The 112451-nt window shown below is 38.3% G+C and overlaps 3 protein-coding genes across 9 annotated transcripts; 2 read left to right on the plus strand and 1 right to left on the minus strand.

Moving 5' to 3' along the window:
• Positions 1–1452: 1452 nt before the first annotated feature.
• On the plus strand, positions 1453–44833 carry nlrc5 (NLR family, CARD domain containing 5). Of its 6 annotated transcripts, none has more exons than XM_034686435.1 (56): positions 1463–1750; positions 1840–1913; positions 3205–3548; positions 4562–4651; positions 7100–7285; positions 7516–7670; positions 8529–8660; positions 9217–9532; positions 10936–11401; positions 11903–12056; positions 14887–15017; positions 16418–16649; positions 16731–16972; positions 17876–17959; positions 18187–18270; positions 19607–19690; positions 19797–19886; positions 20141–20191; positions 20315–20344; positions 20645–20728; positions 20887–20970; positions 21478–21567; positions 21743–21823; positions 22371–22454; positions 23135–23218; positions 23507–23596; positions 25933–25980; positions 26065–26094; positions 26186–26269; positions 26346–26429; positions 27135–27224; positions 27318–27377; positions 28027–28110; positions 28245–28328; positions 29689–29778; positions 29894–29959; positions 30389–30472; positions 31059–31142; positions 31505–31591; positions 31783–31842; positions 35369–35416; positions 35519–35602; positions 35721–35804; positions 35890–35973; positions 36552–36626; positions 36786–36869; positions 36981–37064; positions 37730–37810; positions 37919–38002; positions 40301–40384; positions 41716–41799; positions 41909–41992; positions 42092–42169; positions 42493–42576; positions 43590–43673; positions 43808–44833. In XM_034686435.1, exons 3-56 carry the CDS (start codon positions 3221–3223, stop codon positions 43887–43889), a joined length of 5775 nt encoding a protein of 1924 aa, XP_034542326.1. In that variant the 5' UTR covers positions 1463–1750; positions 1840–1913; positions 3205–3220; the 3' UTR covers positions 43890–44833. The 6 variants fall into 6 exon arrangements, 5 of the variants coding, with proteins under 5 accessions (XP_034542325.1, XP_034542330.1, XP_034542326.1 ...); XM_034686438.1 differs by lacking the exon at positions 1840–1913 and having other exon boundaries at positions 16731–16794; positions 16876–16972; XR_004631661.1 differs by lacking the exon at positions 1463–1750 and adding an exon at positions 40506–40539 and having other exon boundaries at positions 1758–1913.
• Positions 44834–51275: 6442 nt separating this feature from the next.
• Positions 51276–100054, plus strand: cpne2 (copine II). Of its 2 annotated transcripts, none has more exons than XM_034684737.1 (16): positions 51276–51509; positions 55210–55410; positions 62992–63171; positions 64006–64080; positions 64532–64603; positions 66805–66888; positions 67089–67178; positions 67498–67596; positions 70832–70918; positions 72413–72472; positions 84656–84789; positions 85355–85409; positions 85888–85939; positions 89221–89354; positions 94569–94805; positions 98675–100054. In XM_034684737.1, exons 2-16 carry the CDS (start codon positions 55234–55236, stop codon positions 98780–98782), a joined length of 1644 nt encoding a protein of 547 aa, XP_034540628.1. In that variant the 5' UTR covers positions 51276–51509; positions 55210–55233; the 3' UTR covers positions 98783–100054. The 2 variants fall into 2 exon arrangements, with proteins under 2 accessions (XP_034540628.1, XP_034540629.1); XM_034684738.1 differs by having other exon boundaries at positions 55219–55410.
• Positions 100055–103552: 3498 nt separating this feature from the next.
• On the minus strand, positions 103553–111645 carry psme3ip1 (proteasome activator subunit 3 interacting protein 1). Its single transcript, XM_034685184.1, has 8 exons — positions 111520–111645; positions 109937–110073; positions 109742–109840; positions 107498–107619; positions 105952–106091; positions 105304–105389; positions 104568–104774; positions 103553–103981 (listed from the first exon to the last, which is right to left on the minus strand). The coding sequence occupies exons 2-8, from the start codon at positions 110061–110063 to the stop codon at positions 103977–103979; spliced, it is 786 nt and encodes a 261-aa protein (XP_034541075.1). The 5' UTR covers positions 110064–110073; positions 111520–111645; the 3' UTR covers positions 103553–103976.
• Between the last annotated feature and the right edge of the window lie 806 nt (positions 111646–112451).

Below are 112451 nucleotides of genomic sequence, written 5' to 3' on the forward strand. Positions count from 1 at the left end.
CTATATTTCAGTTTAATATTCTATAAGTAGAATTGATTAATTTAGGTCTTGTTTGTACATTTGTAGATATACCCCAAAATGATTTGCTATGTAATCATTTTTACGTTAATTTTATATTAAAATATTAAACTGAAATGACAGGTGCTACAGTTTTAAAACTGCACATTTATTTTTGTTCACTTTTCTCACTTGACATAATATCACTGGAATGTAAGTGTCTCTTGGATTGAATATGATAGCTAGCTCTGTGATGTACTCTTAGAGAAGTTATAATCTGTATGATAGAGTGTGCTGGCTTGGGTACCCAAAGAGAGACAGTTTTCCTTAGGCTCGAGGTGCAATGAGAAAATAAAGTCTCTGTAAGCAGCATCTGCATTTGGGGACCTTTCATACCCCATCTGCTAATCTGAGTAGTTACAGTTGCTGTGTGAAGTGCAGAACTAAGGGGTTACGTACGTTACGTGCCACCATTTATTCTACGGCATATTTTTTTTATCATAGTTATTTTTTGGTAAACATTTTTCAGACCAAATTTGCAAGTCCATCTTTTCACACCTTTATTTTTTAAGTAACTGTAATACACCTCTAGTTTGCTAGTTTCTACATTAATAAATGATTCTGAAATGGGCTGTTTTGCAATTGTGGAACTTTTACTTCTTCTAGGCCTATGTAAATATATTTATATGTATTCTTATTTTAAAGTTATATTTATTTGAACCTGCAAACACAATCTGTTTTCTAAAGTCTAAAACATGTAGGATCAATGGCTGTAGCTGTGACTTGAGGCAAGATGAAGAAATGTGAATAATATAACTCCTGAAGGCCACCACTAATCGTAGTTAAGTTACCTCGAAGATAAACATTTCATTTCCGATAAAAGTCCCCTCATGTTACGTATCCCAAAAACTTCACTTTGAAATGGCTATAACAGGAAGCAGCATGTTGTCAGGTGTAGTACCTTGACACTTTGAATAAAGTACTTGTAGTTGTCAAAATTATATTAACAGGGGAGGAGGAGGAGAGAAAAGGAAATTCAGATAATACAGATTAAGTAAGAAGCTACAAAGTCCTGAGTTCTAAACAAAAAGAGGATTATAAAATTATCTGTCTCTCAGACATGAGTTGATTGTTGCATTGCAGACTTCAGACCCACCTCTTGTTGACGCTGCCTCAATACATATAAATTCACCCTAAACTGTGAGTACATGGGTTTGAAACGAGGTGCCCTTTTTGGGGGGTTTCACCCCTGCCCCTCAAACAGCCTGCGGACACCACTGTAACATCCCATAAACCAAAACAACCCTGTTGTCTGTCAGATAAGTTACTCCCATCTTATCACTTAAGCAACACATTTTTTGTTTGTTTGTTTTAGCTTTTTATGACACATGAGCCATAGTGTGGAAGTGGGCTGTGAAGCTCTGTGACACTGCTTCTTTGGTGGAATAATAAATTATCCCTGTCTCGCCAATATACAGTACAATCTTGAGCTCATAACATATCCGCAAAATACCCAAGTTACTCTCTTTTACGGAATTGAACCTCATCTCTTATCGAAATATTTTAGGGTTAAAAAGGAGAAAGCAGCCGGCCATCCTTGCTTTCATCTTTCTTCATACATATTTGATTCGTGTCGGAAGAAATTTGAATAGCTGCGCAAAAACGAAACCAAAACAATACCAACGGTCTTTAGTTTCGTTTTCGAATAAAAGATACCCTGACTGCAGCATGCAGTCTTCGACAACAGCTTTTGGTGAGTTTTAAATTTAATTCTCAGTACCACGAGCTAACTTTGAAACAATCAGCCCGGTTGTGCTGCAGTGTGTTTGTGTTCGGCTGCAGATGAGACCTCACTCAGCAGAGCGCGACATTCATTACCTTAAATGACCTCGCTCTGTCTGGCTCCGGGACATTGTGTAAGTGTACATTCCAAGTAAGGTGTTATCGTATATAAACATAGAAGCATGAATTGAAAGACACGGCAATAAAGGCACGCGGCACATGTCTTCAAGTAGGATATTCTTCAAGACTAATCAGACTCATCTATCTGTGTTGTCTGCGATATCCACTGAGTTTGTATCTTAACCAAGATTAATGTAACAGAGTAGGCCTATTTTCTCAGTAGCCTTTCACTTTCTTAAAATATATTGTAAACAAAACTCCTTTACGACGTAATGCAAAGCATCACATCTCTGTTGGGCAGTTAAAACAGCAAAACATTGACTGTTTGTGAAGTTATACTCAGATATTAGGAACTTAAATGAACACAAGAGAAGCACGTTATCTAGACTTTACATATGAAATGGTCCTGCAACCTCTCCGGATCCACATGTCAAACTGTTGCTCTCAGTGAGTGGTTATTGGTCATAAAATGTACAGCTTCCTGAGGGTTTGAAGTGTCTGAATGTTATCTGTTGAAGTTTCACTTACAGTGATAAGAAGGTGTTCTATTATATTTAGATGTTTATTTAGGATTTGTTGTAAATATGTCCTCAGTGTTAACTTTGCAGTAGTTTAATAGTCTTCAGAGTGAAATGGCTTAAAGGACGGCATGGCATTCATTTCGCTGCCTCTCTCCAAAATCCAAAAAAGGTGATCAATGCAGGGGCAGAGCCAAGGGGTGGCTTGTGCTCCCCAGAATTCTCACTCGCCACCCCCAGTAGCTGCCACAATAACCTCATCTACAGTATGTTGTTCTATTCAGATTTTAAAGTAGCACCTTCTCTTTGGTTATTTTACTTTGAAGCGTGACTTAGGACATAAATCCTTCTGAATCCTCTAAGACGATTTATATGTTGCCAATTTGTTGTGCTACCTTTTAAAGTACTGTTATAACATCAGAATGATTCCTCAATAACATTTGTCAGATATTTTCAGATAGAAGGGGTAAATACATGTATTGCATTTATGTGCAAGTATACTTCCTGCCCCCCTTCAGAAGTCTGTGCCCCAGTTTAGCCATCCTGGTCATTAGCACATCACAGAAACAGGCTTTTTTTTTATCAACTTTGTTCACAGCAAATATTCATAATTAGTGGATGGCTGTTAAAAGAAAGCCAGATGAGATATTGCTTGCAAACACAAAATACGCAAAACGATGAATGGTAGCACTTTGTCCACATAGGTCGCTAAAATCAGGATAACCTGAAAATTTAATTGTGGAGCTTCAGAATGATTGCTTTCATGACTTTGTCTTTTGTATACCAGCTGATGGAGGCTGACCATGGATGAGGAGGTTGGCCCTGAAGATGATAATCTGCATGACATCTTAGCTCAGGAATCTTCAGAACTCCTCCAAATCCTTCAGAACCAGTCATTGGAAGTTATAATGCAGTTGAGCCGAATGGTGCCCAGTGGAGAGAGATGGAACATCGATTATGGGGCCTCCTCTGCATCAGCAAAAACAGAACACATTTGTGCTGTGTTGGAGTACTTCAGGTCGGCCTCAGCTGCACATTGCCGCAGCTTCCTTCAGAGCATGTGTTTGCTGTGTGAAAACATCCCCATGCGCCTGGAGTCCAGGCTCATGTCAGTTGCTGGATATGCAAACAGTGAGTAGAGGATGGTGCTGTAATTGGTAACATGTGTTTACACTTTGCTACGTGATTGATTCCAAAGTCCCCTTGATCTAAAACAAACTAAACTGGTCAGGTGGCCTTCATGCCTTGCAACACTGTGAAGACAAAAGCAGAAATGCAATGAGTCATTACAGATAAATGTACTAACCATGTAATGCTAAACTTTCATACTAATCCTTCAGTTCAGTGGAAAAAAGCTAACAAGTTCTATGGTATGTGAGTATATAAGTGTCAGGATTGATGTGCATGTGCTTTAAGGGTATTGTAAAAATAAAGGCACATTCACTGTGGCAGCATATCTCACAATGGGTAAAAACACACCACCACTGTTAAAAACCTTCCCATGAGTCTTCTCATTCTTATTTTCCATTCTTTAATAGAAAGATTAACTCTAGAATATACTGTGCTCACACTAGTAAAATCACATTATGCTGACCTGACATAAGAGTTTGGTGTGACAATTTGGCTTTCTGTTTAACCAGTGTCTGAGTAACACACATGGCAGTCTTGAGACATTGTTTTTTGTTTCACTGTGGGAATCCCCATAATCTCTGGCTGATTTAGAAAGTAAAAGAGAAATGTTGAAAATAGCATGCAGGGCATGCAGCATTCTTGCAAAGCACCTTACAGCATTTTTCTTTTTTAAAGACTAGCATTAGTCCTTTTAATAATAATAATAATAATTGATAGGATTTGTGTAGCGCTTTTCATGGTACTCAAAGTCGCTTTACTTAAAAATAAAAAAAAGCAAATAAATACAAAAGAACAAAGACAAAGGAAGGGCAGGAGTACAGGTCATGTGTGATAATGCTTTTTTGAACAGGAAGGTCTTGAGGTGTTTTTTTTAAATGATTGAAGTGAGTCAGAATTGTGACTGTGTGGAGTGAGAGAGTTTTTTTTTTTTTTTTAAGCATTAGTCCTTTTGGATGTTATTCAGCATTTTACATTGCTATGTGTTATTACGTTTTCTTCTTTTCATACCATAGATGTTGGAGAAAGTTCCAGGCCCGATGAAACAGATGAGAAGTCATCATCGCCCCCATCAGAGCAGCAGCTTGTCAAACGTCCTCGGATTGGTAAAACATATGCACAACCCTTAAGCCTTATTAGAGTGCAGCTACAGTAACAAGCATTCGTGAACCAGTAAAATGGTTACTTCCTGATTAAAGTCCATGGATTTATTATGATTGTGGGTACAGTGTTGCAGACTCTCCCTTGGTGTTAATTTATCTTACTGGCAGGTGCACACCTTGAAAACAAATCTATCAACCTCTATTATTATCCTAATTAAAGCATTTCCTTTTACTGCACTACAGAATACATTGAAAGCACATACTGTCACTTGCTACTTTATTTATTGTGAATAATTCTTTAACGATTTAAAACTTGTAAAACTAAAACACTACTGAATTATTTGTGCATGTCTACCATAATGAGGTATTACAGACAGAAATAGTGACATTACTGTATCAGGTTCTCAAAATAACGTGTTGGTAGCCACCAACGTGAAGATGCAGCCATGAAACTTCAAATGAGTGTTCAGCCATTAAAACTCAAAGGATGTTTTCATTCCTGACTTATGTGTTAAAGTGAGAGTAAAGCAGGCATCTTAGCAATGCTACTCTTTTACTACTGGGTATCAAATGACATGGGTTGACGCAGTGCTCTCATGTTTACAAATGAGCCAAAACAGAAGAACCAATGGCCTGTGCATTTCTTACTTATGCCAAGCACACGATGAATCATTTTAGACAGTGAGGTTTTTCTGTTGTGGCTTCTACTTGAAGTTGTGCTTTTATTTTAGATAATGAGTGTCGTAATGTAACTATTTGAGTGTGTGTGTGTGGGTGTTTACTACACAAGAACTGAAAATTACGTCATAACATAGTAGTAATTTATTGATAGAACAATTTTAAACTAAGTATTTGAAAACCTGAATTTCATCTTAGTTTTTTTTCTCCGCTAGCAGTGGACTCCTTGTGAGAATTTGAAGCCAATGCGGAAACGTTAAACAAAATTTAACAAATTAAACCTTTTTAAGTTACAGGATATTTTGCCACAAATTTCCCAGGTCATATCCAGCTCACGTCCCAGTGCAAGACAGCAAAAGGCTGTCAGTGTGCTGTGATGGCACAGAGCCTGTATGTGTGGGGTTTCGCCTCAGACAGTCCCAGACTGATTTAACCACTCATTATTATGGAAATGTTCAGGTGAATGAAGGCATGAGCTTAGAGACATTTAATAACGAGTGGAATGAGTGGCAGTGAGACGGCAGACTCCATTGTGATGACTTTTATTCAACAGATTGTTGTTTCTTTGCTTGTCATGTGGTATTGTCTTGAGTTGCCATACAAGGGAAAAAAAGCATATAACATAACTGGTCAATTTGATATTCTTTTCATAAGAAATACTGTTTGAATAATCAAATTTTTTCATTATCATAAACAAAAATAGAAGTTAATCAAACAAATGAAATTAACAACAAGATCATCTTCAAACTGAACCTCAAACAATAACTCACTAATGACACACTTGACAGAACAGAATGGTAAAAGTCTGAAGGGTATGGGAGCAAGCGGAATCATCCCTGAGGATGGATTGAGTTCCCTTGTGCCTGATTACCCATCAGCTAGCACTGGTGTATGTGGTACTCCTCTCTGACAAGAATGGTTTCAACAAAAATAGTTATGTCAAAGTGATATGAAGAGGCTTTAGGACAGGTATATCTTTTCAAGGTCATCTAATGTGGGAATGTTGTCCTGATAACCAGATGACGATGCTTATAAATACTTCAGCACAGTTATCACCTACTCTCAGCAGATGGTGAAAATCCCACTTCAACTCCGTATGGCTGTTAGTGGATTAGGTTGTATTTGCAATGAGGCCTGGTATCAGAAGGGGCCAGTTTAGCCTCAAATGAATGCAAAACAGCTCATTACTAGTATGCAGACAACACTTGCACAAAGTAATGCACTGTGCTCTGCAGCACCGTTTGTGTAGTGTTCAACCCTTAGCAAAGGGTTTGTGAATTAGCATCTGTGCTGCTGATTTGCACAGGTTTAGTAGGTACAAAATCCATGCAATCCTTTTGTGAATCAGACACTCACTGTTTAGCCTGTGAATTCACACATCTCACACTTCAAAGCACGACTACATCTCTTCAGGACACTTACAACCCCCCCAGGGCAGTTCTCACCTTTACCGCAACAATAAACTGGCACCGCTTAAACCATTCTCACCTCACCTTCAAAATGTGACAACCCCCAACCTCAAACACATAAACGACCCTTAAGTCAAGTCCATCAAAAAAGGGAAACTTAGCAAATTTAGCAAATCTGTGGCCTGATTGTTGAACCTAAAAACACGTTCACTGTTCAGAAACGCTGAGCACCACCATGAGAACATACTGACTACGTAGATATGGTATCTCACGAAATAAACATCAGAGTTTATCTTCTTTCTTTTCATGACCGGTAAAGGTGCTGCACTGGGTCTAACAGCGATAACAAATATTCTATCCGCAGATTACTGGGAGCAGTACATTGCTACAGTGATGGGTTCACTGCAGAGGAGGTGGAAGCGACTAAATGAGCTCCTTGTGAAGGAGGTTCGTCTGGACAATGTGTGGGTAAGCCCAAGAACGGCAAACAGAGGCAGAGACAGACCCGATCAAACCCCTGGATCAACAGACAGAGGGAGCAGAACACCAGGCGAGTATACATTCTTCCTGTTGATCCATACCAAGATTTTTGAAATCTGACTTCTAGTATGATTAATATAATTTAAATACACTTTGATATTATTCTGAAATAGATGAATGAAAAGAGTAAAAATTGAAAGCTTTCAAAAATGCATCCTCTATTGCTGATCTTGCTCATACAGATATAATTCTTAAGTTTCCTGCTGTACACAAACTGATTATTTTCTTCACCAAACTCAGAGCCTGATGTGGATTATGGGTCCATGGAGGGCAGAGTGACGTTGGAGACCTTCCTCCAGGGGTGTGCAGGGAAGGTGACGGTTCTTCTTGGCCGGGCTGGATCAGGAAAAACTCTGCTGATGTCGTGTTTAGGACAGCAGTGGGCTTGTGGGCTAGTAAGTTTACATTTCAAATGACTGCAATTGGCAGTTCCTTCTTTAACTAAAATTGTAACTTATCTTTGTCTCTTTTTTTCAAAATGTTTCAAGGAAATATATGGAGCGTAGTTTTATCTCAAAAATACTCAATGAGTTCAATGTAATCATAGGTCTTTTTTTTTGTAGTTATATTTTTGGGGCTTTTAATAGAGGGGAGAGGAGAGTGGATAGTGCTGGAAACCAGGTGAGAGAGTAGGGGAATGATATGCTGGAAAGAGGCCACGGGCTGGAATCGAACCTGGGCCGGCCGCTATATGGGCACACGTTTTAACCACTAGGCACAATCTGCGCCCAAAATCATAGTAATTCCATAAAATGATTAAGATAGATAAAATAAAAGAATGATTTAAGTTAAAATAAGTAGAAAAAATGTAATCCCTAATAAATTTGAAGGGCCAGATTGCTCCTAAGTCACAAGACTAAAGGGAAAGTAACACACAAGGACAAGAAGACAAATGTAGCATAAAAATATATGTAAGGAAAGAACAGTACTTGAATGCTTTTGTACATTAAAATGAAAAAACACTGTACTTTGATGCAAGTTGACTTTCGATTAAAATTTAATTTACTCTATCTTGTGAATTCAAAATAAGAAGAACAAAAAACATTGTCTTATGTTTAATTTTCCTGTCAACCTAGAGCCCACAATGCATCTGGGCCAACAACAGTTTGATCAGCTTCCAATACGCAAGTGTACTCAACCCCTCGCAGAGGTTGATGTGTAAGAGTAGAGGGATTCAGGTTTTTTCTCATTATCCTAATTTGCCTTCACTCTTTTTTTTTAAACACCCACTTTTTTCCTCTCAAATCATCTAGGGCCCTATCCCATCATCCTCGCTGTTTGTTCTGCTAGAGTTCCGTCAACTAGGCTTACTGACCTGCCCTCTCTCCCTGTCCGAGCTGCTATTCAGGCACTACCTCCCTCCAACAGGGGGAGATGATGAAAAGGTAGGCAGGAGCCACATGAGAACAGTACTTTTGTAGAGCAAGAGGTTTTGTTTTGCAGAAGTGATCTTGTACTGAAATCAGACTGCTCCCAGGTGAATTAACAGGTCACAAAGGGCAGCTTTATAATGCATGTTTGTTTTTCTTAGTGGTAGTTATTTAAGAAAGTGCTTAGTGGGCATAAGTTTGGCTTTTGAGGAACACATAAAGTTATTGAGTCTACAAACAATAAAAACAATTTCAGTATGTATTTGTATTCATATCAATTAAATAAATATCAATTGTATTGCTTTTGGTTATTGTGCTATCAATAGCATTGATTTTCCTTATGTATCTAGTACACTCAGTCAGTGACCCTGTTACTTCATTTGGTAGAAGGTAGTCAAAGGCTGCATTTCAACAAATTAGACACATTTATTAAAGTCTTTGCTACTGTTACATTACTTGTTGAAATGTGTGTACATATTTAAGTTTAGTTTAATGAGCGTTTGCATGTAATTTGATATATTATATTATATTGATATATTTACATTCTATGTATGTTCTTGGTTCTGGGCAGCAAGCCATTGTGGACTACGTCCTTTCCAATCCAGAGCAAAGCTGTTGGGTGCTGGACGGCTATGACGAGTTTCACAGCAAACTCAGCAAACAGGAGGCGCAGAAAGAGCTGTTGGACCCCAAAAACCCTCTACCTGTGGCAGACCTAATTTCAGGACTGTTGAATGGTCAGCTTCTTCCAGGATGCACTGTGATGGTTACCTGCCGTGTACGTGATGTCATGGATTTGGAGGGTATATCAGATAAAGTGGGTCTTCTGCTGGGCTGGGAATGCAGAGAGATCATGGAGTATGTGCACAACTTCTTTGAAGTAAAAGGTAAAAAATACCTGTTTTTATGTTTGCACTATGCTAAATGCCATTCTGCGTAGCTAACATATACATTTATTATTTAATCTAGTCAGCAGCTAGTTTGCATATGTTGCTGCATAATGTTACTTTATACAGCAAGCATGTTTCAAATAGTTCCTGGAGCTTATTGTATTAAAGGGACATTGGCCCATGCTAATGTCCTCAAGGGGACTTTAAACTGTTGCATTATGGGAAGTGAAGGATCCTGTCAGTTTGGAGCTTGAGGCAGATCAATCAATCAATCAATCTTTATTTGTATAGCGCCAAATCACAACAAGCGTTATCTCAAGACGCTTTTACAAACTTAGCAGGTCTAGACCGTACTCTATGTTGAATTATTAACAAAGACCCAACACCAAGATAGGATAAGATCCAGTCCCATCTTACAGACAGGATTAAGTCTGATCTCATCTTGATGCACCATGAGCATTACACTTTCCAGTATTTAGCTCATTACAGCGTCAAGGAAAAACTTCCTTTTAACAGGCAGAAACCTGGAGCAGAACCAGACTCATGTTAGAAAGCCATCTGCCTCGACGGAGTTGGTGTTGGAAAGAGGGATAGAGGAGAATAACAGAGAGAGCGATGACAGTGATGAGACTAGTAGTAGTAGTAGTAGTAGCTGTTGCCGATGGAGTCCAGCATGTCCGTATCAGCTGGAACGTCCACAGCAGGAGGCCGTCCACAGCAGATAAGGACATAACAGTCACAAATCGTAAGTTATCTTTTTAAACATCTAGTGTTTATCTCCAAGAGATAAACATAATCCATTGAAAATCTTGGAGCTACAAGACCAGTTTGGTTCTGCATGGATAATGACAATGTGTTATGGTCTATGGCCTACTTGCTGTACATTTTTCTTCAAGTATTACCTAAATATGTTCTCTGGTTTGAAACATTTTTTTTGTGTTGAAAAATATAAAATCCAAGTCCTCATGTGCTTTTTGTTATCAGTTTTTTAAGGGTTCACACAAAGGTTTGCAAAGGTTCTAGTTGACCTCTGATTAGCTTGAAGTCATGCTGGGCTATTTATTGGGTAGGGGCAATAAAGCTAATGAGGAGCCCAAGTGAGATATCCACACCCACAGAGTCAAAGTGTCAAACTGGTCTGATCAGGCGAAATTAATGAAAATTTGTGTTTGACTGTTTGAAATGTATTTTTTGGGGTGCCAGTTGGCCCAGCAGTTTAAGTGTGCGCCCCATGTACGGAGGCTATAGTCCTTGTAGCAGTTGCTGATTTAACTTCTGGTCACAGCCCTTTGCTGTATGTCATCCTCCACTCTCTACCCATCATGTTTCTGTGTCTTCAGCTGTCCTGTCTAACAAAGGTAAAACATTCACTCTAATTTTGTTGTCTTTCATCTGTAAAGGTCACTCAGCATGCAGAGGTCTCGGGAAGCAGGCTGCAGATCTCCTTCTTTCCAATCAGCACCTCCTTGCAATGTCATCTCTCCCGGCTCTCTGCAACATCTGCTGCATCTGTCTGGAGCACTTACTGCTGGAAGAGAGAGACCCAGGAATGGCTCGGACACCCGATGAAAGAAGAAGCGAAGCCAGGATAACAGCCAGAGACAGAGAAGTTACAGGAGTCCAGCTTCAAGGAGGAGGAGGAGGAGGAGGAGGATCAGAGAGTAGTAGAAGATGGAGTCATGAAGCAAGGCGAGATCTTGAAGGAAGAGGAGGAAGTGTTGACACAATGATGGATGTGACAAATGGCAGAGCTCAGCTGCCTCTCACACAATCTCAGATACCCTCCACGCTTACCCAGGTCTACCTCACTGTTCTTGGAGCATTTCTGAGCCGTGGCCCTGATAAAGGTGGAAGAAATGACAAGAGGTGAAGGCTAAGTAGATCACTGCACATGTTAACAACCTATCACTAACAACTAATACATTTGGAATATGATTACCTCAGAATGGGGAAAAGAGTCCTTATGAAAATCATAGTCTTGAGATGGACAAAAAATACATAGCCTGGGTAAGAGTGATACTGCGTTCAAACATATTTAGCCAACGGACAGAATATCTTTTGGTTGGAAAAGCACTATAAAATTAGGTAACACCAGCAGAGAATACCAGCAACAGCAGCAGAGGACACCACTGCTGTCAAAAGTGAAGATATTTTATCTTCTTTCCGTCCCGTGTTGAGTAATTTACAATCAGAAATCAGCAAATTCCCAAAGCTCTGCTGACGATATCTTAATGTTAATGAAGGGTAGCTTCAAGTTTTCACTTTTGGTCTTTGATTATTTAGTGTAGAGATGTATTAAATATTGTTACAAGCTAACAATCAAATATAAGTTTATATGTTTTTTTTTTTGTGTGTGTCCTTACTCAGTGTTGCTTCTACACTGAGTCAGTTTCGGTCTGAGCTGTGTGAGCTTAGTCAGCTGGCCTGGAAAGGCTTAGAGGACAGCAAGATTCTGTTCATGGAAGGAGAAATTCCCCGGCATGTTTTGGAGTTTTCCACCAGGACGGGGCTCTTCTCACAGGTCAGTTGAGTGTGTGAGTGCTCTCTTAACATCTACTGGTGTGCAAGCCTTCCTCTGAACCTATGGCAGTATTAGTTTTGAAGGAGATAGGGTGTCAGGAGGGAGGGTGTGTATATGCGTGAGTGTGTGCACCTCTGTTTTTTTTTCTTTTTATAGGATTGGAGGACAGGAGCAGCTGTCAGCATACTTTCTTTGAACCACAAGAAGTTATGCTCAGTGTAAAACATCAATGTATATATGTTCACCATTGAGGATTAAATTATTAAATGTTCTGAGAACATTTAATATTTATCATTTAATATATGAATTTGTATAAAGAGGAAAAATATATTTTTTCAACAGTTTCTACTGCCAAAATATTCCCATATTAGCACGAATCATTCATCAGCAGTACAAATGCTGGAAGTTCGAGTTCATCTGACCAGCTTACTGTCAATGAAACGTCAATTATATTTTAATCTGATAAGCCTGCAGTAACTTGCAGTGTAGAGGCGTGTACAAACTCCATGCACAGCAATCTTGGGTGGCAGAAAATACTTCTGATATCTGATCTTTGATTGGGATTCATGTAAGAATTAGATATGAATGAGTTATGTTTTTAAAATGATTTTGAGACTTAGTTTTTTCATTTAGCCTTTGTGCCATTCCAGAAATAAATGAAAAGGAAATATCTACTTACCTCTTCAAAACAAGGAACTGATGTTGTGATTAATATTTAAACACAGTGGCATGAATGACCCAAAGGTTATTCAAGATAAACAGCCTCTTGGACCTTATGAGTAATAGGTTGGTGGTTTCATGGTAACTGAAATGGTAATTATTAATCACATAGCTTTTGTCAGGGATGGGATTATGGGATGAGATGTGTAAAATATTAATAAAAACAGAATTTGACGGTTTACAAATCATTTAAGCCGATGTTTAAATGAAAATGGTACGAAGATATCCGATGTTGAAAGTGAACCATCACAGATGCATGCTATTAATCATGCGCTGATATTAAGCCAAGTGGACCCTCTTCGTTTTGGAGTGGAGGACACTGCGTCCATGATTTAAAAAACAACCTGTCAAATTTAGTTTTTTGAGACATCAGGAGAGTTTTCCATCTTCCCTCTTTGCATGGTACCGTATCAACCTGCTTTTGTGAATACACCAATTAACTGTGTTCTCAGACAATGGGTTGTTGGAATTGATTTTGAACTAATGCAGTGATTTCCACTTCAGAGTCATGTCTGTTTTAATGCAGTGCCTCCTGAGGGCCTGAAAATCCTGTCCATCCAGTAGTGGTTTTCAGTCTTGTTCTTTATGCACAGAGTGTTTTCCAGATGTTCCAGCAGTGCTGCACTGCTTTCTGATTTCCCACAGGATGGCCGAAGTCACAGTCACAGAACATGTGTGCATTAATCACGAGTCAAAATAATTAGTGGGGTTAAATGGAATTTTCATATACTCTTATTCACACGTTAACTTTGACAGCCCTAGTTTAAACATTTGATGTTTTCTTTTCCCTATTTTCAAGTAAATATAGGGTTTAAATGACATGCAAACTATCAAGATGTTTTCATAAATATTATACACAGCATCACAACTTTTCCAGAATTGTGATTGTACATTTTCTCAGGCTTTAACTCAATATAGCATAATGAGAGAAGAATACAATAAATACAGAAAATTCTAATACAAAAGATCTTTTATTTTGTAAACCATCAATAGATTTAGATTATTTTGTGTTGATGCATCCTCTGTGCTGCTTTCAGCTGAGTTTATGATCTATAGTGAATCCTGGAAATTTGATTCCATATAATTTTAGATACCAACTCCATTTAAATTCAGTCTTACTTACCACCAAACACCGTACATTTCCTGATCAAAAGATAACTTCTCTATGTCAAACCTTTATTTCAGCTTTGTCTGCTCAGTTTCTACTACTTTCAATAATACTTTTTTCATGATCTCCCTGGAACAAAATACATTTGTATCTGCAAATGTAACAAATTTCAACTTATTAGAAACATTACAAATATGATTTAAATAAAGTATGAATAACTTGGGCTCTAATACTGATCCAGGTGGCACATTGCAAGCTGCTCTTCTAGAATGTGATTCCGTATTATTGATTTTTTGCATATTTTAACCTTTTTTTAAACAACTTCCCAATTGTTGTGTTGCAACACCTTCTACACCATAACAGTCATTTCTGTGGAAGTAGGGTCTGGTTCTGTTGTGGCAAACGCTTTACATAAATGAATAGATACAGCTTCAGTGTGTTGTTTTTTTATCTGTTGCTGTGGCTATATTTTCTACCAAATCCATCACAAGTAAAGATGTTGATGGATTTTTTCTAAACCCACACTGATGGTTGCATCATATTTATTGTTCTCTTTAAATTGTAATAGCAAAGATGCAGGCCTGTAAGTTAACAGAATGTTTTCAGCATTTTTAGAAATTGGCTGTTATCAAAATTTGTCCACTTTGATAACAATCATACAATATTTGGAATTGCTGAAATTATTTGGAGCCATGCTAGCAACACACAAACTCTCACATAACATGCTACACTTATATCATGGCCTGGAATATGTTAAAATATAATTTATCACTACAACTACAGAAATAAGACAGTAGTCACAAGCAATCATACACATTCATAAAATGTGTGTCTTTGGGGCAATTGACATCTTTCCCAAAGGTGCTCAACATGTAATCAAGAGGAGCAAATTATTTTCCAGTTGAAGGGATATCCACTCTACCTCTGAGCCTAACCTTAACCTAGCAATAGTACATTGGTCCATATTTTAATGTCAGATGTTTCTCCATATCTTTGTGTCAGGTGGAGGTCAGATGTGAGGATGGGATGACTGTCAACTCCTACTTCTTCATTCATTTGACATTACAGGAGTTTTTGGGGGCGGTCAGAATCATGACCAGTCAGGATGTTAGCGACAAGCAGCTCAAGCAGAGGTAAGGTGGTAAATTCAGAGAAGCTGGTTGTAACTTGAAAAGGAACATGGTTCTGTTTCATCAGCATCATTCTCTGTAATGGACTGAGGATTAGTTTGCATTTCTACAACAGGAACTGTGGACGTTGTCAACAAAATCAGGGCATTTTGCGAAGCTATTTTCATGAAATGAGTAAAAATACAATGAGCCAAAAGTTCAGTTGACCTTTTACAATGTCATTACATTATTTCTGTGCATGTCCTTTGAAACTCCTTTGATGAAATCAAATAATTATCACCTTAGCCACCTACTGGAAATAGATGTAAATTAAGAGTACAGGATGTCCCTGATGACCTAATTTCCTGAATACCAACACAGAGCTTTGCTTTACCTTGTTAGCATGAGACTCCATCTGTTCACATCTATAATACCGTTCTCATCTTTATGCTGTATAATCCTTGCTAGGAACAAAGTATCAAAGAGACAGGATGTACTGTGTGAGCACTGCTATCAGAATAAAGCCTTATTACCTTGGCTGAACTTTGATAACATCTTAACAGATCCTCCTTTTAAATTCAAATATTGATACCAAAGTGTTGATGAGTAGAGTCCTGCTTGTTGGTTATAGAGTAAAGTTGAAGTATTTTGAGTGTCAAAGTAAAAGTTGACTCAGTGCTTTGACTGTGTAATTATGATATAATAAATAATAATATTAACAGTATTATTGCATTCATATTTAAGTAGAAGCTGTTTAAGCTAGCTGACAAGAAGCTAATTACAAATCCTTTTTATTTCTGGAGTCACTTTTGTCACAGTTGATTGTTGGTTTTGTGAAAAAAGAAAGCGACACACCAGCAAACTAAAATATTTGCTGTTTATTTTCTGTCAGTCAATCAATCAGCTAATTAACTCAGCTGTATAAAGCTATTCATTTCAGAGTAATCTAATTTATGTGAAAGCATCTATGCTTTGTTTGTGTCTTAATTTAGAAATGATCCTCTCTACACCGGGAATAATCTTGTTGTGGTAGCAAAATGAGCCGTTTAAATTGAGCGAGCTATGTGACATTCCTGACCTTCCTCCTCTAAAGGAGTACAGGAAACGCTGATGTAGGCCCAAAGCAGACAGTCTAATCACTGTAGCAGAGCCACAAGAGGTCAGACAGGGGGTCCCTGGGCAGTGACGGTGACACATGACGCAGCAGATGTGAAAGCAAGGGGGGGGGGCACTGTCATACAGTTAAAGCCTTGCTCTGTATATGTATATGTGTATATGTGTGCAAAGGATCTTGACCAGGCTTTAGAAAGGTGTTTGTTTCACCAAATAAAACCCTGTAGGCTACTTCCATACTAGCTATGTATCTTGATCTCATCAAAATCAAATATAGATTTTTCCTGTGTCCTTTTCTCATTTTTCTTAAGATTCAGCCTCAAAACCCGATGGACAACCAAGTCAGATCAGAGGACGGTCTTCACTGACTCCCTGCATCAGTTTGTATGCGGGCTGGCTTCTCCACAGTGCACTAAGACCTTGGTTCACATAGCCAGGACCTCTAGTGGAGCAGGCATTCAAACCTGGGTCAAAAAGCGTCAAGCTCTTGTTCTGAAACTGTTACAACACCTGTGTCACAGCAACACCTTGACAGGGCCAAAGGTAGAAACATTAGGAGTGAATCCAGATCTGATTTAACCAGATTCTTTTTCTCCCTGATTCATCCTTCTTGCGATTTTCCAGGTTTTGGAGCTTTGCCATTGTGTCCAAGAGACCCAGGACCAGCAACTGGCTAAGCAGGTTGTGGGTACGAGACCTACCTTGGAGCTCCGCAACATCCGACTATTGCCAAATGATATTGATGCTCTGGCTTTTGTTGTAAACTCAGTGGGTGACACTGGAATAGGGCTCGACTTTGGTGCATGCTCAATGGACTTGGAGTGTTTAGACATCCTGACCAGGTGTCAGTACATTCACTACCTCTGGTAGGTTCACACTAACAACACTGATCACTTGACTGGCTACAGAGTAAAAATAAAACACTGCGTCTTTTTAAAATGTAAGATCAATATTTTGAATCTTATGTGTATGTTCTGTAGGTCATACTTTATTCCGTTTGGGTGTATTTCTTTTGAAGACCATCTGCCATGCAAAGTGTGACAGTAATAATTGAGTGTACAGTTCAAATGATCATGGCTTCTGAGGCTATGACCTATTTTCATTTCTGTGTGGTTTGGTGCAAAAGAGGAGGAGCTTAAAAATATGTTCTGGCACACTAGACTGATAGGGTTGTGGCTGTTGTAGAGCTGAATGTAAAAAAATGGTGATAGAGTGTGAGTATTTGCAGCAACAGGGAATGTAGAAAAAAAATGCTGCTTTGAGTTTAGCATTCCTTGAAAGTGTGTCCACCTGTCACACCTGCTTTGAAACAGATTGAAGTTGTTGTTTCCTGCAGGCTCCTGGTGGTCTGTGAGTCTCTGTCACAAGAAGACATACAGTGGCAGGGACACAATCAGAAAAACCACCATGCCTTCAAGGAATTTTTTTTTAGAGCAGACCAGCTCAAGCACTCCCATGCAGTTATATCTTGGTCACTGCATATGCACATTATTATACCATCTAGGATGGATGGAGCCACTCTTAACTTTTACTTTATTGATAAATTGGATTGTTGCTTTTATGCAAATAGACGCATCTATATATTTCCTAAAAACTGTTTATAGCAATATATTAGCAGATAAAATATTCTTATATTGTGTTTATTTCCTTCTTTGTGCCTTGCCAGTGTGATATATAAAGGAGGAGCTCTTTGCATTATACCTTGTAATTAAAATTTGTATACGTTGTGAATGTAGTATGTTTTCCTTTAACTATTTGTCTCCCTTCAGTTTCCGCAGCCGCAAGTATGGTGACCTATTTGCTGAGAAGTTATCCACCGTTTTGTCAAAATTCACATCCCTAAGAAAGCTAGAGTAAGAGCCGTTTTCTATTTTTCTCTCAAACTGTTTTTCAATCCAAATGTCTTTGAATGTCTCTTTACATCATGGAGAGTAAGTTGGTGTTGTGATGTCTTCTGCCTTCCTCCGACTAGCAAATCTGTGTCAGAAACTGTGGATTACTGTAAATAATAGAGAAGATATAATCAACTTTTAAGACTTGCCACAACAGTGACTGATTGATTTTGTCTTTATCTCTAAAGGTTTTGTGGTGCCAGCCTGACAGCCGCTGGAGCAGCTAGTTTGGCCTCCGCTTTACAGGACTGTCCAAACATCACTGAAGTGAAGTATGTTTGCTTCAAAATCCCTACACTGATTCAACTGTTGACATGTTTTTATCAATGGTGGCTGGTGAGAAAATAAAAAAAAGGGGGGGAGGGGGGAGGATAAGAAACTGCTGCAATGTGAGGTCCTTACTCATTGGGCTTTATGCAGTGACAGCTGGTGAACAGCAAAACATGTTAAGCATCTCTTTTCAGTTACCAAAGCCTCAGAACACACACACACACACACACACACACACACACACACACACACACACACACACACACACACACACACACACACACACACACACACACACACACACACACACACAGACAGACAGACAGACAGCCACAACCACAACCGCGTCAATCAGTGCTCAGCACCTCCAGAAGAGTACCTTTATAACTCAGAGTCACCACAAGATTAACATCTTCGGCTCGGTGTAACTCATAAAGATTATGTATGTATTCACTCACTGATGGTCTACTTTTTATTTTTTGAATGTAATTTTGTAGACATCCACTAATTCATTGAGTTGTTAATTCTATAAAGATTTGACAACGAACAATATGAAGACACTGTGGGGCTTTTTGAGGGGCTAAAACCTTGGTTGGGGAGGCAGGAATCCTTCTTACACATCTTTTTTCATCATTTTATGCACTTTGAGCACGATTCATGTTCAAAATACATGTCTAAATAATTGAAAATAATGCAAGATGTGTACTTTAGATGAACACCTGCTATCTAAACATTTAATGATTAGCGGTAGAATATACCAACATGCATAAATGCTTGTGTTAGTTTGTTTCAATATTACTATTGTCTTCAGAAAGCTTTGAGTCAACACAGTGTAGTGTCTCTCATCATCTGCTGCTGCACTCCTCCTCCTCTCATTTCTTCTTTCTTTATCATCTGCTCCTCCCTCTATTTTTTTGTCTGTCTGTCTGTCTGAACCATACATACCAACCATGAATTCAAATAAATTAGTTAAATGAAATCAAAATAAATAAATCAAATTAAAAATCAATTAAAAAAGTGAAGTCACATAAGAAGAGACATAAAAGATGTCTCTGACTCCACAAGCCTTATGTCCTCTGGGAGGTCGTTCCAAAGTCATGTTGAAGAAGACATTTTTATGTCTTGTGATACTTTGGTGGAGATCATAAGTTCATTGGAAATGTATGAAAGAATTGTCAAGCTTTTCCAATTAGCTTATGACCGCTAAAGTATCACAAGACATATAAAATCATGGCAACAGTTGAATGGAAAGGTATGAAAGAAGTGTCATGCATTCAAATATGGATTCTTTCACCTTATAATGTTTTAATGGTGAAATATTTGTTTCTTGTGTTGCAGTCTTAGTGACAACAACTTGAAAGATGAGGGGATTGAAAACATTGCTAATGTTTTTACCAAACTACCCAGACTGGTCCGGATAATGTAAGTACACACTGCTAAAAAGATGACATTTTCCAAATTCAAATGTTTGCAGACTGAGAGTCCGTGCATACTGTAAGTTTTCTGTGTTTGCCGGTTTACATTGCAGGTTGGGTCGAAACAACTGTTCTCAGAAAGCAGTGGAGCATCTCATCAGGAAAACGTCTTCATGTGGCAACATCCTGCAAATTCATGCAGAGTATGACACCACACATTCACATCCATACACAATGACAACTGAGTTACATAGGGAATTATCATAGCATGTTTTACACCAATGCACAGGCTCCCTTTTGGGCATCTGTTTGTACAGTCTGCACTTCTTCTGGCAAAGTTTATTTTCAGTCACCTTAGACTTTTTATACATTCTATTATGTCAAAATAAAGCAAAAGACAATTCATCATTGTTGTGCTTTAGTGACTAAGAATTATGCATTTATTTTCTTTTTCAAGTGGGCTGAAGGAAGTGACAGTAACTTTCTTCCAAAACTCTGGTTTAAGCAGGTGAGTTTATGTTTGCATAAATATAATGTCTAAACTCTCAACAGTTATTAAAATGAATTCTGAATATCGTATGAATACTTTATAAACAGATATTATCTTGTGTTCATGTATTTCTCTCTTCAGCAATCAAATTAAGCCTGACACAACGATCAGGTAAGACAGAAGACAACCTGACCTTTCAGATCATTGCAAAATTTTTGTTTCCTGTTGCACGCTGCAGCTCCTACAGTTTTAAACAGGAAGTACCTTAACTTCTGAAAACAACTGTTCATGAACAGCTTCTGAAATTAAAGAGACAGAACAGACGTATAAAGTCAGTTTGGTTAATGTGCTGACTGATTTGAATTTAAATCCAAATCATTTGAATTTAATCCAAATAATTGCTGTTAATATTTAGTTGGCAGTTCTTTGGTTGTTGATAAGTTGAATATCCTGTTACTGTTTGTTTTCCAGCTTGTTGAACCAGAAATGGAGCAAACCTGAAATGCAAGAACTTGCAGGGTCGTTGGCATGTTGCCCTGCTTTGTCAGTGCTGGAGTAAGTATGCAGAAATACACCTATTTTATTTTAAGACACCCTTACCCTGTTAGTGTGTGTGTGTCATTGTTAACAGCAGATATATATTTTTCAGATTATATTTTGACCTTTCTTTGCAATGTTGTGTGATTATATCTGTGTGTGTGCTTACATCCTAGTCTATCTGGAGGCCAATGGGATTTTGAAACACTGAAGACCTTCACTCAGTTTTTGCCAAAGCTCAACATCACCAAAAAGATAATGTAAGGCTTTAAATATATCAAACAATCACCACAGAGGACATGAATTAAGAGTCAACAGAGGCTACTTTTATGCTGAATGTAATGAATTTCTACTACACTGAATTTGCTTAACTCTCCCTGATCAACAAGCAACCCAAAACCTTATGAAGCCAGAGACTCACTGTTTTATTGTAGAAGCTAAGGATATGAATGGAAAATTAAGATTTTCAGGACAACATGTAACGTGAGTAAATGTCAGCTTGTTGAGGTTCGTATTTCTCTTTGTTATTATGCAGCATGAAGCTTGAATAACCTCCCAAATAATGTTAGACTGGCCCTGACTCGGACCACTCTTCTTTTAACAAACTGAGTTTTACTGAAATGTTTTAATTAATTTTACTTTATTTCTTTCTTGATCTTATATTTTAAAATAGTCTATGTTTTAATGCTTATCTTAGCTTAGTTTTAACTGAATTGTTTTTTGTACGACTGGTTCTTTATAAACAAACTTTCCTTGTCTCTTCTCAGTTTGAACGAGAGCTGCTCCTCAGTGGAGGGTTTGGTGATTCTGACCGCCCTGCTGTCTGACTGTCCTGCTGTGATGGAGCTTCATGTAAGGTAAACATCGACCACCATGGGATTATTTTGCAACACATGTCATTGTGTAGGAGATCAAACAACCTGCTACTTGCTCACAGATATAAGTGATAATAATAAATCCCACAGGTAGCTTACTTATCTTCTTTAATAGTGGTGTAAGCAGTGAAATTTGACTGTGTCTTTTATGTTTCAGGTTACAGAGCCCTGTCCAAGTGTCGGTATTTTTTGCTGGAGGGCGAGAACAGCCTGTAAACAAAATATCCAAAACACTTTGGTATGTTTTCAAGTCAAGGTTTCAACAGGAGCCAAGCCTTGGGTTTATTCAAATCTAGGGATTATTCTGAAGGGCCAGAGAATGTATTCTCAGGAGGAAGTAGCTGTTTTGTTTGCAGAGGAAATGATTATGCAGGGTTGTCTGTAGTTCAACTGAATCATCTGTTTAAAAGAATGCAGTGAAAGATAGTATGAAAGACAATCATTTGTCTTGTGTGTTATTTCTAGAAAATAAGCTTGAGATTTTTTTTGTAAAATTACATCTACTTTTTATTTATTCATAATAGATCAAGGCACTATGGATTTGTCTCATGATGAAGTTCAGTTATAGTTTTAAGAAGTTGTATTCTGATGACCCTGTTTTAATTTAAGCACAGAGAAAAACTTCCAACTCAAACAGGAGTCTGCATATTATTCTGCACAACACATTCCTAACATCATAGTGAAGCAACAATAAGCAGAAAGGGGGAACTTATTTCATATATTGTATTCATCAACACAGATGTTATTGTTGCTGAAGATAATCATGAAGATGTTGTTTTTGTCAGTCTCAGCTGCTGTGGTCTGCTGCCTGCTGATCTGGAGAGAGTGTGGCAGAGTTTGGGAGCATCCTCAGATCTCACTTTGATCGAGTAAGAAAAAAAAGAAACTCATCAAAAAACACATTTTTAAAACATCTAACTGCAATTAATAAATTCTGCACATTTTTGCCTCTCAAATAATGTGCTTTAAATCACTCACAATTTCTCCTTCAACACTGAATGCATCCATACCCCCTTATTCACTTACTTTATTTCTATTTGCTGAGTTCACCTAAAACACGACTGCAGAACTACAGCTGAAGTGTTAAACTGCAGAACAAAAACACAGTAAAACACACAGTAAAAACAATGTGACCCCAAATGACCTCTGATTACATTCATTTAAATGACTGAAGATAGTCTGTAGCTGTGATAGTTTGCTTATCAGCAGTGAACAGTTGCAGACACACCCTCTTTTTGCACAGAGCGTACTCATTCTGTCCCCTACCTAAAACACCAGGCACACTGCTGTCAGTCTCATTTAGTCCAGTGTTGATTTAGTTGAGGCACAATGTAAAATCATCAGAAAAATGTATACATCTCTATTTAATTGTTGAACAAATGATTATGACCTCATTTTATATGATGATATGTCTGCATGGTAAGTTCATAAATGGCCACCAATTATAATATAGTGTTATTTTTATGATCATCTGGGGGGGGGGGCAGCAAACCATGTGAGACTATCTTCTGAACTCTGACATTATTGTACTCACACTGTTGTCTATCAGTCTGTCCAGTAACTGCTTGGACAACAAAGGTCTGAAGAAGCTGTTGGAGCTGCTGCCTCGTCTTCCAAGTATCCGGGAGATCAAGTAAGACACACACGCACACTTTGGGATAACGTAATAAAAGAAAGCTCACCAAAGAAAGTATTAAAAACATACGAGTGACCATCACAGAATGAGGTAGTCTTCACTCTTTGTTGTGTTGGTCAAAGCAGATCTGATCTTGCTCTCTTTGCAGAAGCACAGCTCTTATTTTAATAGAAAACAGGCTCCAAACAAAATATACACAAGGGCCTTATTTGCTGTAAATACATTATTTATGATAAACATTATGTCCTTCCTTCATTGGCTCATCTTTTCTGTGTGTGTTTTCAGTGCCAGTAATAACAGGATCAGCATGGTAGGAGTGGGGATGCTGGCTGGTGCTTTGTGCTCCCATAGCAACCTAACACACATTCACATCAGGTACTCTTTGCTTTTGTTTTTGTTTTTGTCTGAAGCAGTGTTAATTTTGGCAGCTATTTTAGATGCAGTCCTAATCTTTAGATGAAATTCCCTGTTAGTTTTAGTCACATTTTAGTCTTCTCAACCCTTTATAGTTTTAGTTGACGGAAACTCAAAACATTTTAGTCTTTGATTTTTGCTAAAACATTTTCTCTCTTTAAAATAATTAATGACGTAGATCAGATATCTGTATCAGGGTTGTACCAAGAGTTAAAATGGTCAACATTTCACTCTTTTAACACTTTTCACCTGTGTAATATTTAAGTTAAATAATTTAGCCTGTCTCGGTGAAAAGTTAAAAGAAAACATTCTTGATGTGAATCCTATGTCTTTATTTTCATTCTCTTGGCATGCATTTTGTGTTCATGGCATAAAATGCCATAAATACAAAATACAGGGCTGTAATGGAGCAGATAATTGCATATATAGCCAGAATCGTTCACTTTGTGATACAAGCATGAAATTTGGTATATATACTCTTCAAACCCCACTCTTTTCAAAAATAACGCTGGCCACGCAAAATTCCAAAATGGCGGGCCCAAAATTCAAGATGTCTGCCCAAAAATGTGTTTTTTCCTTAATAACTCGAAATGCATTGATTTTAAGCACCATAAATGTTTTGAAGTTGAATATAAAGATGGGTCTTGCTGATATTTTGGTACCAAGTACATGCCTGTATCTATTACGGTTCTTGAGATACAGCAGATAGATACTTGTACAGACTCAGGAGAGCGAGAAATTTGTAACATTGATTCTTGTTCAGTGAATATGGTTATATGAAAATGTTATTTTAATAACCTGTTATTTCCAGTAGGGTTATGACATAAAATTCTAAAACCAAGATGGAGTCCAAGATGGCTGCCATTAACTTGAAGTAATCATAGATTCAGTACAGTATTTAGATGTTGATAATAGCAGATATGTTGGTACCATGTGCATCTATTATGGTTCGTTAGATACAGCATATATGAGTTACACCTCACAGTTGCAACTGCACAGAGCTGTACACACGAGACCCGGTTTATAGCACTTGCACCTGCCACAACAGCCAGATTTACAGCCACATTTGGTGAGCTGTTCGCAAGTCTTGGCCATTGGAGAGTTGGCTGTCCAGAAGACCTGCCATTCCTCACCAACCTTCTGCCATCCCCAGTCTGCAGGGTCCTCTGCTTCTGGCTGACACTGGGTTGCCTGGGCCCACACACAACCAGCCTGGTAGGCAGCACGCCTGGTGTGTTGGAGCAGAGCATCTTGGTTTTAGAATTTTATGTTATAACCCGACTGGAAATAACAGGTTATGAAAATAACATTTTCATATAACCATATTCACTGAACAAGAATCAATGTTACAAATTTCTCGCTCTCCTGAGTCTGTAAAAGTATCTATATGCTGTTTCTCAAGAACCGTAATAGATACAGACATGTACATGGTACCAAAATATCCGCAAGACCCAACTTTATATTCAACTTCAATTCATATATGGTGCTTAAAATCAATGCATTTCGAGTTATTAAGGAAAAACAAAATTTGGGGCGGACATCTTGGATTTAGTGGTCGCCATCTTGGAATTTTGCGTGGCCAGCGTTATTTTTGAAAAGAGTGGGGTTTGAAGAGTATATGTACCAAATTTCATGCTTGTATCACAAAGTGAACCATTCTTTCATTATGTGCTCCACTACTGTATTGTACACTTTTGCGACGGTCCCTGAACGAACCTGCAGTGGCAGGCGCACTGGACAGACAGTCAGTTCACTGCACTCTGAAATGCATCTGCATCTTTGTTGATAAGGAGTTGATCCAAACTTACTAAATGAGTCGGATGTATCACCACACTGGAATAAATCGAGCTGTAAGCGCAGAGCTTTTTACGGTGATAGCGGTAAAAACGTCAAACGTCAAATATTAAACAGACATCCCCCGGTTGTGTCTTTGTCACTAGCGCACACCTGGGGGTAAAAATATTCAATGAAGATGAGACAGATGCATGGGGGAGAGCTGGTTCACACAGCACACCTGCTGCAGGTAGTTGCTGCAAGCTAACACTGCGCCCCTCAAATAATAACTCAGCCTGTCACAGGAATGCATCGCTTTTATTTTCAAAGATTAGATGCACAGCGGGGGAAAACGTGGATTTTGAATTTCCGGCAGTCCTCCACTAGCGTTTTTGGCTCATCATCATCTTGTTAACAAAAACTAAACATACATTCTTCAGAGTTTTTATTATCAATGATGCAACTTAGCTTGTCACAGTCTCGTTTTTGTCATGAAAAACACTTTTTTTTTTCTTGTTTTACAGTGATGGAGGCAGAGAGAAGCTGACCCTGATGTTCAGCCCTGACATAAGGTAGGAAGGCTGTAAAAACCTGCAGACTGTTGTCCATACTTGCATTTTTTTCAGTCAGATGACTCATTTTGTTCTTCTTCTCAGTGCTGACAAACAGCAGCTAAAGATTTTCAGGTACAGTACTAGTCACTCAGAAAGATCCTTCTCCTTTCATAAATCAAACTTTAAAGTAAAGACAAAGACATTCTCCTCCTTTATGCTGCAGGTTAAACAACAGCAGCCTCCAGCCTTCTGACATAAACACACTCTGTAGACGGTTGGTTCAGTGTCACAACCTTTCGGAATTAGAGTAAGTTCAACGTTTTTGGATCTGCACTTTGAAGACTACGACCAGCGAGACATTAAAATGATTATATGTGTGTCAGTTTTTCTCACAGCTCACTGTCAGACAAAGCTATCGAGAACCTGCTGAAGGTCCTGCCGAAGATGAAATCCCTACAGAGACTCAAGTAACACATACTCACGTGCATGAATGAGTCAGTGTGTAAGGTTGTGTGGGTAAAGATTTTTTACCAAGTGTGTTTAGATTTATTGAGTGAAATTCAAATAATCACTGTCAGGGAAATGATTGTACTGTTGTACTACACTGTACTAAAATCTTTATCAGGTTTAATCTCAACATATTAATTAAAATATTCACTTTTTTATGAGGTATTACAATGAAAAAATATATTCTCTTGATGAAACAAACCCAGGAATGAGCCCAGATGTGCAAATTATGTTTTAACACAAAGAGATAAGTCAGAAATAATTTTCTGCTTTTATTAAAAGAGGAATTACAGTTTGAGTTGTCCATAAAAACAGTTTCATATTGAGTCAAGATCTGATGTAAATGCAGAGCGTCTAAGGTAGAAAATAAGTCACACTACTGTGGAAGTATCACGCTGCATACTTAATATGTTAGTTGAAACACCAGTGAATTTTTAAGTGTGAATGGAGCCATGGGATTCTGATTGCATTAAAAGATTGTCTTAAGATTTAATCAAAAGTAAAGGTCCAGTTTACATTTTTGCAGCTTCTGAGAGTCAAGTGAGTGTTAAGTTTATGTCGCTAATGTTTGACTGCAATCTCAAAGATTATGAATGATTTGTATCTTAACCATTGGAATTTTAAGTACCTCTTGAAGAATGAATACATCCTACTCTTGTCTTCAGTGTCAGCCACAGCATCTCAACCACATCAGGAGCTGTGACGCTGGTCGGCTGTTTGAAGGGCAGTCAGCGGGTGAAGTCCGTGGAGCTCAGGTACAAAACATCACTGCCTTGAATCAGTCAAGACAACAATAGACATGTTTTAAAATGACTTAAATCTAATAATGCCCTTTGTCTCATCCTCAGGCCTCAGTTTGAATCCCTCATACATTTTGAAAGCGTGAAAGCAGAACAAGCCAGCTGCAGGTTTGTGATCAGCAATTCACAGTTTTTGGATGCATTGTCTTTTGCTATTATTAAAATTACTTAGTGAATGTGGCTATCATTACATTTACAGAATATTAAGTCTAGCTTCCTCCAGTTTTTCAGTATCAGTTTATGTACATTAGTATGAAAAGGAGCAGAAAACTCTGTCCTCACTGATGGAAGTGTTCTCTCTTCAACAACCGGAGACTGTATTTGGCAGCACAATCACTTTCACCCCTGGCGAGAGAATTCCTCTGCATGTCACAAAGGTGTAGAGATAAAGGTTCCTTTATCAGCACAATAATTAGACACTAAATAAAAGTGAAAACTCACAAAGTTTTATTTATTTGAATTTTTCATTCAACCTTTATTTAACTGGATAATACCCGTATTAATCAAGATCTCTTTCACAAGGTTGACCTGTGCAGCATACATCATAATGAATATTACATGATACAGAACAGATTACAGACAATAAGTTAAAAAAACAAACAATCATTTTAAAGGTGCAAAGAAAGTGCAAGTTAAGATGAGAGATAACAATTTTGAAAACACAGGCGCTGTTCTGTAGTCACGAGTCTAACTTAATGCCCTAGTGTGGTGTCTCTCTGTCCATCTTTCTCTCTGTCTCTTTGTCTGTCTCGCACAGTTTCGCTGGTTTTACCCTGAAGGCTGATGACTGTGAGAAACTGCTCAGTGTCTTACAGCAGGGCCCCAAACTGTCCTACCTGGAGTAAGTACCACACTCACAACTCACCTACAAACCCTGTTATACACAAACTTACTGATTATTCATTAAAATACCATCTCCCATGATGTGTGTTTTTGTGTCTGTGTGTTCTGAAATATTCTTTCTCTTCACTGCAGTTTAACAAGTAACCAACTGGAAGATGAAGGGGTGAAGCATTTTTTGGATTCTCTACCGAAGCTAAAAGTCATCAGCTATGTCAAGTACGGCACGTTATAAATTACTCTTATTGATTTGAGGTTTTTTTAAGTGATATTTTTTTTGTTTATTTCAAAAGGAAATGTAAAAATAAAACATTGAAAAGTTTCAAATATTTTCTTTTAAATAACTTATCCAAGTCTTTCTAGGAGACCCAATCAAAAAGAGATTAGATTTAGTTGCCCTTTTTTAAAACTAAAACCCATCTGATTCACCAAATACAGAAATGTAACTTTCTTTGTAAGTCCATCTCTGCCATGAAAGTCTGCCTGACATATTTCAGTGATTTCAGCTAGAATGTTGATAAAATTATAAACACATAATCCATGACATCTTCTACCAATTAGTTATTGGAAGTAAGTTGTGTTATTCATACCAAATCTTAAATTAATGCCTTTTTTTCTTTTGCTTAAATCGACTGAACTTTATTTATATAGCACCTTTCATACATAGAAGCATGCAGCACAAAGTGCTTCACAAAACAGAGAGACAGAAAAAAACCCAGAAATGGGTAAAATAATAAAGGGCTAAAAAAAAAAAGAAGATGGTGATCATAGAAAAGACATTATTTTAAAATCAATACAGTGAAATCAATAAAATAAATAAGGGTAGAAAGCAATATTAAAAAGGATCAGATAAAATACAAGAAATACAAAGATAACTAATCAAATAAAATAAAATAATGTTGTTAAAACAGTGATTATGATATAAGGATAATAATTGCTCAGTGTAATACAGCAGTAAATCTATGCCTGCAGATCAAAGGCTCTCTAAATACACAGTTGTAACTGTGGGTAGTGAAAGTCATGCAAAACATACCAGACATTTTAGCAGACAGTCATTGCCTTCTTTATGAGGATCACGTGGCAGACAGCAGGCAGTGCTGTTTTACGAGTGTCAGACTGATGGTTTCCATTTGAAGCTGTATAATCTGCAGTCACTTTGTGAATGAGACAAACTTTAGAGATTTAGTTGACCCCTGTTACTATTTAATAATTTAATTCTTTCCAGTGTACATGACAAAATAATCAATGTTACCGTTCCTGTTGCATTGAAAAAAAAGTAGAGTCTGACTTATTTTAAGTTGTTCCAACAAAAGTGTGACAGAAGGAATACATATATAGCATATTTTATCAAATTCATCTTGGATATGTTTCAAATTTATCTTAATTATTCTAATCTTTTTATACCTAGTATCTTGTCAGAATTTGTACTCTCAAATACCAAAATCACAAGCACAACAAATGTTGTTCATAGTACAGTACAGAGTTTCAGAAATGGTTAAACCATAGTTTAACACTTCTGATATGGAGTTGGTGATTTATAAACAAAATGTTCTCTCTGTTCTTTAATGTGTCCGTCCAGTTTGAGCAGCAACAACCTGACCCAGCAGGGGCTGTTTGATGTGATCAACACTCTGTGTGTCTGTGATAACGTGACAGGTGTAGAAATCAGGTGAGTTGGTGTACTTTGGCTTACGAATTCAACAACAATGGAAAGCAATAATTAATTGTTAAAAGTGCACTAATGAATGAAGTGTCCATCCTCGTGTCTCTCGTTGTGCTGGCAGTCTGGGAGAGGAGCAAAGGTGTCTTATCTGGTTTGCACAAGATGAAGGTTGTGAAAAAACTCTAAGGTAAGAGAAGAGATCAGTTTAACAAAAGTTCAAGTAATGCAAGTTGCAAAGATTTTAGGATTGCTAATAATTTCAAGATTACCACGGTCCCCCCCTGAGGTACACAGTCTTTTAGGTGTTCCCAAAATAGAACCCCTTTACCCACATTGACCTGAATTAAGAATAGCATTATAGTTTTTCTCTCATGGATTAAAAACTCTGCACAGTTGAATCCTTAGTATTACAGCACAACACACATCAGAGGCTTCTTGTACTAAAATGTCCTTACCTACTCTTAAAGTTGCAAGGAGACATAAATTGGCTGAGTACAGTGACAGACAAAACAAGCATGAATCATTGTTGTTGAATCAAGTCACAGAGTACGTTGTTCACATTAGTTAAGCAGTCTTAACAATGTTCTGAGTTGTTTATTTTTGTCTTGTTTCTCAGTGTCAGAGGATGCAGTTTGGAGCATGACCACTTGGCCAGATTAGCAGAGTTAGTGTCTCACTGTCCCAGTCTGACGAAACTGGAGTAAGTATATCTAAAACCTACGGACCATTTCATACTGTGATTATATGAAACGCTTCTTTAGAGCGTCAGAATCAGAAGGACACAGAAAAACCAACACTCTAAAACAAAAAATGTCCTCTTTCCTTATGTGTTTGTCACCTGAAACCTCTATTTTCAAGTATTTGTGACTTTTAATTAAATTTAAGTAATATTTAGATATTTTGTGGAGAAGATTCTGTTAAACAAATCTTCTTCTGATAAAACACCCTTCATATTTGGCAAAATACTTAAAAAGTCCAAATGATGTCAAAGAAAATAAAACTGTCATATTTTCACCATTTTACAAAGGCTCACAGCTGTTTGAAGGTAGTACTTGCGTTTGCCTCATGTGCAAAACAAGTAATTTTTAGATTTCCTTTTTTCTTTTGTCACATTTTATGAGAGTGCCCAGCTTACAGAAATCAAAATCACAAGTCCTGACTGAAGGCCTGACTCATAGAGCTAACTGTCTCTGTTTGGCAAGTGTTTGTTTTGTCTTTCCTGCCAGACCTCAAAACTTAGCAATCAACTGACATCAGCACTAATGAAGTCTGTGCTTGGTTCACAGTTTCAGAAAGAACTATCTGAAGTCAAACTGGATTGTGGACTTTGTGAAAATTTTGAGCAGCAGTCAGAGCGGACTTAGTGTCAGGTAAGGAGAAATTCTTCACAAGTGACCTGTGTTGTTTGCTCCCACAGGCAAGTGCCATCCGAGTTCCTGACACGTCAGGAGTGTGGAACTTAACTTAGCAGTAAACTGTATCAGAGATGGCTCTGTAATTCATTAGCAGTGATCAGCACATTTTAGGTTTGCTCTCTGCTTTTGGCTTTTGATCAGCACTGATTTCATTTTGTGTTTTAATAATACAACTGTATGGCTCTGTCTGAAATTACTACTGCATAGTCATCATGATAATAATGAAACGTCATCAATCACTCTAACAATAACTGGTGTTAAAATCTGAAGTGTTTGTGTTGAATTACTGAGCTTCAACACTCTCATGTCTTTGTCAGCATCGAGGAGTGTTGGATCAGATCAAAGGAAGCTGTGAGCTTGTTGTGTCTCTGTCTGGAAACCTGCAGCAACATACACACTCTCAGGTTGGACAGACAAACACACACACACACACACACACACACACACACACACACACACACACACACACACACACACACACACACACACTCATGCACACATTGGGGGATCTTATTGTGAAATAAGTCATATTGAAAATGAAGATCATCCAACATAAAACCATATTTATATTGTCATGTGAAACATTTATCAACAGGGTTCACCACAACACTCTATACCTGACTTTGATGAAGGCTGCTGAACTGACTACAGCCAGGTAACAGATTTATGGATGCTTTTTTTTAATTCAAGGAAGTCTTTTTCCATTCAAAATTGTGTTGGTATTTAAGCTGCTGTGAGTGGTTAGCTGACCCTGATTAATTGTTTGATTCAGGCTGAGCCAGTTTTTCTAAAAGCTAAATACAAAGGGGCAGAGGTTCAAAGACACAGACTCAATACATATTTATTTAAAGGAACGTTTCAATTTAAAACTGTCAGTGACATGCAGTGGTCAAGATTTGTTCTTTTAACTACAACTCTAACATCAAAACTGGTGCCTTCTGTAGCTTTAAAGATTCAACCACTGGAGGAGGGAAGTTTCTTTGCACCTTCCTTGAATAATAACAAAACATTCAAGAGTTCAAACAGGATTTTGTGAAATCACAAGGAGGTTGAAAGCAAATCCTAATATAACATGTAGCTTCAAAAAGTGTGATGTGATAACTGGAGGTCTCAAGTGCACATACCCAGAGAAGTGGTCCGAAAGAAAATAAGGAAACAACCTTTTTTAATTTTCATCAATAAAAACTGAAGATTTTAACATTAAGGGTGTTATTGTACTGATCTTAAACACATAGTCTAAAGTTAATGGAGAAATTTAAATAACAGTGTGTTCGGCAGCCTTCTGCTGGTTAAGCAGCACAAACCCTTGGTGCAGATTAAGTATGAGTATTTTGGGTTTAACATATATCAAAGTAATCAGTATTTCCTTTCATTCATTTAAAGCACCAGGTGCTGTAACAGGGAGGCATGCTGTAATTGTCCCAGCTGATTTCAGTTCCTCTTTTAAATAGACTGAGCTCATGCTGACTCATTTAAATTTTCTCCTTCCACCAGACCCAAAACAGGAAGAAGCACACGTGCCACTATATGAGTCATGTCAATGCACTGGTTGATAATACATTCACTGAAACAGTCCGTCCACACAGCAGAAACAATGACTGATTGTTCATATAAGGGGAGTAGGGCTGAACGATTTTGAAAGACGGTTTATTTATCTACTTCAATTACAGTTGTAAACTTACTAAATACTTTGACTTGCAGTCTTGTAAGCGTTCACCACAACAACTTAACAAAATTCTGCCAAACAAGTGTTTTAAGTTTAAAGCAAGTTTCGATGTGAATCAGCTGACTGAAGGTGTTGCAGCAGAGACGCTCAGCTGGGGGCTGCGGCTGAGTGACAAGTCTCCACAAGACCTTTTTTTTCTCCGCCGCCGGACTGATTATGACCCGGTTGCGCTCCCGGCTGACACCTGAACATCGTTCACATGCAACTGGACACTGAGTCTGAAATTGTTTCTGTTCAGTTGTCCTGTTGCAGTAAATCCACATGTTGTAGTCTGAGTCTTCACTCTATGACCATGCGTCTGCGGAGATTATTTATAAGCCTGCTCTTCTCGTTAATATTCAGCGTGTTAACGTTTTGAACACCTAAATATGATCTGTAGCTGTTTATTACCGTCAGTTATATACATTGTGTCGTGAAGGTAATTTTGATTTAGAGATAAACGCATTTAGCATTGTTTTTGACATGGAAAACGTTTGCAGGTTCTGCATAATACCTGTGGTTGCGCAGCATCTTCTTTTTTTATAGCCAAAGTAAATCCACACAACTGACGTGCTGCCCCTCATTGGAACTAAACTTTCTGCAGTGTCAGTTTCTGTGGAGCCTGGGGCCATTGTGCAACAGGTTAAAGCGCAACGTTGACTTCTCTCCCTGCCTGCTCTGCTCTGCTACGCTCCACTCGCAAGTCACATTGAGCAGTCAAATCGCAGCCTTTTGGGTTAGAAATCGCATTTTATCATATCGCGATTTTATCGCAAATGCAATTAACCGTTCAGCCCTGAAGGGGAGGCACTAATTTATGCATCGAGCACAGCATTAATTATTAAAAACTCAAGACAGTATCACACAGGATCTATTGGTAACCATAGTACCATGTTAGGTTGCCTTGCAACATTATTTTGTTTTTTTCTGCCGGATCACATGACTATATTATGTACTGTATGGACAATGGACAGTCTGTTCAAAGCTGAGGTGCTTAATTAAGATAATATAAGATAAGATACTCCTTTATTCCTCCCACAACGGGGAAATTCACGGAGTTACAGCAGCAAACAAGAAGGTGTACCGTACAAGAATTCCAACATGAATATATATAAAAAATTGTCGGTGCCAGTGGTAGTTAAGTTTGAGAAATAATAAATAAGTCTTCTTAGTTGCATGTCTGTATGTGAATGTGTGTTTAAGAAAATGTGTGCATGATGATTTACTTGGTGTCCATCACAGATGGAATTTTTGGCCCATGCAAGGATGAGGCGAAGCAGACGTTGTGAAGGTGTCCATGACTTCTGGTGTTGGCCCTTATACCGGGGGTTGCCAAAAATGCGGGCTGCCAACAAAACAGCCGACTACTCACTTAACTAGAGACGGCAATATATATTACTGTAACGCTATTCACTGATTTAAACATAGATTTCGCCCAAGCAGCAACCTCCGGCTGCAAGAAATTAGTCCAATGCGGAAGTGCTAAAAATAGCAGTTTCTCGAGTGTCTGCTTGAGGCTGGCTCTGGAAATTCCGGAAACCAGATACACAAAAATTCAAAAAAGTCGATCTCTGCAGATCTCTGCAGAAATAAACACGTTTACAGCCTGGTACAAAAAAATGTTTTGTCTAAATAGCTAATTTCTCTATTCGCACACACTTAACTGGGGGTGAATTTTTCACAACTCATTAGTTTAGAAGATATTGAGATTATGAGTTTTCCATAATGAGAGGCACAGCTGACTTGACGGGCACACCGCAACTGTTAGCGAGGAGGCTCAAAGTCTGCCGCTTTACCTCACACTGTATCTACAGAAGTTAGGTTGGGTTCTGTATTTCCAATATGGCTCCTACTGGCTTCAAAACAGCACTTCAGGAACAGATTGGTGGCATCACGGATACTATACCCATTTATTATACAGTCTGTGATTACGCTGTCGTGTTCCTCTCCTCCTCATAATAATATGGTTGATCAATCAATGCTGATGCACCACTGATGCACCCTGTAAATAGCAGAAAAGTACTGGGCCATGGGCTAATGACATTAGACCAGGTATTAGTCTATGGCATAGTCGCTCTCTGCATCCTCAAGATACCACCTGTGTATTTGACCGTGCCTCATTTTAAGACCGGCACACCCTTGGGCGCTAATGTGGGCATAAGTTAATATGCTGTTTACATCTACATGTGCGCGAGATGAAAAATGATGCCTGCTGCGGGTGGAAAATAGAAATGACACTTAAACTGCACACCACAGTGCTTCACACTGAGTGTAAGATAGGACCCTGCAGTTGTGTTCAGTATTTTTTATTAGTTTTTCAGTGTTTACTGTCTCAGAACATTCATGAACAGCTCTTTGAATTATCATTCCCTTCAGCCTGAGTGCACTTTAACGTTTCACATATCAAACATATTAAACTTCAGAGTCAGACTATTCTTACATGAAAGATATGTGTTTTGTGTTTGTTTGTTTTCAGTGATGACTCTGCACATCTGACTCAGTTCATGGCCACAAGGAATATGGGGTACTTAAATGAACGATTCAAAGTCTTGCAAAAGTAACAACTTTCAGTGAAACATAAACATCTCTAGTATGATCTCCTCTCTGTTCTTCTTCTCTCCTTCAGCCTTGTGGATTGTACAGTAGAGGGTTACCAGCTTGAACCACTGAAGGACATCATTCAGAGATGTCCTTTATTGACAGAGCTGGAGTAAGCACTCTTTCCTTTGTGTACTAACACAAAAATACAAATCAGAGTGCAGAGACGAGTATTTGAATAAAATAGAAGAGACAAAGCTGATGTATACAGCTTGTTGTTTTTTCCACAGTTTTTCCCACAACCACCTCGGTATCTTTGGAGCTGAGTTTCTCTCGACTGTTCTCCCCACATTGCCAAACCTCACCTCTCTCAGGTCAGCGCTTTTTCACATTTGACTCTTGTACCAGTGTTTGTTTTGAAGTTTCCATATGTCATTAATGCTTTTTTGTCCTTTACAGTATTGGTTCCAAAGAGACTCGTGCAGTTGTGGCTGAAAAGATCTCAGAGAGCTTACTCCAGGCTGCAGCCATTCAGAGCTTGAAGTGAGACACGCAAACACACATCTTATCTCTCAACTGTAACATTTAATTTTTGTTTATCTTATTTATCATTCTTATGTCGTGACATTAAAAAGCTTTCATCTGGACAGGGATCCTGTTCCATCCACTGTCCTATCCTCTCTGAGATAAAGGTGTTAAAGGACCAAAATATAACTTTAAAAAAAGCTTTCTTCTTTCTCTCTCAGTTTAGTTTAGCACATAGAACATTTTGAAACAGAACTTTTTTGCTGTTTCGCATTTTTAGCCAAGCTCTTACTTACTTAATTACTCACTTACTCACTTACTCACTTACTCACTTACTCACTTACCTACTTACTTACTTACTTACTTACTTACTTACTTACTTACTTACTTACTTACTTACTGTTTAGTTTGCAACGTTTTTACTTACTATTTAGTTTGCAACGTTTCTACAAAGAAGCTCGTATTGATCTTTTTGTATTGTGACGAGCATTACATAACTCTATCACTGCATGGCATCATTTCAATTACTAAAAAACTGACATTATTGTGTTCGAGATGTGAATGATTAATTGAAATGTCCTTCCTCCCCTATCTAGTCTATCAGGTTATGTTATTAGTGACACAGCAGCTCAGAGTTTGACCAGAACACTGCCCCGCCTACGATCACTAAAGTAAGCATTCAACTCTTTTCTTGATAGTTTTATTTAGCATTATAGAATTAGAAGTTTGAATCACATCCAAAGGTAGCTCTGTATGTGTTCCCTTGTCATTGTAAAGGTCTACAATTCCTTATAATGCTAAAACAATGTGTCTTTTTCCATCCTCTGTAGTCTTTCTCTCTGCGTATGGACGGGGGATGGAGGCTTGCAGCTCATCAAAGCACTGGGAGAGTGTGTTGGTCTGGATAGCCTTTGGTAGGACACGCCTGCAAATGAATGAACATGTCAACAGAGATGTCTTACTCTCCTTAATTACATTTTTTTTTTATTGTTTCTGTATGTTTGCTTTTCCATGTGACCCTTAAGTCTGGACTCTTGGCAGCTGAGTGAGGAGCACAGCGTGTCTCTAGCACATACACTGAGGAGTGTCAACTCCATACATGTTCTCAAGTAAGAAACATGATCTTCAAGAAGATAAAATAATAATGATAAACCAGAAACTGACCTTCACAGATGGTTTTTAAGACTGGCGTCTTGTTATAGATCCTCATGTTCTCAAAGGTGTTTATTTAATATACAGTGCCAAGCCTGCCGAACTATTTCAGGCAGGCATCCTTTACACTTACTGCTGCAGTAACACTGATACTTAACTTGTAAGTATCTGTGCACCACTCGAATAATCTGATCTATTTACGATGCTCTGCATTTGCTGACTGCCAAAGTGTCTGCTCCGACGCTCAGATTGCGGCCACTGTTGCCGCTTGTCATACCAGCATGTCAACAACTCAGCATGAAGCGCTTCATAAAAAGTAGCGTATGCTCCTCCCTGCGGAACAGTCATTCCTAGTCCTCTCATAGTGCGAGGCTGTAAATTGATGCTCTCTAAAGAGCTATGAGGTCAGAACACAGACAGGAAATGTCAGTGTTGTTTATACAATGTATAAATACAGATCATATCAACACGGATACCATTCTCCCACATGAGATATCAATATGAAGTCCTCACATATATAAAATAGATTCATTGTTGGGACCAACACAACTATCTCATGAATGGTCAGATCGCTTGTCAGGCAGTTAATGTGACCCCTGTGTATTGTGTTTGTGTGTGTTAGGCTTAATAAGGTTGTCACTGCAGACTGTGGGCTCATGCTTCTCACTGCTATGGAGGGACTCACACAAATGGAGGAGATTGAGTAAGTTTTATTCATTTAAACATTATATAAGCTTCACATCAACAAATGGGGTTAATCTAATGAAATCTGTAATTAAAGTTTGTTTTAAGTGTTTTCTTTGTTATTCAGGTTGGAGGGCTGGAGGTTGGGTGAAAGAGGAGTAGACCAGTTGACCAGACTCCTTCTTCTCTGGAAGGATCTCAGAAGGATCAGGTGGATGACAAAATAAAAGGAAAACTTGATGATGAACATTTTGATAATCCATTCCATGTAACACTTTGCTATCTATCAATCTATCAATCAATCTATCAATCAATCAATCAATCAATCAATCAATCAATCAATCAATCAATCAATCAATCAATCAATCAATCAATCAATCTTTATTTGTATAGTGCCAAAACACAACAAATGTTATCTCATGACTCTATTACAAACATAGCAGGTCTAGTCCATACTTTATGTAAAAATATTAACAAAGACCCAACATCAAGACAGGATAAGCCTCAGTCTTACCCCACCTTAATCCACCATGAGCATTGCACCTCGCAGTATTTAGCTAGTTACAGTGGCAAGGAAAAACTTCACTTTAACAGGCAGAAACCTTGAGCAGAATCAGACTCATGTTAGACAGCCATCTGCCTCGAACTATATGAACTGATTTTATTTTTAAACCTAAGTTTAACAGACAAATACCTGCATTTGAAGCTGTTTCAGACTGGTAAATGTGCACTCTTCACTTTCTTTAATATTTAATATATTAACACAGATAGTAGTAAATTAACTTCATGTATTTTTTTGGCCTTCAGATTGCTTTATTGATTACAAAAGAGCCATGGCCCTGTCACAGAAAGACTCTCTTTAAAGAACTTCTTTGTCATGATATGCTTTGGTTCTGGAGTTAACTACAGTCGCAGCAGTTATCTACTTGAGACCAGTCCTGATATTAAACTCAAATTAATACCTTCCTTAATTTAGAAAAATATCCTGTCTCCCCTCTGAACATTTCAACTCCTAAAACAAGGTAATGCTTTTTTTATTTTAGCAAAGTTCACTAGTGCAGTCAAGCTGTACCAACAGGTCATAACTCTGTGTGGTGAAGGTAGCTCAGAACATACCAGTCATTTTAATGGACTGTCATCGCCATATTTATGAGGACTCGTGCAGAAGATAGTTCCTCTTTACAAGTGTCACACTGATAGCTACAGAAAGTCTTTGGCTCAGGAATGTTAAATAGGTAATGGTGTTGCTCGATGTATTTATGGATGACATGTTGTTTAGTTGTTATACAGTTGTTATCTATAGCATATTTATTATGGGTACAATGGTTAAAAAAAGGTAGCTTGCCTAAATGACTGACTCAATCCAACAGTGAGATGTTTTTAGATGATTATGAAACAAGTTCAGATTAATACTGACTTCTCTTGTACCTAAAAATAAGTAACAAAAACCATAATCTGAAAGATTGGCTATTTCTTATCCACTTTTTTGTGAAGTAATTTAAAAACCTGCAGCTGGGTTTGAATTCAGATGAAGGCATTTAAAGCACACACACCCAAAGAGTCATTGTTTTCATTTGTGTGTAGGGGAGTGGACTGTTTGAAGTAACGGCATTTTTAAGCTACTCATTTCAAATTTGATGAAACAGAAATTGAAATTTTGACTAGTTGAGTAGTTCAAAGGTGAGAAAACACTCAGAAAACAGTCAACAATTAGCACAGCTATTTAAAACTGATAAAAGTATATCACTTGTAACCTTTATTTTACTGCTGTATAAACAGTTCCCCTTCTTCATTAACACAACTGACATTGATTGTTGCTGATTGGCAACACGCATTATGAACATTTTCTTTCACAGAGCTCGACTGCAAATCATTACACAAAAGTTAACATATTTCACTTTTTAACTGGAGATTTTATTATTGATACAACAACTGTTGAATAACTAAATATAAAGAGCCCTCACAGATGCCTCTTTGTATTTAGTCTTTGCTTAGAGACCTGGCTGCTGAGTAAAGTTTGACATTTTTCAACAGCTGTTGTAACTACAGTTGACCCACTCAGCTGAAAGTCACTAGTAAGCTGGCCACTTCCTCAAACTGGAATACTGGCATAGCTTGGAAAGTGCTGTGTTCTTATTCCAGCTTCTCCGCTATCAGCAGTTTGGGCCTACATTATAAAAACTGATACAAATGTGTGTATCTGATTGGAAATTCTGGTGCTGCCTAGAGGGATATTGATGTTTAACCATTAGTCTGCTAGATATGCACATTCCTAGTTAAGAGAAAGCAGGATGGGTTTTTGTTAATGAAAAGGCTACCACTTTTCACTAAGTCACACTGCTTTGTCCAAGAGAAGTCAACACCAAACAAAAGTTCCTCACAGTTGTTTTAGCATTACTTTGTGGTGTTACCAAAGAAAGACAACCCAATGAATGCTCAGCATGTTGTCACTACTTACTGAAAGTCTACTTGTTTTACATTCAGTGTGTTTTTTGTGTCTTTGTTTCAGTCTATCAAAGAATCTTATCAACGATCAGTCAGGAGAAAAGCTACTGGTGGCTTTGAAGTGCTGTTGTCATCTTGAAGAGCTTAAGTGAGTAGATGTTTTGATGTGATGTTGATTCCTTCAAATGATATGTTGGAAAATAAAGAAACATCTTGATAGGATGACGTGCTCTGTGTCACGTATTCATGAACATTCAAACGACTTACAGGCTAATGAAGCTACAGTGTGAAGCACTCTAGGAAGTAAGTGGACTGGAGAACATTGAATGATTGCTGCACTTTATTGTACACAGTGACATTTCAACACGTCTTTGTCTTTGCTGAGACTTTAGACAGAAACACTCATTCTCAACCTGTGCACACTTCTCATTGAAGTCATGGTTCAAAAGGATTTCAAGTCTTCTAGATCGAGATCCAGTTTCGGGAGACACATCACTAATGTCCAAGTACCACCATGACCTCTCTACTATAACCAGAGAACAGGAAATCACCGATGTACAGCTTAGTAATACTGCAACACACAAACTTGAGGATTCTCCATTGGACTAAAATGGTCTCTGGTTTTAAGTGTGTGAAAAGAAAACAATCAGCCATAACATTTGGACCTCCTGTCTAATATTCTGGGTCAAAACAGCCCTGACCCGATGAGACGTGTACCACACTAGACCTCTGAAGGTGTGCTGTGGGTTCCAGTACTAAGAATTTAGCTCTTGGTGGAGGTTGGGCCTTCATGGATTGGGCTTGGTTGTCCAGCACATCCCACAGATTGAATTGAGATTGAGGGACCTCATTTGAGGTGAAATCAACACCTTGAACTGTTGGTGTTACTCAAGGTAACCTTCTTCTATCTCTCCATGATCCAGTTCTGATTCTCATTGTAGCCACTTTTAGTGGAGGACAGGTTGAGATGAGACTGGCTCTCTTACACTTGTCCCTTATTTCCTGCTTCCAACACATTAACTTCAGGGACTAAGTGTTAACTTCCTGCATATAATATCCCACCCATTGACAGGTGTGATTGAAAAATTATAAAGTTATTCACTCCAGCTGTCAATCATCATAATGTCATGGTTGATTGGTGAATATACATAACTACAAAGCAATGAGTTTAAATTTTCACTTTCTCAGGGAGAGACTTTGATCAATCTGAGAGGGATCTGAATCATACTGCTGAAAGATGTGTGTAATATCCAGTCATAAGCTCTGTAACAGTTCAGTCTAATACGCTTTGTTTCATTTTACTACCACATGTCATTGTTCCTCTTTAAAATCATACTCATAGTTGTCTTATATATTTTAGTTGTGTATTCTTGAGTAATTTGTGTTTTTGGTTGAAAGAAAATAATAAAAAATAAACATCTTGTCTTCTGCATATTTATATCAGACAGAATTGAAACATCTGTTTGATCTGTCTTTCAGTCTGTCCAGTAACCAACTGGGTGACCTCACTGCAGCCAGGATGGCCATCGTTTTACCATCGCTCACACACATCACTGTGTTAGAGTTAGTCACATTTAAGTATCATATACATTCAAATTTCTCTTTAAAATGTATCATAACAGTCACACTTGTCCTGAGGTTAATGCTCTTTATGCATGTGACTGTGCTCCAGTATTTCAGAAAACCACATCAGCCATGAAGGGTCAGTCAGTATTTCCAAAGCAATAACGAGTCTCAAGAACCTCACCAAGATGAAGTAAGACTATTATCTCCTCTTGAATCAGAACTGATGGATGAATAAATGTACATCTTATAAATATGATAATGGATGATATGTTTGCTTTCTTTGTGTCAGTCTGACCTCTGTTGGGACTCCAGAGCTGTGTGCTGTAGCTGCCAGTCTGGTCAACTGTCCACTCATACAGGATGTTCGGTAAGATGAACAAAGGTCATGTGACACACAGTCAGGAAGTGAGGGTTTAAAAAAACATATAAAATATGTGGAATTAGGAAATTATTGTGTACTATCTTATCTTTCTATTATTTTCACCAATAGTTTTAAATATAATCATGCCATATACTGGTACTAATAATGTGCAATCCTTTATTTTAAATCCCTATTGAATTGAGCTTTAGAGGCAGCAAAGTTAATAAAATTATACTTCATTCTAAGATGAGGTTTGTGATGTTAGGAGGTATTATTTGTTGCAAAAAGCTAAAAACTGTCTCCCTCTCTGTTTCTGTCTCTGACTCTAGTCTTGGATGGAACAGCTGTGAAGATAAAGTGGCAGAGGAGCTGGCCAGAGTCCTGCCTCTTTGTCCGAAGATGACAAGTATAGAGTAAGTTTTTGAACACAGGGGTTCTCTCATGTGGATTGGCTTTAAAATTAAGTTGAACAGTCATTTTTAAAAACCAAACAACAAATAAACTGATGGGTAAAATTATCAGCAGAGCAAATCTTCATGAAAATAATCATCATAATGAAAAGTGACCCTGAGGCTACAGTAATCATCCTGCTGGTTGTGGGATCCATTCATTTTTTTGCTTTGCTCTAGTTTTGTCTTTTACCGCAATTAACAAAATGGAATTCACTTAAGATTCAGTTTAGAAATTTGGATTTTGGGTAAGATTTCATAAATGGATTAAAGTTTTTAAGGGCAGCCATTGATCTGCTGTTAAAACAAATGCCTCAGCATCAAATCATTTCCCTACATACAAGGGCAAGGGCAATCACCAGGGCTGCAGCTTGTTGCCATTTGTCTTTGATTTTGCTTTAGAAACCCTTGCTATTGTGTTTAGAAATGACAAGAAAATCCGGGGCATTATGAGGGGAGACATGATCCACTAAGTCTCTTTATACGGTTACGACCTGCTCCTCTATATTGCCAACTCAGTTCAGTCCACACATTGCCTTTTAAATCTGTTACAGAAGTTTGGGAGCTTCTCAGGCTATGAATTAAACCAAGATAAAAGCTTTCTATTTCATATAAATAATGCCAGAAAATCATTCCTTTAAATACTTCGGGGTACATATAACCACATTATGTTTAAAACTTACAATTGTAAAGTTCAATGCATTGTTGAAGATAACAAAAACAGATTTAGAGCGATGAGTATGTCTCCCATTCTTACTAGCTAGACAGGTTTCTATGATATTACTGGGCAGCAAATATATGCAAGCTGACTTATTTGGTGACATCTTTTTCAAATAAAGAGGATCCTGTCTGGGAAAAAGTGGTACTTAATTTACATGCTCTATATCTCTATAGGATTTCATTTAAATGTAGTCAATTCTTAAGTTGTATCCTCTGCACACACTTGCACATATGATTAAACTGTGTTTTTATTTCAGTCTGGAGTCAAACAGTGTGAGTGTTTCTGGAGCAGAGGCCCTGGTTAGAGCCTTACAGTCGTGTCCTGCTCTGCAGCTCATCAGGTATGTTGCATATTGACTTGTTGACACTTACACTGCCTGCTTTGAGTGTATCTGTTTACTATATATACAAAATGTATATAATGTCTTGTTAATGACTGTTTGATATTTTAAATGTCCCATGCTGTACTTTACAGGCTGTGGAGAAACAAGATCTCTTCCAGTGAAGCACAGAGGTTCAGTCTGAGGGACAGGCGGCTGAATTTTTCATCCATATAATATGATCTGTTCTACATTCCTCTCTGTCACAGTGTGTAGATGAATTACTACTCAGCCCAGTCCTGCTCCTGCCACAGACTGAGTTAGAATTAGTTTACCCTGTGGTACAAGCATCAGAAAAGCTTAAAAAAACTATACACAAAAACAAAGACAATTTTCTGACTGAAAACCCTCACACAGGAATGTTTTTGATGATTATATTAGATGTCATGTAGAAGGACAACCTTAAAAGATTGCCCTGTCACATAAACCATGACTTCCTCCTTAATCACATGCCGCTGCCCACTTTGAGGTTGGTATGTCAAGGATTCAAAGTAGTTCTCCCCTGAGGAAATACTTGCTTTATGTTTGAGGACTCTACTCTGAAGCCACTTTGCACTATTGCGTGTTTACAATAACGAGAGGCCACATAACTGAAAACACAATAAGTCACACTAACAGGAATAACTCAGAAGGATCTCCTTCAATGGCTGTGGTCTCTCTATCCAGTTTGCGTATTTATTTCTGCTTTTGTCATGGATCAAGTCTTCAATATGTTATTATTAAGTTTTATTTTTTAAGGTAAGTTTCTAAGCTGCAACTCTGATAGAGTTTCAAAACAGTAATTCGTGAAAATGTGTATAACTGCTGAATTAATAAGAAACATTCTGCTGTTTTGAGTCTCTGTAAAAATGATGAACCCAGGTGTTCTGGGGTACTGATGCAGGTAATTGTTTCTGTTTGAGTTCTCTTCTAGACCTGTTGTTTCTATCTTTGACTATTATTGATTCTGACTTGCACTGATATTTTAATGTACATACAAAAAAGACCACCTTAAGTTATGGCCTGTATTCACAAATGTTGTGAATATAGAGTTTTCATTTGATGTAATGTTGCTTTATAATTTGTTAAGTGTCTCAAGGGTTTTGAGAGTACATTTGCAAATAAAATTTTGATTGATTTATCGATTTTTATTTTTTTACCTTCCTTGACAACTTTCCAATAAACTTGGTTTGAATTTCTTTCTTGATGTTTGTGACACATTTTTAAACAGAAACAAACAACAATGTTATCAGATAAAACATTTATCTTGTTAACTTGTGGCATCTTTCCCTCCACCTCAATGGTCGTCTTTTTACTGAAGGTAAAAAAAACAATCTCTGCTTCAAAATTAGCTCAAACAGTTCAATAAATTGTATTTCCATTATGTTAATCTTATTTATTGTTAAAGATAAATCAAATCCAGAAATCCCTGGTGTTTGCTGTAAATCAGTAAAACCAATAATTACATTTTTAATTGTTACATTATTTGGTTAAGATTATTTGATATTATTATTTATAAAAGATTCTGCGTACATGATACACTTTTTTCCCCAAAGTGTGAACACATGCTTCATTCCAACTGAAGCCAATTATAGCAGCTTAAATAGAAATACCACCTGTTAAGGAAAACTGGCATGTGATGCCATTAGTAATGTGCGTTCAATGGCATGTCCTTATGGTCAAGGATGGTAGTGCACATGTGCAGATTCTGCTCCACTGAGGTTTTTGTGATTTACTAATGCATATCAAAAGGATATATCAGATAATCCTGATGTATCATGACCAGCTTCATTCTGTCATGGATGAAGTTTTGAACATGTAATTTTTAAGTTGATTGATTGATTTGGATGTTTTACCTTCTTTGACAACTTTCCAAAAACCTTGGTTTGAATTTCTTTATTGATGTTTGTTACAATTTGTAAAACAGAAACAATGTTTCCAGATATATAATTTCTCTTGTTCAAGCCTGTCAATTTTTTCTCCTCCTTTAGTAGTAATGAATCATACTATTTTAACTGTTGGTTAAAAAAAAAACAAAAAAAACAATCTGTACCTCGAAATTAGCTCAAATTGATCAATCATGCCCATTATGCAAAGTTAATAACACATCAAATGTTTTTGCTACAAACCATCAAATCAAACCAAGAATTTAATTCTTAATTGTTTCATTATTTAATCAGGATTATCTAAGGAAACTATTTAAATGTTCTGCATCTATAATAAACTTAACAGTGTGAACACATGCTTCATTCCAACTAAAGCCAGTTATAGCTGCTTGAATAGAAAAACCACCTGTTCAGGAAAACCGATACCTGATGCCATTTGTAATGTGCGTTCAATGGCATATCCTTGTGGTCAGGGGTGGTAGTGTATATGTGCAGATTCTGCTCCTCTGAGGTTTTTGTTATTTACTAATGCACATCAGAAGGATACATCAGATACTCCTGATGTATCATTAACAACTTCATTCTGTCATGAATGAAGTTTTCAACATGTTATTGTAAGTTGATTGATTGATTTTGATTTTCACCTTCTCTGATAACTTTCATATAAACTTGGTTTGAATTGTTGCATTAATATTTGTAACAGGTTTTTAGACAGAAGAAACACAACAATGTTTCCTGATACATAATTTATCTTGTTCAAACTTGACAACTTTCTCTCCTTTAATAGTAATGTATCATACTATTTTTAATGTAGATAAAAAGAGCAATCTGTACCTCGAAATTAGCTCAAACAGTTTAATACATTTTATTTACATAAAGTTGATCAATCAAGCTCATTATGCAAAGTCAAAAACACGTCAAATGTTTTTGCTGCAAACCATTATGGTAAAATCAAGAATTGAATTCTTAATTGTTTCATTATTTAATCAGGATTATCCTAAGAGCATTATTTAAATATTCTGCAGCTATAATAAACTTTAAAGTGTGAACACATGCTTCATTCCAACTGAAGCCAGTTATAGCAGTGTAAAAAGAAATACCACCTGTTCAGGAAAACCAATACCTGATGCCATTTCTTTTGAGCATTCTACAGCAAATCCCTGTGGTCAAGACTGGTAGTGCATGTGTGAATATTCTGCTCCTCTCCTGTGTTTGTGATTTAGTAATGCACATTTAAAGGATAATCCTGATGTATCATGAATAACTTAATTCTGTCATGGATGAAGTTTTTGGTATTTTATTTTCAGTTGGCTGATTGATTTAGATGTATTACCTTCTTTGACTTTCCAATAATCTTGGTTTGAATTTATTTATTAATGTTTATGACACATCTTTAAATAGAAACAAATAACAATGTTTGCAGATAAAACATTTATCTTGTTTACACTTTACAACTATCTCTCCTCCTTTAGTAGTTACCAATGGTAGTCTTATTACTGTAAGTTTAAAAAAACAATCTCTACTTCAAAATTAGCTCAAACAGTTTAATAAACCTTATTTACATGATGTTGATCAATCAAGCCCATTGTGCAAAGTCACATCAAATATTTATGCTGCAAATCATTAAATAAAACCAAGAATTAAATTTTTAATTGTTCCATTATTTAATAAGGATTCTCTAAAAGAATTATTTAAATATTCAGCATCTATAATAAACTTAACAGTGTGAACACATGCTTCATTCCAACGAAGCCAATTATAGCGGCTTAAATAAAATACCACCTGTTCAGGAAAACCGATACCTGATCCCATTTATATTTTTGCATTCAATGGCACATCCCTGTGGTCAAGGATGGTAGTGCAAGTGTGCAGATTTGGCTCCTTCCCTGTGTTTTGTGATTTACAGATTCACATTAATATAATGTATAATAAATAACACAGATAATACAGGTGTATCATGACTAACTTCTTTTCATATTGCCTACAGACGCTGGTCCAGTAACAGTGCACTAAACACATCTTGCAATACTTTAAAGTTGTTTCCTCAAACCCAGTTAAGCAATCAGTGTTTGCAGTGGAGTGATATGATATATATTTTAAGAAAACTCTCCAAACTCTGTTCAATTCTAGGATATTTACATTCATACTGTATTAAAACTCTACTTTAATTCCACTAGCCAACGTTACTTCTTTTCAAATGAACTGTATTGAATGTAATCATGTTCGTGAATAGGAGGTGTGAAATGTTCCACAGCTGCACTTTACAGTCTGTGGAGAAACAAGATCTCTTCCAGTGAAGCAAAGGTTCAGTCTGAGGGACAGGCGGCTGAATTTCTCATCCATATAATATGATCTGTTCTGCATTCCTCTCTGTCACAACGTGTAGATGAATTAGTACACCAGCCCAGTCCTGCTCCTGCCACAGACTGAGTTAGAATTAGTTTACCCTGTGGTACAAGCATCAGAAAAGCTTTTAAAAAACTATACACAAAAACAAAGACAATTTTCTGACTGAAAACCCTCACACAGGAATGTTTTTGATGACTATATTGGATATCATGTAGAAGGACAACCTTAAAAGCTTGCCCTGTCTCATAAATAATTTCTTCCTCCTTAATCACATGCCACTGCCCAAATAGAGGTCGGTATGTCAAGGATTCAAAGTATGTTCACCTGAGGAAATACTTGTTTTATATCTGAAGACTCTACTCTGAAATCACTTTGAACTATTACGTGTTTACAATGACGAGAGGCCACATACCTGAAACACAATAAGTCACACTAACAGGAATAGTTTTGAAGGATCTCCTTTTTAGGCCGTGGTCTCACTTTCCAGTTTGCGTATTTATTTCTGTTGTCGTGGGTCAAGTCTTTAATATGATATTATTAAGTTTTATTTTATAAGTTAAGTTTCTAAGCTGCAACTCTGATGGAGTTTCAAAACAGTAATTACTGAAAATGTGTATAATTGCTGAATTAATAAGAAACATTCTGCTGATTTGAGTCTCTGCAAAGACTGTTTGAGTTCTCTTCTTGACCTGTTGTTTCTATCTTTGACATTCATTGATTCTGACATGCACTGATATTTTAATGTACATACAAAAAAGACCACCTTAAGTTATGGCCTGTATTCACACATGTTATGAAAACTGTTTTAATTTGATGTCAAATTGATTCACAATCATTGTATGTTTAGTGTTTTGCAAATACCTTTGCAAACACAAATCCGATAGATTAATTGATTTAGATTGTTTTACCTTCTTTGACAACCTTCCAATAAACTTGATTTGAATTTATTAGTTGATGTTTATGAACATTTTTTTAAACAGACATATAGACAATACTTCCAAATACATCATTTATCTTGTTTACCCTTGACAACTTGCTCACTTAATTTACTCAAACAGTTCAATAAACTTTATTTAAATGATGTCAATCTTGTTTAATATAATAGATCAATCATGCCCATTATGCAAAGTCAAAAACAGGTCCTGGGTGTTTGGTGAAAATCATCAAATAAAGCCAAGAATTTAATTTTTAATTGTTCTATTATTTAATTAAGATTTTCTAAGAGCATTATTTAAATATTCTGCATCTATAATAAACTTAACAGTGTAAACACATGCTTCATTCCAACTGAAGCCAATTATAGCAGCTTAAATAAAATACCACCTGTTCAGGAAAACCGATATCTGATGCCATTTATATTTTTGCATTCAATGGCACATCTCTGTGGTCAAGGATGGTAGTGCAAGTGTGCAGATATGGCTCCTTCCCTGTGTTTCGTGATTTACAGATTCACATTAATATAATGTATAATAAATAACACAGACAATACAGATGCACATTTATCAGTGGTGGACAGTAACAAAGGAAATTCACTTGAGTAATGTACTTAGGTAAAAAAAAATTTATCCATACTTTTCTTGAATATAATTTTTTTGGTGGAACTTTTACTCCACAACATTTGTAGTACAATATCATACTTTTGACTCCACTGCATTTCTATCAATGCTCTAGTTATTTAGAGGTTTAGAAATAAAGAATTATTTGTATTGTTTTAAATCTCTGATCTGTTTGCCACACAAACTTCATCACAGCCTTCAAAACATCACTATCTAACCTGAGAAACGTGTCGAGGTCTGGAGCTAACACACATGTTTTATTCCAGATGAACATTTTAAACTTGTCTGTGCTTGTGGTAACCAAGTTGTTCATTATATTTCATGGTATATTTTTTTAGATCTGAAATAATGTTTTGGAGATTAACATAAGTATTTTTTTGTATTGGAGTAATGTTTGACCAGGAGGATCTATACTTAGACTTAAGTAATGAAGACGTGTACTGTATCCACCATTGAACACAGAACATTCTGATGTATCATGACTAACTTCATTTTCCATATTACTGCCTACAGGTCAGCATGGTCCATTAATACATGGTCCAGTATCAGTGCAATAAACACATCTTGCAATACTTCAAAGTTGTTTCCTCATACCCAGTGAAGTAACCAGTGTTAGCAGTTGAGTGATATGATTTCCTATCCTAATACAACTCAAACTTCTGTACAATTTTGGAATATTTACATTTATGCTTTCTTTGAGACTATGATTTAATTTCACTAGGCAACATTACAAAGGGAATTATTTATTTATTTTTATTTTGCTATATAATTAGAGAACCTCTGATTATGGTTTCTTTTATTGTAAGATTAACTGTACAAAACCTGTGATCAATTAATTGATTATTTCTTTTGTAAGGCACATTATGATCTTAAAACCACAAGATGTTACGATTTTTTTTAAAATGTAGATATACATGTACGGTATATGTACAAAAAATGCTGTAAAGCCTTTACAATACCCATGTTAGCCACAAGAGAGTGCTAGGGGAAAACATTTCGACGTTATGCTTCACTTACTTGGCTGTAGTGTTTTACAGCAAAAAAGCTATCGTTTTAAATAGCCTTATCTTCAGAAAACATCACAGGGAGGAAAGATACACCAAGTAGAGAGGCTGGAGATATTGAGACTTTTAAATGTAAACTAAAAACATATTTATTCAGTCTGGCTTTTATGTAGGGTTTAACAATTTTATGACTTTAATGTGTTATATTGGTTTTAATGTTTTTCAGTTATTCTATTCATTTATCATCTGTTTATTATTGTTTATCTATTCAGATGTATTGATATTTTAGCCTTTATTTTATCTTCAACTCTTATCCTTACCCTTTTTTAATCATTTATTTTAACAATTCATATTCTCAGTGTTAATTTGATTCTTTAACTTATTTTAATTGCACATATTTTATTGCTGTTGGTGTGCATTAGTCTCTATTTTAAAATATGTTTTAATCCATCTTGCCATTATTTTACTTCTGCTTCTTTCTTGTTTTCAATCGCTGTGAAGCAATTGAATTGCATTTGATTTGTATGAAAGGTTCTAGATAAATAAACCTTGATTGATTGGTGGATTGATTGATTGATTGATTGATTGATTGATTGATTGATTGATTGATTGAAGTGTACTGCAAGGATAATTTATAGTTGAGGTGTCAAGTGAACCGTAAAGGTGACTCGTACTGGCGCTCCAGACGGAAGCGATAGTGCATTTACTTGACAGTGCAGCTTTTATTTTGAAAATGAGCTCTGAATACTTCCGGTCGCTGAGTATTTCTTCTAGCTTGACTACGCTCCATCCATCACTGGCGCTGGGCAGAGGGAGCAGAGTCCAGGTGGCTACAAGGATGAATTACGTCCACACACTGTTGCGCCTGTCAGCATACTTGGGATGTAAAAGGCAGCAGTAACTTCAGTTTCCGCTTCTCTGTAGACAATTTGTATTTGCAAAGGATTTTATTACTCTTCACTGTGCGCAGTTTGAGATACTGTCAACTGAATAAAGCAGGGAAGTTGGACGTCGTTTTCTGAGGTGAGTGTGGCTTTACTTTTGACGTTTTTCTTCCTCTTCTATAATCTCTTTTAGAGAGTCAACATTTTGTTTTCCAGTGATGGTTATTGTTGTTATTACTTTGAGATGTGCAGTTATTAGAATTACATTTAAATCTAATTAACGCGCGACCAGTTGTGAGATAACAAACGGAAAAAAGGTCAAATATGTGGCTTATTGCAGGCGATGTGAATATTAAAGGAATGTCTGGAGGAGCATTATTGTTTTCATGAGAATGCGTTTGTTTTTATTTTTTTACTGTTCTGAATTTTTTTCTTTTACAACTCAGCCTAAATGCATTAATCTCTAAATGACTGTATGACTGCTTCCACTGTCATCACCCAGTCAAACACCACCTGCACTATGTCCGTGTCTTCCTTGTATCAAGAGAGGTGACTCAGGTGTGGATGTGCAGTGTAATTGGCTGTGAACGTAATCATTAGGGTCAGAGCGACCAGAGACCCGAGAGAGAGAAAAAAAACTGTATGACTTACAATTATAAAACAGGAGCTTTCATATAAAGTCCAAAGAGTCTTCATACAGCAGCACACTGTGAAGGCTTTGGAAGACTCTGAAAGGATGTTTTCCTGCAGCCCTTAAAGTTGGGTTACACCCCCCATTTATGTCTGCCTGATCAGCACATGCTGGAAAAACACTGCATGTTGTTGATAAGAAAGAAAGATGAAAGAAAGAAAGAAAGAAAGAAAGAAAGAAAGAAAAATGTTTACCGTCTTGATATCTGATCTGTAGTGTGGGTTTTACAAGGGTAATTATTTGCATTTATCTGGTGCATTGTTGCAGCATATGTGAATAATAATTTTGTGCCCATAATTTGTACCAATCCTCAAAACAAACAAAAAAACAGTAGACTAATGTAGTCTGAACTACAATTCACTACCCACGAGTAAAAGCTAAAACCAGTCTAACTTTTTGAGTCAGTCACAATAAGCTTACATCACCTATGAATGACTGCGTGAATGAATGAGAATAACACAAGCATTTTCAGCACATCAACACTAGCAGTGTGACATCACGGGAGCAGAACTGTGGAGACGAGAAGGGAGGAGCACGCTGGGTATGACACATTAGTATCTTAGCAACAGTCAGCATCCTTGTAGATTGTCGCTTTGAGAACAAAACCACCTTTACTGAGACAAGGTGCCCTGCTGTTTATTTGTCATTAAACCCTCCAGGAAATTATGCCTAAGTTGTTTTTACTGAGAGCAACATGTCGGCGACATGTTCAGACAGGTACTTATTATTGATAAAAGGTAGAAAGATGAATGTGTGTGCTTTTTCTTAACGGCTTTATCTCCACTCGTTGCCTGATGCTTCTCCATTTAAGAGGTTGGGGTAGTTTTGATCCAGGTTCAGAGTGCAGTTGGAGTGTGTGTTAGTGTGATTGTGTGTGTGTGTGTGTGTGTGTGTGTGTGTGTGTGTGTGTGTGTGTGTGTGTGTGTGTGTGGTCTTCACAATGTGTAATACTGATGAAGCTTCCTGAGTGCAGCTAAAGACCCACTCTGGTGCCATTCTGCACTTCTAAGGCCTCGCACTCTGCATGTAATTTACTGCAGTGTTTAAATCCTCCTCAGTGGGTATTTGGAGCCCATTAAAATCAATGGTCACATAAAACTGGACGTTATGGGGCTCTAATCTGTTTAAGGGTGATTAAGTGGTTAGCTACTTGTTGTCTGTTCCTTTTCCTTTTTCCAATGATGAATTAAGTCAAAGCCGGGCCGAAATTCAATAAACAACACAACCAATAACAGCTTTGAATTATTCTAAATGACATATTAGTGGTCAATATGGCTGACATGTATTGCTGATATCACATTTGTGATGTTGCTGTTGTTTATTTGCATTTGATATGATACTCCTTCTTAATAACATTTACATCCATTACTTCGTTTGCACTACAATCTAAGATACATGGTGATCTGAGCCAGTGACATGTGTCAGATGAATTTAATTCATGAAATAGAACAATACATTTGGTTATGCTTTACATTTCAGAACATGTCTCGTATTTTTTATGAAACAAACAGCAGTCACACTGACGGGACTGCCTGCAGTGTCTGCATACATTTGTTCAGCAGATGCTGATCATTTCAAATTGCAATAAAAATAGCACTCAACTGTTCGGTATCTATGATTGTTTGGTTGTGTGTGGGAAGCTACATGTGTATGCAGGGCTACATTTACATGTACGTGTGTAGGTGTAAATGAAGGTGTATGAACAGGGGGGTGTGATTTTGTCCATCTTTTCCGTGTGTATACACCCAAATATATTTTATATGTATATATTTGTACATATTAATATATATATTTTTATTAGTGTTTTTAGTGTCTTGACACATGCATCGTTATTTTGTTCTGCTGTGTACCTGTTTGACATAGAGTTGAATGACTTTTAGTAGTCTTGAATCTTGAATCGGTCTATCTCCATTGCACATATTTTATCCATGATTGTAAAAAATATACAAAAAATCGTTGTACATTTTTAGATAAAACAACGCAAATACAAAAATATCATCACTTTTTTGTTATGGCTCGACAACTGTGAGCTAGTTCAGGCAGGCAACTCCAGCTGCACTACTGTCACATTTGCCATGCGTCACTCCCACAATCACCTGACAAAGTATCCTCTTAGGAGGTGTATTTAAGCTCACAGATATCCAGTCTCTCAGTCTCTGCCTTTGCTCTACTCAAACTTCAGCCCCAACCCTTTGCTGGCATCCACCTTTGGGCTCTGACTATAGGGTGTTTCAGATATCATGTCATCACTCCTTTATTTCTGCATATTAAGACAATCTGCAAGGGGTGATGAGGTGATGAGGCCAAACATAAACAATGTAATGCTGCTGAAATATAATTTTGATCGATACGTCAGTTGACTGAATGAATTTTCTATGCTGCCACTTGACCCCTGAGATGCTTGAGACTGACTATAGACAGCATCAGTTGCATCAAGTTAATTCACAGCAGCACAGGAAAGACAGAGACATGTTCCTATAGGTTGGCTAATTTCTGGAGACTAGCTAAATTAAGTTTGTGCAACTTTAAGCTAGTATGAAACTCAGACCCACAGACATCACCTGTATGTCTGCTTATTAAACACTGTATGACCTCTCACTGCTGCAGTCTAAATATGAAGACCACTTATGTTCTGTCTTGCTTTTTTTTTTGAATTACACAAAATATGTTGGATTTGGATTAGCCTATTTAACCACCTTCGGGGACTGTGGGGGTCGGCAGTCTCTGGCACTTATTTTGGGGTCATAGACTGAAAAGTTTTGAAACCTCTTCTCTAAGACATTGTGATGGGCATTTAAACAAAGAAATTATGAAAATGGTTGGCAGACTATTCAGTATTATAAATATTGTCCAAAACGTGTTTCTGCCAAATACCTGGAAAGTTCATGATGTTCACATCAACTTTAGTCATACTTTGTGTTTAATACTGCTGATTGAAAACAAACGATTACTAAAGCACTGGACTAAAAGTGTTTGCACAGATTTGCATGCATCTTCAAACAGAATTGTGCCAGGTACAGCCTCACAGAGCTGTTAGCATGACTGTGGACACCTCTGTTAATCTGGATTGATGTATCGATCGTGCCTTTGTGAGATGCTGGGAAAATTCAGTAAATATTGTCTTTGTCTCTCTTTTTCTTCTCTGGAGGGTGATTAGCTGGGACCTCAGACCATGGCCTACACCTTGGGCTCAGCCACTGACAGCCAGACACGCAGTGTGGCACCTCAGCACTGCGTCACTCGGGTGGAGCTGTCCGTCACGGCATCCAACTTGCTGGACCGAGATGTAGCCTCCAAGTCGGACCCGTTCTGTGTTCTCTTCCATGAGGTGGATGGAAACTGGGTGGAGGTAAGCATGGAGGGATGGTGGAATAAGACAAAAAATTGGCAGATGAAGAGAGGTAGATGAGGAGACACTAGAGAGGTGGTGAAAACAAGGCAGGTTTGATCTCAATAAAGCAGGGAAATGGGCACAAATCAGCTAGGAATAAAAAAGGCAGATTGAGAAGAAAAGACCTGACAGAGAGATTAAATATCAGTGTTCAGATCATTAGGAGTCAAACCCATGTCTGGTGCTCTCCATACCGCTTATTTCCACTCCAGTGAGGCGGAGAGAAGAGAATTAAAGAGAAGGCAGAAATCAAAAGAAGATTGTAGGAATACTTGGAGATTTTTACAAGTATCAGAAGTGCGTACAAGGTCATCTCCAGCATCCTGGTTCTTTTAACAAAGTGCAGAGAACATGATCTTTCTTTGTACATTTACAGACAATGTATGATCTGAATCAGATCCAAACTCATGTTGTCTTGACCATCTGCTACGTGCCTCTGCATGCTCAACCCAGTGGGATGTTGCACCATCTATTGATGCGACATCCTAATCCTGGAAATCTAAATCTTTGTTATGCATAGGCTCAAAGAAAGAAGGTCTGCTGGAGAGCTACTAGCTGAGACGTCTCTGTGAGGGGTGTGCATGTTCTCTCCATGTCTGCTGTAAAATGTCACACTGAAATCCATTAATTCCACAGAAATTGCTTTCATTAGTGGATCCACCCAGGGATGGGGTATGACTCTGAGTGAATGCTCTGTGAAGAGTTGAACTTTGGGATACTTTGAGACAGGAATTCATGCTGACTTTGGAGGGGAGGGAGAGTCCAAAAAGGAAGATGCTGTCATGGATTATAAGCCTGTTGTTAGAGAAAAAACATGTTTTTCCCTGGAAAGCAAAAGTAACACTGACTCCGGGAACTAGTTCACAGGAAACATATATTCAAAGCCCAACATCAGGTCCCTCAAGAGTAGACATAGATATTTATGTATGTATACATGTTTGCACTGCTGAATTTTTAAGCCTCTCGGGGCTCCATTGAGAAGAAAGACTTTCTCTTCAGTGCCACAGCCAACAGTTCTGACAGACTATTTCCAAAGAGTCATAGATGATGAAACGCCTTTGAACACAATATATAACAGTTGAAAATGAGCCTAAAAAAACGTTTTTTTATTCAACAGGTTGAGCAAATGTTTATGTTATTACTGAAAACAAAGTATAAAATGAGAATTTCTGTTTTAATTGGACCAATTTGGAAAAAAAGTTTGATGCCCAGTTGACCAGAACAATGATAACCGACTACGGCAGGCCACACCAGGCCTGGCTTACAGCAAGTAACCAACAAACCTTGCACGCACTGGTCATCAAGCGCTTTACCAATTTAGACTTCCTCTTTTAGCCCTTTGACAGACTACCAGTCTATCTAGTGTTTTTCAAATCCTTTGACTAACATTAAGCTAAAGACACTTAACCCCAAACTGCCCCCGGTGCTGTTCCATCAGTGTATGAATGTGGTGTGAATGGGTGAATGTCACATGTAATGTAATGTAAAAGCGCATTGAGTGGTTAGAAGACCTGAGAAACTACAGTGTCCATTTACCATTTAAAGCTATAATAGAAGTTTGAAACCTGAGTTTTATGAACCAAAATGTATCATAATAGCTGGACTATGAGCACTTGCTCGTTGTTTTCTGTCTTGTGTTGGAACCCTTGCTTGCTTTAATTGGCAAAACCATGCATGATGTTAATGTTTGATGTGCCAGAGTTTCATGGTGTAGAAAAACATGAGCTTTACGTTGAAGCTGCTCTAAAGGGGCATGATGGTGATGAAGGTTTGGTGTGTGTAGGCTGCCGCCTCAAGGCTTTTCTGTAGCAAACAGCTGGTCAACAGAGCAGGCTGGCTTCTGTACATGTGTGCATGCGTGTGTGTAGGCGAGCGCCTCAGGTTCTAGCTGTCTGACGGTCAGCAGGGCATGTGGCTCTGATGTGAAATTGCCAACCGTTACTGTGGCAACAGGAAGGGAAACAAAAGCTTAGCACTCCTGGTGTGAGGGAAAGACGTAGAAAGAGAAATGAGGCCCGAACCTTTTTTTCGGATATTATCCACAGCTCGCCATTTCTCTCACATCACAGCTTTCTCACTTTCTCTGATCCCCTCCTGTTAGCTATGTTATCTCTCTTCGGTGGATGTCGTTCTTTCTCTGTCTCAAGTATTCCCCTCACTGTCTGAACATCCTGTGATACAGAGGTGCAAAAAACAGCTGACTCCATTGGGGGGAAAGAGGGGGAGAGGGTAAAAGTGTAAGATGAAGGAAGTGTGAGGACAGGATGGGAGGAAAGAGAGGGTGAGGAGAAAGTTAGAAGAAAGGGAAAGAGAGGATGGGGAGAAAGAGTGAGAGTGAAAAGAGGGAAGTTGTGAAAAAAATAATGACTGAGAAATTGATAAGAGCAAAAACTGGTTAGAGAGGCTTTAAATAACACTGCAGGCTTACAGAAACACAGCACTCAGCTATGCAAATGACGTGGCACTCAGTTAGCACACTGCTCTGGCTGTTACATGTATGTCTACATTCATTTTAGTTTCTCCTCCTAACTCCAAATCCTCACACTGATTTCAACATGTTAAGGACCCAGGTGTGTCAGACGAACTCACATTAATGATGATTTACTACAGTAAAGTTGGCACAACTGAATTGAAAAACATAATTTTACCCAAATCATTTATAACCAAAATAAAATATTTCTCCTGAATTATCATTCATAATCCAGAGGAGGTGTTTGTATCTGCAGAGTGCTATCGTTGTTCAGTGTTGTGTTCCAGATTGTTCCAGTAAACAATCAACAGGTGCTCCTAGAAAACATAAAGGGACCAGGTGACATCGCTATCTCTCTCCTCTGCTTTGTCTTTCTGCAACACACACATACCTAACGTGTGTTATTATTAGATGATAAAAGGACCTCAAAACATCATTATGTGACGTCAGTACTACTGATCTGTGAATAAAGAGAGTTAGAGCTGTAGTGATTGTGACGGAGGGTGGAGCAGAGAGACACACACAGCAGGCAAGAAGTGGAGCACCTTCAGCAGCAAATTAACAAAATCCTGCATTACTAATGTGAAAAAAATCATAAAATAACCTCTATGTTTTTAGTTTCCCTCGTCTTTTTTCTTAACTTTATGCCAATAGACCACCGTGGTTTGCTTTCCTTCTCTTTCATTTGCTCACAGTAGTTTCTGGTTGAAAGTATGAATTGGAGGTCTGACCCCAAATTAACAAATACCTCATAATTTTAAAGCACAGGTATTGAAAAGTATCACAAATGATGACAACCTTAGTACAGAGCATTGCAGTGTCTTTACTGCCTATTTTGGCTTGATGAAATTTCACAGTTACAGTTCAGTGTCACTGTTCTCATCAATGTTACATGATAAGCTCAGATAAATCAGCTATACACTATCTGCCCGCTCAGAGTTAGTGAGTGCTTTGTGAACATTGTGGAGCATTAAGAAGAACCAAAATATATCTCTCAGGAGTTTCTGGAGACAAAAAGGCAATAAGGAAGTCATTGTATGACTCCCATGTATCAAGTAGAAAGTAATAACTTGAAAACAGGGTTACTGTTGTATGTAATCTGCTGCGTTTGAATAAAAAGATTTTTGCCAAAAATCTGCCCTTTTACTTTGCTTTAATAAAATAATGACCAAACAAGAAAAATAAGAAAATGATATATGAATATGATTGAAACCAAAGTGATTTATGTTCTCAGAGTACAGTATTCAGTCATTCTTTATCTCACAGTCCTTTGGAAAGCTACTTTAGCACCCAGCTGTCTGCTTTGTTTTTCTGTTGTTGATGTTGTTGTTTGTATCTCAGAGGGCAATGCCTGTTTATGTTGTCTGTTTTGTTGTTTTCTATTTCTGACTCATGTATCTGATAGAAAAGGTGGACAGATATAAAAGAAGGCAGAAATAGGATACAACGAGGGTCTCATATTTTCCTCGCCCAGTGAGCCAGGTTTAAATCCACATGGGCATATGCACTCCAGCCTGCCGGGCTGCCATGACGCCTTAGTGATATCAGTTTTTAAGCCAAGGTGCAGCCATTCTTCTCTGCTCTCCTCTCGGGCGAAAGTTTAAACCCTTTCCTTTCTGAAGTAGGTCTAAAGCCTACCTCTTCCCAGTTCTACATTTATAACAATGTCTACTGTCAGAGAATGGGAGTGAGATACTTTGGCTAACAGCACTTATGAATGAAGGTGAAAAGAACATTTACAAGATATGTAGAATCAAAGAGTGTAAACACTGAATCGTGTCAAAGGATGTCTGACATTGTCTGCAGCTTTGGGAGAGATAAATAAGAACAAGAGTGGTATATATTTTCACTGTCTATCTGTTCTAAAGCTGACAAAGTTGAGGAATAATAATACTGTATGCTGGCCAACATTTTAATGCTAACATGCTGTTGTTACCTCAGCATTATTACTAATGAAGTGTAACTAGTGCTAACATAAAACACATGATATAAGGCTGGGGGAGATCTTGACTTCTTTTTTGGGGGGTAGCTTTTATTCTCTTATTCAAAAAGGATAGGAAAGGGGATAGAATAGGAAAGCAGTAGAGGGATTGGGGAGTGACATGGGGTGAAGGGCGGCAGGTTGGAATCGAAGCAGGGTTGCCCGCTTTAAGAACTACAGCTTCGATATATTGGGCACAATTTAACCATAGGCGAAACTGGTGCACCAAGATCTTGACTGTGGAGGCCCAACTGATATTAAAGTATCTGAAAAGGTAACACAGCAGATTGGCAACATTTAGATTACCTAGGCTGAAATCGCAAATAAGTAACAAAACATGTATGTCCAAAGTAACAGCTCTAGGTACTATCAAAACATATGTGCTACAGTGTAATGCAAACAAAGCTACTAGCAGCCTGTTGCAACACAGCCAAATAGTTGACTTTAAAATAAGTTTGCACTCTGACGGGGGAAGAAAGACAATCACTGTTTAGGATTCTAGGGTGACATTCGGGTTGGCCAATAGGATTTCAAGGGGGTCTATGTTATCCTTGTCCGCCACTCTGGATCTGTCCCTTATATATACCTCAAAAACACAATGCAGTTTAATCTAATTTGGTTTGAATTGCTTCTGCTGGCATTTAGCAAGCAGCAACCTCCGGCCACAAGAATTGAAGTCAATGCGGAAGTGTTAAAAACTGCAGTTCATTGAGTGGCTCCAGATGTACCGGAAACCACATACACACAAATTCAAAAAAGCCTATCTTTACAGCAGAAATAAACACGTTTACAGCCTGGTTTTCCATCATGAGAGGCACAGCTGACTTGATTGACAGGCGGGAACAATGTAGCTGTTGGCTCGGAGGCTCAAAGCCCGGCTCTTTACCTCACACTAGCTCGACAGCAGTTTGGTTTACTTCAGCATATCTAATACGGCTCCCGCTGACGATTGACTTCAAAACAGTGCTTTAAAAACAGATGGGTGACGTCACAGATGCTACGTCCATTATTTATACAGTCTATGGTATTTAAACTTTGACCTCATGATGGTGCTAATGATAAGTCAATGAGCCACTACAGATTATTAGAGACCATTAAGTGGTGACAGGTATGTCTGTTGCGTATGTTATTATGATATGTCCTGTGATTTAGATGGTGCTTCACTTGAAAACCAAAACTGAGGAAGAAGTCAAGGCAACACTAAAGTCCATAGGGGTTGTTCTTAGGCTTCTAGTATGGTTAAAAAAGAAATAAAGGTTTTGGGGTCACCCATCCAACATTTAGCAACCCTACTATCCGGACACTAAAACACGATATTCTATTTTGGAGTAAAACCTGCAAACAAACAAGACAAATTGCTTTGAGTAGCGAGTACCTGTAAATAAGCGGGGGATGCAATTAACATCTGCCTCCTCTGTTGTATCCATCCAATGACCATTCAAAAATACCTTTTATGTTCACTATAATTCCAGAGTAGTGACAGGCTAGACGCGTATTGACCTCATCTAATGGTGGATAAACACACTGTGCAGCGTGTTCTGGGTGAGTCAGACTGAAGAGTAGCACTGTGAGTGAGTATTAGTCATCCAACCACCAGGTTTAGAGGACCGAGTGCAAAAACCATGGCTCTCACAGTGCTCTTACTGACACCCTCACACTCTCATCTGTCTGGGCAGTGTAAGGGATACTTACTGGGGGGACATGAGAGCACACCATTTAAAGTACCTTGAAGCCAGAACAACTCTGGACAAGTAGAGGAGAATATGGAGAATTAAATTCAGGTTTCAGCTTTTGAACCACCATATATATTTTATTTTATGTAAGATGTGGTCTCTCATTCTGCTCAGCTCTAAGCTGGACAGCTCCTGTTTAAAAAACACTGTTAACTTTTTCAATTTAGTTTCATCCACAGGTCTGTGGTGGTCTACACATTATAAAATACTGCTCTACGGGCTCTTGTGATAGTCTGCTGACATCAGTCTAATTTAGCTGCACCTGTTTACTTAGGGCATAGGTAGTAGCTCAAACTCGAAGCTGATCTCAGACTCTGTAATATCTGAATTCCCTTTGTCAGAAAGTGCTTATTACTTTTGACTTGACAACTGAGTGGTCTTGGAGTTTTAAAAGTTAAACATGCCATTCAAAAGTGCAGTATCATTATTTTACATGATGGTAGCAGCAATTTAACAATAAATGGACACTTTAATTTCTGACCTTAATTGCATGATGAATAATGCTGGCAGCCCTAGTTAAAACAATGTAGTATGTTAAGATTCTAAACCAGTGATGTATGTCTACAAGCATGTCCATAGACTCTTTGTTGGGCCATGCTTATCCATGTTTCATGGAGAAAACAGAAACTATTTTTGCACATTTCCGAAAAAATAGGCTCCTGACCAGCTAGGAATAAGAAACAAAGAGACAAGTTGTTTGGGGCACTATTGTTTCTTTGAGAAAGCTCTATATTCTGTATTCATTTTGTTTGCTGCTATTCTTTTATAGCCTTTATTTAACCAAGACCTTTTATACAGATTTTATGCTAAACTCACCGTTCTCCAAGCAATGCTGTCAAACATTTATGACTTTACTGTAACTTCCCTGTGTCATACGATTGGGTTCATGGGTTTTAGACTTGTATGTCTTTAGTGGTGATAAGACGGACAGGCTAAATCCAGCAGATTGGTGAATCCAGTAATCAGACTTAGACTTAGACCTGAGAAAGTGGGTTTATCTTCTGCTTTGTCAGTGCAGAAATGACAAAGAGCAGCCAGCTGTGGATGACTCTGAAACAAGCCCTCTCTTAAACAATCAAATTGATCAAACCTGCATAATGTTTGGTTAATGGTGCGGGCAGGGCACTTTGTTTTCACTGCAGACGTTTACATCTTCAACATGATTAGAACTAAAAGTTGATAATTATTTATTAAATTTTGTTAAATGGGTCATTGTTACCCTCAGTGACCACTGAATTCTCAGTTAAACCTGACCAGTGTTTAGATGTACTGCCACTGTCTGCTTGAATTGCATGTGATGGGTTGATTTGTGGTTTTAAAAAGTCCTGTCCTCTACTTGTTTTCTGTGTTTTTAGCTCTGCCGCACTGAAACAGCTGTGAACAACTTGAACCCAGTGTTTGGAGAGAAGTTTCAGGTGGACTATCACTTTGAGGAGATCCAGAAGCTTCGCTTTGCCATGTTTGATGAAGACAAGTGTGCCACACAGCTCTATGAACACGACTTCCTGGGAGAATTCATTTGTACACTGGGGGTGGTATGAGATAACTTCTTCTCTGTATTAAATAGAATAACTAAGAATGAGTAACTATGAAATGAACTGACATTGTATGACCACAAGTCATGATTTTTATTTTAATTAATTGTATTTTTATTGTATTTTTATTTCTGGCTGACAGATATCTTAACCAGTATATTTTTCTGACCTTATATTTTTACATTTTATATATTTTTCTCTGCTGTTGTTTTTTTCTTGGGGTTTGCATTCATTTTGAGACTCAGTCTGCAAGGAGTACAGCTTGTTATGCTCCTGCCCTTGCACACAGTTTTAAGAAAATTGTCCTTCCACTCCTACTTCCTCCAGAGGAGTTTCACTGTGCATTGTGTTTTGAAGGACATGTAGACCAAGCATTACTATGCAACATCTTTTACAATATGAAATAGTGATTAATCCATTATGAAATATAATGTAACACTCAGTACCTACTCATTGATCTGTCAATAAGTCAATAGGATGACCAAATGATTACATAGTTATGGTTATGGTTTGTCAGACTGCTGTGTAATGTTCTTTTCTTTCTTGCTCAGTGCATCCACATGCTGTATTTTAAATCACAAGCAGCACATGCCATCACCAGACTAACATTTCATTGGGTGCAGGACTTTCTTTGGGCATAAGCATAGGGTGAAAGGTTGTAATGAGGAAGGAAGTGAGGAGATTGGAACATGACTAAACATAGCTTAACTGAACTGATTCAGGTAATTAATTTCAGGATATTTACTAGGTCAAAACCCTTTTTTTTTTTTTTTGTTTAGAGTTTTGTCTTTTCTGTATTTCTGTCCCATCTGTCTGTTTTTGATTATGCTCCAGATTGTGTCCAATAAGAAACTTCACAGATCGTTGATCTTAGCCAATGGGAAGCCAGCTGGCAAAGGCTCTATTACGGTAAGACTCAGAAGTGTAAATTAAAGGTACTCTTCATCTATATCTTTAACTCAGTTTATTTCTGTGTCCTGACACACTGAGACACAAACACACACACACACACACACACACACACACACACACACACACACACACACACACACACACACACACACACACACACACACACACACACACACACACACACACAAAGAGCTATAGTTGATGTTGTGGATGTGGTTGTTTACTATAATGCTATGTTTGCTGCAGCCGATGATGGTCATGACAATGTTGGTGATGATGATGATGGTGAAGTTGATGATGACTATGATGATGGTGTTATTGAGGCTGCTTGTGTTACTATTATTGATGTCATGACTGTTATGTTGCTGCTCTTCTTCCTGGTGATGTGAGTGTTAGGAGTTGTCAGTATTTTTGTAGCAGCTAATGTTGTGCTGTTATGTTATTTCAGATAACAGCTCTGGAGCTGTCTGACAACAGAATCATCACTCTGACCCTGAGTGGGCGTAAACTGGATAAGAAGGTAGGCAGTTAGGCCCCCACTTACAGACACACACACATACATATACACACATTGAATACAAATAAAAGCACACTCACACACAAAGTATGGGTTTTATACATTCTACATGATAAAAAACACACACAGAGACAATAAGGTGCACTGTAAAGTCTCACCTTTCACCTTATTTTTTTATATAAGGAGTTTTCATGAATACTTCTAGTTGGGAATGAAAACTATGAAGGGCACTATTCTCTTAAGAAGAGTCCATTTTTCAGTCTTGTGTGTATCTACCCACTGAAATATGGTTCAATAAAATATGACTGTGGGTCAGAAACAGCACAGTTTGAATATTGATTTCAAATGTAATTTTATGTGTATCTGCTGGGCATCCTCTGCTTAAGCCACCAGGATAAGCATGAAGCTCAGTAAACTCAGGAAGTTAGAGGAGCTCTCAAACTGTCTGACTAAGGAGAGTCAGTTATGTTGTTAACTTTTCAATGTAGTGAGTTTATTCTGTACATCAATTTGGTGAAAAAATTACAGTTGTGACCTCATCGCTATCTCTCTCTCTCTCTCTCTCTCTCTCTCTCTCTCTCTCTCTCTCTCTCTCTCTCTCTCTCTCTCTCTCTCTCTCTCTCTCTCTCTCTCTCTCTCTCTCTCTATCCCTCTTTCCAACCCCAAGTCAGTCGAGGCAGATGTCTGTCTAACATGTACTGGTTCTGCTCAAGGTTTCTGTCTGTTAAAAGAACGTTTTTCCTTGATGCTAAAACCAGCTAAATACTGCGAGCTGCAATGCTCATGATGAATTGAGATGAGATAAGACTGTCCTATCCTGTCTTGATGTTGGGTCTTTGTTAATAATTTAACATGGTCTAGACGAGTATGGTCTAGACAGCTATGCTTATAAAAGCGTCTTGAGATAACGTCTGTTGTGATTTGACGCTATACAAATAAAGATTGATTGATTGATTGATTGATTGATCGATTGATTGATTGATTGATTGATTGATTGATTGATTGATTGATTGATTGATTGATTGATTGATTGAGCCAACACTATTTAGTATCTGATTGTTCTCCAACAGTTTCCAGCATTCTGAAACCATCACATGTTGAAGATGAATCATTTTCACTCTTGCCTCTTAAGGAAAAAAAGCTGAAAGTATCTAGAGTGTTTCTTTCAAGGTTACACAGCACATAGGGGTACGAATTACTTAAGAGTTCCTAATTATAATAATTTTCAAGTGGTATAATGAACCAAAAGGGTCCCTTTGTTTTCATCATCTATTTCCTACACTCTTTCACCACAGTCAGCAGCTGTTTCTGTGATGGTCATTTGACAACTATCTACTTTTCTGGTTATCTGTCACACGCTGTCTAGTATATGATTGGTTGTCTGGAGCAGCAACATTAGCACCTTGCCTGGCCATAGCATTGCCATTGCCATTGACTGTGGCTTTAGCAGTGGTAGTAACAGCCAATATTACACTTAATTAACATTTTGAGTGCTTCTTGTTACGCCTTCTCCCCCTTGGGAACAGCTCTACACAATCCAAACTGCTAACTGTGGCTTACATGAATCATTATCACCTTATAGTCTCTCTAAAAGAAGCACTAACTTGAAACAAATGACTGACAGGGGTGACACAGAGTTATAGCTTTATTTATGACACAAACGTTTCAGGGCTTTTGAGAGAATATTTGGGGCTTGAGCCAATATGTCGTTCTGCATGGGAAAATGAGCTGTGCCCCTGGGATGCATGGGTAGTGAGTGTACTGCATCCTATTTTCAATAAGAGAGACGCAGGACACAAAATCACTCAGGAGTTCGTAGCTTGTCGTGAAACTGACCGAATTTTATATTGAAAACAAAAACAACATCAGGAACGTCATTATAGCTTTAAGTAGTGATTCTAAGTATCTGCCATTGCTGCTGTCAGGTGGAAGTCAGATGGGGTGATTAATAGTACATAAAAATAAGACCTTTCTTGTTACTGTTTCCATGGCAGAAATGTACAAAGAGTGATACGTTTGACTGTTAAAAGACAGCATAATGAGATTCTTCATCAGAACAATGACTAGCACATGTACAGGGCAAGATCAGCGAAGATAAAAGATGTACTGCTATGTCTGAAGGGGCGTTCCAAAACTGGCACAAACCGAACGTTTTCCCTTTAACTTTGAATAACCTGTTGTCAAATTGTCCTTGTTCTGTTTAGGACTTCTTTGGTAAGTCGGACCCCTACCTTGAGTTTCACAAACAGGGAGAAGATGGCAAATGGATGCTGGTGCACAGGACAGAGGTGAGTCATGGGTCATTAACTACAAGGCCTGTCATTGTCAGCTAACAAGGTCCAACAGCTAGTTGTTAGATGCACATTTACCAGTCATTTTGGAACAGATAGTAGTTCAGTTAACTCTTCTGAGTCTACAGCTGTTTTAAATATATCTGCTGCTGTGTAATACAATAATGAAGTCTCTGTGTCTGTGTCTGTGCCTTCAGGTCATAAAGAACACTTTAGATCCAGCATGGAAATCATTTACTGTGCCACTCATTTCTTTATGCAACGGAGATGTGGACAGGAACATCAAGGTTTGTGGTGAAAGTTGTATTTGTCTCAGTACTGTTGTGGGATTAAATGTCTTTTTGTATTAAACATAACCGATGCTGATTCACAAAGAAATTAAGGATTGCAGTGCTGGGTGTGTCACTGCTCTTCTGAAGCTTTTCTTTTGATAAGAGTTCAGTTTTCAATCACAGAGACAGTAAAGTGTGACATGAATGTGAAACACTGTTTAGAGGACAAAAGATACCAGAGGATGATCTAGACTTAAAAAACAGAAAAATTCAGAAGTGAACTGCTTTGTGAAAGAAATGTTGGCCTGATGTGACGTGTTCTACATAATTACAGGTCCTGTGTTATGACTATGATAATGATGGAGGCCACGACTTCATAGGAGAGTTTCAAACCACAGCTTCCAAGATGAGCGAAGCTCAGAACTCAGTGGAGGTAAAATAAATGTATTTCAGCATGATTTAGTGTGTGTTGTGCTTCAAATGTAATGCCATGTGTGTGTTACTTCATTCACCTATGTGTATATTGTTGTATCTTGAAGATTTCAAGTGGTCCATTTTTATGGGATAAAATGTTAGAGTGTAAGCTAGTTTCTCTAAAAACTCTTATCAGCCACAGCTCTGCACAGGCAACTTGGTATATTACAAAAAAAATAAAATCAAGAACATTTAATTGCTTTACAAACTGGACAGGACTCGAACCAACCAAGGCCAGCATAAAAAATGGAACTCAATCAAATGACAACAAAATGTGGATATTACAACTTGATTTAGATCTGAACTGTCGTAGCAAGCATTTAATAACTCAAAGCAGCTGACAGCTCCCTCCCACCTTTGATCAAAATATTAGTGAAGTGTTACATTTTTGATGATATTAGACAAAGGACTTCTGAGATTATTTGAGATAACAATTAACCAACCATTTGTACTAAGTGATTAAGTATGCTACAACTTTGAGGAACTGTATCTTTAAGGAACCGCAGGTTACTTTATTTTGAAACTAAACTGATTCATTTTAAAACAGTATGTATCTCTTCTGGCAAATTTTAACTGGGATTCATGCTCCATCATCCTCAGTTTTGCACTATCTTTAGCTATTTTTAATTTGCTCAACTATCCCACACTGAACAATTTGCAGTTTAAATGCCCCCAGTAGTTTCTTCAAGAAGCTGAATAATCAGGAAAAGATTTGCATGCTGATTTTTTTCACACATTTCAGACATTGAGAATTAGTCAGTTTAAAAGTATAAGCTTCTAAATGCTATTGAAAGTGATTCCTTTCACATATTTCTGCAGAAGACGTAAAGGTCCAGGGATGAAAACACTCTTCATTCATTAGTAGCTGTGTGTGTGTTTGCATTTGCATCCCTGTGTGAACAAATCTGCGTGCTGTGTGTGTGTTCATTTGTGAAAATGCGTGTGTGCATGTGTCAAAGCTGCCTCACGACTTGTTCTCCCACTGAGTCCCTTCATGTGTGTTAATGTTGTGGGGGGAACACAAAATAACAAGTGAAAAAAGGCACAGGCAGGATGGAGAGATGGGGGATGGCAAGAGAGATAATGTGTGAAAAGCAGGATGAGAAAACGAGAGCTGCTTTTGAGATGTAAAACAGCCTTTTGCTGAGCCCTAGTAACACGACAAGGCATTTAGAGCTACCTGTCATATGAATCACCAGATGACTTTGGACAGGAGACTGTGTGTAGTGTGTGTGTGTGTGTGTGTGTGTGTGTGTGTGTGTGTGTGTGTGTGTGTGTGTGTGTGTGTGTGTGTGTGCAAGCCTCAAATGTCTATTTTCATACACTAATACAAAAGAAAATGTTCTACACTTTTTTTTCTGTCCCTCCTCAAAAATGTTACCATGCGCTAAAAAAACGCAAACTGCAAGCCCTGTGATTGGTCTGCTGAGTAGCATAGTCATTTCCTGTAATTAAAACATTTCTGGTATCCCATCAGATGTTCACTTCCTCTCTTTTCTTCCTTGCAATAATTGCAATATGATCAACTTCTGCTCAAAATTGATCAGCTCCAACTCCAACATAATGCGCTTGGATAATATGCAAAATACGCTCAGATCCATTCCTTTGCACAAATAAACAGAGAGCATATAGCAAGACAAGAAACTGGCTTTATACTGTAACTAGCATAGAAATCACACTGCCAGCCAGTGTTTAGGGAGAGTATTGCAGAGTTAACCCCTCCTTCATGCCTCTTACATATTTATTGACAATTTTTCTCTGGTGTATGTCAGTAACAAAATCACAACAGCTCCAAGGATGACGTCAGTTTAATATTTCACATTTTCTTTTTTGCTACTTTTACCATTAATGGCTCCAAATGTATCAAAACTTCAATTTATGGGGCGCCGTTTACCTAGCGATTTAGGGACGCACCCCATATCCAGAGGCTATAGTCCTCTTGCAGCAGTCACTGGTTTTACTCTCAACCTCAACCATTTGCTGCAAGTCTTTCCCCTCCCCCTACTCCCCATATTTCCTGTCTCTCAAAAGCTGTCCTATCCTATAAAGGTTAAAAATGCACAAACACATGACTTAAAGCTAGTCACGGAAAACTAGCATGAATTTGAATGTAGCATTTACTCAGGACTCCGCCTAACCCCTCCCCCCCTCCCATCGGAGCTCCTCCAAAACGGCGCCTCCGCTCACATGCACAAGCACTGCTGATTCGCGACCATATGGTGGTGAGTGATTAAAAATCGGTTCTCAGCACATCGTTTGCGTTTTGCACTACGTCAACTCATGTCTCTCTCAGCAGTATGAAAACACCCAAACATTAGCATAGTGAAAGTTAAAAACACAAACAAACATGAAATGTACGCGCAGGAGATGGGCAGAACGGCAGGATGGGATTTGATTGGTTTCATAATTTGACTCCCATAGGCGGGGATTGGAAGGTGTTTTCCCAGGTTTACTCCGTCTGTAGATAGCGGCTTTTTTCCCTCTTTTTTAAAGAACATATTATGTATTAATTGCCATCGGGACATAAAGATAATTTTAACCAGTATAACAAAAAGTGTGTTTAAATCTGACTACCAAACCCAGCTTTGAAAGATACATTTGGTATGATATTTGGTGGTTAGTTAGACAGCCTATTTAGACAATTCAAGTTTAAAATGATTTTTAATCATCAAAGATGAGGCTGAAGTCAGAGTGCAGTGAACTGAATGTCTGTCCAGTGCATCTGTCACCAAAGGCAGAGTTGGGGACTGTCATAAAAGTGCAATACAGCACTTTTTCTTTATAAACACACAAGTTTATAGCACTTTTATTTAAAGTCATAGTATTTAAATATAGCCATAGTAGCCACAGAGTGTTTTTCTTAACTTTGAGTATGGAACAATCCTCTGTATTAAAACTTTTATCAGTATGTTATGACCTTTTCTTATCTAAGTAGATTAGAAGGGACAGTAAACTAAACTAAAAGTAATGTGTTTTAATCAACCTTATTGACAAAATAACCTAAAATGTAACTAAAACTAACAGGCATTTTCATCTTATGATGAAGACTTAATCTAAAATATCTGACAAAATTGGATGAAATGTATGTCAGTCCCAGTCCTCCAGTCTCTTTTCTTTAAACTTTACTGTTCTCTCATCAATTTGGTCATTTCATGTTTCTTTTTTTCTGATTTTTGTTTTCCTGCCCATTCCAGGTTGAGTTTGACTGTATCAACCCCAAGAAACAGAAGAAAAAGAAGAACTACAAAAACTCTGGAATCATCATTGTCAAGTCATGTAAGGTGAGGATGGGAGGATTTTGTTTCCCCAACAGCATCCTTGTTTTTTAAAAAATGAATATTTGAGTCTCTTTATTGCAAACCCTAAATGTCATGATATGCTCATCATAATGAGCTTTTGCATCTTTTGAAGACTGTTCAATCATATTTGTGCTAAATAGTACCACTGGCTAGCAAACCATGTTAAAGCTGTGAAGTAAATGGAAGTTACTTAACTTAATGTGCTCAGTTTGCTTCTTTTCAGGCAATTCATAAAATTGTCAGTCACAGTTTATTGGATCTCAGATGATGTATTCACCAATCAGAAATTTAAGCTTTATTTACAATGATTTGAAACAGAAATGCTAAATGGACTGTATAAATAAAGTCAAAAGACCACTCAAAGGGATTTTACATTACTTGTCAAATTCACCATTCAAACCACATTCATACAGTTATGGCAGCAAGACCTGGGGTCATGAATCGACTCCACGATAGAATGATAAAGACTGTCCTCCATCCAGCTCATCATGTCGACTATGTGGATTGAATTTAGCGGCATCATAGATAAACGTAATATTGGAAGAAATTACACAGCTGCAGAACTTTGTGGGCATTTTGTGTTTGAATATAATAATAAGCACAATGTGCTTTGTGAATTAAACCCTGTGACGGAGCAGATAGAGAGGACAAATAATGCATAAGTTTTGGTGCATTTACCAGCCCCTATCCATACACAGTGCATTCCCCTCTCTGTCTCTCCTCACCCCATCTTTCAACTCACTGAAACATTCAATGAAGACATTTAGCCTTTGATCAGCTGACACACTCCCTCTGAATAACTAATTAGTGTGGCAGATTTGAGTCCCACAGAGGAAACATTAAGCTGGAACACTGGGTCTTCAAATGCTTATTGGAATGGCATGAAAGCTCTGTGCGTATAATGACAAGCTTTTATAATTGATTCCTTGCTGTCTTCCTATTTTCATACACACAATCACTAACAAGCTTTTGTACAGACATGAACACACATTACACACGCAGCACATGCACTGAAGTGCTAGTATGGTAGTTTTATTTGCTTCCACACGGATTAGAGAAATGACAGTAAAATTCATGCTGAATAATTATGGTAATTAGAATGGAAACCATGTTCTGACAAGGTAATAATTGGGGCTCCATTGGTGATACCTACAATTGGAATAAAGCTTGGGCTATTTTGTCCTTTGAAAACACATTTTGGGGTTTTGCTTTTGAAAAGATTTTACATAATTTTCTGGTGTTATAAAAGTTACTGGAAAAATTCTACCAGACTTATAATAATGAGGCTTGAGAGTTTCACTGACGATATAATTGATACGTTCAATAACGCGTGACCAATACAAGCTGTTCAGTTAAACTTTGGTCAATCATGATGACTATGATTTTCCTTTTTTCAGTGAATCAATACTTCCTCCTCTCACTTAAGATAGATAATTTCATGCCTCTTACAATACCCTCTCACTCTTGTGTCTTTAGATAACAAGAGACTACACCTTTCTGGATTACATACTGGGAGGCTGCCAGCTCATGTTTACAGTAAGTATCATATTAGCATGACTTATGATTATTTATCTATTTATTTATTTGGCTTCTGCAGTATTGTAGTAATGAGTTAGATGCTTTTGCTTTTCTATGGAAAAAAGATGGAAAACATTCAGAATTGTTTTGTTTTTCATCTCCTAAGGTTATAGTTAGATCAAAATAATTTCCATACAGACGGAGTATAGGGGTGGAGTTTAAGGACAGAGGAAAATAAGCAACTGAAAATGAGTGGAGTAGAAAAGAATAATGGGGTATGATAAACACTTAAACAGGGGTACTTCCCTTGAATATAGGAAACGTGTTTGTAAAAAGAGACCAGGGTTAATGAAAAAGTGAATACAATAAACTGATATTCACTGGTATTGAAAAAAGAAAGTTATTTGAAATAGAGGTTTGGTGATGAAAGAAGAAGGAGGTATAGAAAGAGACATCAGTAATTCAGTAAGGAGTGGGACACAAGGCAAATCAACAAAATCTATTTTTGTGTTGTGTAAGGAAACTCTTGCGTGCTCCTGGTGTTGTCTCACCTTTTTGTGAATTATAACAGACACTCTCTTACACACACTCAAACACAAACACAAACACACACTGAGCTTTTTTTATTATTGTTATCCTGGGTCTTTCTGTCCATGAAATACAACTGACCCGCTGACGTGTCGCTCACTGCTGTCAGAACATAGACACGCAGCCAGTTATGTTTGATCCTCTCTCTCTCTCTCTCTCTCTCTCTCTCTCTCTCTCTCTCTCTCTCTCTCTCTCTGTCTCTTTATCTCTCTCTCTCTCACACACACACACATGTACACAAATGCATAAAAAATATGACACCACATGCACACTTAACAACATGACATAATAATAGTAACGGTCCATACGCACATAGTCCCCATGTGCACATGTAAATCATATTCTCTTCTCTATTTCTGCAACAATTTCTCAGCTTCGTGAGCCAGAACCAGGCTCCAGATGGGTCCAGAGAATGTTCTTCTGTTGCATGTTTGATTCTTGGCATTTCCCTTTAAGAGGGTCCTGGGATATGACACCTGTGCCTTCGCTTTTTTTTATGTTATAAAGGGGGAAATTGTTCCTCAAAAATGTATTGGACAAAAGTTGTTTTATTCTTAGATATTGTTAAAAAAATAGGATTAAAGGTACACTATGTAATATTTCACAGCATTTAGCAGAACAGACTTGGTAGAAATGGACCATAATATTTAGAAGCTGTTCAAATTAGTGTATAATCACCTGAATGTAAAAATGCTTTTGTTTTGTGAACTTAGAATGAGCCTTTTATATCTACAGAAGGAGCAGGTCCCCTTCCAGAGAACCCTCCATCTTTCACTACTATGTTTCTACAGCAGCACAGAATAGACAAAATAGCAACACACACATTTTTGTATCTGGTGAGTGGCTGCATGAAATACACCTGTTTGGAAGAAGTAGAAACAGAATAAGAGAGTGGTTGTTGTTGTGTGTAAAATAATTTATACTGATAGACTTTAATGGTAAAAACTTGAAAAATGGAGGATCATACTTAGCATGCATATCGGGAGCATCTTGTCCTTGAATTTCACCAATGGGAGAGGTGAGCTAAGGAGCAAGACCGCTGTATATTCCCATTTCTACATACTGTACCTTTAAATACTTAAATAAATACTTTTTAGGGTATTTTCTAACTTTTGCTGAATGTATTGATGGTGAAATAATGCTTCTCACCATGGAGCTGTTAGATTTTATTTAGATATTGATTATTGTTGCATGATTTAGCTCAACAATTTCAACTTATGTTTTGAAATCAGAAATCAGTCATGTTGAAGGCAATGAGTCACTCCAAAGTAGATAAGGACTATAAAGATACATTTGGTTTCCTATCACGCTGGTTGACATTATGTGAGAATGTGATCATGCACAGGAATACAGGAAAAGTTAGGAAGGTCTTGTAACTGTCACATGTGACTGCAAATGATCTGCTATAACCCTCACAGCTATGTGGGTACAGAATCACTTGAGCTTTACTATTTTGAATATGCTAAATACACAGAAAAATCAATGATAAGTTCTGCTGGTGATTTTCAACTCAGTGCAGGATGTATAACTCTCCGAAAGCCACATATAAAATCTCTCTCTGTGAAAAATGAATGTTATATTCCGTGTGGAGCACAGGCAAGCTGTTTCAGCCTCTCAGACCTCTAGAGAGTTGCTGTATTGGGAAAAAGTGAAGTGGCTCCTCTTGAGTTTTCACTCTGTCGATGTGTAAGTTACATCTGTACCCCTCTTGTTCTTGCTGAAGGTAACTTGGTGTGAAGTATTTTTCTGGCTCAAGGTCTCGGTCAAGTTAAATATAGTTTGCAGAGGTGACTTCACCGGTGTTGTTGTCAGTGTCAGAGGATGTGTTCTTTGTGTCTCCTGGGTGCAGGTAGCTGCTGGATCTTCAGTTTTAATTCAGGGCATTGTACACACACACACACACACACACACACACACACACACACACCAGTTACTCTTGCATTTTCTTGTGATAGGAAATGAGGTTTTAAAGCAGAGACCACAGTGGTGTTGCCATAGTGACAGGTTTGCTGTTGATGAGAATGTTTCTACCATGATTAAAAAGTGGAGGAGAAAGTGCATGAAAGAAAGCATTTAAGCAAAATATGAACTTCTATTATTCCTTGTGTGAATGCATAAGTGCTTTTTTGTCCGGGGAAAACAATTTCTTCCTCATCTACATATTCACAATCCAGTGTGGGATAACTTTGAGGTTGATAAATGCTGTTTTTAGACAACATTTTAATCTTGAACTCATTCAGTTCTACTCTTAAGTCAAATATGTGTCTTTTGTAATGCTGAAATTACTAACTTTGGTCATTTTTATGATAATAATAAAACAGCAGTGTAAAAAAAAAGGAAAATAGTCAGTTTTATGTTGAGTCTATATAGAGTCATCTCCAGCTACTCTTCAGTTTGCTAATGTGGTTCAATCTTTCCACTCCGTCAGTGGTGGGGGTTTTTTTTGGCCATAGCAAGCAGCTGTCTTCTTTTTTCCAACAACCTACTACACATGCTCTGCCACTAAGGCAGAGACAGTACAGGACTAACTGGTAGAGACAGTGGAGAAATGTGCTGCAAATACAGAAACATTGCAAATTCCTCCTTGCATGCAAAAATCTAAAAACCAATGCAACAATAGAAAAATGCTGCAAAACAAAACAGAAAAATAGCTGCAAAGACTTGGAAACTTCAAATCTAGAACCACACAAACACTTTATAAAATTATATTATTGGCAGGAGAGAATGAGGAATACGAGAGGTTGAACTTGTTTGTCAGATCATATAAATATGAGGCAGAGCAGAGTGTCTACAGCCTTTCCTGAAATCTGTCCTTCTCAGTGTTCTCCATTTGAAAGTCACACTCACAGCTGAATGAAGATTCTTCATCAAGGTGGAAGGATCAGATTCAGCCGCAAGCTTAAAGACGAAAGCTTAGCAGACTCACTAAAATCGCTCCACTCTATATGAGAAATACTCCCCATATTCTTTAGTCAGTATTTCTATTTTGTAGACGTCACCTCGGGCTTTGCTTGTTTGTAATGAGCAGAGTTTTAGTCCAACGTGAAGATTTGCGTCTTCTAGTGGTGGCAAGATGAGCACATTCAGGGCGGAATGGAAACTCTTAAATCCTTCTGCTCCCCTCCTAATCTTTTGCCTTTTTGTCACAGACCTGCAGCTCCCTCTGTAACACACACACACACACACACACACACACACACACACACACACACACACACACACACACACACACACACACACACACACACACATACACACACACACACACACACACACACACACACCTAATACTGTCTTAACACAGATACTTCCTCTCTCCTGCTTACCAAACTCATTTACATACATACATGTGAGCACAAACATGTAATATCATCTCTCTTCCCCTCCCCCTCCTCCTCTATGACCAATTCACATGCAAACTCTCCAAACCAGGACATTGGCTCACACTTTCATACACACCTGCTCATCCATATCCAAACACAGTATCTCATTCTCACAGACAAACCTGTGCACTTAGAAGAAGACACTAACAGAAGGTGTGCACACACATGCAGTCTCTGCAGACATGCATCTTCTCTGCTCACACGCTGACTGATTCAGATATGCACATACGTAATCTCGCACAGTGACACTCATAGATTTTACACACAGAATGCATACACACATGCTTTTATTGGCATTGTATACAAAAACTCACCCACACTTTAACACACAGAGCTGTTCTGCGGTGTTCAATCAGACTTAGTATGACTCTAATCCTAATCTCCAGGAAGGGAAAGTCTCTCCTCAGGGCTGTAGGAGCTGAAGGCGTGAACAGTGTGTCTCTGTTACACACTGTGACACAAAGAGACAGCCTGCTACTGCTGATGGGCTGGTTGTGAAACACTCAATTTCAAGTGAATTAGGTTATTATTCATATCTCGTGTTTGGTATCACTCAAAGGCATGTAGAATGAACTTCTAGAGTCCCGTGGAGTCACAGAGAAAACAGACTATTATGAATAAAACAATGAAGATGAAGATAAAGAAAACACAGCTGATGACACACTTGTTATCTTCTGTTTGTATGCTTTACAACAGTAGACCATGTGTAGAGATTATGTGTCACTATCACAGCAGATCTGTGGGCCTTGTCTTTGTAACCAGTAAAGTTAGGCCAAACAACACTGGTAAGACATTAGATTATAAATTAGCTCTTAATCTCCAGACCTGGACAGTATCTAATAGTTACATTTACTTTTAAGTTGTACTAATATTACACTTTTCATCCTTCTGATTTTACATCATCCATCAGAATAAACAACTGTTCTTGGAGTCCTTCAGTCTTATTCATACCTCTGAAAAAAAAGTCTCTGATTCCACAGATGGTAGGGCTTCCATGGCAACGGTTTGTTCTTATTAGCCCACTTAAACTTCACATTTTCATTCATGATAGAGTCAAAACACAAGCCTGCATCTCAAACAGCGATCTCAAAACATCAGTGTTTTTCTGTTGGCATTTTGAAGTGATGCATTTAAAGACAGCAACACCGGATTTAAGTCATCTGCTCTGTGACTTTGAAAGTCTGTTGATATTTTCTTCTCATTCAACCAGTCCTCTAACAAAGCCAACGCTGTGATCTGTTTTGTGTTTGCTTCTGGTCTGTTTTTCTCTATGCGGTCAACGTCTATTTCACTCAGCTCCCTGTGCCTTTTCACATCCTGAACTGTTTTCCTCCTCTCTTCTTCTTTTCTTTACCAGCGATTGGTCAGCCATTAACCACAAATATAAAGTTTTGTGTTTTCCTAATGCATTTCACTAGTCAGGACCATACCATCAACAGGATGTCATTTGAAAATGTATTGATTTAATTGAAAGAGTGATTTTGAATTTGTTGTTGAACTTTGGGGAAGCTTATTAGGGGATCTGTTGTAGCTCCCGGGCACGACGAACCCCCCTTAAGAGCCCTATGTATAGTAGGAATGAAAAAATAGGAAGAAAGGGAATGGGAGCGCGGGGTGTGGAATCTTAGAACGAAAGTGGAGGAGAGGGATAGGTTTGAATTTATAAGAGTGCCGGAAGAGGTGTGGTCCTGCTCCTGAAAATGTTGCTATGTAGCATCCCCAGAAGTAATACCGATTCGGAATGCTAACAGTAACTAACATTTTTCCACAGTGTCAACAGGTGGAGGTGAAACATGCCAAACGCCTTTCCACAAATCTGAGACGTATCAGGTTATCTCTTTCAACACTTTGCAGTTGAGTTATACAACAACATTGTAATGGGGTTTTGACCAATCAAAGACAAGTACAGCTGGCCAATAAGCCTGTATCACTGTTGTTTGTTATAAATTTGTCATGAAGGAAAAATACCAAATACAATAGTCATCAAATAAAGTGTTCAAAGACTAAATGTCTGGCTGCCACAACAGGTCTTGTTTGTGGATCATCTCACAACACATTCAAGTCTTTAACTTCTGCTCCATCCAGCTTTCTGCCTGTTTACTACAAAAGCTTTTCAAAGGCCTTGGTGTGAGCATTGGCAAAGACTCAGTATTTCAAGGCTGACAAAACACCACAGAGATTGTGTGTGTGTGTGTGTGTGTGTGTGTGTGTGTGTGTGTGTGTGTGTGTGTGTGTGTGTGTGTGTGTGTGTGTGTGTGTGTGTGTGTGTGTGTGTGTTTGTGTGTGTGTGTGTGTGTGTGTGTGTGTGTGTCTGTATTTTCATTACTTCAATAATTTGACTGTAATTTGGCAGTAAAGTGGAACCCCCTTTGTTTACTGCAGCCAAAAACATTTCTGTCACATCACTCCACAGACACATGTAGTATTAAGACGCTGCACCGTCTGAACACTTGCTTGTTGACACGGTGTGTTTTTCATGTTGTGTTAAGTCTACTTATGTGTTCGCAGTTCTTAATAGCTTGAGGTATGGAATAAGTTGGAAACAGAATGGTGCCATTTCCCGCTGTCAAGATTTCACAGCTATCAAACTAAAAATGTCTTTCACCGGAGAGAGCACAGCGGGAAAGAGCTGTAATAGTTTTTTGGATGATGTTGCTCCAGTGACCATCAGTTTAGGCATACATACTGTATTTCAGGTTCATTGAAAGACAAAATGATTTTGAGGTCAGGGTAAAAAATGACAAAATATACATCAGCTAGGAAATGGAAGACAAAATATACATCCTTTTAGTAGTGTTCATTCATGCATACATTCGCACCAGCAACATTACTGTGTGGTACGGGTCCTGCTGAATGACCCTCCAGCACATTGTGAGAACAGCTGAGAAGATTGTTGGTGCCTCTCTCTCCTCCCTCCATGACATTTACTCTTCCCGCCTCACCCGAAAAAGCCCTGAGCATAGCAGGCGACCCCTCCCACCCGTCTCACAGCCTCTTCAGCCTGTTGCCATCAGGAAGGAGAATACGCAGTCTCCGGGCCAGAACCAGCAGACTGAGGTACAGTTTTATCCACAAGGCAGTCAGGATGCTGAACTCTCTCCCTGTTTTGCCCCCTCTTCCCAAAAATACCCCTTCACAGACCTAACCCGGTCACTGACCCCCCCCCCCCCCTGTATTTTATTATTTTTATTAGCTTACTTCTTATCTTTTTCTAGATTTCCTATGTATATCTGTTGTTGTCGTTGCTAGGGTCTGAGAGAGTAACCCAATATCAAATCCTCCAGTTTATTTGACAATAAAGAAGACTTTGGCTTTGACTTTGATACATACAACATACTCTCCTGTACACAAATGATGCACACATTACATTGTTGGGTTAAAAAAAAAAAACAGTTCTTCTGTATCTTAGTTACCCTGGAGTGCTAAATGAGAAGTCATTTTCATTAATTATGAAAACTGAACCTCATGCAAATACATGTCCTAGATTTTGGTTTTGATCAAGTAGAGTATCCTTTCTTCTGAACATAAACAACATAATGATTGAGTGATTACATCAGAATTGACAGGACTTTTAACACAAATTTAATTCAGTTTATGTTTAATGCAGTGTACATTTTTAAGATAATTTACAGAAATCTCACCTGAGAGGGGCTGTTAGGAACTTCTTTCTGAGTCAGAGGCCTGTGAGGGATGTTTGAAGCTCAGAGCCAAGAAATAACACTGAATATGTATCCGACATAGCTGTGGTAAATGCGACTTATATATCTCTTTTCTAGTCTTTCTGACCACTCAAAGTGCTTTTGCACTTCTCGTCACGTTCACCCATTCACATATCAACGCAGAGGCTGCTATAAGGGACCATCAGTATTAGCTATTCTCATTCATACACCACTGACCAAGCAATTTGGGGTTCAGTGTCATGCCCAAAGACCCCTGGTCATGTGACTGCAGGAGCTGGTATCAAACAGCCATCCCTCTGATTTAGAGATGACCGACTCTACCACTGAGCCACTGCAGCCCAGTGGTCAAGCAGACCATGCATTATGACAGGGGTTTTTAATACCCTAGTCATTTCATTTCATTACCATAATTTAATGGTTATTAATATTTTCAAGTCAACTTAAGTCTTCCACTTTTACCTTATATCATACCTCAAATAGACATTTCCCCCTGTACCTGTAGTTGGTTTCTTTTAAAGTTGCAGCTTGAGATTATTTCTGGATAGCAGGTAAACACAGACACGCGACAGCTGGAACTGTGTTGTCAAAGTGAAGTGTTTAGTAGAGCATCCATCCTTTTTTAAAAAACATACAAACATGAAAATTTATGAGTTAAACATACTTTTATACTTGTTTAAGGTTTTATCCATCCTTCTATGAAGTGTTTTAGCCCTGTTCTCACCAGCCAACATTAGTTAAGACCTTTTAAAACATAGCATCTGCTGCTGTGTTCATAAGAAGAGCTCAGAATTTTAGGAATCTTACGATGGTGAGAGGGCTGACAATTGTTACTTGCACATATCACATGTGAAAATTAACAAAATAATAGTTCTACAGGATCATTTCAGGTCAGGATGCAGAGGAAAATCTTTTCCTTATTTAAATAAAGAGCAGAAAGCTTCAGAGGCTGATAATGCAGAGGTAGGTTATTTTTAGTGAGATTATATACTTCATAGAAATTAGGTTTAAGTGATGGGGAAACCCAGATAAATGACTTTTAAAAAGCAGTTTTAATAAGTATTCATGGCACACAGTGAAGAGATGTAGTTCAATGTACAAAGTCAGTCCTGCATACAAAACTTTATTGAATAATAGTAAAATGGTATTAGTGTCTAAATATGGTGTAAGTGTTACAGCTGGTAAAGATGGAACTTACTTCAGTAGTTTAAACTAATGAGTATCTTGTGAATCATCCCACATGTCACATTTCATGTTTTATTTGATTTATCTGAATCGAGAAAAAGGAACTTGCCTTTTTCAGACTGATGTAGATAAGTGAAAATGACGATAGCCTTTTACACATTGGCACCGGGACTGAGTTCTGCCATCAATATACCACACATAGACATGCACATACCCACCACATAGGGTATTAATTGGTCACATTGTGACCGCTCAAACTGAACATTCACATGTTAAGCTCTCTGATATTAACCTAATTATTTTAAACATGATGCAAATGTCCTTAAAATACTGACAGAGACAGAATCAACTTTACTTTGTTACATTTTATATACAAAAAAAGTAAAAGAGAAAAACATGAAGCCTGGATCAGATGGCTGAAGATGCAGACAAGGTGTTTGTAGCATATTAAAGTGCAGTTTTGGATCAGTTTGTGACAGATTTTGTTGTTTCAGTTGGGTAAAATATCTCCTCTAAAGATCTCAACTGTGATTGATTCTTGCTGGCAGTGTAGTCAGATCCTGCACGACTGTTGCTGTGTGTTGCACTTCGAGATTTAATGACTAAATAACAGCAGGATGCACATTTGTTGTGTTTTTACACCACAGATGTGGCACTGAACTAAAAGAAAAGGAACTAGTTGTAATAGTGGTGGTGGTGCTGGTGATTGTTGTGGGGTGTTATCTTGAATCAATGATCACATAGTCACACGTGAATATGGATTAGTGTTTAAAAATGTATTTTGAGTTTCCATGGCAGGAGGAGAGACGCTTTAAGATGAAGGCAGGTTGAATGACTTAGCAACCAGTGGTAAACATTTTCTCAAGCAAGAAAAAAAAACAGCAACAGAGAACCTTTGTTTGGTTTCTGAAAAGTTTTGGACTCCCATTACTGTTATAAATGTATGCTCTTATCTGCAAGCTTTTTGCCTTTTTGCATAGTTTTACTGAAAAGCTGCAATTATCAATTCCCAGTACATTGGTTATTTGTTGATAAGCCAAACATATATGTGAATAATAGGCTTCTATTTAGGTCTTTTAAGGTTTTAAAAGCAAGTAATGCTTTTTGCAAAATCACCTAAATCTCATGGTGGTATTATCAAATGTCTTATTTTGTTGATCAGAAGTTCATATCCCCAACATATGATATGTAAGAGCTAGAAAACAGCAATTCTAACATTTGTGGACCTTGGCACATCAAATGTTTGAAGTAAACGACTTTCTCTTAATAAAAAACTCATTGTCTTTGTCACAGTTATTTAGATAGCCTTGCTAGACTTTCAACACCTCTTAAAATCATTGTTTCATTTCCATGAACAATCAGTAATATCATGCTAAGTTCTATGGTTATGGTTTTATATTCATCACACATATGTTGCTCAAGGACTAACACACATGCTCACACAGATACAAAACAGACTACAGCACCCTAGTTCTATCATCCTGCATCTCAGTGTGCATCCCACCTGCTGCCCCTTCTGCCCCTCACACTCAGTCCTCTCTCTCATTTTCCCAATTTGTGTTTATTTACACCATCCTTTCTCCTTCCTGCTGCTTCTCTATTTTCTCTTTACACAGTAGTTGTTCTGTTGAACCACAACATCTTTGTCTAATAACAAAAGAAACATTTCAGAGCATGTTTAAGCTGATAGGAGGGAGTTGGAGTCTCTTGGTGGGGTTCTTGCCAGCACACAGACCTCTATTCACTGCCTGAGGAAAAGCTTGTCACTTTTAATCTCATATTATGCTCAGCTGCGTGTCTCTAAATCTGTCCCTTGTGTGTTTTGTGTTTTCATACTTTGGGTTTGTCTTTTTTTCTGATTCTTCCATACTCTGTCATTGCTGTGTCACCCCGAGGTCTTTTTCCTAATAATATTCCTTTGTGTGGCTCGGGGACACATATTTGTATTTGTGATCAATGCTGTGGTGCTTTGCTTTTTAAACCGTCATCAGATGAAAACTGAAATCTCAAGGAATGAAGAAAAAGCTGTTTTCAATCATTGTTGGGGAACTTCCAATTTTGGAATAATTTACATTAGGCTATAATGGATTTAATTAAAGAGTTTATTTCTTTAACTAAGCATGATAATAATTTTTGATCAAGTTGAATATCAGTGTTGTGGAAACAAAGATTGACAGATACAACAGCTGTGTTGACATATCATTACCCTTTACTCTGTGATAAGGAAGCAAATTTATGTGTGTGTATATACAATATATAATATGGCAATAGTACAACTAAGTTTAGTAACCATTGTTGAAGAAAAGATTTAAATGCATCCTTTGTCAGCCACAAATAGTACTTAAACTATTAACTATGTATCTACTGCAACATGCTCAGCATTATAAAAATAATTAAATATTGCTGGGTTATTATTTTTATTATTATTATTATTAATTGCTTGTACGAAATGCACATAGTTTCCATGTATCCATGTTAAGCCAAAATTAGCTTTTTTATTTTCCAGACAAACTACTTATCAGCTCAGATTCCTAGTGTGCCCTAAACATGTTGACATCCGGCTGTTGCTGCGTCGTACAGAGCAACCGAGTGCAGAGACAGGAACTTACAACAAAAAATAATTGCTGATTTAACACTTGAAAGTGTGGGTTTTGAACTAGTTTAAGACCATTTAATCCGTGGAAAATAATTGTATGAACCATAAACTGTATAAAAATAAGCAACGTCACAACATACAGCACTTCCCCAATAGAGAGGCCAAAACATTTGGAGCTCCCCCTGCTGTGTTCTGGTTAGCATAAAGAGTGTGGTGTCAATTTCACACCTCTACAAGCCAGATCCCTGACGCCATCACAATGTGTCAGTGCCTTATGGGGGGTAATTTGGCTAATTTTTATGCAGTTGGTTGAGCTGGAGACTGGGCGTCCATATTTGTTTACAGTCATTTGTCTGAACCATGCATTATTCACCAGCAAACTTTGATCACAGATTGTTTTTCACCTCCTCAAATGTAAACAAATCTTTAACCAGAATGATCTGAGAAAAAATTGAAACGTCTCTGATTTCTAAGAGGGAGTGTTAAGGTCTCAAATTGCAGCCCCACTTTGAAAACAGTTTCATATTTATGACATAATCCAGTTTATGGGGCTCATATTGTTCTTTTAACAGTGAGTAAAACCTCCACCATCGATTTCCCCACTCAAGTGATTGAGGCATCAAATACAGCTGCATTATCAGGAATTATTGAAGTTACAGATTACTACACCATAAAAGTAAGATCAGAGTTACAGTTTTGTAAGAAAACAGCTCTTTAAAAACACTGTTGGTTTCTAAATTGACCTCTAATCAGTGTCTTTGTGTGTTCTTAGGTTGGCATAGACTTCACAGCATCCAATGGGAACCCTCGAGAGCCGTCCTCCCTCCACTATATCAATCCATTGGGAAGCAATGAGTATCTAGCTGCTATTTTAGCTGTGGGCCAGATCATACAGGACTATGATACGTGAGTACCCCCCCACTTTGGTTTATCACTTAGGCCTACAAGGAAGTCTGTCATTTTGAAATGTTTTAAAGTAACCAGTGTTTTAGCGGAAAGGGGAAAATTACATAATTACATATGAAAGGTAGGTCCCTGGTACCTTTTCTAGAGCAAGACACTAGTCCGTTGTTGATGTTAAAGTTTCTCTACAAATATCCACTGTAAACATAACAAGGACCACTAATAATAAAACGATTCATAGAGCCTTTAAGATCATTCAACACTATTGTTCTCTCTCCACTGTTTCAGTATAATAAGAAACACTTGTGTTAAAGGATTATCTGTCAGACTGTTTGTGTCCTGATCTCAGAAAAAGATACCTTTCATTGGTGACAATCCATTCTGCAGTATTGTGTTGCTTTTTCTCAGCAGCTCTCTGTTTGTTTTCTGTGACTGTCTTTAATGTTTCTTTATGAAAAAAGATAACAAGATTTCCTCCAGTGTCTAAATCCAGCTTGTCAAATTCTGATGAGGAAAACAAAGAAGGTTTAACTAACGTCCCAATCTGTTGTCATGGTTTCGTCCTCAGCGACAAAATGTTTCCTGCCCTGGGATTTGGAGCTCAACTCCCACCGGACTGGAAGGTGTGTTTGTGTTTTGCTGGTGATGTTGTTATTGGCTTGAGGGGGTGTGTGTGTTTGTGGACTACGATTGATTTGTGTATGTGTGTATGCGTGTGTGTGTTTGTGTGTTTGTGTGTGTGTGTGTGTGTGTTTGTTTATTGGAAGAGGAACAGGGAATACGAGAGAGGGTGAGGGGTTGTCGTATGCAAAATAAGAGTGTAAACAGTCTTATATTATACTATCATTTTACTCACACAATCATGCATACAAAGATGAAACTGTAAGCATTGTACATGCATATTCACATGATTACGCAACTGTCAACCCATCTGTGTTGCCATGGCACTGAGCTGATGAAAAGGACAAAGGAGAGAGAGCAGTACACAGAGATAGGGTGGGAGGGAGAAGGTGCTGGAGCAATGGACAATATTTCTGAACATTTTAAATTGGAGTGCAGGATAAACACCAATTTAACGCTCCGTGTTTCTCGTCTCCTCAGGTGTCACACGAATTTGCCATCAACTTTAACCCCACCAACCCCTTCTGTTTTGGTGAGTTACTATGTGGCATTCACAGATGGTCCTACAACATTTAGTAATTATGAGTTTTCATGTTTTTATACCACACTTTGATTTGATTTTTATTGGATTTGTGTTTTGGGGGAATGTTAGAATTTTAGACTTTAATACATATCATGTTACATTAGATCTGGTTTGATGGAGTCATTTAAAACATAATAACTTCCTCCAGCATACTATGTGTTTGGCTGTACTTTATACTCATTGACAACCTAAATGCACGTCCTGATGTGGAAAACTATCATATCTGTTTATATAGTAACTTAGGCTGAATGTAAGCAAATTAAATGCTTCTAAAAATAGTCTGTAAAGCCTGTTTAGATGTCAGCTTTGAAGTTAATCCAAACAAACATGACTTTGCTTAACAATTCCAACAACCAGCTGACCTTACCTCTCAACATCTCACTAACACACTGACCTGTTCTATGTTTATAACTTCATTCAATAACACTTTCAGCTGAAAACACTGTCATTAATCTATACTTAAGACTTGTCGTCTTGTGTTTGGCCTGGACCCTGATATTCTGCTTGCAGGCTGCAACGACAAATAGAAGATCATTCCCCTTTTTTCACTATAAGACATTTTTTTTATCTACACACTGAACCAAAACCCTGAGAATCAGGAGATATTTATTTTGTAATTCTTGCAAGAATCTGGATCATATCTTATATGGAGTGTATATGGAGATTTATTGATATGCTTTATGTATCAAAAGTTCCACATTACACACTGAATGAAATGTCCAACATGTTACCCCATACTGTATCTTAAAATATATAGACTCAGTATTCGGCATACAAATACTGAGCTGATATCAGAAATGCATGTGTGGCATTCAAAATACAGTATCTGGAGATCAATATGCCTCTGATATGACATTTAACAATGCTGTGGTCAGACAATAAACTGTATGGACTTCATCATATATTGGTCATATTTAAAAATATCCAGGTAAAACATCTCCAGATTCTGAGGTATTTTGTGCTTTAATATATAAAGTATGTCAGGCCTGTGATACAATATGACTACACTTCTGCTACAACAACAAAAGGTCGCCCTCACTGCTTGATAGTCAGACAAAAGGACAGAAAGCATGTACTTCCCTTGTTAACATCAAGATTCATAACTGCAATTTCATTTTGACAATACAGGAAAAAGAACCAGTCAATCATTGCAAAACTGAAGTATTCTTTAATTTTGAAGGAATTCAGCTCAATATAAAGGAAGACATGTCATCACCAGATCATGTGACAACAGCACAGGTTTCTTCAGTGTGTTGCTCCTGAGTCTGAGCAAATAACAGATCAACACTTACTTACTCAAGCTTACTTACACTTCTGCTCAGGGCCGTGGTCCTAATTATCAGCATGGAAACTGGAAACCTCAAAAATGCTGTTCCTTACCATTCAGACCATTACAAATTACGGTAAATTTAGTACATGTATGATGTTTTTTTTATTGATTTACTGTCAACAACACTAAAGAAGTTAAATGCCAAATAATATGACAGCAAAGAGTTTAAGATGAATTGTATATTCATAGAATCTGGAAGCAGGGGTCTAGATGTGGTCTGTGCCAGTCAGTTGGTCAGTCGACCACTTTGGCTGAGACTGAATTATCACAACAGCTTTCTGATGGATATCAAGAAATTATATATAGGCATGAGGACTTTCTGATCTCCTGAATACTCTTCTCTTTCACCATCAGTAGATCAGCATTGTTTTGTGTTGAATTTTAAAACAACTATTCAAGGGATTTCTATGAATTCTTGTGATTCACAAGATGTTACCGCAGGGTGAATTTTAACCCATTTAGTAATCCCTTGACTTTTCTTTTTCTTGACTTTCTTTCTTGGCACCATTAAATTATTTCAGTTTCTGGACAAATCTCTGCAAATCTAATGGCATTAACGTTAGTCAGTTTTCTGCTGATGTTTATGGTAGATGTTTGCTGCACACATGTTTCACTAGCATGGCAAACATGCTACGTTGACCATAATTAAGATGTTACCATGATTGTTTCAGCTTATCCTTAAAGCACCGTCCAAAAGCACCCTGGTGTGTAAGTGTAGTGTCCCACAGGTGCACACATCAGCAGGACACTGAACTTTGTTTTGAACAGAAGTGCAGGTCAAATGTTTATGAGGCATAAGTATGCAGGCTGTTAAATTTCTTCAGTGTATTGCACCAGTCAGAGGATGCACTTCATTTCTGCGCTCTGCATTCAGATCTGTTAATGCACCATCAGAACCTGTTATGTGTAGGATGTTTATTGACAAATGTGAAAGACTTGCATACGCCCTGCTGAGAGCACAACTGTGAGAGCATGGGTGATACTGTAACACATGTTTTAGCCTGACGGAGGCAGACGGTTATATTTAATAAGAGCATTTATACTGCACATGGGGACCTGATGAACCTCTGTGTGCCTCTTTGAAATAGATGAACAGCTTGTCCTTATTCAAACATCTGCCTCCACACATGACCTTCGTTTTAAGGTTAGCAGATGAATTTCTTCTCCACAAGCTACATGAGAAAGATTACAGCTCACTTTTTTGGAAAGGCCAACACAGCCTTGTGTGCTTTCTGAGATGAAACATTTGGGCCAAACATAAAATTGGAATCGGAGAACTGTAGTCTCAATATGTTCCTGTAACTAATGTATTTCATACAGAGTGTACAATGAAACCATTCTTGCCCTAAGCAAATCAGAAATGCTTTTCTTTATATTAATTTGTCCTTAACATTTCTATTTTTTTCTCTAGTTCCATCTTGCAGCACCAACCTCATCATTCATCTTTCACTTCATCATTCATTTTTCACTTCATCGTTTTATTTGTTTATGCACGTGACTTTTTCACGTGCAGAGCGCTCTGTGCTCTGATGATCAATGTGACCATGACTGAACACAGGCTAGCAAGCAGAAAAAAAATCAAACAGCTAGACTTCATGTTTGGAGGTCGTGATGTGTTCAAAATGTGGCCTGATGGTCGTTCACTATAAAACACTGTATGGGATAAAATAATTGATTTTCAGGGCTAACGGTTGCCAAAACCCCACGTCTGCAGGATCAAGCTATAATTGTGATAATAATATGTAGTCTGACTGGTCACTAGGAGGCTTGTGTTCAAGAAATGAAACCTTGACACACATTTAGATGTCTGCTGGTTTGAGTTGATTGAGTTTAAATAAGAAATTCCCCTGAGAGGTTGTATTGAAATATAAATCCTGTGTCTGTGTTTCTTTTTGCAAAGGTGTTGAGGGTATTGCCCAGGCGTACTCCACCTGCCTCCCTCACATTCGTTTCTACGGCCCGACAAACTTTGCTCCAATTATCAATCATGTAGCACGTTTCGCCGCCCAGGCCCTTCAACAGGAGAAAGCAGCGGTAAGTGACAACTGACCTTTAATCTGCATTTCTGTGTTTGTTAGTTTGTTTTCAGTTGAGCTAATGAAATAGATGCAGGGATGGTTGCATGTGATTATTTCTCATATGTTTTATGAGATTTAGGTAGAATATGTCACAGGTGTTTTAATCATTGGTTGACACATCTTACAGCTGATGACCATAAATTCTATAAATCCCAGCACCCTAACATAAACACCCTCAACTTATCCCACTACTAGAGACAAACCTTTTAAGTTGAAACAGCTGTCTTTGGGGAATGCTGATGTTAAATTATTACTGTTATCCCCCCTGAAATGACATGAATAGACCTTCTGATCAAAAGACAGAAAATCTGCTTGTGTAACAATAAGTTAAGTCTAGAATCGGTGTCCTCCATCTCTTATCGAGGTTGTGTTTGGCATCCTGTAACTTCAAGACAACTTTTATTCACAACCCTAACTCCATAATTGTGGGATGCTGTGTAAAATGTTCTTAAAAGCAGAGTTTCATTGTTTGCAAATCATTTAAAGTCTACATTGAATGGAAAACAGATCAACATCATACAAATATATGCTTGTTTTAAATGTATTATAATAACATTTTCATTTAACAATCAAAATTTTTAGTTTAAACATTCAAATAGTTGTCTCTGGAGAATTTTTTATCAAATATAGAGTTTGAATAATTTGCAAACCATCACGATGTGTTTTTATAAACATTTTACACAGTGTAAGAACTCATGGAATTAGGGTTGTAGTCTTTCCATAAGATTATCCGCCCTGTTACTTACACTTTTTCCTTTGTACATTTGCTCAATAGATATATCTGTTGGTTATTTTAATGTGATATTACCTAACCTAACCCTTATATTATTTGGTTATTACATAATGCACATTTTCACCTCAAGCTTTACGCTTTATGTTTTATTGTGCAGTACCTCCATTCACCTACCCGTCATAGCATCAGTATATTTTCAGTTTTTGTACCAGTTTGATTTAAATTTTGTCAAGGTTTGATGTTATTTTATCGTTTTTGTACAGGTTAAACAATAATATATGAAGTGGGGGTGGGGGTGTAGTGCATATTGTCAGATGTGACAGATGTACCTCTTCTTGGATGCATAAATTTCCCTAGGGATCAATTAAGTATCCATCTCTGCCTTTATCTCTCTGATTTCAAAAAGCTTTAGATTTGTTTGATTCCTTTGACATCCCTCTTTAAAGTCCTGATACATGACTTTCTTTGCTTGTAGCTTCTCCTTCAGCCTGCTTGAGTCTTTTTTTATCAGTTTCAGCAAATTTCTTCTGTAAATTCTCAGAGGAGATGTTTCCCTTGAGGTTTCTGCTCTCTTTGGTGCTCTGCTGTCCAGACTACTGTATTTCAGTGTTATGAGCAGTAATAGCACCTCAGCCTCTGGGACACTTTACCTTTTCTCCATATCTGCCTGTTTAGTCTTTCACTGTGCGACCACATTTCCACCAACACAAAGGTGCAACCATGTCCTCATCAGACTTCTTTTTGGGTGAATGCCACAAAGTAAATACAAACATGTCCCTGATTAAAGGCGGTCAGTAATGAATTACTGTCAGGGCAGTATACTCATACTTTATTTACTATGTTTAGCAGCTTGATGGCTGACAGGACAAACAAGTGTGTGCATCTGTTGGCCCAGACTCCTGGTATGTTTACCAGAGTGTCAGTAGGAAGGTGGAACTACTGAGCGATGATTTCTTCCACCTCACACTAATTTTTCAGCCTGCTGAGACACTGACCAGGCTCTTCTCACATCTACAGGCTCAACTTCACGTCAGAAAAGCACCCTCATTATCATCTTCTCAGTATCACATTATCTGTGGCTGTGCTTCTCTCCTTTTCATCCTCCCTCACTTATAATTGCAAAAGCTTTAGGGATGTTAGTGTTAGTCAGTCAAACAGTTTTAATGATTTGTAAACTACTGAATAGCCATTCAGTATGAAATAGTCATACTGTCCATAGTTGTGTGACATACTCCCGAGCCAATGAATAAAAATGACTTTTACTATATCCAGGACTTTTCTTCTGGCATTAGATTTTCAGCCAAATACCTCTGTAACTTTTGGATGAGTTCCTTTGAAAAATGGTAAACACTTAAACAACTTAATGTATCCCTTATGGATCATTTAAAGAACTTTTATGGTCGGCTGACTTTTCCTCTGTTCCCATCAAGTCAAAACTGACTTTTCAAAAAGGGGGGGGGGGCCACGGGGGCTGTCTTTAGGCACACCAGCTCGAGCCAAGGCATGGTTTAAAAAGCCTTTAATTTTTCAGGGCATAAATCGGTTTCAACCCTCACACAGTCTTGATCAAGGCGTGATGAAACAATAAAACAGGTGAGGTTCATTTATACCATCAGGAGGCTGAGAAATACATCACCATATTAGCTGTTTACCTTTACGCACGCCTAAGCTTAAAGAATTTCATGGGCCCATCTTTAAACACCAGATAAATAATCTTGAATGGTCATGCCATATGCGTTTTCAGGTGTGTTAGTGTGTATATGGATTTCTGGGGATTATTAACTGAACGACAACAGGAGGTTGCTTTAAATTTAAAATAGATGTGTGTGTGTGTGTGTGTGTGTGTGTGTGTGTGTGTGTGTGTGTGTGTGTGTGTGTGTGTGTGTGTGTGTGTGTGTGTGTGTGTGTGTGTGTGTGTGTGTGTGTGTGTGTGAATGTTTTCTAATTACAACACCAACTGTGGACAGACACAGACATCTGCTGTTCCGGTCCTGTCAAAAAAGTAGCTCAGTAATGGGGCCCTACTGAATGTGGGCCCTGGGGCAGCCGCACCCTCTGCTTCCGTGGCCGCTCCACTTATGGTTGTCCATACTAGTATATTGTCAATGGTTAGGATCGACAACATTTTAAAAAATGGTACATGTTTCAGACTTGTATCCAGTGGTACAACGTCTGCCTAGATCTGAAGAGAGTACATTAGCTGGGTATCATTATGCACCCACGATGCTTTTTGTCCCTAATTGTACCCTGTCACCCTGTGGAGAACAAAAACATGAACAAACTACGCAAAAGGATTGTACTCGTGGGTGTACTCTGTACCAGGATCCTTTTGTTTCTGTTAGGAAATGATGTCACAGCGAGTTCAAACAGGGGTGAAACATAGGGAGGAGTAACGGACAATCAGATGTGACAGCTACAGCACAAGTGTTGACCACATACAAGGTCGCTGTTAGCATGGAGTGTGTGTGTGTGTGTGTGTGTGTGTGTGTGTGTGTGTGTGTGTGTGTGTGTGTGTGTGTGTGTGTGTGTATGTATGTGTGTGTGTGTGTGTGTGTGTGTGTGTGTGCGTGCGTGTGTGTGTGTGTGTGTGTGTGTGTGTTAAGTGGGTGGTGAGGTTGTAGGCTGTAAAATCGGCTGATCCTCTGCCTCAATGTGCCTGTTCCTCAGATAATGAGAGAACCTGTGACTGCAGACTGTGTGACTGCTTACAAGCACACACACACACACACACACACACACACACACACAAACATGCTGCAGGAAGTGCAGTGTGTGCATGCCCCAGTGTGTGAGCGACCCTGTCTGTCTGTGTGATAATGATTCCCTAATGAGCGCTGCTGTTAGCACATTAAAGAGACAGGCTTCAGAGCCCTCCCTGTGTGTGTCTGTGTGTAATGAGGGAGTGTGATCCTGTTCTGAGTAAAGTCAGTTTGAGTCTGTTCTTGTCATAGGATAAGCTTTCACACTTTTGTACCCAGAGGCATGTTCGTGGTCGTAGTGTGATCTTTGGCTATTATTTCAAGCTATCTGTTTGTGCGAAACCTTGTTCCAGCTCAGAGAAGACATTTCTACTTTTTCTGTTGAAATGTTTCAGAAACTTAAATATTTATTGTGTAAATTCAACTTACTTAAGAGGCAATTTTTCCTTAATAAGAGACATGAAATATGGAAAGTAGAGGATGGGAGATGACATGCAGGAAAGGACGGGATTCTGAGTCAAACCAGCGACCACTGTGGCTCGGAATTTAGCCTCAGTACATGGGGCGCATGCTGAAACTGCAAGTCTGATTGGTCTTCTAGTCACTGTGTAAGTTAATTGAAAAGCAATGTGGCTGGTCTATCAAAATGTTGAGTGGTTTAACCTACTAATAGATTTATCAGACTTTTTTTCCCCAGTTAACAACTAGACCTTGACAGAATGGTCTGGTTCCCTCGCTGGTAAAAAATTATAATATAATTAAAAAACACACACACACACACACACACACACACACACACACGATAACTAAGAAGGAACTTCACGTTTAAGCCAGTAAAACCAGTCAGACTTTAAGTGAAACAACTGATGCAAAAAATTACAAAATCGTTTCATTTTTATATCGCTTCCCTATCTCCATCTCTTTCTGTCTTTTCATGGGTCTCTTTTAAACTTTGGATTGATTTCACACCCTTTACTTTCACTAAAACAAACTGCTCAAATGTTAAAAACAGGCCTGACTTTTCAGTAACATTTTCGATGCAGAAACAGGGAAAACAAGTAAAAGAGGCTTTTACTCACAAAGAAAAAAGTAGTATGAGTGGTGGAAGAAGAAGTAAAGAATGAGCCTGATTGTTATTCAGTTAAAAATATATATATGTACAATATAGTATTGACATTCAACCGAGTAATTCAACCAATTATGGCAGATCTTTGCCCCTTTCCAGCCTTATTTAGAACGAAGTGCCGTCTTTCTTTTTCATCTCTTTCTTCATCTTGTGTCATCTTTCTCCTGTTTTCTCTTGATTTTTTGTCTCTCCTCATTCTCTAAGAACAGATGGTGTGCTCAGTCATATGAATGGAGCCCAGAAAAGCTTTCATTCTGTTTTTTGTGTTTCTCTGACAAATACTGTGTTGTTTGGCTTTCTGTCTTCTTCGTGTAATTCCTGTTTTCTCTTCGCTGTCATAAATGACACTTTCTGAATGTTCTTTATTTCTTTTATTTCATTTTTACCTGGTCTCTGTCTTTCTCTTATCCACAAGAACATTTTGTCAGTATACTTACTATCATTGACAACAAAATCATTCTGATTGTAGCTCTTCGCTTTTTTTCCGGATGCAGACTCCTTTGAAGTAACTTTCAGAGATTTGCCTTTTATCAGTAACAATATGATGATGTTCTATAAACATTTTCTCTTCCTCCATCTCTTCCCTTCCACAACCCCTCTTCTGCTCTGCAGCAGTACTTCACTCTCCTCATTATAACTGACGGGGTGATCAGCGATATGGACGAGACCCGTGACGCCATCGTGCAAGCGTCTAAACTACCCATGTCTATCATCATCATCGGGGTGGGCAACGCTGACTTTGCTGCCATGGAGTTCTTAGATGGAGACGCCAGCGTTTTGAGGTCCAGCACAGGAGAGGAGGCTGTTCGGGACATTGTGCAGTTTGTTCCTTTCAGAGATTTCCGCAATGTAAGTATTTGATTCAGGATGTTGAACAATGAAAAAAAGGAGGGGCCTGAGTGCCATTAAGAAAAAACACAGCTGACATGATTAAGGTTTACTGGCTTTCAAAAAAGCACTGCCCTGTGTAGCAACAGCATAAATGCACACATAAGAATATTAAACATAATCAGACAGAAAAGTTCAGTCTGCTCAAAATGCTGACACTTTCCTTAAATCTCATACTTGTTGCAGAGAAGCTGTTTGTAACTCTTGTGGATATTTTTTCAGTTTAGTGGTAGGTCTATGATGCATCCCTCTAAGAATTATTTGAATGGCAAAGCAACACTGTATTACTCCATTAAAACATATGAGGTTAAAGCAAGGCAAGGAGAGTTTATTTACATAGCACACATCCAAATGAATATAAAGCTTTGTAGGTCTCTTGGCTAATTTCTAACCTGAAATTGGATGTCATGGATGTTGGTCCATTAGTATGAAGTTCAAAACACTGTAATATGATTTTGAGAATTTCAGTTTGATTTAATAATTTTAAATAATCAACTAAAAGTTTAACAACCAAAGTCAAACCCCTGAAAAGAGCTCGGACACAACAGCACAAACAAGTTCATCATGTGAAATAACCAATGTTGAAATAACAGTTGTGTACAATCCTTTGGCTAATGGACAGGTGATTCAACAAAATATTTTTACTCCATTCAAATGTTTCCTGTACTACACTGGTGTGTTATTTAAAAAAGAAAGCTTGGGTAACTAGAGGAAATAAACAGCAATACTTTGATTTTCACTTTGGTAAAATAGTGAATAGGCATTGTTACTTAAAAGCTGTGCAGGATCCTTAGTAGCGCTGTGTTGAAGTAGTGCACAGCTCTAGTTTCACTTTAATAACATGCTCACAGTTCCCCCATATTTTGACAACCAAACAGGTTTTGGTGAAGTTTGAAACCTCTCAGTCACCAGATTCTACTTGAGCTAATGTTTGGGCTTGCGGCTGTGATTTGCAGTGTCACTTTGACACCCTCTTAGTTCTGCCATGGAGGCTTTACTTAATAATGTGTCACAGTCTCTGAGTGAGAGTGTGTTTCCAAATGGAGGCCTGTTGGTTGGTAGATTGTAGGAAACACACTGTACTACTCATACAAGGTTTGATAGATGAGGAAAGCTGCTTGCTTATCTCAGACGCAACAGAGACTCTGAGAAATGTGTCATGTGCTGGTTTGATAAGCGCAATTAATGTAAAAAAAAAAGTGTTTATCCATGTGTGCCACAGGTAAGCACATGAGCTAATTAGTTGGTGCAAATTACGGGCATTGTGTGCATGGGAGACGGTCCATGTCACTTTTGTTTTTTATATTTGTTTGTGTGTGTGTGTGTGTGTGTGTGTGTGTGTGTGTGTGTGTGTGTGTGTGTGTGTGTGCGTGCGTGTGTGTGTGGGCTGGTGGTGGGCGAGCTGACTTCCTTTGTAGAAGGAGGAACAGACAGTGCTCACTGGCTTCTTTCCAATTTGTTGTTGTGAGAGTAAAGAAGAGTGAGAAATGACACTGTGACAGAGAGGAAACAAAATAATGAGAGTGACCTGAAATGATGTGCTGTGTCGGCAGGCTAACGCCATCTACATTCTGTTACCTCTAAGAAGTAGTTTGTAGGAATGTGATACTCTAACTCTTCTTATACCAAAACGTCTCAAATCCTGTATAATCTTTATCATCAAGCAAAGAAAAGTGGACCACACAGAATGGTAGACTTCATAACACTTTCAAAGACTTGGATACAAAGTGCTTGAAAGTTACAATGGGAGGCAATGAGAAACACTAAAATAACTTTTTCAAGTCTACATTGTCCGAGTGCAACACAACAAAACGGCAAAGTATCTCCCCAAGCAGCGTTACTGCAAAATATGATAAAAGCACTTTGGAAATAGGCTAAATAAGACAAAAAAATACCATAAGGATAAAATAAGGTATTAAGGTAGGTCAAACTGGTAACTTACACATAGCAATAAGTACAGTGATTTTTATTAGATCTGTAATCATGAACTGGAATCTGTCGCTGATGTAGCATATTGTCCTGAGAGGGTAAACATGGTGCAATATGTGCTCTTACAATGATGGGGCAGGAAGGACAGGTTGATTCGGGGTTGGTATTTGTTGAGCAGTCTGACTGTTTAAAGGAAGAGCTGCTCTTCTTCATCCTGGCGCTCTTTGCTCTGCTGGACCTGTACCTGTACCTATCCTCTGCCTGAGAGCAGAAGTTTAAAGATTTTACCCCATTGGTGTAGATGGGGGTGATGCCTGGTAGCTGGGTCCCAATTATTTTGACTGCAGTTGTTATTCCTCACTGAAGAGCACTACTCTGGTCCTCTTTCGTGCAGCTGGAGTCACACTGCCACACAGTACATCAGTGCACTATTAAAGGCACAGTACATTCCCTCAGGGCATTGCTCTCAGTAAGACAATAATGATAATTTGATCCATTAGAATGTTTTTCTAGAGTTTTAAATATACTTCAAGCTGGACATCATAAGCACTGTAATGATGAAGATGGATAATAAGAGTGTGTAAGGAAGAGTTGAAATCATTTAAATTGCAAGATCACAAATAATAAAGAAAGTAAAGAAACATTGTTAATACGCATCAAGTGAATGTCATTTAAAACAAGTTTGTACGTTTTTCTGTGTTTGAAACAAATAGGGACACATCTGTATCATCTCACCAAGCACACTGGTCAAAGTTTAACCAGCATTTTGCAGAACAGGGACAGGGAATTGTCCTCCTGGAGTCAGACTTCATGGCTATTCCTATGGATATGGAACAGCAGCTTCTGAGACAAAAATTGAAGCTGTTCCTTTATCTCCAACTCACTGACAATGCTTTGTGATGTTTATTCATGCTGATTTTAACTCTCAAAATCTTGTCCAGGTACATACATACTAGGGATGTAAATTTCAAGTATTTTCCGTGATCGATCTTTGTAAATGTTAACGATCAATCATCGATTAATCATTTAAAAACATAAACGTTTTCCATGTCAAAAACAATGCCAAATGCGTTTCTTCCCTCAATTCAAGTTTTCCGTCACAACACAATGTATAACTGACAGTATTAAATAGCTACAAATCATATTGAGGTGTAAAAAAGATTAAAACACGCTGAATATCAATGTGTGGAGCAGGCTCATAATCTCCGCAGACATGCAGTCATATAGAGTGAAGGCTCAGACATGTGGATTTACTGCAACAAGAGAACTGAACAGAAACATATTTCAGACTCACAGTGTCCAGTTTTCTGCCTACTCGTTCTTATTGAGAATAATAAGCATGTGTATGTGGTCAGGTGTCAGCCGGGAGTGCAACCGGGTCATAATCAGTCCTCTGCGGAGGTAAAAAAAAAAGCGCTCGTGGAAACCTGTCACTCAGCCGCAGCCCCCAGCTGAGCGTCTCCGCTACACCTTTAGTCAGCTGATTCACATCGAAACATGCTTTAAACGTAAAACACCTCCCTTATAGCTGAACGAAGTGAGACCACATGATGTTTGTTCCACGTGACATGAAAATAGAAAACAAAAAAAAGTTTTCGAGTAAGTTCTTAACAATCAAATAATCAATACTTGTTTAATTGTCAACATCTCTAATACATACACTTTGTCAAAGGTTTGTGCTCCTTCCTGGTAAATGTAGATTCCTCTACCTCTATGAGCATATAGCCATTAGCCAGTCCTAGGTTTGTACTTTGCACATGCAGTGCTAGAGTTGGCAAAGTAAGTGGGACCAAAAGTATCAATCATCATTTCAGGGCTTAGATTTTTTGTGTACTTCAGTTTGATCAGCATCTTTGTCTTTGTCGATGTCAATGTACTCTCTTGCTCTCTTCCTCTGTCAGGCACCCAAGGAGACTCTGGCTAAGTCCGTCCTTGCCGAGCTGCCTCAGCAGGTCACCCAGTATTTCAAGCAGCGGAATCTACCTCCCAGAAACTCGGCATCAGAGTGAGACATGCAGAAGAAGACGGGCCACTCGCTGTGCTATTGCTCAACTCAAAGTTTCTTCTTATTGACATAAAAGTGTACAAATTAGCCGTGAACAACAATAAGTTATGAACAAAAAAAAACAAACACTAAAGACATCCCTGTCATTATATCTGCTATGTTGTTACTGGTTTAAGAATTTGTGATCAATATCCAGAGTGAATGCAGCAGAGGGCTTATTGTGTTTCTTAAATCTCCACAACACAGATCTGTGATGATTAAGTGTTAAAGACATCTCATGTCTTCAGTGACGGGAGGTGTTTTCAGATGTTATAATATGCATTTAAACATTGGCCTTCTTTTACAGAAATTAAAAAGGCTTCAATGAGGATGTACATTTTTGCTTTTGCATGTGTGTGTCGTGATTGATACCACGTGGTATAAACAAGTCCTTGGTGTAAAGTCCCCTCTCTGAGCTGACCTATTTCAGTGGTTGAACGCCCTTCTGTCGTCATTCAGATCCTTTCCAGGTAGCGGATCAGATTATGGCTGTTTTGCTTTTGTGATCTTGTGCGATGAACTCACAGATCGAGCCTCAACTGTACTGTGTTCTCACTCCTGCTCTATTGTCTGGTGGGAAGTTTGAATATTTTAGTCTTAAATACCAGTAGTCCAAGAGGGAGGTTTTAATGCTCTGCTATGCTTCTTTGATTCAGGAGGGCAGAGTCAGATGAGGATGAGGCCGTAGTGGCAGCTGTAGCACTAACACAGGATATATATATATATATTGGATACTGTGTGAACTCATCTGGCTGTTATATGAGGGACCATTTGCTAGACTTTGCCAGCATTGATAATTATTAACTTTGGTTCATCCTGCATGTTGCCAATATCTGCTCACTGTTTACAAACTGATGCTGATGAGCTCAAAGGCATGATCTTTTTTATTATGTATTTATCAGATTTTGTAAATATTTTAAGGAGACTCTATTGAAAGAGAGTGCAGTGTTACATGGCACAGAAAGTGTCCATGGAGGTTGTTAGTCTGGGATTTAAATAGTGGATCTGGAACAGAAGTGTCTGATATGCATATATATCGAATGTATATTTATATGATGCTGTTTATGTTCTGAAAGCCAACGTTTGGACATGTTTTTAATGTACTTTTTATGCAGTGCTGAACTGTGTTCTTTGACTATAACGTGTATTACTGTGCATCTTTGTACTAAATGTGTTATTGATTTTATAAAGTTGTGTCTATGTCCACACTCAGGTTAATAAACTGAACGAAATGTCACATGGCCTCCTTATTTTTTACACCACTAATTTATACCAACACATATCTGTGATGGTCTGTTTCCTGTTTGTAGTTCTTTTGTAGTACTGACAAATGCTGTAACAGGCTTTGTTTACAAAGGCACAGTCACATTTGAACTACAATATAGCTTTTAAGGAACCTCTGAATAGATAACAGAACGTGGGTGCACAGTCCAACTGTCTCAACTTCAGCTACATGTTTGCAACTAATGATGTTCATCGGAATAAAACAATAACCTTCCTGTTGATAATGAAGCACCTGGCTGAAGCCTGCATGAATGACAACAAGGTTACAAAGGAACATATGAAATTGTCAAAAGAAACAATACAATTACAAGGACATATAAAACTAAGAAAAACAGCAGGGATACATGAAATGTCTTAAAAGATATGCAGCTAACCAGAAATACATGCAAACAATGACTACAACACTTCATGATCACAAAAAGATGAAAAAAAAAGAAACAAGTGGGCGGTGGCAAAAGACACCAACACCAGGTTTGTGTTTGTCTTCACATTTGTCATGCCTACTTTTGAACTGTTACAGCTAAGACTGAAGGGACAATAAAATACAGCATACTGCCACCAGTAAGAGCTGACTGAGTGTAGTCAGTTAAAGAATCAAAGAAGGCTAAAAAATGTCAGCTGTGTTGAGCAGTGGGCGGAATTCGCTGCTCTGGTTTAATGCTGTGGTCTTGAGTTCTGGTTTCTATGGTTTAACAGTCAAATCCTCGACCTATATTTTTGTGTGCATGTTTGTTTTTTTTTTCGTGGTTACTTTTTGCACGTCTAAACCCATGACACAGTTTAAACTTACCCTGAGAAAGTCTGCTTTAATGATGGCAATGAGCTCTCACAGACAAACAGGAATGCTTTTTATTTCCCATGAATGCATTAAAATTAACCTACAGTCTCATCATCACTTTGTGTTTACAAAAGCTTTGAGTCACTCCCGGACCCACTCTGACAGGCTCGACCCCGTCCATTAAAGACACAAACAAACGTCTGACTGTTCAGGTTTTTTAAATGGCACTGATGGACTCCAGCACAATCTGATACCTCACCTAGACCACCATCCTGCTTCTGTATGTCAGTCTGCTAAATGAGTTCAGCTACAGATGCACGTCTCCTGCCAAGCTTTTAATGAGGACTGAGTACACATCCCAGAATCCAATTACCCAAATTAGTACGATTTCACACCAGTTCAATTCGACACATTCATTTCATGGCCCATGTAGATCTGGGTCATCAGATTTATCTCAGATCTTTAACCGCCATCCAACCAGTCATCAGGATGCTGATGAACGATAAAAACATAATCAAGGTTTTAATACATTTCTATTAAAAGCTTTTGATTATCTATTTGACGCCTCAGCACTGACAGCCAAATGGAGCCAGAAGTCTATCAGTGTGTTCAATTTTTACCCTTTATATTTACTCTAAGCACTCCCTCGACCAATTCAGTTCCTACTACTTTTAACTCCAAACCAGAGTTTCAAATGTTTGGTTTTTATTGCCAGGCTGACAGACAACAGCAAAAAACATTAAACATGCTCATATTTACTTTAATGCGCTGTGCAACCCTGTGCAGCTTCAACTGACAACCAGTTATTTAGGCATCTATGTTTTTACAGGCAAAGTTTGGAGAAAAGGTTACTGGGGGTGAATTTCATATTAAGATATTTTCCATCCAAAGGTCCTTTTTGATGGCTTTACTATGACAAGACAAACGGAAATGAGAGGTAACATCTTGTGGAGATTGCTCTGGTGTATTTCCAGTCCTACAATAATCAGGTGCATTTATTCCACTCAATTCAAACAAGTGTATACATGATTCATGAATTCTGAAAATACTTATGATTTATCTATTTTTTATCCAAAGGTAATTCTTTGAATCATTATGATTAAATGTGGTAGTGTGTGGTATTTTTGTACTGTATGTATACCCACCTGCGAACATTTTATGGTCTTTTTTTATCTTGTAGAAGTTATTCAGTGGTTTCTGTACTGAGAGATATACTGAGCAGTCCAGAGAAGAATCTGAATGGACATTATGTAATTTAGTTTTCTAACAAACTGACTTTTCTTTTTTCTTTGTGAAGAGCCAGGTTGTTTTCAAATGAAAAGAAAGTAGAAATAAAGACAGTCCAAGGTGCCTTGGTTGATGCGATTCATACCATATTTAGTATTTCTTGTATTTTAACTTTTTATTGGTTTAATTCATCCTTACATTATGTACTGTAATACAGTATGGGCAGCTACTTGTCCCTCTTATCTAAATACGATTTTGTTGGTCCAAAAGATATATTTAAGGATGATTAGTTTTTTCAAAAGATGTGACTCCTCTGCTCCTCTTTTGAAAAAGTACAAACTTTTGCCCATTTTTAATGTGAAAATGTATTAGACCTGTGTGTTTATGTATAAATATGTACACTTAACCAGAGACCTGCCCTGTACTTTTCAGATTCAGAAGTTTTCCTTTGACATTCATTCATATAATACCAGATATTCAAAAAAAATTCACCTCCCATTTTGCAGGAATTCCCTTAATCAGTACACATTGAAATACAGCGGACCATCTATCTGGAACATTCTGTCCCCGTCTTTACAATCAGAATCGTCACTATCATCCTTCAAAAAGCATCTGAAAAGGTCACCAATTTAGCAAGTCTCTATACATTTCTCTGTTTTACTGTATCTTGTAAATGTACAATTATTGAATTGTATTTCTAACTTGTCTGTATTGAGGCTTTTTATAACTTTTTGATTAGCAGGAGGGAATGTATTTTCATGAGCCTCTTACCTCCCCTGCACAATGTTTAAGGTTCCATTGTGTATATTGTTGTCTTTATAACGTGCAGCTAAAATAATCAGATTCAGCTCATCAGAGCATGTCAGTTTGAACATTATCAGGTTACTAAATATTGATTTGACCCTTTCTGAGGATACTGTCACTGCAACACAAAGTTAACAGGACAAACATGTTGACATTAAGTCAGGTTAAATTGAGCATTCTGATTATGAGTAACAATATCAGTATGTATGGACGTTAAGTATTATATGAATACACTCTGATGGCAATGACTTATTGAACCATGTGCTCTTGTCACAATGTTTGCTTTTATGGGGATATTGAAGTAATAAGGCTGATTATGTAAAAGTCTGAGTTTTCTAATGATAGAATTATTGTGTATCCTAGGATTTAACCACTCCAAAGGACAGCTGCACACTAGACAACATGTTTGCTGTCTGTGTTTATTCAGAATTTAAAGTCTTCTTAACATACATTAACTTCTCGAAGGCAGCACTTCCAGAATATAAAAAACTCATCCAAGTCAAAATCTCATTTTTGCATCACAAAAAACCACAACAGTGCTCATCATTCATCACCTGCTCTGTCTCCATCACACACACACACACACACACACACACAAATACACACAAACACATGCACACAACACACCCAGTAAAGACATGACACAAGGGAAAGCTCTTTATTATTCTCCGCTCAGTTTTGAACAACAGATCTCCTAACACTTGAGACAGCAGCAAACATTCCAGCATCTTTCCAGCATGACCTGACTCTGAGACAAAGTACTGATGAGAGAAAACATCACGTCACACAAATAAAAACATCTTTTTTTTCCAAACGATTTCACGGCATTTTACCCAAAAGCTAGAGAAGCGCGTCCTGCCCGACTCTTTCTCCACTGTTGCTCATAGCTAAAAGGTGAGTCATGTGACACACGCTAAAGCAGTCTCTTTCCTTTGCTCCACAGCTGTCAATCACTGTTCCCTCAGCCAACAACACAGCTCGCAGTCACTGTGGCTTGGGTTGGGAGGGGGGTGTGAGGGGGGGCAGGAGGTCATCGGGATAGGCAGTGCGGGATTGGCTGCTCGGCTTAAACTGTGTGAGATTTGATTAAAGGAAGGAAGGTTGGAGTCGTCATGTTTGAAAGCCACAATAGCAAAAATCACAGATAGATACACAGATTCAGTTTATTATAGATTTCGAATGGGTCCTAATGTTACTATTTATTACGGTTATATTGAGGGACTGAAGTCTGTCTGATGACAAGGAGCAACAGTTCAACTCACAGCTGTGAAAACACCAGGAATACTAAAGATGTTTGCTAAGTATGTGAGGTTCCAGTGTATTACTGATTTATATGTGCACACTATGGATATGTGTGTGTGCGTGTATTTGACCTTTAAAATCCAACAGTGTATGCGTGTGTGTGTGTGTGTGTGTGTGTGTGTGTGTGTGTGTGTGTGTGTGTGTGTGTGTGTGTGTGTGTGTGTGTGTGTGCGTGTGCATGTGCATGTGTGTGTAATTTGTATGAGGTTACCTTTTCTGACAGGATACAAGCCTACTGTGTGCTCGCTGACAAACCTCAGGCTGTGTGTGTGTGTTCGTGTGTGGATGCAGTTGTGTGTTTATCTATAAGCCCTGCTGTGCCGTGGGTACGGCAACATGGTTGTGTCCACGCTACCTTCGCTGTCTGAGCTGCTGTCAGAGTCGCTGCTGGCAGAATAAACGCAGAGTCCCGGTAAAACCCCGACGCACACGGCTGCTGATGGCAGGTGTAGTGTGCCTTGACCGGAGCCCACTGGGGCTGAGGGTGTCTTGGCTGTCAGACCAGGGACCATTTGTTTATCTTCAGCCCGCTCTGCTCCTTCTCCTGCTCCATCCTCCTGTTCTGAACAGCAAACACACCATCAGATTCAGAGCTTCTACTTGCAGACATCCACCCATCAGTCTCTTTTCTCTTTTGGTCACACAAAATAAAGTAATGTGGGAAAGACTGAATAATGTATAGAACGTTCTATGGAGCTGTTATGTTATGTTAGCTGTTTAACATAATTTTGATAACCACAATGTGCCCACCTGCTGAACAGTGAACTGCCATCATGCAAAGATAGAACCTTGCTTGTAAATTAACATTAGCATTGCATACTTGAAAAGGGGCTAAAGGGTAACATAGATAAATTAATGTGCTTTATTTAATCTGTAACCCAATGCAAAGAGTGTCAGTTCTATTAATCTCTTCTAAAGGTAATTGCAAAAATGAATCTCTCAATCATAAGCAGCAGGCTGTTTGTTTGCTTGCATGTCTCTGATAAATAGTACCATCACTTAGTAGTTCCAGGAACTATCAAAGAGGTCTACACATTGACCTCACTCCCTTTCAGACGGACAGATATTCCACCTTCCAGACTGCCGCCCACCTTTGAGTCTGTCTCCATTCCCTGTTGATGCTGCTGTTGTGATTTCCACCTTCTGTTTCTTACTGCTGTCTGAAGACTGAGAGGAGCTGAGTGAGAGAGCACAGAGATTTAAAAGATTTGATGATGCTGTAAATATGGTCACATGTCAACAATGCTTCAGATGAGTACATGATCTCCAACTTTGGTCAACTGCAGTGAAAATCGGAATTATTACCCAGTTCTATACTTTGCCCTGGCTGCACTGAGCATCATCACAGCTTTCTGAACACTGCTTAGGTTTTATGACTGACACTGTGTGTGTAGAAAAATGTAGTTTATATGTGTGATAAAAATGTTAGAGTTAGAAATTCCTCAAGCTTCAAATACACTGAAGAAGGAGCCTTAAGTTATCTATTTAAGAAATTTCTAAAATGTAACTCAACTCACTCGCATGAGCTGTTCAAATGTAAGGTGACGCTGCATGCTTGACCAAACACACTGATGCTGACCAGCAGGTTAACACAGGGGAGCATTTAGCAGCCAAGGCAACTACTTGTTTCTAGAGTTAAGTGTATGATTGATTTTATAGAATATGTCAGTGTTGTGTTCACATCTCGTTCTACTGCTTCAATCCACAGAGCAGGTTTGAGGGTCATACAAGGGTCGTACCTGCGTCTCTTGACAGCTCCAGCTAATAGATGAGCCTGAGAAAGGTGGCTGGTCCTCTGCTCGGCCCCTGACTGTTTGGGTGCCACCTTCTTCTCCGGCTCTTTACGGCCTTCTGTGGATGCATGCTTCACTAGAGCGCTGTGAAGGCATAGAGTTAAGGTGACTAAAGCACAGTAGGACCTTTAAATGGCGAGTAATGTGACATTCAGCAGCAGTCTGAACAATAAACAGCTTTTTGTCCTCTCTTCAATGGGGAGCAGTTTCATCTCTCCATCAGTGTGGAGGAAAAAGTGACACGGTTCTATTAGGCTAAGAAAAGCAATCCGGGAGAGAGGCAGAGAGAGATGACACAGATATAAAAGAACACGAGGAGATGGACACCGCTCAAGAGACCTGAAATCAGGTCGAGTTGCAGCGACAGAGGAAGAAGGACTGAGAGATGTGGAAGAGACAAAATACAAAGAGGTACAGGGAGGACAGGAGTTTTTACCGCATTAGTAAGAGCCACACTTGTGTTTGCTAGTGTGTGCGTGTGTGCTTTGTGTTCACAGCAACTGCTTTAAATTGTCGCTGTAGTTACCAGCGTATGATACAGTTTCCACGACAACCCCTTCTTTTTCTGCAGATAAACCTGTCTGTCTGCAAGGACAAGAGACGGCAATGACGAGCAACACCAAAACTAATGAACACGTGTGACAAATTTGTTCTGTGGACACGCAGGAATTTCAAAAAGGCACATTACTGATGGATTAGACAGGAGCTGCATCTTCAAATCAAGATCTCCGATCTGATTATCAAATCAATCTGAATCAGACAACGCTTTTTTAAACAAAGAATGAGTCCAAATATTCACAGCAAACAGCAGACGAGACAACTATAGGTTTCTTCAAACGGCTGCAGAGAAGGGTCAGTGGTCATAATGTTCTAGCTGATCAGGTCAGGTGAGAGCGATTGATATAAAACTTGAACTCCCGTATACTGTTTGAAGACTTCACACATCAGTCCAGTTGTACATCCATCTGTAAACTGAATGGCTTAAATATTACACAGAGAAGTCTGCATCTTTCAGTGTCACAAACAGAAATTAAGAGTATGTCAGCAGAAGATGTTCTGCACCAGAGAACAAGCACTAATAATAATACTGCTTTGTCAGCTCGGGTCTGAAAGACTGCATGTTCAGAGTGGGCAGAGTGTTTCAGGTCCAGCACAGCGTTAGGCGGTGGAAAGGTGTGTTCTGTAAATGCTGAATCCCCGTGCTTCTTTTCAGTTCAGCATAACAGACTACTGGACCTGACTTACATAAAGTCCTCCTCCACTCAAGACCACCCATTCACACATTATCTCACACTGACGGCTGTGACCAGTCGTTCACACGCGTACACATCACAGGCACAGATGGTGGTCAAACCCCTGATCACTGAAGTAGATCAGCCTCATGTGCCACAGATGTCCAAGGAAACAGACAAATAAACTTTTGCTGCCGTGCTTCAGCTACGTCTCAGAGGGTCTTATTCTTTACATGAACACTCGTGTGATGAAAGGATATTCTGTACTCTAGCAGTTCCTTCTTCTCTTCATCCCTGCGTTGCTTCTCCAACAAGCACTGTTGCCGGGAGACCTCGTCCAGGAAGCTGGTCTCTTCCTCGTCCAATCCTCTCACCATGTTCCCTGTCACCATGGAAACAAACATGCTCTGAACACATGGCAGTGGAGAAATTGCATTTTTTTTTTTTTTTTTAGAAAAGAAACCCTAACAGTTTTTCCCAACCACACACACACAAGTGACCTTCACATGAGCGAGGCCGCTGAAATCTAACAGGTTCACGCTTTATGACAGAAAGACTTCCAACACTGATGCCGTCAGTATTTCCCAAACTGAGTTACTCTCTAATGAATCTGAACTTTATATAAAAAATGTCATCAATGAAGTAGCTAGATGATGTCGCTTTTCTCGAGAAGTATAGAGCTTTGGAAAAAAGAAACCTGACATGCAGAGGCAAAGCTGGTTGATCAGAAACACAGATTGACTCTCAGTGTTGATCATTGAGTGCAGTTTAGCTGGATCAGAGTGAATGAAACTGACTGCTACAAAATGCTCTCCTGTTCCTGCAGGTGAGGCATAGACTGTATAATTAATAGACGTTGAATCCGTGACGTCACCCATCTGTTTCTGAAGCGCTGTTTTGAAGCCAATCGTTGGCAGGAGCCATATTGGAAATGCTGAACACAACCTAACTTAGTGTGAGGTAAAGAGGCGGGGTTTGAGCCTCCTAGCCAACAGCTACAGTGTTCCCGCCTGTCAATCAAGTCAGTCATGTCCTTATTTGATCAAAACTTGTAATCTTAATATCTTCTGAACTGTCGTGTTATAAAAAAAATGCACCCCCTTACAGTGAGTGCGGATAGAGGAATTAGCTATTCAGACTGAAGCCTTTTTTTGAACCAGGCTGTAAACATGTTGCTTATTGCTGCAAATATCGTCTGCTTTGAATGGGTGTGTATGTGGTTTCCGGTCTCTCTGCAGCCAGCCTCAAGTGGACACTCAATGAACTGCAGTTAATAACACGTCCGCATGAGCTTCGTGTTTTGAGACCGGCGGTTGCTGCTTGAGGTGAGGTTGTGGAAGAATGTCTTCACATGGAACCTTTTAACAATATTACTGCTCAGTTCAGAGATAGTTAAAAGTAGGGGCATCAGGAGTTAATACATATCTATTGTCTAATAATTAAAAATAATATAATAATGTCCAACAGGAGAAGGCAAGTGAAATCATTTGGCTTGTTTAACACCATGATAGAAAATTAAAGGTGTGTCCCAACTAGGGACGTTAACAATTAATTAAGTATTGATTAGTTGATTAAGAGCTTAATTGAACACACATGTTTGTTTTCAATTCCCCATCACGTGGAACAAACATGTGGTCTCATATTACATTCAGCTATCAGGAAGGTGTTTTCAGTGTAAAGCATGTTCAATGTGAATCAGCAGACTAAAAGTGTTGCACACAGCGGAGATGCTCACTTAGGGTCTACAGATTTGCGCCAGGGATACGCAACTGCCGCCAACAACGACACGGACACAAAGGTCAAAAACTTAACACAGGACATTTCCCCATCTTTAGATACAAAGCCAACAGACCTGTGGGATGGCACTGGTGTTGCTGGCAGATCAGCAACATCAATAATCAGTTTGATATTTATTCAGTGCTGTGAGTTATATGCATTGTTTTACTGTGGAAATATGATTTAGGGGAAAAAAAGGTATTTTGCATTGTTTTTGACATAAGAAAACTCAATGTTTTTTTAATGATCAATCAACAATTGATCATTAACATTTCCAAAGATTGATTATGGAGAATACTTAAAATTAGCACCGTTTTGTATTTCATTTGCTTGTCTTTAAGGTGCTTTCAAAGAAAGAAGGTAGTCGTTAAAATCCATGACGCAGGGGTCAACTTATCCTGACTTTGAGTTTCCAATATGGCTCATGCTGGATCATACATAACTATTATCATTAAAATCATCAAAATGCAAGTACTGTTTTTTTCCTTTATGTGGTTGAGGGGCTCCAATGAAACTACTTAAAGGTGATTTGTTGAGTTTATTTGTAAACAAATTAAAGTTAAGTCTGCATTCTGTCCAACACACAAAAATAAAGCAGTTGTGAAATCCATTCTTTAGAGGGCATTTTATATTCATGATTTTTTTTTTTTTTTATGATGAGGAAACTCCATATACAAGGTAAAGCCCAAACCTGGATGACAAAGACGAGCAGACAGACAAACACTCACTGAATTTGAACTGCTCCTCGTAATCCTCTTGCTTCTTGTCTTTCTGCTCCTGCAGTCTCTCAAAGAGGGAGCGGGGGTCATACTCCTCCTCTGGGGCCTCTGAGGAGTGCACAAACAGATATTGATGTACCCATTGATGTAGCTGGAAGTGTAGGAGGTTTGGTGTGTTTTGGATCTATGTGTGCATGCCCTTACCTTCTGGGTCCTCAGGTTTCCGGACTTTCTCCCATTCCTCCTGTCTCTTCTTCCTCTGCTCATCAAGCTCAGCTTCTGTCACAAACTTCCTGCTTAGATCAACACCTGCTGCTCCACCCCCTGCCATTACAGCTGACCTAAACACAAACACACATAGACATTCAGCACTCCTGAGAAATTACAAGTCAAAGTGTGACTCTTTTGGGTTCAGCAAAGGAATAACTCAATCCAATCCATTATTAGCCACTGAGAAAATCCAATTCAAAAATCCAAAAATACAATACAATCATTAAAAAAAACAGTCAATACAAGTTTAGAATATTTTAGACATAAGCATTTTTTGTCTTTCATAAATTGAGATGCCAAGAAAAATCTCTGACACAAAGATTCAGGGATGTTCCTCTATAGTTTTGTTATACATGAGCCATGTTGTCTGTTTTTTTAGAGATTTTAGGGACTTATAAAGTTGAGAGGACTCACTGAGTTTTAGCAGAAGCCCTCTAACTCCCCCTTGTGGTCAGAATAAATCACTGCAAGTGACTCACAATTCAAGCAACATAAAGTCATTGTATTCAAAGGGGACAGCTCAAGAACCAAAGATATCATAACTGATATATAAAAAGGAGGCCACAAAGTTAAGTATCATTTTGCTCTGTGCACATGCACGTTTGACAAATCATCCTACTGAGACTCCAACAATAAACTCGTATCACAGAAACTGCATTGGAAGGGTGTAAATGTTATTCATCTGGGATAATCACTGACCGGTCAGGCAGTAGACACTCTGCTTTTGAGAGTAATCTTAAAACACTCTTTGTTGATGAGGCTTATAGCCTGTGCTGGCTCAGGCTTAGACTTAGTAATGCTGCTATAGGCTCAGCTGTCAAGGGAATCAACAACCTTAACTTCTATCTCTCCCTCTATCTATATTTACATGCAGTCATGTCATTTTAACATTATTGTATTATAATGCCCTTTCATTACAATGCAGCTAATGCTACCATTGCACAGTTTTCTATCATTTGTATTGGCCTTGCAGATATATATGTCCATATTATGTGTTTAAGCTGTCACGCTGTCTCTATCAAGCTATCTTTCTACATCTCTTTGCTCTCTCTGCAAAGTGTAAGAGAACTTTAGTTGCGAATTAAAGATTTGTGAATAAAAACTGGTTGCCTGATATGCATCGACCTCGCTGATTCACTCATTGTTACCTAAAACGATGATAACAACACTGGCTGCGAAGGTTAGCTTGCTAAACCCCATAACACACTCTGTTTATTATCTAATACTTAAAGTTATACATAATAGCATGGTTTCGTGGCCAACATGAAGAACAACAGTGAACCTTTCAGCGTGCTGTTTTTGTTGTTGAAATGCTCGAGCTGCAGCTCCTGTGAGTCCTGCAGCCTCGTCGGGCTCCCGTTAGCTTCATTAGCCTTCAACAAGCTGCTAGCCCCGCGCTCACTGACCAAACGTGACATGAACAGAGAAACAGCTTCATACTCAACGTAGCAGTCTTCGATGTCGGGTTCTGACCTAGTGATTGCGATATGAACATTTTAAATATCTCTGCAACTCACCACGTAGTGCTCGTCTCCTCCAACAGCTAGACGTTTTGTGTCACTTTAAAATGATCTCGTGTTTATCTCGACGGACAGAACAGTAGTTCCGACCTGTTCCCCTGCAGCCGAGTCGAGCTCCGGAAGATTTTTGCAATAACATGACCCAACTAAGTGAAAAAATATGGTGAGATATGCAAAAAAAAAGGGTACAGTACGCTGTGCGAATTACGGGGGGTCTAGGGGGGTCTGACCCCTTAATTGACACAAGAGACCCCCTGAAAGCCTCAACTGCAAAATTGTGTGTGTGTGTGTGTGTGTGTGTGTGTGTGTGTGTTTGTGGGTGTGTGTTTGTGGGTGTGTGTCAAGGAAACTATTTATAACATAATTTTTTTCCACTTGCTATTGTCACTACAAATGCCATTTTAAAGCTCATCACGTTTGTTTTATCCAGAGCCGGCCCTAACCGACTTGGTGCCCTAGGCAAGATTTTAACTGGTGCCCCTTGTATTGTAACCAACTCAAACAATCACATCACATATACACTTAAAGACAATTGACATCCAGCTTTATGTTTTAAAGGTTTCCTTTGTTTTAAAATAAAAATTACCTCTAAAAGAATATTAATAAAATAGTAATAACACTGATATTTAGAAGGGAAATAATAATACAAGTTCAAAATGCATAATGTAATAGTAGTATTTATTCAGTCGTTACACAATAATTTCCACAGTGCAGACACTTTAAACAAAGCAACATTAATGTATTAAGTGATGACTGAAAAGGCAGAAGCAAAATGCTTATTGAAGCCTAGCCTACATTTTCTATCTAATTAAGCTTCCAAAGTGTAAAGAAAACAACAACAACAAAACATTTGATTTGACATTCGATTTGAGAATCGATTTTAGAGCATAACGATCTGGTATCGGAAGTATCGATATTTCAGTATTGAT

This window comes from Notolabrus celidotus, chromosome 6 (assembly GCF_009762535.1).
Source record: "Notolabrus celidotus isolate fNotCel1 chromosome 6, fNotCel1.pri, whole genome shotgun sequence".
Classification (NCBI taxonomy): domain Eukaryota; kingdom Metazoa; phylum Chordata; class Actinopteri; order Labriformes; family Labridae; genus Notolabrus; species Notolabrus celidotus.

Coding starts and splice junctions, on each gene's coding strand:
- nlrc5 (XM_034686434.1), top strand. CDS start 3,221: ATGGATGAGGAGGTTGGCCCTGAAGATGATAATCTGCATGACATCTTA. Junction 23,597..25,932: donor CTAACACACATTCACATCAG/GTACTCTTTGCT, acceptor CTTGTTTTACAG/TGATGGAGGCAGAGAGAAGC. Junction 37,065..37,729: donor AACTCCATACATGTTCTCAA/GTAAGAAACATG, acceptor TGTGTGTGTTAG/GCTTAATAAGGTTGTCACTG.
- cpne2 (XM_034684737.1), top strand. CDS start 55,234: ATGGCCTACACCTTGGGCTCAGCCACTGACAGCCAGACACGCAGTGTG. Junction 67,597..70,831: donor AAGCTCAGAACTCAGTGGAG/GTAAAATAAATG, acceptor TGCCCATTCCAG/GTTGAGTTTGACTGTATCAA. Junction 89,355..94,568: donor TTCAACAGGAGAAAGCAGCG/GTAAGTGACAAC, acceptor TCTGCTCTGCAG/CAGTACTTCACTCTCCTCAT.
- psme3ip1 (XM_034685184.1), bottom strand. CDS start 110,063: ATGGCAGGGGGTGGAGCAGCAGGTGTTGATCTAAGCAGGAAGTTTGTG. Junction 107,620..109,741: donor CGAGGAGCAGTTCAAATTCA/GTGAGTGTTTGT, acceptor CCATGGTGACAG/GGAACATGGTGAGAGGATTG. Junction 104,775..105,303: donor GAATGGAGACAGACTCAAAG/GTGGGCGGCAGT, acceptor TTTGCTGTTCAG/AACAGGAGGATGGAGCAGGA.